Below are 121,896 nucleotides of genomic sequence, written 5' to 3'. Positions count from 1 at the left end.
GCATCGGGATGCTGACGGTAGAGACAGGAATGGCAGAGGTGGGCACATGTACCTGTGTGAGGACAACAAGGCTTGTCAGAGCACCCAGGCTTGGGACAGCTGAAGGACTTGGAAGTGGCTTTCACTGGCAGCTGCGGTTTTTCCAGTGAGAGGCTACAGAGAGCATCCACCAGGGAGAAAGTGCCAGATGGGCAGCCTCTCCTGGGTGTGGCAGATGCTGTGGCTGAGTGAGGCCTGGTCACCAGGGGCGCTTGCTGAGCCTGAGTCCGCATACTTACTGGGGTCATCCTGCATGTGCACACGAGGCTTCAGAGCTCCAGAATAAAGTAGGGTTCACCATCAGTTACATCGTCTAGCAGACTATTGGGCCGAAGGGTGTGATGCTGGTCAGTGAGCATGTTCCTGAGGGCAGCCCGGAGGTGGCCAAGGGAACACAGGCCCTTCTGGGGTGCAGGAGGGTGAGCCACTCAAGCCTGGGACTGACTTCCTGCATGTGTGTGTGTGTGTGTGTGTGTGTGTCCGTCCGTCCCCAGGGCTGCCCCCTGGGAAGGCTTGGGGACCATTCTTCCTGTACGTGCAGGTACTGGTTGGTGTAGGCTGCAGGGCACTCTTGCTGGCAATGCCCAGGGCTGCCCCGGCACATCCCAGGAATGGGGAGCACATCTGGAGGCTCATCTTCTCTTCTGATGGCTGTTCTCCTTGGTGGCACCAGCACTCCCTGGAGAGGAGGTGAGTGCAAGATGGATCAGAATACACTGAGATCGGTGGGACTGAGTGTGAGCATACACAGAGGCCTGGAGACACCCACTAGTCAGCAATGAAGGTAATAGATTGTAACCACTGAATAAAACAGGAGCCCATGTGTTTATATTGATGTAAGTAAGTGAAGAATTCCTTACATTTACCAGAATTGTGAGGGACCCTCCAGGCATCTCCCTCAAAACATCCAACAGTTACCCAGGGAAGAGAACACACCCAGGGTGTGTCTGGTAGGTCCCTTCCTGAGGCGAAGAAGCCAGATCCTCGGTGGAGGGCGTCCGGCAAGCCCCCTGAGCCCTCTCTGTCTCGAGAGGAGCGCGGAGCTGGAGAAACTACAACAGGTAGTTTAGGAGCACTGCTGAACACAGAGATGCTCCTCCTGGAACCCTGAGCACAGTCCGGGTTCTCATTTGCACAGTGGGAAGCATGGCTCTGCCTTGCGGAGGATGTGAGGACCCCAGTGAAGAGACCAGCAGGGCAGCACTCGACACCAGCAGTCCCCTCTCAGCACACAAGAGACATACTGGTTACACATTTTGTTAACTCAAAGGCAGAATATTTATTCTCTGATATATAAAACAAAAAATCTTTAATATATAGTGACATGGTTTTGTTGCAAATTGCAGAAGTATAGACCCGGGTAGAAAAATACACTCTCACAGCTCCTCCAAGCAGCCTGCGATCCCTGCAGTTACCAGCAACAGGCACAAAGCTTACACACTGAGTAAGCCTTGTTCTCTTTAAAACATGGATTCACATTTGCGTAACAATTTAATGCATGGTTAGAAATACAACTTCCCTTCTTGGTAGTGGGTGGGCCCAGTTATTCCACGGACACTAATACCAGCAGAGACCCAGTGAAAACCTCATCTTGGTGATCCTCCTGGGCATTCCCGTGGCTCCACGGCTTGTCTCACTGGCCAGCACCTCCCCTGTGGCAGCTCCATGCGTCCTGGGGGCTGGATCCCCACCCAGTGGTGTCTCACTCTGTCCTAGACTCTGGAGATGTGCTGTGGCCCCTTGTACAAAATGAGAAACTCAGACACACGGAGGAAGCTACTCCGAAAAGGCTACTCTGCCCAAGAAATAGTTTCAAAGGGAAAATAAGTTTCTTTTCACTTAATTAATGCAGCTGGGCTGCACCAAATCCCTCTGACCTTAACAGATCAAGACGGTTCTGCTGATGGCCAGCAGGTGGTGCTGGATCATGCAGAAAGCAGCAGTGGAATTCATGCTTAGAAAACCTGGAAAATACTCTTTGTTTGCAGGAGACTTATTTGGCCAAAGTTTGTTCTCAAAGCATAAATGTAATGTTTTCTCCCTGACATTGGATTTAAGCTGAAGACATACTTCATATAAAATTTAATTGACTCAAACATGAATAAACTTCTAAAAGTTTAAAGGAAAGTGACAATGAATTTAATATTTGTTAAAACCATTATGTTCATATGACTCAAAAGCAAGAGAACCCCTGCCTCTGACCATGACGTTAGGAATGGAGGTCAGTATGTGCTCATCAACTGACAGGAAGAGCTGGCTGCTGTGGGGGCAGAGATAACTCTGTCCCGGTGCCTGAGGCCCCTTGTCCACCACCTCTGCAGGAAACACTCGGAAACCTCCCCGAAGGACAAGTTGGGAGCATGCAGCTCGCAGTCACCTCTGGCAGTGCCTGCCTCACCTTCACTCTGCTTCCTGAGACGGTGGTGCCTACTGCTGTAGGGACCCACATGCCCGTGGGGGTCTGGACTGGTGTGCATGCTGCTGCTGGACCTGGCACAGGCCTGGCCCCTCTGTCCTCTTGGGGAAGTCTTGTGCAGGTCAGCAGAAACCGCGCAGCATAAAGGGCATCTTCACGTGAGCTGAGTTAAAAAACATGAACTTCAAAAGCTTACTTTTAAAAAAATGAAGTACTTTTGAAATTTAAAAACCAATTATTTCTGTACTCAGATCTTTCAGAGGAGCTGGAACCTGCATGGGGGCCTGGCCTGGGGTGTGCCTGTCTGTTAAGTTGTGGGGCAAAATTCTATAAAATAGTGCCGAGCTGACACAGAGAAGAGGGCTACGCCTGTGACCAAGGAGGAAGGGACACAAGCTGTCCTCATTTTAAGTTGGCATACATTTTTAGCATTTTCCTGCTAGGAATTTCACGTCTGAAATCACAGTGCCTCCCAGGGCCACTGGCTCCCACAGTCCCTGCATGGGACAGGCAGCACTTGCCTCACCCAGCCTCTGGGCCTATAGTGTGACAGCTGGCCCATGTTCCTCCACCCCGCCTTGCGGCAGGACCAGGCTGTGGCGGGGGTCCGCCTTCAGGGAGCAGAGAAGTCTGTGGATGCTGCCGTGGCTCTCCCGCCCCGGGCTGTGCAGCGCCAGGTCCCGCTGCAGCCTGTGGGCGAGGCTGCTGCCATTGGCCCGAGACAGGCTGCCTGAAGGTGTGCCCTGCATCTTGGAGACACTCTGAGGCTCTAAGGTGCCCTCAATGACGATGTCAGCTTCCTCGTCGCTCTCCATCTCATCGGGGTGGAAGTTCTGCAGCACGTGGGCCACTGGCAGGCTGTGGTGGCTGGCAGTGCTGTCCGTGGACTGGCCAGAGCTGCCGGACGTGCGGCTGCTGCGGACGACATTGTTCCTCTGGTTGGCGGGCTTGACAGTGACGATGAGGTTGTGGCTGTTGGCGATCATCATGTCTGTGACCTGGTCCAGCGTCTTCCCCGCCACCTCAATCCCGTTTACCTCCAGGACTTCGTCATTCACCGCCAGCAGTCCAGTGCTCTCTGCAAGGCCCCCCGGGACCATGCGGGAAATGAAGATGCCTGGAACCTTCTCCAGCCCATGGGGGGTGACCCGGACGCTGGTGCCGTCGCGGATGTAGAAGCCCAGAGGCTTTTCGCAGCCATGTCTGTACAGCCTCACGCGGCGGTGCGTCTCGGGGAGGATGTCCACGTCGATGATGGAGGACACAGGCCGAAAGTCATGGGGCAGGCTGATGTCGAGGTGGGCCCGACGGCGGAGACCCTCCTCCCTCAGGGTCACCAGCACCTTCTTCTTCCTGGATAGGGTGCCAGCCCCAAAGCTGTAGTGGTCGGCCTCTTCTGAAACAGCCCAGAGAGAGAACAGTGAGAAGCATGGCACACAGCAGTTGGCAAAGCTCACCAGCACAGCCTGAACCGCAGGCTGCAGGCCCTGCCCCTACAGCAGACCAGCTGTTTCCAAGGATATGCTAGGCCAGTGCTCTACCCCTGAGCCCCAGCCCCAGACCTCCCAGCTACCTTCACACTCCCTGCTAGTTCCCAAGCCCTGGCAGAACTGCTACAGGGTCCTCAAGCACAGATACATGGGCAAGACTGAGGGGTCACTTCACCACGCCTGCCCATCCAGGCTGAGGCCCAGGCACACCTGCGGTCAGCACAGGTGCAGTCGCCTCCCTGAAACAGAGGCACCTGGCCTGCCTGGCCACCAAACCCAGTGATGGGCGACTGGGGTGCTGTGGCCGGTTGAGAGCCTTAGCAGGGCCAGGGCCAGCAGGGCCTGGGACATGCGCTTCCAGGGCAGGACTGTGTGTCCTCCATGACACCCAGATGGGTCCCTGCAGATGATCCACCTTTTGTCACACTTCCAATTCCAACTGCAAGGCAGAGAACTGGCTGCTTCGCGGGTCCCAGGATAGCTCCACCCCCACACCATGGTCCCTCTCCTGGCACCTTGGCACCACAAGCAGCTCAGCCTGATGGAGGGTGTCCTCAGGACTCAGTTCTGCCCATTCGTGGCGCGTGGCCAGACGGGGCACTGCTGCTGCCCTGATGGAAGACCATGGCAGAGTAAGACAGCGGACTGACCTCACTGGGCAGAGAGGGTGCCAAGGGCTTCGTCTAAAGGTTCTGAAAGTTGGAAGAAGATGAAGGGGCAGCCAGCTGGTGGCTGGAGTCCTGAAGAGGGCCATCTCCCTGTGTCGGAGAAAACACCCACGACACTTCACATTTATGTGAAGCCTCTTAGTTTTGACACAAGTTTCTGGGCCCAGATGGAGGGCTCCCTCCCACGGAACCCCTGATATACATGTGTTCTCTGTACTGGCTCCCTGGGGTCTGCACCTCATGGTGGCCTACTCTGCATGGACTAGGGAGCCTCTCTGTCCTTGCTGGTGAGAGGTCCTGGCCAGGACCTCTCCTCCTCACACCCTTCTCTTCAAAGCCGCCTGTTCCTCAGACCCAGCTCCAGTCACACCGGGCACTGAGGGGCAGCTAGTTCACAGCAGCCCAGGATGTCTGTCCACAGCCTCAGCTAATCTTGGCTCTTCTCACTCAGGGGGCTGCAAAAGACAGAAGACTGAAGGAGTAAAAGGAAATAAGCCCTGGGCCTCATGGGTAGGAAAGTCAGGCAAAACAAAAGAAGGAAGGAGAGCAGGGTGCAGAGAGGGTGGTGGGCAAGAGTTCTCTGATAGCCACCAGCAGAACTAGCTCATTGCCAGAGGGGGCCAGACTCCCAGAAACCAGAGCCTGCTGCAGCCAAACCCCATCCTTAGCTGCTCCCCACCTGCCAGAGGTTCCAGAAGGCCAGGTGCACAAAGAAGCCCTCAGCCATGCCACCCAGGGCTGAGAAGAGAGGCTCTCAGACCATGGGCACCAGATGGCAATGACAAGAGTGGTGGCCCTGGGTGGGCGCACTGTGAGACACCTGAGGCCGACCTGCTGAGGCTGTGTCTGGGGAGCAGTGCCCACTCCTTCGGCCAGTGTGCAGAGGTGTGAGGCACAGAGGGCGGGTTCCACAGCAGCCACCTGTGGCTGGCTGGGCCTTGTTCCCTTGGCCAGGCCCACCTTCCTGCATCACCCAGTCTGCTGCTGCCACCCCCACAGGAGCTGAGCTGTGCGAGGAGCTCAAGCCACCTCGCAGCACTGCTGTCAGTGGCAGCCACTGTGGTCTCCTGGAAGCCAAGGAGCCAGGGCCTGAGCCACAGCATGCAGAAAGGGGAGCACTGTGCACAGAGCAGCCAGGGCTGGGCAGAGGCTGGGGGCTTGAAGTTTCTGACAAAGACCAAAGCCAGTCCTCAAGGCTCCAGATTCTGATTTGCTCTAATGAATGGAATTTATGCTCACAAATTGGTGCTCTCAATCTCTTATCAAGGGCCTCGTCAAATAATGGGTACATTTTGTTAGTGACTCAAAAAGTTCTTGTTGGGCTGGGAATATAGCTCACTTGGTAGCTTGCCTAGCATGCACAAGGCCCTGGGTTCAATCCCCAGCAACACACACACACACACACACACATGTACTTGTCTCCCTCTGAGGCAGGGCTGCAGGGAGCAGTGTCTGCAGGACTGCTGCTCCTCCGCTTGGCTATGCATCTGGGGCTCTGGCCTGTTCTGGGCTTCTAGCTTCTCAGTAGCCTCTCACCCTTCTCCAGTAATGCTGAGCTACTGAAGGAGCCTTGGCCCCTTAGACCATGCTTCTTGGTCACTGAGAATGTGTCAGTCTCTGCCTATCCCCATGATCTCTGTGGTCTGCCTTGGCATCAGTGTCTGAACTGGCAGGGCAAGTGAGAAGCACGGACTTCAGAACCCCCTCGTGGAGCTGCTAAGCAGTGATGGTACTCTGTTCTCTAGGCATGTGGGCTGCCTTTACTGAGAAGCGAGTATCTGCAGGGCAAACTCCCAGGTTATTTTTTGCTATGTCAAAGGATTTATGCAATTTAGTTTTAGTAGATGGTCTCCAAGCATCCTCTAGGTTTGGGGTCCATTTATGTTCCCTGGACATGGACAAGAAGAGTGTGTAGAGCTGGAACCTGGCTGATGGTGGCAAGGCTTACCTAGAGACCATGTGGAAGGAGCTGCACTCTTCAGGCTCCCTCAGGAGTGGGTGAGGCTGGAGGGAGGGGTCAGACTCAAGGTCCCTCCTCTATACCACAGCTGCCTCCTTCATAAGCTCTAAGACCCCATGAATCTGAGTCCCTAACCTTTGGCCTTTATTGCTAACACCCACTGCTGACTCCTCTGGCCTTGACCAGAGACTTATTTAACTGCACAGGGAGTTTTAGCAAATCTCAAGGTGCAAAAAAGCCAGCCATGTTCTTTAGGGCCCAGATGTTAACTTTGTAGTGCCAAACACATCAATCAAAGCAATGAGAGCTAACAATGACGAGCAGACATGTCAATCAAAGCAATGAAAATGCACAATGACAGTGGGCCCCACTGCAGTCCTCTGCATCACACAGACTGGTGGGCACTTGGGCCTGCAGGGGCTAGGAGCAGGGTGCAGCTCTGCAGGGCATCAGGGGGCAGCTGCTTGCCACTGGTTTCCTACAGATGCATATGGGGTGTGGGTGGGCATCCAGGGGCCACATGTCCTGAGGGGAGGTGGGTGCTGCGTGGAGCCTGTAGCAAGGGCAAGAATAGTGTGGGCATCAGGACTCTTCCCTGCCTTCGCAGAACTCAGGGGCCCTGGGAGAAGGCTCTGGGGGAGCTTGGGCAGAAGCCCGAGACCTCCAGGCCTGCCCCACTTACCACCTCCAGCCCTGGCAGATGCCCCTCTAGGAGATGGTGGCTCAACTTTGATGCTGAGACTACACTGCTCCTCTGGGAGACATGAAGGGAAAAGCAGGACCCCGCAGGATGAATCCAGTAGCAGTGTGTGCCGCAGAGTTTCAAGGAACAGGATGTGCACTCTCACACTGGGTGCTTCTCACTGAGCATTGAGACAGGCAGGCTCTGAGCCAGGGCCTAAGGTGTGGGTTCTGAGCCCTGGTCCAGGGTGTGCATTCCGAGCCCCAGTAAGGGATGCACTGAGCCCTGTCCTGGAATACAGGTTCTGAGCCCAAGTCTGGGGCTATGCTCTGAGTTCATGGACTTATCTGAGTAATAAGGTAATAGTGAACCAAGGAGAATGTCTATCACTGGCAGTCAGCTGTGTCAGTGGAAGGGAAAGTCTCTAAGCAGGAAGTGAAAGTGTGGGCTGCTTGGTGGGGAAATGAGCAGATGCCCCACAGGGAGGAAGGGGTGTGTATGACTCTGGTTCTTCCCAAGCTACTGAAGAACTCGGGGGTCCTGGGAGAAGGCTCTGGGGGAGCTTGGGAAGAAGCCCCGAGACCTGGCCTGGTTTCGCCTGGACCTCTTTCCCAGCAGCTAGGGCCAAGGGCATGTGTGGCTCTGACTGTGGCCAGGGAGCCCTGCCTGTCTGCAGCAGGACAGCCCAGCCTGGGGCACCTGCCAGGGCCTGTGTGGGGTCTCAGAAGGCACTGTTCCCCTTGTCCTTTAAACATTACCCACCACATATGAACTTCCTTAGTAAAAAATCTCAAACGATCTTAGAATGTGTTCTGAAAAATGCCCCATTCCTAAAATTCCATCTTTGGTTCCTGAAATACCTTTTCATGAGAGCTAAATTGTCACAGCTTCTCAGTCAAGAATGTGCTAAATCTGTATTTTCCACAAAGTGAGCAATGGGAACAGCTTCTTCCTTTAGGGACAGCTCTCCCCATGTCTGTTTCCACTCAGATTACATTTTATTTTCTCACTTCTATTTCAGGATATCCCCCAAAAAGTGGGGAAGAGAAGCCTGGCTATAAATCTCCTATGGTTACAGGTCTTTCTTTTCCTTTTTTTTTTTTGTAGTGAGGACTGAACCCAGAGGCGCTTAACCACTGAGCCACATCCCCAGCCCTACCCCTTTTAATAAAATATTTTGTTTATTTTTCTATTTATTTATTTTTATATGGTGCTGAAGATTGAATCCAGTGCCTCACAAATACCACTGAATCACAACTCCAGGCCCCCCAGTCCTTTTTTATATTTTATTTTGAGACAGGGTCTCGCTGAGTTGCTTAGAGCCTCACTAAGTTGCTAAGGCTGGCTTTGAACTTGCAATCCTCCTGCCTCCGCCTCCTGAGCCGCTGGGATTACAGGTGTGTGCCATTATGCCCAGCTGGTTACAGGTTTTCAAACTAGAGAATTTCTATGAAATATTTCCTCATTTCATGTTTGAGCCTGACATGGATGAAACCCACTCCTGATCCTGAGCTGGCCTGCTCTCCTGCAAGAAAGGCTGGGGAGCTTGTCAAACCTGGAGGTTTGGGGGACAGAGCTAACGACCTGGCACAGGGAGGGAACCAGGACAGGTCCACCATAGGGACTGGCCCACCCTAGGAGGCCCTGCGCACTCCTGAGTACCTGCCTGAGGCATGCGCAGGGCAGGGCCTGGCCACTCTGGTGGAAAAGCCCTTTTTCATTTTCCCATCAGGCATCCAGATGAGGATCAGAATGTGCATCAAGGTTCCATTTCAAATCAGGCCACATCTGGATGGAAAACTGGAGGCTGGTTCCTTGGTGCCATTTATGATCTCTGGTATGGTAAGGGGAGCCACCCCATGGCTGCACCATGAAGCCTGGCTGGCCAGGCCTCGGCAGCTCAGCAGAACCAGTAGCACCCTCTTTCCTCAAGCACTGGATGCACCCTCACCTGACAGCTGTGGCCTCTGCCGCCCCGGGCCCTCAGTTGCGTCAGTCAGAGAAACTGGACTCTCTGGAGTACTTCCTGTTTGGACAGGCATTTCTCAGCAGATGGGAGGCTCCCAGCGGGATGCAGGCCCTGGGAGCTCTGCTCCTGCCCAGCCCGGCTGTGGGTGGAGCAAGGACTGCCATCTGCCCCCTATACCTGTGTCTTTCTCTCCCTGCTCTGCTGAGCTCCCTGTGGGGGCAACTGGCTCCCTGGTGTCCCCACCCCAGAGAAAAACATGCCAACCACACTGCCCACTAGGAGCAGTAGCCTAGCCAGGCAGACACTGCCCAGGCAGGTACGAGGTGCCCTGTACTCCCGGGGACCTTTGCCCAAAATAGTGAGTGAAATCAGCCCTGGCTGATTTTTGTTGTAGCTCATGCTACGAAACCAGGATGGCCAGCAGAGGATGCCCTGGACAGGGCACCTCCCTAGAAAGCTGGGTCTTGGCTGCTGCAGCCATGCCCCACATCTCTTGGGATCAAGGAACTGAACGTCTGTGCTGAAGAAGTGCAAGGAAGGGCTCTGGTGTCGAGTCTGTCCTCGAGTGCAGGGGGCACCCGGGCGACACTGGCTGGAGGCAGAGCAGGCTACGAGGACTCCGGGCTCAAAGGACCCTGCCTTGTCTGGGAGTGTCGTCACAGCCACCTTGCCACACCCATGGAGGGGTGCAGGCATGTCCTCAGGCATACTGTGCGGCCCTCTGGGAGCAGTGTCTTCTCCTCCTCAGCTGTCCCTGGAGGCAGGTTTTAAGCAGAACAATTCTTTGTTTGGGAAATGACACATGCTGTGCCATCTTGTCAACCCTGGCAGGTCTGTGTGTCCCTACAGCACGTCTGGGCATGAAGGTTGGGAGTGTGGGCCCAGTAGTGTTCTGCTTGGAGATACTCTAGTCATCCCTTGTTGCTGGACATTGGTTCCATCTCACCTTGGATCTCACAGTGGTGACACAGGGGGTCCCTGGGGGCATCTCTGGTACTTCCTTGAGGTAAATGCCCAGGCCCGAAGGGACGCTCTCATCAGCACTCAGTGCACCTGGTCCATGGCACCTGCCCTCGGCAGTCTGGAAGTATGCTGGGGCCCTACTCATCCTCAACCACAAAAACAAAAGTGGGTTAGAGGACCTATGAGCATTAGCAGTTTCAGGAGCTGTCTTGCGTATGCCTCCAGGACAGCCACTCCAGTCCTGAATTGTGCAGGACCTTTGTTCTTCATGAGCCATGTCCAGGCCAGGCTTTGTGCCAGGGAGTGCGAACCCTGGCGTCTCGGCACCAGGTGACCCTGTCAGAGTGGTTTCTTGTCAGGATGTGAGGGTGGCAGGTGGCTGCCGCCCTGCCAGCCTTACTTGTTGCTGGGCCTGCCTGCCTACCAACCGTGCCAATAGCCTTTGCCGTAGCCACGGCAGTGAGAAGCAGGGCGGAGGAGAGCGCCAGCCCCGCTACCTCACCTTCCATTTCCTTCTGTGGGTGCTGAACATGGAGGCACCAGACGGATGCAGAAACAGGCATGGAGATACTGTCTTGATCCCTTTGGTGGCAAGAGGCTAGAGAACGGCTCAGACCCTGGTGCCTGACCTGGTGCAGATGTGCGAGACAAGGCCCCTGACTCCGGACCTTTCTGACTCCTCTGACTTACCTGTCCTACAGTTGCTGATCCAGTTTTTCTCCACCTAGAGAGGGCACATCTCCCTCTTGGCATCAGATCCTGACTTCAACACCATGAAGAGAAGTGGGCAATGGGACCTCGGTGTCTGGCACAGGGCATCCCACCTCATAGCCCCTGGACAGCACAAGCAGCAGCCTTCCCTGCTCAGGAGCAGGTGGCCATTGTTTAAGTGCAAGCCAAATTTTAAAAGAGGAAAGGAAGACAGGAGGAGAAAGCAAGAAGAGAATGTGCTTCTCATCTTCTTGGGGACATCAGATGGCATGCCACCTGTGAGTGCAGCTGTGGGGTGCAGGCCCACAGGCACATGCTCCAGCCCCAGCCCCAGGTACTGACCAGCCCTCCTCCCCACAGCTGGGTGCCAGCACAGGCACAGGCTGCAGTCTGAGAACAACAACGCGGAGCAAAACAAGCTGGCACCAGATTCTGCTCTGAGAACACAGAAGCGTCAACATCTAAGTCTGCCACGGAAGCCGAAAACCAAGATGTGCACACAGGAAGGGGCCGCAGGACCCTGCGTCAGCACCCTGACACTAGGACTCTTCTCCTCTCTCCGCCCCACCCCATCCCAGGGTGCTGCTGGCAGTGTTTGGGGCTACTGAGCACTGAGCACACTGTCCCTGCGACAGGAGGGCTGTGTGCAGCCTCCTGGGCGGAAGCTCACCAAGGAGATCCCCATGGCCCATGTTCCCCAGGTACATTCCCCTTAAGGGAGATTCCAGGGGGCTGAGAGCTGAGTGTGTTACAGGATTTCTGCCAACAGAAGAAAACACCCCACACACCAAGTCCTCATTCTCATCCAAGTAGTCTTTTCTGTAACTTTTAATTTTTTATTTTGTGTGTGTGTGGGTGTGTGGTGCTGGGGATTGAACCCAGGGCCTTGTGCATGCAAGGCAAGCACTCTACCAACTATATCTATATATCTCAGCCCTTTTCTGTAACTTTAAAGCAATGTTTTATTCCCACTAATACAGGAAAACAGAACCCAGGAGTGAACCGGCCTCAACTCCTCTGGGGTCCTGTGTCTGGGCACAGTGGTGCAGTATGTGCACTTGATATGGAGTCCGGAGGGTGGGCAGGGGCTGGTCCTGACCCAACAGGGTGCAGAGGCAGGAGAGGGGCTGGCAGGACAGCACAAGCCTTCCCTGGAAGCACTGGCCCTACCTCTTCATTATTTCCCTGTCTTGAAAATGTGGTACCAAGTCCTGACCTGGTGCAGTTCAGCCCGAGTTCTGGCCTAGCAGGCGCAAGCCCTGGCTGCATCCCCAGCACCACAAAACCAAAACAAATACAAACAAAAACAGCGCAAACCATCTGCTTTCACTATGGAAAATGCTGCCCCAGCAGTCCCAGGCAACTGGCCTTCTGGTGTCTCCTCCAACAATTTCAGGCTACCTCTTCAAAGAAGCATCCCTGCGAGAGGCTCCCAGGAAAGGTCACGCGGCAAGGAATGACCCAGGGCCCAGTGAGGAGGGGCAGCAGGTGTCTGCCCGGCCCCAGGCTGCGCAGGAGGCCATAACACCCGCAGCTCCGTCACTAGCCACACTGGCTCCATGTGCATTTGGTTTAAATTTCTTTTAGATAAAATTTACGTAAAATTCACCATTTTCTCTCTTTTTAAGGCCCACAGTTCAGTGGTTTTGGTATGCTGTGGAGCCTTCATCTAACTACAAGACCTTTTTAATCGCCCCCCCAAATGGACCTGTGCCTCCCAATGCCCTTCTCCCCATCGCGCTTCCTGTTGGCTGCGGTCTTCGGATTCCTGCTCTGGACACTGTGTTAGCAGAACCGTGGGGCATGGGAGTTTCCAACTGGCTTCTTCCAAGTCCAGGGTTCCCATGAGCTTCCTTCACACTCAAGCGCTTCCTCCTTTCATTTTTCCTGGTACTGGGGACTGAACTCAGGGCACTCTACCACTGAGCTATATCCCCAGTCCTTTTTGTTTTTTACTGAGACAGGGCCTCATTAGGTTGCTGAGGCTGGTCTCTAATTTGCAATCCTCCTGCCTCAGCCTTCTGAGTTGCCTAATGATAGGTGTGGCCACTGCGCCTGTCTTCATTTCCTTTTATGGCTGAATAATATTTGTGCAGATAACCTTCATTTGCTCATTATCTCAGCCATTGGTGCTCATATGGGTTCTTTATGCCTTTTCCTATTGTGAATAATGAGGCTACAAACATATGTGTGCCTCAGCTTTATGGTCATGTGGTAGCTCCGTGTTTAACTGTGTATGGTGTGGAAGACTGAGCCCAGGGCCGCATACACGCTACGCACATGCTTTTACCACTGAGCCATGCCTCAGCCCTGTCCAGCTTTTCAGGGACAGCTATGCTATTTCCCACAGTGGATGCAACCCTTCACATCTCTCCAGCAGTGTGTGTGGGGCCTCCACGTTTTCAACTCTGGCTCTCCTTTATCTGACTACAGCTGTCTGTGGGTTTGTTTCCATCAAGACCAGTGACGTCCAACATCTTTTCATGTGCTTGTTGGCTATTTGTTACCTTCTCTGGACAAATGTCTGTTCGGGTTCTTCACCCATTTCCAACTGGATTTTCTGTCTTTTTATTGCTGACATGAGAATAGTTACACATTCTAGACCCAAGTCCCTGAGAAGGTACATACTTTGGAAATGTTTTCTTCCAATCGGTAAGACAGCTGTTTACTTTCTTGATCATGTCCTTTGAAACACAGAAGTTTTAAATTGTGATTGTGATCCCGTTTTTTCTTTTGTTGCTTGAGCTTTTGGTGTTGTATTTAAGAAATCACTGCCTGATCCCAAGTGGTATTCCTGTGTATTTCTAAGCAACAACAGCAATTGCTGCCTGGCTTATAAAAACAGAAACCAAGTACTCCTGTGCACCTGTCCATCATGGGGAGTGGTCCCACCTGAACGCCAGGCACCAACAGAAGTTGCTACCACATGAGGCTTCCATTCACTACCAACACAGGAAGTCCTGCTCCGAGAAACCAGGCACTGTCACGCCCTCCCAGTCTCCCCAGCTCCCTGCAGGTGTGATACACACTAGGAACTGTGCTGCTCTGGCCTGGAAACATCTATCATGCAGGAGTAGAAATGATGAAGGGCCATTGCGGGCAGGGTTGTGCCCTCCTTGGAAAGGCCACAGTTACAGGAAGGGTGGTCAGACCCCAGGGACCCCACCTGGATGGCAAGAGGGCAGAAATAGACGCTGCTTTTCTGTCAAATGGGTCTCTTCAAACAACGGCTCTTTTCTGAATGGGGTGTCCCAACGTGGACACCCTCACTCTGCTAACTGAAGATCATGTGGAGGTGGCCACAGCTCCCTCCTGAGGCTTTCAAATTTTCCAGCTACTGATGCTTGGAAGCCATTATGCTCAGTCCTGGGGTGGTACCCAAATTGACAAAGGAGATTCAGTTCCCTGGTCAGGAGCAGGTACTGGTGCCACATGTACTCAGTGGTATAGCGCTTGCCTGGCATCATGAGGCCCTGGGTTCAATCCCCAGACCTGAAAAAAAAAAAAAAACCCACCAAAAAACAAAACACCCACCATCATCAACAACAGCAAAAAGACCTCAGAGTACAGGAAAAAACCCCTGGCTGGGTCAAGTCCAGAGCCACTGCCTACTGTGTGCAGCCTGTCAGCTGTGGGGAACTGGTTGCCATTTCCGAGTCTGGCTGTGACACCTGTAACTGGGAGCCACACCACCCTGTGAGACTCCTGCAAAACCCCAGGCCTGTGCCTGGCACCTCACCTCTCACACTCTGGCAGGTTCACAGCCAATCCTATTATCTCCAAGCTCGGCACCCACAATCGTGGGCAGAAGGACTGGTCTGTGGCTGGATGCCAGGGACTTTGGTTAGCAGAGTGAGGGTGTCCACGTTGGGACACCCCATTCAGAAAAGAGCCGTTGTTTGAAGAAACTCATTTAACAGAAAAGCAGCATCTATTTCTGCCTTCTCGCCATCCACTTCTTCCTGGTCTTCACGACCCTTGAAGCCATCACCTTCCCCTGATGGGGGAACTGAGGCTGGAGGCTGCAAGATGATGGCAGGGACCAGGCCCTGACTCCGGCACTGAGGGACACAGCAGGAAGCCCTAGAGGTCCATCCTCTTCCCCAGGCAAACCGCTTTACAAAACACTTGCGCGAGCTTTCCAGCATTGGTCTCTTCAGGAACCTTAGGTGCTTGACACAGGCCAGGCCCTCTGCCCCGCACTGAGAGAGGACCGGTAGGCAGACTGGATCAAATAAAAGAGGTGTGTGGTACCCTGCCAGTTCCCTTCAGTCCAGGGTAGTGTTCCAGACTGCTGGGGGCCCGGAGAGCTCTCGCACATGGCCCCAGAGGCAGCAGCACCCAACAACTGTGCTGTGGCCAGTTGAGCTGCCAGCGTCAGGCAGCTTGGCCACCACCCCAGATCAGAGCAGCTGTGTGGCTCAGGCACTGGAGCTGGCATCCAGGCTGGTCTGGGCTCTCTTGCCCAGGACCTTCTAGCCTCCTTGCCGTGTCCTTGTGGGGCAGGGTGGGATGGGGCCAGCTCTGCTGTCCTGTGGCATGAGCTTCCTGCCCTGCCCTTCACTGCCTCCTGCACAGCCACTGGGGCTGGGGCTTTAATGCAGGAACCTGGGGACCCACGCCGTAGTGCCCCGCGCACTGTCACCTCTGCCGACTTCCCGCTTCCTGTGGGCACGGCTGCCCTCCACTGTCCACAGCACTTCTGTGCTGCTTTGTTCCTGTGGGTGGGCACCTGGCCACTGCCAAACATCCACCCTCCGGCAGTGCGGGCCCTCACCAGGCCTCTGGGCAGCCCCTTCCTAGAAGAAGGGTTGGTGTCTGAGAATCAGCCTGAGACACTCGGGCAGCCTCTGTGAGGTCTTTCAGGCAGCACCCCACGCTCAGGAACCCAGATGTGAGCCAACCACAGCCATGCTAGGCAAATGCCCTGCCATCTGTTGAATGATCTGAGGCTGGCAGCTCTGGAGGAGGTGGCCCTCAGAGGAGGACATCCTGGCTGGCTCCATGCTGAGGGCTTGTGGGGGCAGCAACACACAGCAGGCAAGCAGAGCCACAGAAGCCACCGTGCGAGAGAAAGCCAGGCAGGCAGACAAGCCAGGCTCCTGGAGACACATGGACGCCTCGCTACAGAGAGGCATGCTGACAAGGAGAGAGCACAGCACAAGGGAGGGAAAAGAGGAACTGGGCAGAGAACCTGCCCACTTTCAAAGCATGTGCATGTGCTTCTTTTTTTTAAAATTATTTTTTAGTTATAGGTGGATGCAATAGCTTCATTTTATTTTTATGTGTTGCTGGTCATCGAACCCAGTGCCTCATGCATGGTAGGCGAGCGCTCTACCTCTGAGCCACAACCCAGCCCAGCATGTGCTTCTTAATCAGGGGAGAGGTGCACAGACTTCCTGCCTGGCCTTTTGGCCATCTTTGCTCCAGGGAAGCATCTGACCTCAGCACCTTGGGAAGACACATTCCAGCCCTGGTCTCCTAGTAATGGCCCAATGGAGCTGGCACTGGTGCTGTGGTCCCTGTGGGGCTGGGAGTGGACCCTCAAGGAGTTAGGAGGTGCATCCTCTGGCACAGCACCAGAAGGTTAGACAGCATCTCATCCATGGAGGATGGCAGCAGCGCAGTCTGGTGGTGCCAGCAGGGGCAGGTGTGGGGGTGGGTGTCCCAGAGGGGCCGTGCTGAAGAGATGTGGACACAGCAAGTGTCTCTTCCAAGAACTGAAGGTAGGTGTCAGGTGGGTCCCCTCTCCTTTCCCGCCCTCAGATTGCGCCAATACCAAGCAGCCTGGAGGGCTCATGTTGCGGCTCTTCTTCCAGGAGGCAGACGCAGGAGGTGCAGAGCCTAGCTGCAGGGAGAGAGCAAACCATGGAGGGCAAGTCCCGTTTCAGACATTCTTGCAGAGGTACGGAATGAGAGGGGAAGCCAGTCAGGAAGCACCCAGGGGAACTCGCTGCTCCCTCCCAAGTCTCCTCTGGGTAGTGCCAGGAGGTGGGCACGCTGCCTGGCCAGCCCAGGTGGCAGGACCCACTGCATCTCCAAAGGACCTAAAGGTGGCTATGGTCATCTCTCTCTCTTTTTCTCTTAACTAGAAGGGAATGTTTTCTCTTGGTAATCTTAGGCGCTGAAGTCAGTCAGGTGAGTCACCCTGAGGCCAGCCTCAGTGCTTAGCAAGGCTGGGAAGGGAGGGGTCACCTGGGCAGCTGAAGCACACACCCACACACTGCAACGCTTGCCCTTGTGTCAGCCACATCAGCAGGTCATTGCCCTGAGCCAGCAGAAGGCTGAAGGGGTCCCCAGGACCTGCCACTGGCCCTCCCTTCAGACCACACATGGAGATCTGGCTTGAGATCCCCTCTGCCTCTGGGTGGACCTGCAGGAGCACAAGGCTCAGGTGACCCAGCTCTCATCAGATCCTTACCTCCTCATGGGACAGGACAGTGCAGTGACAAGTTGGTTCACAGGTTGTTCATATTCTGGTTGGGAATGAAGTGGTCCAAGAACTACTGTAGGTACGTGAAGGCTCAGGTGGTGTACTGTCTGGAGCTGCCTGCTGGTAGTAACTAGACGCTGGCTCCTGAGAGCTGCTGCAGCGGGGCCTGCCTCTGTCCAGGGAAGCCAGGTCTGAGACGAGCACCTCACGGTGGCTCTGGCAGCAGTGAAGTTCAGTGTCTGCAGAGAGCAGCCCAGAAGCAAACATCCTACTGGAAGGTGGCAGGGGTGGGGTGGGGACAGCTGAACAGAGGCCTGGCTTGCTGGTCTGGCCTGGTTGAGCTAGCTGGCTGTGGAGTGCAGGCACAGAGCCCTGCTCACCTAGGCCCTGCTTGGGGAGTTCTTTTGCTGGCAGAGCAGGGTTGGCAAGGGCGGTGACAGCTGCTAACAGGCAGGGACATGCAGCAGGAGGAGCAAGTGCCGCCCACACAGGAATCCAAGCAGAGCAGCCTGGTCCACGCTCACCCAGGTACTGCTGGAGGCCTCCCGGGCCCACCCCACCAGGCTCTGGAGTTCTCCTTCTCTGCCAGTGGCCCTGGATGTTTCTGGGAGGGTGATCTTATTTTCCAATGTTTCTGTCTCTGCCCATTTGTGAGCGCTGGGGCTGCCTGGCGCCACAGGGACTCTCCTCATCTCTGTAGGAAGCAGGTGACCCAGCACTCTAGTGACCTTGGCACCACTGAGACCCAGCCTGGCCTTTCCTAGACTGTGCATCATTACATCACAATCACACCAGCTGAGGGCCAGGCCAGATCCTGCAGGCCCAGCCCCATCCTAACCCTCAGCCCAACCCTAAACCTGACACAGGCAGAAGGAAGAGGAGGAGAGCTCAGCAATGTAGGAGACAGAGGGAAGGAAGAGATGTCTGCAGAATGAGCCAGGCTTGTGCGTAGAGAGAACAGCCAGCACAGAGGGTGGGGAGTGCAGCCCGGCTCCTCTCTACTGCACACAACTCTGCTTCCTGGACAGGGAGCACCCAGACCCAGCTCCCTCAGTGGCCGAGGCCCTATCCTCCTGCACATCTTCCTTGGTTTCAGCCCTGGTGGCTCCCAGATCACAGAAATGCTACATCAGAACCAGCCGTAAAGGTCCTACACAACTTTCAACAGGCAAAGAAGAGCGATCACTCACTAGATTGACCCTCTAAATGAAACTTAAGTTCCCTCCACCAAGGAGTCAGCGTGGACTGGTTCTGGGCTGGGCCCACTAGCAGTGTGTGGACACGGGCTGGCACAACCGTGACGTGCTGACTTGCTGTGTGAGGGGTTTCCTGCAAAGCGCTTCAGCTCCTGTGAGAGGCCTTTCCTTATACCATGTTAGTACCAAGCAGCCACTTTTCTGGGTCTTTTTGCCTTCATAGCAAATAGCGCTAATAACCTGCCCCAGGTGATTCCCTCCTGGCAGGAGGCAGCCCCAGTAGCAGTATCAAGGCAGGGGTCAGCCCTCTGTCCCCGGACAGGGCAGGAAACAAGAAGAGGCACGTGAAGCGAAACTCAGAGCTGATCTGTGGGGTCTTGTGGGCCCAAGCAGTTCAGTGCCTGGCTCCCACAGGAGCTACCGAGCTGAGTGGCACACACGGAGGCCTGCACAGGAGCCCCCACAGCATGTGATTCACACAGGGCAAAGATGGGTGTGCAGCACATGGTCATCTATAGAGAAACAGAGGCAGGGAGCCAGTGCAGGCCATGTGCCACAAGACTGGTCTGACATGAGGGTCCAGCAGGCAAGTGCAGCCAGTGGCCGGGGCAGGTGGGGAGGCATCTCCCCCTGGGGTTCCAGGATGTTCTGTGTGGTGGTAGCTCTAAGGCTGGATGCACTGACAAAGGAAAGGTAGATGCCTGGGTCCTGCTGGCTTTAGAATGTGGCCTTCCCCATCAAGGGTGTCCCTGGTCGCTGCAGCCTTGGACTCCCGTGAGAGCTGTCTTTCCTCGGCCCGCAGCCCATGCTTTTCCTCAGCTCAGACTGAAGCCATCCTTAAGAAATCAGAGTCTGCAAGTTTCTGCCTCCACCATACCACTTGAGGGGTGCCAACATACCTGCTCTGTCCTGGGACACCCCCTGAACTCCATCTTTAGCCCACTAAGACCCAGGTTTTCAACTCTGTGAGTTTTACAACAAATGTGACACAGGTGCATGAAAACAGGTTGGGTATCATAACCTGAGCTTATTATCTTCATGTTCCAGCATTCACCTATACTCATCTCAGAAGAATAGAACTCTTATTTCTTTCAAAAGTGACTGTAAGTGGTATATTTGTTGCTCAATTTAAGTGTTTAAACACGTCCAACATCTGGAACGTGGGGACTCAAGGGGGAAGCAGGTTCTTCTGCCTTCCCCAGGATGAGGGCCTGGCAGGTACATGGCCAGAGCTGCTCCAGGAGCCATACCAACTACACTGTGGGCCAGCCTGAGCCCCAGGATGGACTCTGCTCAGGAGCCTGGCTCAGCTGTCCTGGCCAGTCATATACTGGTGCCACAAGTCTCACACAAGTCTCACACAATCTGACCCTCGCTGCACATTTTGACTTCAATTTTTGTTACCAACGTGGGTTTTCAGCCACTGGAGACTGTTGGACCTGGCCCTGCACAGCACCCTGTGGTTCTGCAGAGGGAGGCGCCGCTGCCAGGATGACCTGAAGCCCAGGGAAAGGGAAGGGTGCAAGAGGAACCTGCTCATCCTTTCTTGTAGGTAGATGCAGACTCTCAGACCTTGTCAGTCATCTGCCAGTGCCACTTCACTGTGGCAAGCGCACCTTTGCTTGATACGTAACGGACAAGTGAAACATCTTCTTTTCATAGAAGGCAGAAAGAAGCCACGGGAGACTCTTTTATCAGGTGGAAAGCCATCAGTTCTTGGCCCCTGTCACTGGGCAGACCTGAGAGAACAGCATCTGCCCAGCCATGCAAGTTCACCTCCTTCCCGCGGTATCTATGCACGAGGCTCTTGCTGCATGGGAGATGCAGCCCCAGGGCCTCAAAGCTGCATAGACTGGTGGTCAGCATCCCTCTGAGATCCAGTCATATGACAGCCTCTGGAGAGAACATGGCAGCTGAGAAGATGAGCTAGATTGTGCTGATGTGTCCCACGGGCTACTCTCAGGTGCTCTGATCTGGAGACAGGGCAGGCGGCTATGGCAGGACCTGGGTGTGCGCCAAGGACTGGAGTCAGCACCCACACAGGGGCACTCGCGAGGTGTACACCTGCCTCCAGCTCCAGCTCCAGCTCCAGCTCCTGCTGCCATTCCAGGATGTCTGCTCCTTTTGTGTATTAGGAAAGCATGCAGTCCAGGACACCCATGTGCTGGGCCTGCTTGAGCTCTGCTGAGCACCACAGCAAGGCACAAAATGCCAGAGCCTGGCTGAGGAGGATGTGGCATGCGGGAAACGGATGCACAAGTGCAGCTTTCTCCACGAGTTCGCTGAGTGGCTGACTGTACACTTAGAAGGTGATTTAGCTTGTGAGGTGCCAAGAAATGATCGTAAAATTAATTTTAATTAAAGCAAATTAACTTTCATGATCTTTGTTTTCTATTTAAACTTAAAGCCTAAGCTACCTGAATGTGGCAATACCTCGAAGTGAACTTATTCCAGGCACAGGACCAAAGACCCTGGGCACAGTGGTACAGCTCACACACTGGCTCACACATGTGCACCCACAGCACTGCACACACACATTCCAGGTGTGCATGCACACTGATCTGCTGCTGCTGTTTCTCACCACAGGCTGATGGCATTCTGGCTGCAGTTGCTATGCCTTCCCACTGTTTTATATGAAACTACAAATAGGGCTGGGGCTGGGGCTCAAGTGGTACAGCACTTGCCTAGCATGTGTGAAGCACTGGGTTCAATCCTCAGCACCACATATAAATAAATAAAATAAAGATATTATATCCACCTACAACAACAACAACAAGACCTCCAAGCCTGCTTTTTGACCACGTCTTCTCACTTCTGGTGTTTAAAGTGTCTCAGGAAACTGTGGCGGCATAATGGCTCTCCTCTGCAGGCCCTGAGGCTGGGGTCTTCTTCCCAAGCACATGGCTCTGCCTGCTCCGAGCTCTCTGGCCTTCAAGGTGCATGTTCTGCTCCAGCCTGGTGAGCTGACAGCAGCCCAGGACAAGCTCCTTCCTGTGAGAATTGTTCCATGGGACATGGGTTTTTACTGGTTTTAAAATTTTGCTTCCAAGTGGATGGACCTAGTGTCCTGCAAGGATGTTGTGTGATCTTGATGCACCGTGGACCTCACCTGAGGTACGCTTCTGTGAGGAGGACATGCAGCGTGCTGGAGGCGGCCTCAGTGGCTCGTTGGTCACCCCCAGCCCCACTTTCTCCACCCCTTCCTGTATGGATATGCCTGCTGTGTTCCAGTGGGGCCTTTCTTCCTGAACCCTGAGTTGCTGACACCCCTGAGATCTGTTCTGAGAGTCTGCCAGAGTCAACCCTCCCTGACCAATGTTCAACCTACCTGGGAAACCTAGGCCCAGGGAGCTGGGATGACTTGCCCAGGACCACGTGTCTTTAGAGCTACAGAGCAAGACTCACTCTCTGGGCTCCGTGCTGGTGCTGTATGAGGGCCAGGCTGGTCCAGTGAGCAGGACCTGGTGGTTCTGAGGGCCAGAGGGTGGGGAAGCCCTCTCAATCAGCTCAACCCAAAGTGCTCGTAGCAGGGGGATGCCCGGGGCAGCACGTCACTCTCTCTGCAGTTCCCCTCCCTCCCCGCTCTGCTGCAGTCTGTGCTGCTTTGGCCTTGGCACAGAGGGAGTGCAAACTGCAGGCCCCTGTGTGGGGTGTCATCGACTTGAGGTCACAGAGTGACCCCAGGGGGCCCTCAGGAACAGAGACCCTGCTTCCTCCACCAGCCAGTTTTGTAATGCAGATCTGAGTAGCCTGGTACCTCCTCTTGCCACCCCTTCCTCCCCCAATTCCTCTTCCAGGCACAAAACAGCACCGGTCATGAGTTCTACAGTCTGTGTCCCCTATACCCTTCCTGATGTGAACCCAGAAGAGGGGCCCTCAGCCTCTCCTGACTCCCACCTTGCTAGAGGAAGAATTGCTGTTTCCCACCCCTCACTCTTGAATGCAAAAGGAAACACACCCCAGAATTCCTGAGGGGGAGCAGGGCAGAGGTGGGTGGGGCCTGGCCAGCCACTCTCTGGGCTGCAGGAGAGTTGGGGTGGCACGCATCCCACAGCTTCCCACTTCCAGTGGGTGGTGACCCCACCATGCCCCAGAACACAGTGTCCTCAGGTGTGCTGGAGGAACAGGCTCTGGGCAGGACTCCTCCTGGGGCTGTCTATGTGTCCTCCCACCCCAGAGCTGACTCTGTGGGCCCGCTGTGATTCAGCCTGCATTTATGCACCACTGCAGTGGTTACCAGAGAGCACAACTGTAATTGAAACAACTGAAAATAACTGTTGGCAGAAAAGCCCATACTTAGGGGAGGCCGACTTCAGCATTTCTCATGACTGTGCTAAGCCACCAGCCAACGAGACCCCGTGAAAGGCCGGGAGCATCAGCAAGGTTCTCAGTTGTGGGGCTCCACACGTAGGTGCAGGCTAAGACAAATACAAGGGGCCCTGGGTGTGGAGGTTACTGGCAGATGCTTCTGTGGCCCTTCGTGAGGTCAGTACAAAATGCCAAAGGCAGAAGGTCCCTCTCCTGAATCCACCAAGAGGACTGCTCCCTTCAGAAGCATGGCAGAAGCCTAGGACCCCGCAGCTCCAGACTGAGATCAACTGCCCGGCTCACAACCCTGAGAGTAGTCTCTCAGCATATCCCCAGAGGCCTCTCAGTCCTGTCAGAGTGGACTCTCCCAGGAGCAGGGCTGGGGTGAGACCTCTCAGTACCACAGGAACCCTCGACTGAAACTCCCTATAGAGCTGATTTACCTGCAGAGGCCCTTGCTTTAACCATGGTGCAATGACCTTCAGAGACGGGCAACACTCAGCACCTCAGACGGTAGAGTGCTTTCCCCACCCCAAGGAGCCCCAAGCCACTGGCATCCCTGGACTCCACAGCTACCACCAAGGCTGGCTTTCCCTGCTTTTTGGATTGTTCCAGAGTCTCTTTATGCAAATATCGCTGTGGACACAGATCTGTGTTCCCACTCAGCCACCAGGCCGCCCGCAGCTATCTGTCTTCCCTTCCCTCCTCGCACTTCTCTGGGCTCCACTAACCTATAGGAAAACCAGCAGAAGAAACCATGATAGGACACACCCGAGTCCACCCAGCAGCTTGTGGCTGCAGGCTCCACGTGAGCCTCCGGGGTTCTGACACGCAGACACAGATCTGCTGCAACGGAGGAACTTCAGGGAGCTCAGCTGCAGGGGCTCTCAAGTAACTTGCTTGACAGGCACTTACACCATTTATGTCTTGGTCTATAAACAAACCCAGTCTACCAAGCGGGGTGGTCACACTGTAGTCACCACGATTCGGGAGAATGATGCAGGAAGCTCCAAGTTCAAGGCCAGCATGGGTAACTTGGTGAGACCCTGTCTCAAAAAATAAAAGGGGCCTGAAGTGTAGCTCAGTGGTAAATACACCTGGGTTCAATCACCAGTCCCACAAATAAAGAAAAAAGAAAAAGAAAACCAGGTCTACAAATGCTTATGAGAGATATGAACCCATCTGCCAGAGATCAGGGCTCAGACTTGGCCTGGCAAACGAGGCCTGCCTGAGGGGACATTTCTGACTCTGACACAGCAGCAGACTTGGGTGGGCTAAGTACGTGTCTAGAGCGCCACAGAGCTGTCTGCTGGTGAAGCTGGGGGTCAGGAAGACCTGCTTCAGTCAGGTACCACCAACCTCCTGAGTCCGGGATCAAAGTGGTCATAGGTATCAGCTCCACCCTGAACGTCAAAAATATGGTTTTCACCTTACAAGAAGGTTATTGTGAACTCCAAGAAGAGTCCCATTGAATCTTTAAGGAATCACTGGAAATCCTGGCAGGTGGTGGGCTGGCAAGGCTGAGGCAGAAGAGACTCGCCCTGAAGAGACTCGCCCTGGGGGACCCTCTGCTCATTCCAGAGAGCAAGAGTATCAACAAGTGCTCTTTGGGTGTCTCTAAGCCTGATGTCCCCATGAGGCCATCAGGTTGGCCTCCAGCTTGGTGAGGCCTCGGTTCAGCTGTCATTTGGAAGCGGCTCTGCGTAGAATCCCCAAGGTGAGGCCTCAACAGGAGTTACCCTACCTGAAGCCCATCACCCAGATGGGACCCAGGTGGGGTGTTGAGAGCCACAGCCCAAGGGGCCCCAGCAAACTTCCAGCTGCCAGCAAACTCCCAGCTGCCAGCTGATGATTGGCTCACAGGGGCCCCAGCAAACTTCCAGCTGCCAACTGATTGGCTCCTCTGCGGTGATGCTCATTGGGCTGTTTCCCAGCCCTTTCAGACCACGGAGCTGCTCATTGGGGGACTTTTTTTGGCTCCGCCCACGTGACCCAGCCAATTGGCCTCAAGAGCGGGAGGAGTGGGGGAGGTGGAGAGGCTTGTGGGAAGCCGGTGGTGGCAGTTGGGCTCTGAGGGTTTTTCCTGAGGAGCTGTGTGGTTTGGTGTGTGGTTCTAAAAATAAAGTTCGTTTCTTTTGACAAGTGGCTCCTGAATTGTGCCCAGCCAGACTGCGGCAGTGGGGTGGGAAGGCAGATCCCTCGATGCCAGGAAAGACAGTCAGAGCACACAGCCCCCCACATGAGGTGCAGAAAGCCAGAGAAGCTGGAAGGGTGGCCAAGAAGGAAGGCCAGCGCTCCAGCCTGGACATGAGGGTCCCTGCTTGCAGCACCCCACCCTCCAAGCCCTGGGCAGGGCACCTCCTGCACCGTGCCTGGGCCTGGGCAGTCCTGCTTCCCTTCACTTCCTGGGAGGCAGAGGAGAGGGCTTGGAGGGAAGGCCTCGTGGCTCCTTCTGGGCTGGAAGGACCAGCACTGCAGTTTTCCAGGGCCCTCCAAACAAACACCGCCCAGGCCTGGAACCCAGAGAACCCACTGCCCAGGCAGTGTCCTCAGGGGCTCAGAAAGGGCAGGCAGGAGTGGATCAGGAAGCAGGCACCCTGTGCACCCAGACAGGAGCCTGCAAGCAGCATGGCTCCCCAAGCACAATGCAGGCTGCCGACCAGTCACCTCCCAGGTGCTCGGCTTCCCATGAGTGCCCCTCACTCCCACAGCAGAAGCCACCAGTGAGCAGGAGGGGAGGAGCCACAGCAGCCAGGAAGCCTGGGGTCTCTTCAGGGGTCAGTGCTTCCTGAGCAAGAGACTGCTATTCCTCAAGTGATCTTTCTTTTGGAGGAGTGTGATTCCTCACTTCTGATTTAAAATGTCTGACAAGGCTGTGGATACCAGTAATAAAAAATGCCCCATGGATGTTTTATACAAATTGGTCCCTACAGGCATCAAGCTACTTTCTGGAGTTTGGGAACACTGGGAAGACGGGAGGTGTGTGGTGGTGACAGCTGCAGGGTGGATGTGCTTAGCACCACTGAAAAGTACCTGAAGTGGCTAGCATGGTTCTTTTTGTGGTGTGCATATTTTGCCACTATAAAAAGTAACTGATTTTTATTAGCAGTGTGTTTAACACTCTCCTCTGTGGCATGATAAAGTCAGTGCATTCATCCCCACTTTTCTGGGGGTGGTGATGGGTGGACTCACCTAGCACCTGGCCCTCCACACAAGGCAGGGGCACACACTCCACACCTCTGTGCTCACTGGTGCAACAGGATGGTTCGGGTGGATGAGAACCAGGGACAGGTGCCACATGCTGCAGATGGTGACCTCCACAGTGGTCCCTTTCCAGCAGGGGAGGTGAAAGTACAGAGATAAGGGCAAAAACAGGAAAAGAAACTGCTGTGCAAGAGGAAATCCAAATCTTGCTTACGTTTTTGGAAACGAAGAGTTCACTGTGGAAATATTTATGCCTCTGGACTCCAGGCCAGTTGAGGTAAATCATTTCTGCAATGACCTTCTCTACACTCGTGCATGGTAAACAGTGGCTCTCCTGGGAATATTGGTTTCCTACAGAAATGATGTGCTCACGGGGGCTACTCCAGCTCCTAAGCTGACTGACTGTTCTGAGCTGCAGGGAAAGTCTCCTCTTGAGAAATGAAGCGCCAGCACACCTGAGCCATCATGAAGGCACTGTAGAAGCCGCGGAGAGTGGGGGTGCCACAGAAATCCAAACTTTAGCTGAGAAGAGCTTTGCTGCTTGACTTCCTGAAGTCTCGGTTTCCTCATGTGCTAAATGTGAACAATCATGCCATGTGGTTTGCCGTGAGCGTCATGTAACTTGAAGAGAGCCAGTGGTTTACAGTTAGATGCATCTCCATGTTCTTGGGTAGCAGGTCATGACCCTCTGTGTGCCTGAGTCATGGAGAAGCTGAGCTACAACCTTCACCCCCAGGATGCTGGTTCCAGGGTGGGAGGGTCCAGACCGCAGGCCCAACCCGAGGCTCTGGTGTAGGGCCTCACAGTAACTAGGAACCAGTGCTTTGGTAACACAGGCCTCTGTGTGCCTGATGGGACTGACCAGAGGTTCTCCTGGGGCCAGTTATCAGGACCACATTGCTGCTTCCTAAACTGAGCATTAGGAGGAGGGTGGGCAGGAGACCAGCTCAGAGGCCTGGCCAGCCCAGCCTTGGTCCTGGGCCAGCCCAAGGAGTCCTAGAACCCACATAGCAGTGAGGCCAGGCGAAGTGTGGAGAAGTTGTGGTGGGTGCTGACGTCCGATGGAGCTTGGGAATTAAAGGAGAGAGACGGAAAGGAGAAGTACTCTACACCTTCCAGCTGTGAGCTCGGTGTCCAGCAGGCTCCCGCGAGGCAGCACCCAAGAGCAGCAACAGGCCCTGGACACCTGGCAGAGGTAGGGTGGCACCACCCCCAGCAGCCTCTTGGGCTGACTGCCCTGCTCCTCCCTGGAGAGTCCTGCCCAGGCTAGACCACAGGTGGGCTGTACTGAGAGCCCAGCTGAGCCTGTGTGGCCATGGGCATTCCAGAAGTCCTTCGGCCACCCCACAGCGATTATGCACAGGATCTGGCACACCTCCTCAAAAAGCCCCTGGACCTGTCTGATATCTACACCGCATGCCTTGCTCCCTGCTTCTCATCTACATGGCACGCACCTGCCACTAGGGGACACCCTGCAGTTGTAGGTCCCTTTAGGTCAGGAACCATGGCTTGGATTTATGCCCCCAGGATGCAGCAGATGCCTAATAATTGAGGCAGGCCTGTAGCTGACTGCAACCTGGACACTTCTCCCAGCTTTGTGGTTGCAGGGCAGAGCACAAGCCTGTCCAGGTACTGCTCATGAGCAGTCAGCACGAGAAGTCAGCTCTGGGACGATGGCCAGCAGTGCCTACAGCTGTACTTTCTGTGGAGGATGCTGCATAAGGTGCAGCCTGGGCTGTGGACACCCAGGTCAAGGGGGCGAGACAAGAACCTGGCCTCTGGAAAATCACCTCAGCAAACAACCTGGGCTGGCACTGTGCCTAGCAACCCCGACAAGGGCCTGGACAGCTCAGACCACCTGAGGGGCTGCATGTCCCACTCTGCCAGCCCAACAGTGAGCGAGGCTGGATTTCCACCATCCATGCAGGATAAGAAGTCTCTTCACACCTCACCAACTGCACGCTTTCACCAGCCTTTCAGACATGAGGTCCCTGGCAGGCACATGGGTGACCAGGGGTTCAGCCACAAAGCCCGTGATGGAAACTCTTGACAGCAAGACTGTACCCTGAAGCCAGGCCCAGCACCCAGGGGTGTCAGCGGGGTCCCTCAAGAGCCCTTGCTCACGCACCTGCTCTGCAAGTGGCCCCCAGACTCTGTATCACAGCAGGGGTGGCCCTTCTCATTTGCTGATGTTGTGCTGTTCAGTTTTCATCTACTTAGTGGTTGGCTCCGGTCAGCAGAGACCTGTGCTAGGAGAGCAGGAGTCATGCCTGATCTGTGCACCACAGCAGCCATGCAAGTGGTCCTTGTGCATCCGTGTACTGCCACAGCTGATCCAATTGGGCAGTCCTGATCAATCCATGTGCTAGCACACCTGAGGAGTGGCCAGTAGGCATGCAGGGAGTCAAGAATGAATGTCCAGTTTGTGCCTGAATAGTCCGCCCACCAGACTCCAGTGGGGCCAGAGACCTGGTGCTTTCCTGTGCTGTGCCACGGCTGGTGGTGGTAGGTGTGGGTTTGCCTAAGTGGCCTCTTAGAGGGCTGAAGCTTTCCACCAGCACACAACCCTAACCACCCCCAAAACAATCCCTGTTACATCCTCTGAGAAGCATGTTGCTTTGGGTTTTAAAAGATTCACTTCAAAGACAAATCCTGCTACCACAGTGACCTGAAAGCCAATCACTTTGGCTCAGCTTATTATTGCCTAAACCTAAAAAAAAGCCCCCAATTGACATAGATAATAAGCATGTTCATCCTGACACAGCGAGCCACTCTGGGGTGGTAGAAAAAAATGACAATTTTTAGCCATTCAAAACTTTGGCCAAGTTGACAGCAAATTATCCCAGACAATGGGTTTCCAAGCCACAGTGACAGTTTTCAAAGACATATCTTTTTCAAAGGAAGAAGAACCAATTCAAATGCTATTCTAATGCCCTGCCAAGGAGAGGAATCCCAGAAGTAAGTATCTCTGTTTAAAACACAAGCTTCTAACCCAGCAAGAACCATCTACCAGCTGACTCCAAGAGAGAAGTTGCTAAGTACCTAAATGTGCTCACACAGCTGCTAATGAGGAGCAACTGGGGCAGTCTAAAGGGTGGTCAGCAAGAGACCACGCATTCCTGGCTTCTCACGACCAATGCCCACCACAGAAGGAGGGGTGAAGGGAGTCCACCACAGTACAAAGGACAGAGCCCAGCCAGAGCCATCTCCACCGCATCCACGATAGCCCCTTCTACAAAACCACTTCCAGCTGCCTGTTACAGCAAGAGGCCAGGAAAACCTCACCACCATGAGTGTCACAAATGTGACCTTGGGATTGGACTTCCATGTCACCTAGATTTCCTTTCACAAATATTTAAGAATGAATAGAGGGCTGGGATTGTGGCTCAGTGGCAGAGTGCTGGCCTCGCATGTGTGAGGCACGGGTTCAATCCTTGGCACTACATAAAAAAAATTAATAAATAAAAGTATTGCGTCCATCTATAACTGAAAAAAAATTTTTTAAAGAATGAACAGAAAGGAATTTTTAAAAACAAAATAGTTTTACGAAGTGTTAATGGTAAGATACACTGGTGATACATTGAATTTAAAAAGCAAGAAACAGTTGGGTGTGGTGGCACATGCAGGTAATCTCAATGACTCAGGAGGCTGAGGCAGGAAGATTGCAAGTTCAAAGCCAGCCTGAGCAACTTAGAGAGACTCTGTCTCAGAAAATAAACAAACAAACAAACAAACAAATAAATAAATAAATAAATAAGGGGCTGGGGATGTGGCTCAGTGATTAAGCACCTCTGGGTTCAATCTCCTGTATCAAAGAAAGGAAGGAAGGAAGGAAGGAAGGAAGGAAGGAAGGAAGGAAGGAAGGAAGGAGGAAGGAAGGAGGGAAGGAAGGAGAACAAGGCAGAGAACATGGGCTGTCATCATGTCACAGCAGGTGCCACACCTGGGCTGCTGGAGAGCAGCCCCAGGGGTTCAGCTAGAATCGGGCGCAGCCTGCTGCATGTCTGCAGTGGGGGCTGAGAGGTGCCGGGCCCTCACCCCTCCGTCACGAGGGCCTCTGCCCTGCCACTCTGGCCTGCTGCATCAGCACATTCCCGGCCCACTGCAGGGAAACTGCAGGCGCGCTGTGTCCCCACCTTCCCACGGAGAGAACACAGAAGCAACGGGAAGCAGCCTCCCAAGAAGCAGTGGGAGGCTTTTTGCCCTTTTTTTTTAATTTGAAAAAAAAAAAAGAAGAAATCTTCCAAACATGCCAACTTCCAGGCATCTGTGGCAGCAGAGGCTCACGAGCCTTGTGGAGGGGTGACCACCTGGCTTCTGGCCTGTCCCCATGAGCTCAGGAACACGAGGCTAGGTCAGCACCAGCACCTTGAGACTCTAGGCAGCTCTCGAGAGCCATGTGGGAAGGGGCCCGAGCAATTCTGACAGCTCGCTGGGTGCCTCCTGCTGAGGAGGCAGCCCCCAGTGTAGATGCAGACACACAGGAATCCCAGAAAAATGTGAGCAGGGTTCATGTGCCTGAATTCAGACGCGCTGTCAGGTCTGTATCAAATTCCCAGCTGTCTACACATTTTAATCTGAAGATCATTCCTTATAACTCTTCCAAGCAACTCACTTAAGAGAAATCACACACAAATTCACCTTCATGCAAATGCTGATAAATCTCAAGATTTACAAATGTGCTCTCCTTATTCTAGGAGCCCAGTAGAGTGCCCTGAATGCCCAGGCAGTCACAGATGCTGGCCTGCCCGCAACATGCCCCTCTGGCTGGGCCAGGCATGGAGGGAAGTATGAAGACCATGGGTTTGCTGGTGCTTGAAGGGTTTGTTTGAGTGGTGAATTGTTAGTGTCTGTACTTCCTGTTTATTCTATTTATTCTAAAAATAGAGACACTGAGTTTCTTCTGCTGGTCTTGGTCCGGTGCTCTCTGGCTGAGCCAGCTTTGCAAATGTCCCTGGGGAGGGCAGGGGGTGGCAGGGGCACAGAGAATGGGTCCCTAACACCAACCCAGCACTTGGCCTTGTATGTGCTACCCACCAGCCCTAGAGCAATCTGATGATGCTTAGGAATACTTTTTGAACTAATGTTTTAAAAGCATGAAGTAAAATATGGGGGATGACACGGGAAACAACCATCAGAATATCAACAGTGTGATACAATACTGTGTGTGCTTTCTTATGAACACATTAAGTAATAACAGGTACTGTGTTTTTAAAAAACTATTACTGTAAACGACATTTAAGATACAAGATGTGAAGATACCTGATCTCTCCTGATGACAAAGTGACTTGGGCTGTGAATCCTACGGGGCTGTGCACGTTGCATCCCTACAGAGGACAGAAAGCCATGTGCACACCTGGGCAAAGCTCACATCTGGGCCTATCAGGGGTTCCGGCAACCAGGAGAGCTCCCTGGGCACGTACCAGGGGTTCTAATTAGTAGGGGAAGAGATGATTTGTAAAGATTTTGAACAAACACGATGATTAGAGAACCAAAGTTCTTATGTGGCAAGGGTGGCTAAATTTGGGAGGTGAAGGCTGGAGGCAGTTCCTGAGCTGACCCAGCTAGGGCCTGGACCAGGCTGTGCTCTGAGCCACTGTCTTGGCCAGCCTGGCTCTCTTCTACCACTTTGCTGAGATGTAGCATGGAGTTCATGTGTCCGGAAGCCTCTAGGTCCAGAACATCTTGGTCACCCCAAGAAGTGGCCTGTCCCAGTTCTCCTCTCCTTTTATCCCTGTGGACAGGCCATCCTGGATTTTTCACATACAACTGACCCTTGCCCTTCAAGGTTCTTAGTGAACATGGAGCTGTGGGTCCTGAGGAATGACAGGTTGGTACCTGCCACCTCTGGGCACAGCACTGTTACCAACTCACCAATACATCACCTTGTTTTCTGTTTAAAGACACCTGGTTTAAGATGCACCGCAGCGTCACCAACGCAGAACTCAGGCAGCACAACTGATCTTAGCTTCTCCAGGCACACGACTTCCCCTTGAGGCGCAGAGCAGCCACCTGTGCTGAGGTGCTGGATGGTTCAGTCCTGTGCCTGGGCCTCCCTCAGCAGCAGGATCGTAAGGAGAAATGTAGGAATGTGGAAAGTGTGCTGTTGAATCGGCAGAGCGAGGTCTATGGCATGAGCAAATGAGGAGCAGAGACCCCTTGTCGGTCTCAGTTGGGAATGTGCAAATCGGCCACTTGAATTTCTGATCACTTTGTGCATGTGCTCACATGACTACAAAACCACAGTGAGTATTGATTTGGGGCTACAAATAAATTTTAGCAAGCAGGCAAATTTGCAAATACAGAGGCCTGAGCAAGGATTGACAGTAGGAGCCGTCTCAAAGTAACCTACATCTGGTGCAGTGCCCTCAGCTGTTGGGGAGTTTATTCATGGTCACGTTCCATGGCATGCATACAGTCTATCTGTCCATTTACCATGATGGACACCAGGTTGTGTCCGCCCTTTGGCTGTTGTGAAATGGATGTGAGCACCATACTAGGGTCCTTGTGGGGTGGGTGTGGTCCTCATTCCACTGTTTGCTGGGCTTACACCGAGGTGGCCAGAGATGTCAGTCTGAAGTTATGCCTTTGTGTGGCTTGAGGGAGGAGATTAGTAAGTAGTGGTCTGATATTGTAAGCACGGCTGGCGGTTTATTTCAATAGGTGTTAGGAGGATGCTGACTTTTCATTTGTGACTATAATATAGATTCCCCTTAAAATCTATTAATAAGACATATCGGTGTGGAAAGTGACAGCATGACACTCTGGTGTGGATGCTGGGTACGACGGTGGACAGAAGCTGGCCTCTCAAGGCTGATGCCCAGAAGGCTGTGAACTGTGAGCCCCAACCTCGGGGCTTCAGGACCCCACCACTTCAGTCACCAGTCTCCTGAGGGACAGATGGGCAAGTCTGTCCTGACACGAGGTTGTCCTGATGCCAGGTGTCTGGCTGTCCCTGGATGTCCAAGGCCTAGCTCCTGCCCTGCCTGTCGCCTCCAGTTAGAGCCCATTGAGGAGAGTGAGAAGAAAGCTATGCACACCCCAGCAGGGACGATGGGCCAGGAGACCATCCTAGGCCCATATTGCCTCAGCTTAGTGACCCAGCAGTGGTAGCCCTGGCTCAGGCCAGCCTCTACCCAGCTTCAACCCCACCCTGCAGCCAGGGGCAACATGTGTGATGCACCATGAAGCCCGTGTCCACAGCTGTCTTCCCAGGGCTTTCACACACGTTCCCTACCCCTGGTGAGCAGGACTGCGACCTGGGGCTGCTGGGGCACAGCCAGCAACAAGCTCCATGGGCGTGGGGTCTGCTGAAGATGGACAGCACCCTGATAGCTATCAATCAGTAACCAGAGAAAAAGAGAGCAAACTAAGAGGCAAAGCAGGTGGAGAGCTGTGTGAGCTGACCAGAGCAGACGGAGACCAGCCTTCCCGAGAAGGCAAGGGAGCGTCCAGGTTCCTGAGAGACGTGAAGGGCAGAGAGTTCCAGCAGGGGCAGTGGGGTGCAGGCACCCATCCCAGGATAGGCTGGGCAGGGGGTGGCCACCACAGAGAACAGAATAAGGGGATGCCAGAAGCTACACAGAGCCATTCAAGGAACACTGAGGGTCCTGCTCCCCAGCAGTGACCCTGGCCGCTGTCTGGAAGGCAGGCCTCTGTTGGCGCCCCAAACCATCAGAAGGGCCTGCAGGCTCAGCCAAGACTGCAGATGCAGAGGCTTTGATCTCATGGCTGTAGTCAGCCTGCTGTGAGGTCAGCGGTCTCCTGCTGTCCCCCCATTGCCATGAGTGGGAATAACAAGAAGAGCTGATATTTGCAGAGCACAGACTGTAAGCTAGCACACTGCTCAGGTGTTGTGACTGTACCATAGACAACTCATTTTGCAAGCAAGAACACTAAGGTGCAGGACACAGAGAGCCTCACCTGCAGATGCAAAGCCAGTGGCCAACTCCCACACCTTAGCACTCCCCTCTCACCCCCATGCAGCTTCCTCTGGTCTCTGCTCAGGTTCCCCTCATGGAGCCCTTTCTAAGTTCTCAGAGAGACACCCACAAATAAGTCTATAACTGCAGATGCAGAGTGCTGAAGTGCCACTTTGCAAGGGTCCCAGGTCACTCTGCTCTGAGGCAGTCAGTGCTCACTGTGCACACAGAAGGTCTGTCCCAGGAGGGAGAACACCCTCTTCATGTCAACACAGGTCTACCCTGTCCCTATAAGCTAAATCAATTGCAAACATGCCATTTTTCCCAATTTCAAGTTTTGCTTGCAGTTCATTCCTTCCTCCAGCAGGTTATTTTGAAATGACAAGGTTCTCCCAGGGTTCTCGAGGAAGAAACAGTCTAAACTGCACTGTGGGATGCGAGCCGCATGTGGTCCCAGACAGCAGGCATCCGGCCTCCACCCCCTTCAAAGCTAGTCATTTATGTTCTCATCAAATGACATCGTTTCAGCGAGGCCTTCAGTGCTAAACATTAATCAAAGTTATAAGTTAAAGCTAACATTTTGCTCCAATCCTGAAAGACATGGGGAACATACACTAGTGCCCTCAAATTTCATTTTTAGGCGACTGATGAATTCCACTTCATTATTGAATTTGCTTGCTTCCAGTTAAAATACTAAAACTATCAATATTACTTTTTCCTCAGTGCTTAAAAGACAGAAATCAACACTATTCAAGGTGGAAAATACAGTCTAGCTATTGTTAAGTTGTTCTAATAAGTTAATGTTGATGAAAAAAGTTTAATTTCTTTAATCTCCTACAGGCTAGGAAATAGAATCTCATGATCCTACCATGGCAGACAAAACTAAAACCACAGGTTTTTCATAAGTGATGCTGACACATGGAGCAACTCGGCCTCCATACCTCGCTTCTGGATGAAGACCCTGAGCAGGGGGTTGGCGCTGGAGACGGCCTTGCAGAAGTTGTCATCGTTGTTGATGGGAAGCAGGTCGCCATGCACATCTGCATAGCCGATGGTCACCTCGGTGTTGGAGATGTGGTGGGTGTGCACCACCAGCTGGTAGAAATCTTCAAACTTGCCAGGCTTGTGGCGGTTCAAGGAGAATCTTCGGAATTCAGCCCCAAACTACAATGCAAGAGATGGGGGTGAACCAGAGGAAGGACAGTGTGTTCATGAGCAAGAGGCTCCTGAGCCTCTGCCAGCCCCAGAGTCACAGTATAAGCCACGCCGTGGTCACATAACTGGCTGTGAGCAAATGAGAGACCACCAGGCAGCGAGGGGCATCAAGGAATGAAACAGCATGGAGGGAGGAGCTGTGCACCTGTTCACACCAAGCAGGTGCCTCACATCTCGAGGACAGGCCTGGAGAGTCCATGAGGCTCAGCTTGTCAGAAAAGCCAGGCCAAGTTCACACAGACCTAGAGGGTGAGACGCAGGAGTCCGCTGACTACAACCCCCTCCTCAGAGGCACAGGCCCACAGGAGGACCAGGAGGTTCAGAGGCAGGGAGAAAGTGTCTTCCAGACACTTTTATAAGGGTGAGGTGAAGTCCTTATGGGTTTTAATCTTAAACTAGGGTGTTTTTATCTATTTATTTATTTATTTTGTACTGTGGATTGAACCCAGGGAGGCTTTACATGCCCAGTCCTATTTACTTTTGTTTTGAGACAGGGTCACTTTAGCAAGACCCTGTCTCAAAACAAAAATAAACAGGTGTTGCTGGCTCTATCCTTGTGTTTTGAAGGTGTGCCTCTCCTGTGGATCGTCCCCATTCCACCTCCTCCAGGTCATCTAAAGCAAAGCCAGCCTCTTCCTAACCTGACTACCCCTGGAACTCGGCTGTGGGATAATGCAGCCTGCTGGTTTGGGAAAAGCCTCTTGCAATGACCAAAAGCCTAAGCCCCCTTCTACACAGTCAGCAGGGGAAAAACCCCACCCAAGAATGCAGCTTCTGGCCACTTACAGCTCTGATGGCACCTGTATCCTGGAAGTGGCAGAGGAAAGGCCGTCATAGGGGTGCAGAGAATCCCCCAGACTCCCTCTTCCCTTACTCAAGGATAAGCATTGTCTTTCTCCTCAGCACTTAATGCCAGGGTGCACCACAGGTGGGTGTGCCCAGTGGATGCTGCAGGCCCCTCTGCACACCACACCAGGAGCGCCCTGGGCCCTGCAGGCGCCTCTGCCCACAGGAGATGCACACCTTTAAGGCACAAGGGATACAACCAGCCACATAAGCTTTACATGATTCTTTCAGATTTGGTTGTCCCATCAAATCACAAAACATTTATTTCACTAGGGCCACCTCCTGCCTAGTGTCTGGTATGGCCCATGTGCAACTCCTGGAGCAGTGTCCTCCTTGGCCAGCCAAACCTCTCTTCTCACCACACATGAGAGGATGCCATCCTGGGTGCACAACTCCTGGCCTTCACACATGGTTCTCACCCCTTTCCCTCGCCAGCACCCTCCCTGAGGCTCAGCACTGAGGGCACCCTCCCTGAGGCTCAGCGCTGAGGGCATCCTCCCTGAGGCTCAGCGCTGAGGGCACCCTCCCTGAGGCTCAGCGCTGAGGGCACCCTCCCTGAGGCTCAGCACTGAGGGCACCCTCCCTGAGGCTCAGCGCTGAGGGCACCCTCCTCCCTGAGGCTCAGCACTGAGGGCACCCTCCCTGAGGCTCAGCACTGAGGGCACCCTCCCTGAGGCTCAGCACTGAGGGCACCCTCCCTGAGGCTCAGCACTGAGGGCACCCTCCCTGAGGCTCAGCACTGAGGGCACCCTCCTCCCTGAGGCTCAGCACTGAGGGCACCCTCCCTGAGGCTCAGCGCTGAGGGCACCCTCCCTGTGGCTCAGCGCTGAGGGCACCCTCCCTGAGGCTCAGCACTGAGGGCACCCTCCCTGAGGCTCAGCGCTGAGGGCACCCTCCCTGAGGCTCAGCACTGAGGGCACCCTCCCTGAGGCTCAGCGCTGAGGGCACCCTCCCTGAGGCTCAGCACTGAGGGCACCCTCCTCCCTGAGGCTCAGCACTGAGGGCACCCTCCCTGAGGCTCAGCACTGAGGGCACCCTCCCTGAGGCTCAGCACTGAGGGCACCCTCCCTGAGGCTCAGCACTGAGGGCACCCTCCCTGAGGCTCAGCACTGAGGGCACCCTCCTCCCTGAGGCTCAGCACTGAGGGCACCCTCCCTGAGGCTCAGCACTGAGGGCACCCTCCCTGAGGCTCAGCGCTGAGGGCACCCTCCCTGTGGCTCAGCACTGAGGGCACCCTCCCTGAGGCTCAGCGCTGAGGGCACCCTCCCTGAGGCTCAGCGCTGAGGGCACCCTCCCTGAGGCTCAGCGCTGAGGGCACCCTCCCTGAGGCTCAGCGCTGAGGGCACCCTCCCTGTGGCTCAGCGCTGAGGGCACCCTCCCTGAGGCTCAGCACTGAGGGCACCCTCCTCCCTGAGGCTCAGCACTGAGGGCACCCTCCCTGAGGCTCAGCACTGAGGGCACCCTCCCTGAGGCTCAGCACTGAGGGCACCCTCCCTGAGGCTCAGCACTGAGGGCACCCTCCCTGAGGCTCAGCACTGAGGGCACCCTCCTCCCTGAGGCTCAGCACTGAGGGCACCCTCCCTGAGGCTCAGCGCTGAGGGCACCCTCCCTGTGGCTCAGCGCTGAGGGCACCCTCCCTGAGGCTCAGCACTGAGGGCACCCTCCCTGAGGCTCAGCGCTGAGGGCACCCTCCCTGAGGCTCAGCGCTGAGGGCACCCTCCCTGAGGCTCAGCACTGAGGGCACCCTCCCTGAGGCTCAGCGCTGAGGGCACCCTCCCTGAGGCTCAGCACTGAGGGCACCCTCCCTGAGGCTCAGCACTGAGGGCACCCTCCCTGAGGCTCAGCGCTGAGGGCACCCTCCCTGAGGCTCAGCACTGAGGGCACCCTCCCTGAGGCTCAGCGCTGAGGGCACCCTCCCTGAGGCTCAGCACTGAGGGCACCCTCCCTGAGGCTCAGCGCTGAGGGCACCCTCCCTGAGGCTCAGCGCTGAGGGCACCCTCCCTGAGGCTCAGCGCTGAGGGCACCCTCCCTGAGGCTCAGCGCTGAGGGCACCCTCCCTGAGGCTCAGCACTGAGGGCACCCTCCCTGAGGCTCAGCGCTGAGGGCACCCTCCCTGAGGCTCAGCACTGAGGGCACCCTCCCTGAGGCTCAGCACTGAGGGCACCCTCCCTGAGGCTCAGCGCTGAGGGCACCCTCCCTGAGGCTCAGCACTGAGGGCACCCTCCCTGAGGCTCAGCGCTGAGGGCACCCTCCCTGAGGCTCAGCACTGAGGGCACCCTCCCTGAGGCTCAGCACTGAGGGCACCCTCCCTGAGGCTCAGCACTGAGGGCACCCTCCCTGAGGCTCAGCACTGAGGGCACCCTCCCTGAGGCTCAGCACTGAGGGCACCCTCCTCCCTGAGGCTCAGCACTGAGGGCACCCTCCCTGAGGCTCAGCACTGAGGGCACCCTCCCTGAGGCTCAGCGCTGAGGGCACCCTCCCTGTGGCTCAGCGCTGAGGGCACCCTCCCTGAGGCTCAGCACTGAGGGCACCCTCCCTGAGGCTCAGCACTGAGGGCACCCTCCCTGAGGCTCAGCGCTGAGGGCACCCTCAACACCCACCTACAGTGTTTTGATCTCAACATAGTAACTAATCCAAGACACAGCTCCATTTATTCCTCAGTATTTTAATAATTTCCCTCTTGATATGTGTTCACGTTAATTTGAAAAGAAGAGTTGATTCAGGCCTTTCTTGAAGCAAAGCAAGTCACTGACAAGAACGCTGGTCTTGCCCTGCAGCAGCAAGTCTGCCTCCTGTTCTCCAGGTGCCCAGAGTATCAAACCGAGATGTGGAATGTGATAGATGGAGCATTTTATTTAAAAATATCACTACCATGGGACACTAGCATTTAAATTTATTTTTTGTAGTTGTAGATGGACAGAATGTCTTTATTTTATTTTTTAGTTTATTTTTTATGTAGTGCTAAGGATCAAATCCAGTGCCTCACACATGCTAAGCAAGTACTCTACTACTGAGCTACAGCCCTAGCCCAGGACACTAGTATTTTATTTCCTCAGTTATATCAGATTCAAACAGGGGCCTTCAAACGAAGGAATTAACAGGTGCAACCCACTGCCACATGGTGTCAGCACACTTACCCCCAACTGAAAAAGCACATGGACTTAATGAGCAAGCAATAAATCTTGCAAATCAAGTGGCTTCCCATTATTGGCTTTCAACAAAATTAAAAGTTGTCCTAGTTGAACTGTCAGTCAATAGATCATCCAAACAATTTTAATGTCAGACCACTCCATTATCACTTGTTTCTGGCACATGTCCTGGGGAGAGTTTGCTGGTGAGCCAAGCAGAGGCCTCTCCTCCCCTGCTTCCACCTTCCTCTGTGTAAGCATTTGATTGATTTGTTTGTGTAAACAAAGCTATGCATTGGCAACACAGCAAAGAAGCTGCAGATTGGCTCATGTAACATGAACATCCTTGTTATACAAAGGATTTTAAATATTCACTTGGGATACAAATAATATTTCAACAGATTTTGCAACTATATTGCAATCATGATTTGATAAGAACTGCCATGACTCAATCTGGATTTTTTTTATATAGATACTTTGCTACTTAGCTATTATTCAGTGCACAATTCTAGAATGTCAATTGCAGTGCATTGGATCTCTAGAACTTTTGGTCTTGAGCACTAAAACTTCCCAACTGTAGAAGTAACTCTAAAGCACAGAGCCTTACAGCCCCATCAGAGAACTTTTAATATCAACATTAAAAACAAATATTGTTTTTGCAGAGAAAAGCATATATTATTGTTTCAGATAATTAAGCATACATTTTTAAGGCAAAAAATAATAGAACAGAATCTCTTGGGAGAGTAATAGAAAGAAGGAATCAAGGAGAAAAAACTTTTTCACGTACAATTTCTGTTCATTGCAAAGAGCCTATCCATCCTATTTTAAAACATCTGCTGGTGGTATCAAATCACTACAGATTTCAGACGTCACTCACTATATTTAAAAGATCACATGCTAAAAAGCTTTATTTTTAAGTGAAATATTTACAGCATGGTGGAAATTATATCCTTTGTACTATTTATATTTCAAAAAATTTAGATGCTAGCATTAAAGTATATTATCCCCTGTGGAGTTAGACTCTAGACACACCCTCTGCCACTGAGCTGCAACCACCTCTTGGTAGTTTTACAAAATTCCTTAGTGGGCTCACAATGTTGGAAGACCACGACCCAAACCACCATGAAGTCTGCTGGGAGCCTGGCCACTCCCTTGCGCTCAGAGTCTGGTTTGAATGTTGGTTTACACGGGGGCTTCGACAAGGTACCACTCCAACCTCTTCGGCCCCACAACATGCTGCTAAGGGTTGCCTATCCTGGGAGATGGTCTCCCTCTAAACCAGTAACTGGATTCAATCCAAAACCAGTACTTATTAAGAGAGGTTTTAGGTAAGCTTGCCTTGCTGTGCCTGGCTGGGTCAGCAGGCAGATCAGTAGACAAAGAATCAAAATGCTCACCCTCACCCCCAGTACCTGATTCAGGCTCCATCATTTAGGCCTAAAAGGATCCAGGGCTCCCAGGGCAGAACGGCTAACCCCAGGCAGAGGCAAGAAGTGAACAGGAGCCTGAGCTCCTCCTTCTAGGAAGCATGGGGTCCTCAGAGACACTTGGGCTACATGGAAAGACATGCAGTTCCTTCTTTTCTACAGCTTCCAGCCAAGGGAAGTGTTGCTCGTATTACTTTAATAATCACACTTATTATTATTCCTGAAATAGGATGATAAAAATGGGGGGTTCAGTTTTACAAATATGTGGAAATTAAACAACACACTCCTCCATAACATGTGGATTAAAGAAAGAATCACCAGGATAAATCTATAAAATAGAGATTAATTAAAATACACTATATCAAAACTTTGGACTGCAGCTAACACAGGGCTTATAGGCAAATTTATAGCTGTAAACACCTATATTAAAAAAGAAACACTTCATCAGTAAGTTCAACTTCTGTCCTTAGAAACGAGGAGGAAGGTAGGTGGGGTGGGGGGGAGAGACAACCTAACCCACAGCAAGCAGAAAGTGGGAAATAATAAAGACCAGAACAGGGGCTGGGGGTGTGGCTCAAGCGGTATCGCGCTCGCCCGGCATGCGTGCGGCCTGGGTTCGATCTTCAGCACCACATACAAACAAAGATGTTGTGTCCGCCGAGAACTAAAAAAATATAAATGAATATTAAAAAAGTTCTCTCTCTCTCTCTCTAAAAAAATAAATAAATAAAATAAAGATCAGAACAGAAATAAATAGAATAAAAGCTAGAAAAGCTAGAGAAAATAACAAGCCAAAAGTTGGGTCTTTGAAAAGATCAACAAAATTAGCAAATCTTTAGCACTACACACATCACATCAGTAACAAGTGATGAAAGTGGCACTATATCATGGTGGTCCTTCTCCCTAAAGTCCACAGTCCCATTCTAACACTGAAAAACCAACAGACAAATCCCAACTGAGAGAGATTCCACAAAATATCAGACCAGTCCTCCTCGATCAAAACTAACAGGTCATCGGAAGCAAGGTAAGCCTGAGGGAGCACAGGGAGACGTCACAACCCCATAGAGTGTGGTTTTCAGGGTCAGATTTTGGAACATCAGGTCAGAAAGGTCTGCAGGTAAAGGCCAGGGAAACCTGAGGAACAAACACCAACTCAGTTTCTGCTAGTGCAGTGGCAGTGGGCCACCAATGATCAAAATGAGAGGTTAAAAGCAGGAACTGAACATGGCGTGTCTGGAAACTCTCTGTATTATCTTTGCAATTTCCCCACAAATCTGAAACTGTTCTAAAATGAGATTTTATTTTTTAAAAAAGATTATTCTGAAATACTATGAGTAACTATATGCCAAAATTGGATAACCTAGATGACACGGACAGATTCTTATAAAGACACAAATACCAGATTAACTCAAAAAGAAACAGAAAATCTCAAAAACCTTACAACAAGTAAGGAGGCTGAATTTACGAATTAAAAAACTCCCACAAAGAAAAGTCCAGGCCCAGATGGCTTGATTGGGAAATTATACTAAATGTCTACAAAATTAGTACCATTCCTTCATAAACTCTTTCAAAAATCAGAGGAAAAAATGAGTCCCAATTTATTCTGTGACACCAGTTTTACCTTGATACCAAAACCAGAAAAAGAAACCTCAAGAGGAGAAAAGCACACACCAACATCCATTATGAAGAATTGCAAAAGTCCCCACAAAATATTAGTAAATCATATCCAAACATCTGAATAGGGGCCTGGGTTGTGGCTCGGCAGTAGAGCACTCGCCTTGCACGTGCGAGGCCCTGGGTTCGGTCCTTAGCACCACATAAAAAATAAATAAATAAACAAAATAAAGGTATTTTGTCCAACTACAACTAAAAAATAAATATTTAAAAACAAACAAACAAAAAAACCCCAAAACATCTAAATAGAACTACACGCCATGACCAGTGAGATTTATCACAGAAATGCAAGGTTGGTTTAATGTCATACTTGTGTATTAATGGACAAAAGCCATTCAATCACCACAACAGATAAAAAAAAGTAAAACACATCTTTTTAAAAAATATATTTATTTTTTAAGTTTTAGGTGGACACAATATTTTTATTTTACATTTATGTGGTGCTGAGGATCGAACTCAGTGCCTCCTGCATGCTAGGCGAGCGCTCTACCACTGAGCCACAACCCCAACCCTAAAACACATCTTCTTAAAAACATTTTTTTAGTTGTAGTTGGACACAATACCTTTATTTTATTTATTTTTTTATGTGGTACTGAGGATCAAACCCAGTACCTCACATGTGCTAGCAAGTGCTCTGCCGCTGAGCCACAACCCCAGCTGCAAAACACATCTTTTTATGATGAAAATACTCAACAAACTAGGAACAGAAGGGAAATTCCTCAGCCTCATAGAGGACTTCTATGAAGACTCACAGACAATGCCAGACTCAATGGTTAAAGAGACAATGCCCTGAGACCCACTGTCACGTCTTGTGATTAATGCTGCCAGAGAGGCTCTACAGAGGACAGTTAGGGAAGAAACAAGCACACCAGACTGAAGGGAAGAAGTGGCAACGACTCTATTCACTGAAGGCACGCATTGTATATAGGAAGTCCCAGGAATCTAGAAAAACGTTTGCCAGTGCTAACAAATCAATATGCAAAAATAAACCCTGCACACAGTAGCAACGAGCAACCTGAAAATGAAATTAAGAAAACAAATCTGACAAATTAACAACAATATTAAAAGGATAAAATATTTAGGAATAAAATTAACAAGAGAAGTGAAAACTTGCACATGGAAAATTACAGAATGGTGTCAAAATATTAAAGAAGATCTAAATGGACAGGTCGACATTCTATTGTTCATCAATTAGCAGTCTTAATGTTGTTCAAATGGCCAAACTGATTGACAGGTTCAATGCAAATCTAAAATCAAAATTTTAGATGCCTTCAATTTGGAAAGCAGTATGGAGATTCCTGGGAAAGCTGGGAATGGAACCACCATTTGACCCAGCTATTCCTCTTCTTGGACTATTCCCTAAAGACCTTAAAAGAGCGTACTATAGCGATACTGCTACATCGATGTTCATAGCAGCACAATTCACAATAACTAGACTGTGGAACCAACCTAGATGCCCTAGATGCCCTTCAATAGATGAATGGATAAAAAAAATGTGGCATTTATACACAATGGAGTATTACTCTGCACTTAAAAAATGACAAAATCATGGAATTTGCAGGGAAATGGATGGCACTAGAGCAGATTATGCTAAGTGAAGCTAGCCAATCCCTAAAAAGCAAATGCCAAATGTCTTCTTTGATATAAGGAGAACAACTAAGAACAGAGCAGGGAGGAAGAGCATGAGAAGATTAACATTAAACAGGGATGAGAGGTGGGAGGGAAAGGGAGAGAGAAGGGAAATTGCATGGAAATGGAAGGAGACCCTCATTGTTATACAAAATTACATATAAGAGGAAGTGAGGGGAAAGGGAAAAAAAACAAGGGGGAGAAATGAATTACAGTAGATGGGGTAGAGAGAGAAGATGGGAGGGGAGGGGAGGGGAGGGGGGATAGTGGAGGATAGGAAGGGCAGCAGAACACAACAGACACTAGTATGGCAGTATGTAAAACAGTGGATGTGTAACCGATGTGATTCTGCTATCTGTATAGGGGGAAAGATGGGAGTTCATAACCCACTTGAATCAAATGTATGAAATATGATATGTCAAGAACTATGTAATGTTTTGAACAACTAATAATAAAAATTTTTAAAAAAAGAATGACAAAAAAAATTTTAGATGCCTTTTTTGCAGTAATTGGCAACATGGCCCTAAACTTTTTGGAAATACAAAGAACCCAATATATCCAAAAAGATCTTGAAAAAGAGTGGAGTTGGAGGCTCATGCTTCCTGATTCAGTAGAGAGCTTGCCTAGCATGTTTGAGGCCCTGGGTGTGATCCTCAGCACCACATAAAAATAAACAAAATAAAAATATTGTGTACAACTATTTAAAAAGAAAGCTGTGAAAAAAAAATCAAACAGAATTACCACATGACCCAATAACTTCTCTCTCAGGCATATCCTCCCCTCAAAAAAAATAATGAATGCGCTTGTCCACACGGAAACATGGGCATGAGTCACGACACCATCACCCAGAGTGAAGACAAGGCGAAGGTCCACTACTGAAGAATGGATGAACACGACATGCGGAGGCCTGCACCCAGACATGACCTAGTCACAATGAGGCCTGAAGCACTAGTCTGCACTACAGCAAAGAATAACCTCAAGAGCATCTGGCCAGGTGAAGGTACCAGCTACAAAACCCAGGCAGCATGTGCATCCACTCCCGTGAACCACCCAGAGCAGGCAATCGGCAGGCAGGAAGAGTGGCAGCCCTGCCACAGGCTGGAGGAGGGAGCTGCCAAGGGGTCTGTGCCCCAAGGGCTTCTTTTTGGGTGAAGAAAATGTTCTAAAATTAGATAGTGGTAATGACTACACAACTCTGACTACTAAAAACCAACCAACGTTATACTTTAAAGGTGTGAATTTTATTTCACATTAATTATAGCTTATAGAGTTGTTATTTTTAAGAAGGTTTATCTTAAGATGATTTTTTTTTTCAGTTGGCACACAGCTAAATTGAAAGCTGATTGAAAACCATGTTCAGAAATATGGAGATACAGAAGGAGGCTCTGGAGAGAACTGGGTGGACCAGGCACCCAGGAAGGACCAGGAGAGGTCCCAGCACCTGCTGTCCCCAGGCACACAGGCAGGATTAAGAGGGGTCCCAGCACCTGCTGTCCCCAGGAACCCAGGAAGGACCAGGAGAGGTCCCAGCACCTGCTGTCCCCAGGCACACAGGCAGGACTAAGAGGGGTCCCAGCACCTGCTGTCACCAGGCACCCAGGAAGGACCAGGAGAGGTCCCAGCACCTGCTGTCACCAGGCACCCAGGAAGGACCAGGAGAGGTCCCAGCACCTGCTGTCCCCAGGCACACAGGCAGGACTAAGAGGGGTCCCAGCACCTGCTGTCCCCAGGAACCCAGGAAGGACCAGGAGAGGTCCCAGCACCTGCTGTCCCCAGGCACCCAGGAAGGACCAGGAGAGGTCCCAGCACCTGCTGTCCCCAGGCACCCAGGAAGGACCAGGAGAGGTCCCAGCACCTGCTGTCCCCAGGCACCCAGGAAGGACCAGGAGAGGTCCCAGCACCTGCTGTCCCCAGGCACCCAGGAAGGACCAGGAGAGGTCCCAGCACCTGCTGTCGGCACAGCCAGGACTCAGGGGAGCCAGGGCCCCCTCCTCTGGGCTGCTGGGAAGGCCCAGCAGGTGGGGTGAACTTTTCCGGTTCAAAGAGGTCCCAGCGTGGAGGGTGAGAAGACAGATGGCAGGCGCCAGAGCAGGGTAGAACGTGCCTTCCCTCAGACACGGTCCCCACCCTGACCCCAGACTCCTAGTGTCCTGCACCCCCTTCTCCAAGGTCGAGACTAGGGCTTCACATGAGCGAAGCTTCTGGAGCCACAGGGCTCTGACGACATGACTCTGTTCCCATTCAGGGTGTCGTCCCAAGAATAACACATTGACATGACCATGATCGCTTCTTATCTTTCAGGTTAAAAGATATTTAATATGTAAAATTTTATTTATTTTAATATCTAAGGGGTATCTAAATGTACCTACATTTAAACAAATTGATTCTGTATAGAAACATTTATTTCAGAGCATGAATGACTAGAAAGAATCTATATTTTTCTATCTAAAAGGACAGAAAAAGTCCCCAATTCTGGCCTGCCTGAGATACCCTCAGTCCTGGCTTGGCTGGCGAACCTTCCTGGTGCGGGTCTCTGGCTGTGGGCCCTCCTGGGCCCACTTCAGTGTACTATGAGTCTGCCTCGCTGTTTTTGTGCCCTCAATTAGATCATTAATGTCTCGGTTGGAGGTGTCCTTCCAAGCTCCTCTGCTGGGGACTTGGGGAGCGTGAGAAGCTGTTCATAGAGGGGCTTGATTCTAGACTGGAAAGAAGACCCTGATTGCTGCCGCTCCAGAGCGCTCTGCATCACAAACGGAGCCACTTGCAGCCCAGCCACACAGGCACTCTCTCACCCCTGGAAACATGGTCCCAGGTTTCATCCCCAACTTAGCTACTATTTACTTAAAACCGTCTTGCTGAGCCAGGTGCAGCTCCTGCTGGACATGGACCCCAACGTGCTCCCTGAGTCTGTGAAGCAGCTGCCCCCTCATGCTGAGCCTGGCTGTGTCTTCCTCACCAGGGTTCAGAGGAGCAAGAACTATCAACAGTCCTGTCCTTGCAGGCTGCAGTCTTGTATAGGGGGCACTTGGGGCCTGGGTCCTCTGCTGTCCTTCAGTGCCTGGGGGAGCGGCCTCCCACTGACTCTACTGCTGGTGTGCAGGCATGAGGTGCACATGCGCAGCTGCTGACCTTTGGACAGGCAGCCTGGCCCCTTTACAGAGGGCCCAGCCAGGAGGCCCGGTGGGGGGCTGGCCCTGGCTCTCTGCCCCTCTGCTGTGCTGACTTGCTCCTGCTTGCCTCCTTCTCGGGTTGGTTTTCATGGACAAGCAGGATTAAGATGAAGGCAGTTTCTGACTTTCTACTACCTTTGGTCATTTCCTCCAAGCGCTCTGCTGTTTTTAAAGTGTTCTTTCCTCTTCTGCACCCAGACCAAGGTAGCGCTCACCTGAGGTGGTCAGAGAAGCTAATCACATGTGCTCGTGCGAACTGGCAGAAAGCGACACTCCAGAGTTCCCCATAGTGGGGACTCCAGGCATGGTGCCTCCCATAGACCCAATAAGGCTCACGTGCCTGAGCCCTGGGCACCGTTGCTGGGTAGCTCAGTTCTCTGGGGCTGCTATTGAGGGCCCACAAAGATACCCACTAAGGCAACTGCACCCCCACCACACAGAAACCACCCAACATGCTCACAGAGCATCCTTGGGGTTCCTGAGCACACTTTAAGATGAAGATCACACACATGGTTTCTCTTTATGTTCTGGACAGGAATACAGCCACACAACTTGAAATTCAAGAGGCATTCTGGAGCCTCCCCAGGTCCCCACCTCACAGACAACCAGTGGTTGTAGCTTTTATGCACTCTTCAAAAGGTATTTTGTGCTTAAGATAGAAACAAACCTGGGTTGCAAGCCTTTGAACAACAGCAGCCAACGGTCCCCAACGTGTGGGCTGCTGGACTGGTAGACTGTGGAAACATTCCTTGCTGGATGCCATGGTGCTCTGGGGCAGATGCCCCGGCTTTAGATGCCCCCAAACTTCAGAAAGGTTACATCACTTGGCTCCTGGCTTCTAAGCGCCACAGAGATGGTCACCATCTGCGTCACACTGGCTAGCACAGGCCACAGAAACTGGGCAGTCTTCGCCAGCCAAAAGACCAGGCCACCTCCCAAACCCCAAGCAGTTGCACATTTCAGAGTCTTAATCCCCCTTACAAGTGGCAGGACCTCCCCAACTCTGCAGTGATCTTCACTGAACTAATGAATTAAATCTGTCAACCAGCTTTAGACTAAAACTCTAGAACTTTTTAAAGTTGATGTTGGCTGAGAATGTCATGAACAGAAGGACAGGATGCTACTCTGCACAGTCATGAAAGGGTTGTGTTCTTCTAGCTGAGTCCCATCAGCCCTGCCCTGCACATGTGCACTGCCACAGCCTTGGCCCTGCTCGGCCACGCACCAGCTCATGTGCAGCAGTGTCTGCCCCATCGCCCTGTGCCCCAGACCCCTGCAGCACAAGGGCCACTCTGTCCTCTAGCCTCCTGAAGCTGTGGTGGGTCTCAGGCTCCCAGCTCTCCCCTGTTGCTCATACCAAGGGGCCTGTGCTCTCCACCTGCGGCCTGCTCTCCATCCCTCTTTTCCCAACAGCATGGAGCTAGCCTCATGGATGCCATCCCAGGTTCTCTGGCCCACTTCTGGCCTGGCTCATGATGTCTTGCCTGCCAGGGTGCGCCAAGGCCAGTCACAGGCTCCTGAGGAAAGCCCTGAGTCCCTATAGGCGGAAGTGCTACCTTCCCTCCTGCACCTCCACATCCATCACCGGGCTCTGCCATGGGAACTTCCCCCCACTCCGTCACTCCAGCCTCAAAGAGGAACAGGAGGTAGGTTGCACTCATTGGAAAGGCATGTGTACCTGTGCATCAGGAAAGTGCACAGAGTTAGAAGGAGGAGGGCAGTGCAGAGGCAGGACTGGGGGGAGGCAGGTGGTAGGGGCAGAGAGCCTCTAATGTGATTCAAAGGATCCTCCTTCCATCCTCGCATTTGGTACCCTAGACTTAACTCTGGTTCAACCTTCTTGGCTCTAAGGACTACAGGCCCCCACAGCAGGTCTCTGCACTGGGGAAGGCAGAGTAGCTAAGAGGAAGAAAAGGCCCCAAATGAATGGCCAGGCTAAAGCCCCTGCTCTGGACTGTTCTGGACCTGGGGAAAGTCGCTAGGATGCTGCCTTCAGGCCTGCTCTGCAAAGCCCTCTCTTTAGATACCAAATTCATCTTGAGCAAAAGGCACTCCCATCCTTCCACACACGAAGAACACTTTTCATTTTTATAGTTCTATAGTCTTCTTCCCATAGTTTTATTGGTGCATTATAATTTTACATAATAATGAGATTTGCTTTTGCAAATTTATACCCACGTGATATAATAATGTGACTTAGTCAATATGCTTCCTCAGCATTTCCCCTTTCCCTCTCCTCCTCCTTTCCCCTGGTGGTCTCTACAGACTTTAAACCATCTACAGTGCTGTTTCCAGGTCACTACCTTGGACCATGAGGATGCACCCCTAGATGGGACCCCACCTCACCTGTGCTGGGTGCCCCCAACTTTGAGACCCAGCCTCTCCCTGTGAGGGCCTATCCCATGTGCTAGGCCCCACCCAGGTGATAGGCCCTGCCCCAGACCCTTGGTGAGGATGATCTCAGGTCATCACAAGCTCCTACAGAAATTCCCACAGAAAATGCTCATCACAATATTTACAATAGTGTAAAACGGCAGGGGCTGGGGGTGTGGCTCAAGCGGTAGCGCGCTCGCTTGGCAGGCGTGAGGCCTGGGTTCGATCCTCAGCACCACATACCAACAAAGATGTTGTGTCCGCCGAAAACTAAAAAATAAATATTAAAATTCTCTCTCTCTCTCTCTTTAAAAAAAGAAAAGAAACGAAACGGCAGGTTCCCAGAAATATGATGAAGTCAAGAGAAGTGATATTTAAGAGGGTTTAAGCCTGGGTGACGGCACATCCTCTTATCCTCAAGTTCCTGGCCTGGGCAGCTCTGCCAGATCCTGTCAAGAAAGAGAAAGAAAGAAAGATGAAAGAGACAAAGAATGAGAGTGAGAGACAGAGAAGAAAGAGGGTTTAGAGAACTCAAGGAATTCTTTACACCACGTGAGTGCGAAAAACAGAACACAATGCTGAACTGGCTGTGTGATCTCAAATGGGTGGGAAACTGACAGGATGGTACAAGGTGCCACACCCAAGCTGGGAATCCTGTCTGATCCAGGAGCCCCAAAAGACCAACAGAGTCCGGGCCTGCTGGGCCCCGGCAGGGATCAGGAGGTCCAGGGCTTGCTCCTGCAGGTGTCCCTTGAGCCAGCAGCACCAGCATCCTCCGGAGCTCTGTAGGCACAAGACCTCAGTCCCCTTCTCCTGGAGCAGTGCCTGGCCTGTGCTCTGAGGACCAAGGACCCGCTGTCAGCAGCTAGGATGCATTCATTCAACAGGACTGTCTTGAATGCCAGCTAAGCCTGGCCTGAGCTGGGGTGGGTATGTGGTGCTGAACGACCACCACCTGCCTTCCGGGGCCTGGGGGTGTGCTGGCCAGCAGGGTATTAAACAGTAGGCACACGGTTACAGACAGGGACTCCAGTGGAGCAGCCGTCCACCCAGGCTCTGACTTAAATTAGGCGTGTAAGGAGGGGAAAGAGTGGGTGCACACGGAGTGTCAACTGAGCCTGCACAGCCCAGACCAGAGCAGCAAGGACAGCACACAGGGCCCACCGTGGTGGGCAGAAAGGCAAGCACAGACAGGTGCTGAGACGGACAGTCACCTCTGGTGTTCCGCTCTCCTAGGAGGTGGGTCCTGGGACCACCAGAGCATCCCCCAGAGGAAGAAGGCTCTCCTTTCTCAGTGCCCAGCTCTAACTGCAGAGCCATCTTAGACTGTCAGAGACTTGGCCCAGAGCAGAATCTTCAGGAAGGGGGACAGAGGCTGGACCACCAGTCACACCCACACATCCGCGCTACGAATGCTCTTGTGTGTGTGTGTGTGTGTGTGTGTGTGTGTGTGTGTGTGTGTCTGGTGGGCAGGAGCTTCCCCAGAATTTCGAGGGGCAGAACCTATCAGTGTGTGTGCATGCACATGCCCTATAGAGAACTGGAAAGAACTCTATGCAGGAAAAGAGGAGGCAGCAGGCTAACAAGAAACAAGCTGTCAACCAATGAGCTATCTGTCGGAGCGTGGGACCGGGCAGTGGTGTGCCGTGGGATGACTTCCTGGCTGACGCGTTGGGACACATTTAAAATCAGGCCACAGGCTGTGAGTCAGGCAGGGTGGGACCTGGCCCCTTCCTGTGCCTTGTCCACCCCCTACGGCCCAGGGTGATAGTGGTGCCACAGTCACACCTACAGAACTGTCTGGGCCATTACTGCATGGAGCATGAGATACCCAGGTGCCTGCTGATGCAAGAGCCCACCTGTGCCCCACCTGTGGCCCCTGTGAGGCCACGTACCCTGCCCACAGGCCTGCTGTTGGCCTTCCGTGTGCTTTGTGTGCTCTGTAGCTTGGTGCCTACTGTGAATGTAGGCTGGGTTGGTGTCAGAAGAGGCCCAGAGACATGCAGGACCACAAAGTCAGTACCAGGCCTCATGTGCGTGGCCTTCAGTCCTGACACCAAGCCTGTTTGGAAAGGTGTCACTGTCCCCATTTCACAGAGCAGAAGAGAAGACCTAGCCTAGAAGTCACAAGGCTAGGAATGGGAAAGTGAAAGCCACATTCCAGGGAGCACTAAGACAGAACCTGGAGTGCTCCAGTGGTTGGGGGTGGTCAGGAGTAAGGGACCCCCCAGATGGAAGAAGACAACTGGGTGTGGATGAGAGGGGCTGTCTACAAGGGAGTAGTAAGCACAGAGGGGACTGCTCAGAAGCTGGGCACAGGAGGTCCCAGAGAGACCTGGGGGCTAGGGCCAGCCAAGGTCTGGGTGCCTGGGGCCTGCTCATCTGACCCACCTTTATGGGACTTTCCCGAGAAGTCATTCCATGGCTGGAACCTGGCCTGCAGAGGAAACTGGGCACATTCCAATGTGCGCTCATGATACGTGGAAGAGTTGGGTGGTTTCCGGGCAGAGCGCTGGAGAGGGGCTAAGAGACATCAGGGCCAAGTTGGGTGGAGCCAGGCTACAGGTTCACATGCTGGCATTGCAACTCTGGACCAGGTGTTAAGTTCTGAGCCTGTGCCTACCTGGTAGAACAGGGATGAGGACACATTTCTTGAAAGGCCGCTGTGAGTGTGACAAGAATGCGTTCTGGTACTCACACTATGTGACATGGGAGAGTGAGACCTCTCCTGAGCTGCTTGTTCCCTGAGGCCTGGAGAAGTACACTGTGCCTGCTCTCCCAGGTGCTGCTCAACCTCAGGACCCAAACTTGCACATGTGTGTATGCATCTGTGACATAGCAGCTGTGTGGCTGGCTCGCACTGTGGGATACGACTTCAGCTGAACATGGGTCCTGACTTCTCAGGAGCAGCCTTAGTCTGCTCAGCCTGTCCCTTTCCTTGTGGAAAGGCAGCTATTTTTAAGGTCATTTTTCAAAATAAAAAGGGTTTATTGTAACTCCATGAGTGACTGGAGCCTGCAGTTCTGGGTGGAAGTGGTGCGCTCTGGTGGGCCTTTGTAAGTGACCTTCCGTGCCTGGATCTGAAGGGATCAGTAATGCTCCAGACCAGCCACAGAGAGCCACTGCAGCACAAAAGGAAGTGGGTGAGGTGGCCAGGCCTGTGCTCCTGGTCTGCACTCCCTGCATCCGCCAGACAGACTGCACAGGGCCAGACATACCCCATGCCAACACTCATGGAAGGATCAAAGGCCCTGACTGCTGAGGAGAGGGGATCTCACAGGATGCAGGAGGCATTTAGGAAGCAGCCCAGCCCCAAGTCGGTGTCCGGAGACACTGAGAAGGGAGGTGGGGGACACTGACCTCAGCGCAGCAGGTGTTGTCTGTTTCTCCTGAGGTGGAGGCAGGGTAAGGGACTAGTCACATGTAGGGTGGTGTTGCAATTCAGAGCTGCGACTTAATGGCTCTGCCTTGCTGAGCCTCAGGGTCCTCAGCTCTCCAGGTGGGAAACTCTACCACATAAGGGGTCAAGAGCAGCAACAGACTCTGCCCAGCACATGGCAGGTACTTCTAGAGAAAGGAGCCTAATATACAGCTTCACTCAGAAGTGCCACCCACACCTGGACCCTCCTGGGTGGCAGCTTCTCCCACAGGCCTGATCAGGCTTCTGGGGCAGGGAGGGGCCCATAGAAACAGGCTGCAGAAAGAACCTGGGGCAACCTCACAACGGCACATCTTAGCGACTCAGCACCCGGTGCGGATCCTCGGCCAGGCTGTGACCACTGCCTAAGCCGAGAGAGGCACCTTCAAGCCTCTTGCCCCTCCCAGAGTGGTGAGGCCACATCCCTGAGCAAAAGCAGCAGGACCCTCAAGAGACAGAGCTCACATGGAGGGCCGCAGGGCTCGTGACCTCAGGAGGTGGGATGGGGCTTTCTCAAGGCACTGCTTCTCACAACAGGCTACCTGACATCTGCAGCCACCACTGTTCAGACATGGGGTCATCTTGAGGCAAACAATGCCACCTCCAGCAAGAGGCATGTTCCTGCGAAGTTTTCAGACATAACCGAGCACCTGCATGACACGGTCCAATTCAGCAACCGCTCAGCTTCAGCCCAGACTGGGTGGCTGCCACCGTACCGGTGTTGGTAGGCCCCAGGGAGCTGCAGTCACAGGGTGGGGTGAGGGGCCACCACCTCCACAGAAGGCAGAAAAGTATATTGTGTCACACAGTGACACTCTGTCGGAACAGCGAGGAAGTGAGTTAGGAATGTGGGGGGTGGGCAGCCAGTGGTGCATGTCCCTTGCCCATAGAGAACAGGACACTAATATGGCTTTCATATCTAGATTCCTCTAGAATAGCTTACCACCCAAAGCAATCACATTAAGGGTCCTAGGTTCCTCTTGGCCCTTTCACACCAGCATACGTCCCCAAAAGGAGTCACTGAGGGGAAGCACTCTGGGTCTGGGTGTCTTAGTCCATCCATCCTGTCTCAGTAAAGATCTGTGGCCATGGACTCACTGATTCCTAATCCAGCCTTTGACAGGAGTACCGATGATGTAAGGTAGAAAGCAGACACATTCACTCAGAAGGCAGTTCCCCTGATATGTAGCAGTGACATCCTGAAGCAAGAGTGTAAGAATGGAGCCTCGTGGGGTCCACGAGGGCAGAAAAAGCAGAACTCTCAGCTCTGCTCCCAACCCGCTTCCCCACAATGCCCCGCTGCTGTGGACTCAGGGATGGCCAAGAGACCCGCAAAAGTAACCACTCGACCTCAGCATTGAATGGAAGGCTATGGAAACTTCACACATAAGCAGGAGCCCTAAATTCTGGAGAGCAAACTTAATGATTTGCTTTAATTAATCCACAAGTACTTAATAAGTGTGATTGAGTCCTTCTGGGATTCCTGTGTCCTCAGACCTGCCACAGCCACAGCTCCACCCTAAATCCAGGCAGGGGGCACAGTCTATGTGCAAAGACAACTCAGTGCTAGGCTGCAGGTGGTGCTGAGGTCACTCCCACAGTGAAGACAGAGCACAGATAGCATGGAAATGGAGAAGGCCCTGAGGTTTCAAGTGCTTAATGCTCTGGATGGACAGGCTGAGATGAAGCTCAGGAGAGGTGGGGCAGGGCAGCCCAGCCCAGACCCCAGGAGCAGGGAATGACAGGGTAGAGCACTCCCAAATGTCTGCCCAGGAAGTGGTCCTGACCCCCAGGGATCTGCTGGAAGAAGCCGACAGTGCTGGATCTTGGAGACACAGAGCTGGCCATGCAGAGCACTCGGAAGTCAGGAGACCCAACAGCAGCAGAAACAGTGGTGGAGTTTCAGCTTCCTAAGTTGTATGCCTGGTCGAGCTCATCTTTTCCAGCCCTGCCCACCACTGACCCATGGCACTAGCTTAACCACCTTGACAAGCAGGGAGGGGCAAGGCACCAGCCTTTCTCAGAGACGCTGTGACCATAAGCCAACTGTAACTAAGTACTCATCACTTTCTTTAAAAAGTAGGTATTTCCTAAAGTAGCCTAACAGACCATTTGTGAATTAGTAGCTAACAGGAATATCCAGTCATTTCTCAGTTGAATCAACTGAACAGACATTTATTGGGTGCCTATTGCCTATTGAGCACCACTTTTCACATGTTAGATGCTGAATCTTCCCTTGGAGAATCTGAGGAATCCTGTTAACTTTCTGGCCTCCCAGTGTGCTAAACCCAGAAAACACATGAGGGGAAGACTGAAAAGCCCCAGAGGAGGCAAGACCCATGCAGGAGCCTTGCACCCGCCAGAGGAGCCAACCCCAGACCTGAGCCAGCCAGCCTGGTAGGCCTCTCTGTCATAGAGGCAGAGAGCAACCCCAGGGCTTCAACATGGAGGCTGGCCTTGTTAGACAGAGGGCCAACCGGGTGGCCCTGGGGCATCTGGCTTCACAAAGTTACGAAGTTAAGGATTTGAATGTGGTGATAAAGGACCCCACCACTGTGCCACATCTGCCACGTGCTCTACGGAGGCAGGGATGGTGTCAACCCTGGCTGTCTCTGTATCCCAGCGAGGGCCCTGTGCCTGGCATGTGGCAGATGCTCAATCGAGGAGCAAGCAAATAAGCCAATGAATGGACAGAGGGTGGGACTGGACTTGAGAGAACAGACTCCAAACAGAGGCCCTCCTTGAAAGGCTGGCGGCAGGAACCTAAGGTGTGCAAGGACGATGGAGCTTCTTTCCCTAAGCACAAGGCACACTCCCAGTGCTTCCGTGAGCTCTAGACCTGGACAACCAGGGCCTCTTACACTACAGAGGGGCGGCTGGGACACCTGTATCTATGCCTTGGTCCGGAATCCATGGTCTGTAGTTCCTAAGAGCCACAAGCCTTCTCCACCAACAGCAGACAGTGGCCCAACTGTGGATGCTGGAGTCAGGCTGTGGGTTCTGTGGGCTTCAGACCCTGTGCTGAGCTTTATGACCCTGGGTAGGTCAGAGGAGCCCGTGGCCCAGTGTCTTTTTATGCATGATGAGAGTGTGAGACAGTCTTTCTTACAGGTTGTCACAGGGATTGACGAACTGTCATTTACACTTGCAATACATGTGGAACCCATCTGGCACATATATGCACATATATATGGGGAACATTAAATAAACATTAAGAAATGTTCTAGAATGAGGGCTGGGGTTGTGGCTCAGTGGTAGAGCGCTCGCTTAGCATGCACGAGGCACTGGGTTCAATCCTCAGCACCACATAAATGTAAAATAAAGATAGCGCCTACCTAAATTTAAGAATAAATATTAAAAAAAAAAAAAAAAGAATTGTTCTAGAACGTAACCTCTGAACTGTAGACAGTGTTCAGGGGCAACTGCAGAGAAGGGCCCTGGAGTGCGCTGGGAAGAGGCTGGCAGGGGTGGGGTGGGGTGATGAGCTGTGAAGGAGCCAGCACTTCCTTGGGCTCCCAGGTTCATGTACAACTAAAATCTGCCAAGAGGAACTGGGGAGCGAATAGACATGGATCTGACATGGAAACAGCCAACTGGACAAACCCAGCCACCCAGCAGTTCTACCACCATCACTCTCCCCTTCCATAAAATTGGGAGGACTCCGCCCTGTATCTGAAGTGCCCTTGGTCCTAGGAAAGGGCTTGACCCCCTGCCCAGGTGTGGTGCCCCAGGAAGGCTGTCAGAACGCTTTACCACTCAGATCCTACCCACAAGAGGTGGGCAGCCTTCTGGATACACTGATGCCACCATGCCCCCAGACTGAGGTGCTACCTGGGTTCCTGACAAGTCTCCTCTGGATGCCACTTCCCAGACCAAGTCCCTGAACCTGTTTGAACACATACATGCATAGTACAGCAAACCAGAGTCTTAAGAGGGTGTAACTGACACACAGATGAGTCAAACCGTGTCCAGGCAGTTCTCAACTGGCCCACGGAAGGCAGGTCCCCAGCCACTCAATAGGGAGGCTGGCCTGGGCTCCATCTCACCCCATGTCTCATCTCAGAAGGAAGGGTGTGCCCCTGAAGCACCATGGTGGCCAATGAGATCAGCTAGCGATAATATCTTGGGGATCAGAGGAGACATGCTAATATAAGGCACTGTGCCCAGATGTCCCCAGCAGACTGGCCAGCCAGCACAGGATCAGCTTGTGCCAGCTTATTCCCACCCTTTGGGAGTGCAGAGCTAATGCCGAGGGCAAGGCCCCTCTAAAGTCAGGACACCAGCTCCACTCAGCACCACCTGCATTAGCAGCTCTTATAACTCAAAAAGTCCACTGATAGGAAAATGATACAGACAAGAGCAGAAAATTAAAAGTAGGTATACAAATAGCCAATACATGTGAAAACCTTCAAATCACTCAAGAAATGCAAATTCAAACAATGGGACATGGTTTTATTTACATAGTCTGGAAGGTATGAGAAAATGCCCAGCACTGGGAGAAGAAGAGGAGAGGGAGATGGATGGACAGATATCAAACAGCATAGAAACTGGCAGAAATGAGTGCCCAGAACATTCGGCAATATTTATTAGCCTTAGAAATGTGCATACCAAGTGCTTACCTAGCATGACAGAGGCCCCAGGTTTGATCCCAGCATCACACAAACACACACACACAGAAAGGCCCACAAATGTGCATACCTTTCTTCCAAGTAATTTTACTTCTAGGGGTTTGTCCTAAACAAACAATAAGAGCCCTGCACTGACTTAACAGAACCAATAATCTTCACATCTCACACACACACACACACACACACACACACACACACACACACACACTCCTTTATGTGAAGACTTAAAAACACTGTTTTACTATGGAAAAAAAAAAACTGAAAGTAATCTGAGTGAGAGATTGGTTAAATTAATATATTTTAGACATGAGAGGGCCTGAAGAACTTTTCAGCCCAGATCTCGAAATGCCAGAGGATGGATCCTGATCCACAGAAATGAGCTCTTGCCATGGTGGGCTCTGCTCAGTCTTAGATTGCTCTCAGATTCATTGACTCTCTCCATCTTGGAAACTAAGCAAATCAGATATGATGCTCACTTTACACAAGACAACTGAAGCTGGGAAGGTGAAATGACTTGTCTGAAAGCCCCAAAGGTGGCAGGTGGCAGGACCCAGGTCCACTCAGCTCTCTGACTGCCATGCTCTGTGGTGCTCCGTCCAGGTTGCACTAAGTCCTAATCTCATGAAGTTCTGCCTCCTATATGGTGACAACAGTCACTCTCTGCAGAGAAGACTCCACAGTAAGTACCTGTGGGAGGGCATGTGCAGAAGGAAGAGCCATGTGGGCCCTCTGACAAGCAGCAAGTCGGGCCTTGTGACAGGAGGAGATATGACAGCTACTTCAGGGGGCCCAGGTCCATGAGGCCTCCTGAGGACTCCCAAGTCCAGACTCCGGCCATGACACTCACTGCTCTTGAACTTGAGTTTCCTGTGGGGCATGGGGCAGCACCTCTCCACTGAGCAGGGCTGGAAGAGGCAGGCAGACTAACACCCTGGACAGGCAAAGGCAGATCCCTGCTCTAGCCCTGGCAGCCTGCACAGGCCCAGTTCCAGAACTGCAGGGTCAGGACCAGTGGGAGCACCTCCAGATCTGACCTCGGGCCTTGCTGTGTTTGAAAAGGCACCTCACACAGCTACTGACCACAGAACAGTGTTCCACACTGACCAACTCACTGAGATTGAAACAACAGGCAGCAGGAGAGGTCCCTGTGATGAAAGGCCCTGTACCTGACTGAGCTGTGGCCACACAAGTGAGCACTCAGCACTGTGCTGGTATCCACAGTTGGCAGTCACATAAGATGTCAGCTTTGGGGGAGGCAGGGTGAAGAGTCTTGGGGTCTATTTTCTCTCACAACTGTTGGTGAACTACAATGATCTCAAAACAAGAAACCCCAAACACTAGGGGCTTAGTGGCTACTGTCCAGAGCTCAATAGGGCAGATTCTTCAAACTCCCTCTGCTACTGCGGGTCCTTCCTTCACAACCCATGGATAGCACACCGGATCTATGGGTTTGGACCAGAGAAGATGGGCATGACAGGGATTACCGAATTAGCATTTGGGGAAAGGGCAGGAATTCCAAAAATGACTGCGTCTTCCCAAGAGGAAAGGAAATCCCGCAACTCCGGGATGTGGCCATGCCCCTGGCTAGGTCCCCGACGAACCCCTGTGAGGGCCCTGGAAATCCTACACCGATGGATCCTTTGGGCCACCTGTAGTCTAGGGTGGGACTCGCCTTCCCAGAGCCCAGGCGAGAAAACACTGGTCCTGTGCCCAAGACGAACACAGAGCTAGTGGCCCGGCCCCTTTCCCACCACTCTGGCAGCTTCCACCTCACTTTACCGAGAAAGGGTACGCAGCCAGAAAGGGTGAGCGGGCCACTCAGTTCTCCGGCAGCAGTCAGCAAAAGGATTAAGGGCCCCTCTCCCACAGGGCCACGAGTAACCGCAGCTCCTCCTCTGCCCCGTGCGTCCACCACAGAGACCCTCCCAGACAAAAGAGTCTGCTGAGAAGCAGCCGCCCCCGCAAAGGGCAGAAGCGCCAGATCCTATCAACCAATTACCCAGACACGCACACTGCGCCCGCAAGTTAGGGCACGCTCAGCCTGGCGCAGGCATCAGGAGCTGGGGCGCGCCCAGGGTGGGGGTCTGGGTCTGGCCCGGGGATGCGCGTCCTGTAGCGGGTCAAGGTCTGAGCGCCCACGGAGGTGAGGATGTATGGGTCAGGGGCCGTCTCAGACTTGGGGTGTGAACTGAGTTGGGGGCACTCCCGGGCGAGGTGTCTGAGTGGGGGGGCACGTTTGGGGGTGGGGGTGGCTGGATCTCGGCCAGGGGCGTGCCCCAGGGGTGGGGGCTAGGGGCACGACCAGGGCCAGGGAATCTGGTACACGGAGCCAGGTTGGGTGGCGGGCCCGGCCCTGCCCCTGTAGCCAGCGACCAGCCTCCTCGCTGGTAACGAGGCTTCTTCATAGTCAAGGAGGCGGCACAGCAGGGTCCCTCCCCGGGCCCTCCACAGCCCGGAATCCGCACAGTCCCGTCCCCCAGTTCGCCCCGGAAACGCCGCCCTCCCTTAACGTGTGGCGCGCCCGGGTCGCCTCTTACCGTGTAACAAAAGAGCAGCTCTCGCGGAGCGGGTCTGGAGCGTGCACTGACTGTCCGACAGCCCTCAGTCCCCACAAGACCCTCCTGAGGCTGCCAGGCTTTGTGTCTGTGCAGGGGGCGGGAAGAAGGGCCGGGGTCCCCCATGCACATCCCACGAACCCAGCGCACAGTGGCGCGCGGTGCCGGAGCTCGAAAGTTGGCGCCGGTCGCCTCCCCCTCCGCTCCGGTCCCCCTCCGCGGGGAGCCCGATCGTTTGCCAGGGGAGGGGTGCAGATCGTCGGGCAGCCCTCCTGGGCTTACCTTGCTCTTGACTTCCACCGCGCTGCAGTCGTACAAGCGCAGGGTCTGAGACTTGTGAAAACTCCGGTTCATGGTTTCGGCCCCGATCAGTCTCGTTTCGCCCTCAAAGCTCAGGGGCCGCAGAAAGACTCTTGGGGGCGACGCCCCCAGCCGTCGGCCCGGCTCCGGCCCCGGCCCGCGCTCGCTGGGGCGACGGGTTGCCTGGTGTGCCGCGGGCCGGAGCTGGCCTGGCCGCGCGCCTCCGGGACTCCAGGGGCCGCGCGCGGGAGGAGCGCGGGGACGCTGGTGCGCGCCGCTCCGCCTCCCCACGCCCCGCCTCCTCACGCCCCGCCTCTCCACCTCCCTGTCTCCCCAAGCCCTGTTTGCACCCTGCCTCCCCACCTCCCCGCCTTCCCTAGCCCGGGAGGACCCGGCTACGCCCCCACCCGACTGCTGTTCGCAGTAACGTCAAGTTTCTCCGCGTTCCCGGAGCCTGGGAATAGAAGCACCGCCGACCTGCGGGGCGGGAGGCGGGTGGAGGAACTCGTTTGGTTTGCCTCCAAAGGAGGCCTGGGAAAGGAGCTCACTTGCCGTCGTCTTGGGTAATTACTCATAAGGGTGCTGGGGAGAACCTGCGGAGACCTGATCTCAGTGGGCATCTCCTGCCCGCACTAACTGCCAGGCTGCAGGTGGGAGAAAAGGCGCAGTCAAGCTCAGGCCAAATGAAACGGGACAGGAACAGGTAAGAACGCCCCTCTGATGAGAGGGAGACTTGAAGGCAGCTAATATAAAAAAGGAAGAAATGTGGAGAAAGGTGGCACCGATTATTAGCGACGTCCCTAAGGACTTGTTAATAAGCATCGGAAAGAGTGAAAGAAACCAAGATACAGCCTGATTCTTGACTTAGTGAAGAAGTCAGATAAAGAACGGGGTTTTAAAAACACGGTTGTAAACCGGACTCGACGGTGCAGGCCTGTACTCCCAGCTACCCAGAGACCTCAGGCGGGACCGCAAGTTCCAGGCCAGCCTGGACAATTTAGCAGACCCTACGTCAAAATAAGAAAAGGGCTGGGGATGTGGCTCAGCCATAAAGCCAAGCAAACAATAATAATAATAACAATAAAAAGACTGTTGTGTTCTCCCAGTTTTTGTAATTTGCAAGTTACATAATTATAATGCTGCCATAACCTCATTGCACGAGAAACATGGTGTATCCAAGGAGGCGAAAGTAGAGATCCCTGACGTGGTGGGACTCCACTCACCTGAAACCTGGGTGCTGTAGGTGCCCTCCACCTCTCTGCATGTGTATTCATATGTCGTGAAATGTGACCATGCTGTTTGTCCAGTTTTGCAACCTGCTTTTGTCACTGCTTGTTGCATGATTAACGTTGTCATTGTGTTTTTAGAAAACACATTTTAACTTGTAATCCCAGCCGGTCCGGAAGCTGAGACAGGAGGATTGTGAGTTCAAAGCCACCCTCAGCAATATCAAGGTGCTAAACAACTCAGTGAGACCCTGTCTCTAAATAAAATACAAAATAGGGCTGAGGATGTGGCCAAGTGGTAGAGTGCCCCTGAATTCAATCCCTGGTACCAAAACAAACCAAATCAAACAAAAAAACACAATTTAAAACTTTATGTCAGGGGCTGGGGATGTGGCTCAAGCGGTAGCGCACTCGCCTGGCATGCGTGCAGCCCAGGTTCGATCCTCAGCACCACATACAAACAAAGATCTTGTGTCCGCCGATAACTGAAAAATAAATATTAAAAAAAAATTCTCTCACTCTCTCTTTAAAAAAAATTAAAAAAAAAACTTCATGTCATAGGCTTGATTTATGATCATTCTATTTTTGCGGAATATTTAAGATGTTTCCAATGCTTAGTTTTCATATAATGCCCTGTTTCCCAAATTTGCTTAGTTTTGTATCATTTATTGAAAATCAACACCTAAAAATTGAATTATTAGGCCATTAAATACACGTATTTCTCATGCCTTTGGAACAAATCGCCAAACTTCATTCCCCCAAATTTAATTTTCATTTACTTTTGTTACATATTTATCTTGTTACAGGCCAGGGGGCTAATGCTAGGCCATAAAGGCTCAGAGTCACAATGCCTACCCATGAGAGAGGCACCAGACTCGGCAGAGAGTCAGATTTGTAGATGGACTCCCAAATGGACACATGTGGGGTGAGCAAGCTGAGAACAGTGCCAGGGAGCCACACTCCACAGCAGCCTGGGCAGAGGAGTGGCTTTCTTTGAAGGGGAACTTCTGAAAACTGAATGCAGTCTTTGGACTTCGGAAGAGTCAGGCCTTCCATGATCACATGCTGCCCTATCTAGGGAAACCTTGTTTATGGGTGGGAGAGGGAGGAGCATGGTGAGGGGAGGAGCTCCAACCCGGACGAAGTGGAGCAATGGACAGCATTCTGGGAGTGGGGAGGGAAGGGGGGAAACTGCAGGTTTGGGCTCTGGGTAACAAGCAGCCCTTCCATGGGAAGGTAGGGTGTAAGTGTCCCCAGGCTGGCCTTGAGCACCAGGTGGGGTGCAGCATTCTCTGGAATCCTGTGGGAACCCTACGGCTCAGAGTGTGGTCCCAGGCTAACACTCTCCTAGGGCTCCTCAGCAGGGCACCACCCAGACCTGCTGAATGAGAGCTCTGTGAAGGAGGTCCTAGGCCTATGAGCACAAGGACGTTCTAGAGGGGCTGTACCCAGCTCTTAACCACTGCTGCCCTCAGGACTTGGTTGGCATAAGAAACAGCAAGAGGGGTCATGGAAGCCTCAGGAGGAATTGTTGGTGGGCTGGTCTCAGTCAGAAAGTGGGGAAGAAAATAGGGACAAGTCAGGCTTACTCTTCCTTAAGCCATTGTTTCAAAGAATCAGTCTTTGGAAGTGACCAAAGTCAGGTGTGTTGAATTATTAGGCCGTTAAATACACATATTTCTCATGCCTTTGGAACAGTCTATGCTTGTAGTCCCAGCCATCAGGGAGGCTGAGTCAGGAGGGTGGCTTGAGCCCAGGAGTTTGAGGCCAGCCTGGGCAACACAGTGAGACCCCAACTCAAAAACAAACTGCTGAGTCGGGTGCAGTGGCATATGCCTATAATCCCAGTGGCTAGGGAGGATGAGGCAGGAGGATGGTGAGTTTAAAGCCAACCTCAGCAAAAGCAAGGCACTAAGCAACTCAGTGAGACCCTGTCTTTAAATAAAATACAAAATAGGGCTGGAGATGTAGCTCAGTGGTTGAGTGCCCCTGGGTTCAATCCCTGGTACCCAAACAAAACAAAACAAAAGTGCTGCCAACTGAGCACAGACCTGCAGAATGCATGCTTTGGGTTGTTAGTATCCACAATGAAATTTGTAGGAGACTTCAAAATCCCAAACACATAGGTCAGAAAGAAAGGAGGTTGGCAATTCACTATGCTTTTCACTTTTCAGAAAACAAAACACAAAGAGAAATTGTGTTTAAGATCCCTGGTAACAGAATTACCAGCCTAAGGGTTGGGCGCACTAGGCAGCAGAGTTCAGTGGACTACTTATGGTGAAGGATGGGTGTCAGGTCAGGAGGTCTGAGCAGGAGGCGGCCCTGTGAGGTGCAGCAGTGGTGGAAACTTCATGGGCATGCTGCATCTTAACAGGGGGGCATCTTAACAGGATGTGCCCCCAGGGGCACATCCATAGTCAAAGAGGGTGTGCTGCTGGCTGGTGGAGGCCAGTGCTGCTGCTGAAGAGGTGATAATGCCCAGGACAGCTCCACAAAGAGGGGTCAGCCATCATTGTGTGTGTTGCTACTGCCAGAAGTCTGGTCCCTGCCCATCCCTTCCTGCCCCAGGAGGTGGGCTGTCTGCCAGCTCAGTCAGGTGTAAGGGCCTTCTGCACTCTGCTAGCAGTGGAGTGGCATCTGCATGTCACCCACCTGGAGCAACCTCAATGCCAAATTGAGGAAATCCACCTAGGCTAACATAGTTATCTCTTGGGTAGGATACAAGGGATTTCCACACCTTTCCTATGTCCTCTGTATTTAAAAAAGCCTGCTGAGTGTGTGTGCCTAAAATCAAGCCACCCGAAACTGCAGTGCCATGATGGAGGTGTGTGGCTATAAGACCCACCCTGTCTACATAACTAGAGGCTGCTACCCTGGAACACACCTGCTGGGAGGACGATGCCATGCTTCTCAGGGCCTCATCTGCTCATGTCCAAAATGACCCCTTCAGCAAAGTCATTGTGGGTGTGGCATGTGCCAGAGAGGGTGATGCAGGCATTTGATTTCCACAGCTTAACCTCAGTGACTCAATGCAGAGGAAATGCAGAAGCATCTTAAGGAGGCTGTCTGTGGACAGGCGTAACACTGGTGCCTGGCCACTGTGCTTGGCCTGCCTGTGTGTTTTGAGAGTAGGCTTTACATCTGAGGCCCAACGGGGACCAATCCTGAAATAAAAATTGCAATTGAAGCTATAAAGACACAGAATTCCCAAGATTTTGTTTATTGAAAGCCTGGTATGGTGTAGTCAGCTAGTACTCTATTGTATGTACCTACTGCCAGCCTACAGTTACCGCCCCATTTTACCAGGGAAACAGGCTTTGGGAGGTCAACTCAAGGCCATGCCACCGGAGGTTACAGCACCAGGGTCTCAGCATGCCTTCCAGCCCTGGCTATCACCTTGACTTGGAGGGCCACAGGCAGGATTTGTGAATGTGAGGGGGTAGAAGCCAGCAACAGCAAATCGACACAGCCAGAGAGAGTTCTGTTTAAACCTCAAACTATTTCAGGTAAAAATAAGTGTTGCATCTTTAATACTTCAAATCCAGGCATCCACAGGGATGAAGTGGGCACACTCCCTGGAGCAACAGCTCTGCCAGAGGAAATGCCCACATTAGACTTTCATCTGTTTGATCTGGTAAAAGCTTCTTTATCTATTGGCTGCAGAGTTATGCTGCTGCTTTGGATTTGGTCACAGGCAGAGCTGGACAGTCTGTGCATGGTGTGGAGAGGGTTCCAGAGGTTACAAGTGCACCCATCCAGTGAGGTGCCACCTTCCCCTCCCTGAAGCCCTTCCTATCTCCGCCTCTCCACTAATGGCAGCCTCCTCTTCTCCTCAGGCCTCTCCTGGCTGCAGATTTTCATGGATTGCCAGCCTGGAAGACACCTGTCAGGAGTCCTTTTTGGTTAATTTGGAGTAATTTGCCTGGGTGGATTAGTGCAGAGTCTGTTTGCTGTGTGGTGTCTCTGTGGATACGGCATTTCCCCCCGAGGAACTGGAGGGGCTTCAGCTGACTTTTGGGGTCAGTGTGCAGCATGCACATGTGACCCTGGGCTGGGTCCTGGCTCCACTCATGCTCTGCCTTGGTGTCCTCACCTGTGAAATGCTGGTGCCTCCTCCTAGGGGGATGGATGTGCCAGTGCTTTCCAAGCTTAGAGGTGCCCATGTTTCTGCTGCTACTGCACCATAGGATCAGATGTCACCTTTCATTTATCAGTGCCACACTCTCAAGCACTTCGGGCAAAGGACTCCAGGACTGTTGGGTATGCTGAGGAGGTCAGGATATGGAGTTCACACAGGAGAAGGCGAGACAGGCCTGGCAGGACCAGGAGCAGGAGGTTTCAGGTCCAGTGGTTCCAGCTTGTGAGCATGGACAGAGCGGGAGGCACCAGGCCTCTGCTATACCCAGCTGCTCCTCTGAGTCCCACATTTTCACCCCTAAATAGGAGCCAGGGTAGCCACCCAAGCCCTGAGCCCACTGCCCGACTCACAGGGAACATGCAAATTAACATGGTGCTGATGTGTAACCGGGAGCTCAGGATGGGAGCTGGTTCTACAGGTGCTCGGCAGGTGCATCCCTGGCTGCACTGCTCCTGCTTTGCACAGAACTCCTGCTCTTGGAAGGGCATCTCAGATGTGGTGCTTCAGGGAACCTTTCCAAGTGTTGACATGTACTTTCTTTCTGGCTATTTGCTTCCCACTTCCACCTCCTGCCATCCATTAGTCACCCTGGCCTTTAGCTTCCTGTAAGGACCTGAGCTTGAAGACTTTTATAGACATCTAAAGTGTGCAGACCTGCATTGCCTTCATTTTTGGTCCTTGACCCTGGAGACCCTATGCAGGAAAAGTCAAAGTGCTGTGAAACCAAATGTATTTAAAATGAAATTGTGCTTAGAGAAATTTCATATTGAGCTTTCTCTTTGAAGATGATACTTTGGTATAAAAGTCTCCTAAGAAAATGTGTTCTTTAAAGCAACAAAAGTGAGCTGAAATTATGAACATAAAGTATCCATTTCAGGGGTAGAGTCCTTTTACCCTATGGTTTAAGGTGGAGTGCCCAGAGAATTCAGTTCAGATCCCCTTGTGGCTGCACCTTGTCTCCATCAGAGTGAGCTGGGCACACCCTGGGGGTCACAGCTGGAAGGATGCTGTCATCCCTTATGTTCTGGCACTGGCAAGGCTTGAGGTGGGCAAGAGCACAGAGGGTGGGGTGGCAGGTGGCAAAGACTATGTGTGTGCCCCACAGTTGTGCCCCAAGTGGGTCCCAGCTCTGGTCCCTCACACAGGGAGGATGCAAGGTCAGGAGTGGCCTTCACGAGCCCTAGGTGCCGATGTGCTCCCTGACCCCCATCATGTCTTATCCTGTCACTGTCCCTACATGGCCGTTCTCTTCCCATGCTCAGCCCCCTGTCCAAAGGGCTTCCTGCCTCCCACCTTCTGGCTGACCCCACTGAACCTGTTAGAGTTCACTGGGCAGCAGGTGTCCTGGACCTAAGTTATCCCCACAGCTCCACTGGTCACACTGTGCTCATTTGTTTTCTGTCTCTGACCTCACAGTAGGCTCACAGCCTGCTCTGCTGGTAGGTGCATGTGGATTCTGAGTTGTCCTAGAACAGTGGGCTCAGGATCCACGCAGAGCTGAAGGGCAGGTGGTGTGTCTCTGCTTGTGCCCCCCAGCCTCAGTGAAGGACATGACCTGGAGTGAGGGATTCTAGGATTCAGGGGTGTTTTCTTATGGAGGTTGTTCTGTGGAAGTGGTCCTGTCTGACATTACTACCTAACCAGGTTAAGTGGGTGTCATACGGGTCAAAGGTCTAGGCAACAAAATTAGTGGCTAATTCCCAGGAAAGAATCATTTCTCCTTTTTAGCCACAAGCTGGTCCTAATGGTGATCATTTAAAATCAAAGGCAAGGAGCAGACACAGTGAGGTCATCTCAGGAGGGCAACATGGGACATGAGCTGGGTGGCGCCTGCCCTGAGCCATGTCCCTCCCAGCTCCTGCTCCAGGGTAGAGGCAAGGGACTGAGCTGTCTCTGTGAAAACCTCCTGCCACTGTGGAAAGTGTATAGTGCATTCCAGAGCCTCTTGATCTGCCCCAAGTAGATACAGTCTATTCATGGGTAGGTTGTATCTTCAGTGACAGGAATGTTTCAAAGAGCCACCTCTGCCAACCACTGATTAAATACATGGTCACCAAGACTCTCAGGTTGAAAATCTGTTGCTGTGTATTTCTACCAAGGGTTCAAACATGGGAACTTCACCTGCTCCCAGGCCTCTCCTCTGAGATCACAGGAGCTCCATGATCATACCTCCAGGGCACAGGTTTGGGGTAATAGGAGAGCATCAGGAACCCTGAGCCCATGCTGAGTGCTCCCTGGATGGGGCAGGAGACACACTGGATCAGCCACCTGGAAAGACTGCCTTTACTAAAAGCACTGACCCTTCACTGGGCAGCAGGTGTGCAGAAGTCTGCCTCAGTCTGCATCTGTCCTCAGGTCCCTACTTGGCTCTGCAGGGAGACATGTTCACCATTTAAGAGCTATTCCTCTAAAAATGAGCAGCACAAAAGTTTACTAACCTCTCTCATCTCCCCCAGAACAGAGGCCAGATTTACAGAGACTTGCAGCCTCCTGTTTCAGACAGGAGTGACATCTTCAGTCCTCGTCTTATACCTCCAGAAAGTCACCCCATAATGAGGTTGCATTCTACCCTCAGCAGGAGCAATCATCTCATAGGAACTGAATTGAGCCCTCAAAGAGAAAGAATTCTCTGGGCCCAGCACTAGAGAACTATCCACAAGACCACAGTGTTACCAAGGCTCAGTTCTTCCTCCATGGAAACCTAAGGCTCGCCTCAGCACCCCAGAGACATGGCTGAGGCACCTGCCTTCACGGTGCCTTCCCAACACAGCCACATTGAAGTTTCCTTCCCTGGTCTTCAGCATGGCTTTTGGGGCCCTGGAGTCTACCCTCTGGTCCAGGAATTTATACCAAATGACACTATTTAAGTTGAAATTGGCACAGTGAGGATTTCTCATCCCACTACCACGAGTCTCATCCAAAGTCACATTTCTTCTCTCCAGGTTTTCCTCTGCACCTGCTCAAAGTGGTCTTTCTGTCTTTTTGGTGAAGCCATGTTGGAGCCTCAGGAAACTTCCCAACCAAGGACTCTGCAGCATCTCCCTTGCAGATGCTCTCTCAGCCACAGCAGACTGCATTCCCCACATTCCAGAGCCATGTGGAAACCATTGTTTGCATCTGTGCATTTCCAACAGTGGGGGTCTCCTGGATGCCTCTGGACTAGTGTGAGGCTCCATGGTTGCAGTGCAGAGCCTGCTTGCTGGTCAGTGGGAGCTGCAAGGCTGTGGCCAGGTGGGGAGCTGACAGACAGGCAAGCATCACCCAGGTATCTTTGGTTTTGCTCTACAATCCCATAGCACACATTCAGAATATAAGCAAAAGCATCTGGGACATCCTCCTCCTCTAAAGATTCTCCCTCCACTTCTCTGGTTTCTCGCTCTAGGTATAACATGCCTGAGAAGTGAGCAGCGCAGACAGCTGCTCCTCACCCCAAAGGCCCCTTTCCTGGTCTTGTGCTCTGTGTTCCCCATGGCCTAAACTCTCCGTCCTTCCCATGCATGTCTCACAGAAGGGCTCCTGGTTCCCTTTCCACTCCCCATTTCTCCTAAGCAGAGCCAATGGCTGCTGCTCCCACATTACCAAAAGGCCTCCAGCTAGAGCCAGGGCTTTGGTCGGTGACTCCTGCCCAACGGACCCACTCAGGTGGGGTCTCCTAGGGGCACCCAGGAGGCTCCTCCAGGCCTCCTTGTTTTCTCTGGCCCAGCCAGCTGCCACCTCCCCGCTCCTCCTAGCCTGCTCTATCTCCTGGCTCCAGGTGCTCCCACCTCCTGGAGTTGGATGTGACCTGGAATCCCATCAACGCACCACACCCTTCCTGCTCCTTACCCTGCCTTGGTGGCACCTGGTCACCAAGGGTTCCAACATGGGAACTCACCTCCTCCCAGGCCTCTCCTCTGAGATCCCAGGAGCTCCATGATCGAACAGGGTCAGTGCTTTACTTTGTCAAGGCTGAGGTCAGGCCTCACTTTCCACATACACCTGCTGCCCTGGCCTGCCTCTGCGGAGAACACAGGGTCACCCCTCCTGCTCTCTTTCCCCACCCAGCCTCCCCTCCAGGCCCCTGATCTTCCTCCTGATGGCTCTCAGGTCCGGTTCCACCCCATTTCCTCTCAGGAAGCTCTCACTGGCTGTCAGCTGGCTGGCTTACTCAGGTCCCCAGTGACTGGCCCTGCTTGCTGCCCACCCTCCTGCTCCTCCCTCACAGGCCATCAGCATGGTCTGGTCACCCTCTTCTTATGTGCTCTGTGGCTTCTTGCTGCTTCTAGGGAAGCCTAAGTCTCTTGATCCAGCACCTAAGGACTACAGCCCAGCCTTCCAACTCCCTCCCTGTGTCTCCAGAGTGAAAGATCCTAAGTGTCCCCAACATCCCTTGTACCCTAGCAGACGTCATGTGCCACACAGACACCTGCCAGAGATATGCAACACTCAGCAGGAAGTGCTCTCCCAACACCCACCCAGGGCTCTGCCTGTGGACTGCTCTGTGTGCACTACGGCCTCCTTCTGTGATGTGGGGCACCCCCAGAGCTGCCTTGAAGAACTGGGATAGCTCTGCTCCTCAGTCAATGCCTCAACTCCTGCTCCTTCCTCAGGAACAGCACCGCTCAAGGTGTGGCCCGAGGACCCAGCCTGAGGACTGTGGGCACCTTCTGCACGCAGTGTTTCTGGGCCCATCGAATTGGAATCTTTGAGGACCAAGTGAAAAGGCGCGAAGAAAGCAGAAGTGATGTTCATGCTTGTGGGTGTTTAAAATCTCCACTTCTCATTTAATTATTCCAAGTAGGAATGAATGAATTCTAAGGCCACTTTATAAATGAGAGACTGAAACTCTGAAAGGTTAGTTAACTTCCTCAAGGTCACACAGCTGGAACATCTGACCTCCAGCTGTGAACACCTGAAACCCACTTGCCTGTACCCACCTTCCGCCTTCCTACCTCACCACCCATGATCCCACCCTGCAGGACTCTGCGGGTCCCTCCTCCTCTCCTTCACAGTTGGCTGGGGCCTCCTGGTACAGTAAGTCCAGTGCTGCTCTGCTGCTCAAACTTTGCCACATGCTTGTTGTAGCCCCAGCCCCATGGTTCTAGGAAAAACTTCTCACTTCCAGACCCAAATCCTCCTGCTGTCTAACCCTAAACTCCTATTAAAAAGGCCTGAGAGGAGGGCTGAGCCTCAAACTGGAAATGCTAAGTGAAACCAAGAAGGCTAACATGGGGTTCTCGGCCACCCACCTGAAGGACATCAGTGCCATACAGCTTTCTTTAGGCCAGTGCTTCTTGCAACACAGTTTACTGCACAGTTTAAGTCTAAAATATTTATAAGAACATACACAGAGTTGGCCATTCTTTTATTCTCCCACTTTTTTTATTGGTGCATTATAGTTGTACATATGGTGGTATTTGTTGTTAAATATTTGCACATGTGCACAATATCACTATTGGCCAACATCATTCCCAGTATTTCCCCTTTCCCTCCCTCCTCCTTACCTCTGTCCCTTTTTCTATTCTACTGATCTCCCTTTTATTTTCATGAGCTCTCCCACCTCTCTTTTCCTTTTTCATCATTAGCTTTCACATACCAGATAAACATACCACCTTTAATTTTCTGAGTTTGGCTTTATTTTGCTTGACATACTGGTCTCAAGTTCTATCCATTTTCCTGAAAATGGCATAATTTCATTTTTCTTTATGACTGAATAAAACTCCACTGTAAACATGGGTGTGCAAATACTGCTCTAGTACGCTGACTTTAATTCTTTAGGCTAAATACTGAGGCGTGGTCCAGCTGGGTCGTGTGCTGGATTCACACCTACTCCTTTGAGGAGCCCCACACTGATTTCCACAGTGGTTGTACTAATTTAGTCTCACCAGCAGTGTAAAAGTGCATTTGCTTCTCCCATCCTCTCCAGCATTTATTGTTATTTGTATTCTTGATGACTGCCATTCTGACTGGGGTGAGATGAAATCTCAGTGTGATTTTGATTTGAATTTCTCTAATGAAGTTTCTACTAATGAAGTTGAACACTTTCTTATGTATTTGTTGGCTATTTTTATTTCTTCTTTTAAGAAGTGACTGTTTAATTCATTTACCCATTTATTTATTGGTTATGTTTTTTGGTGTTTTTTAATGTCTTTATATAGTCTAGATATTAATCCTCTGTCTGAAGAGTAGCTAGAAAAGATTTTCTTCTATTCTGTATATCTCTCTTCACATTTTTTTTTTTTGCTGAGCAGGTTTTTAATTTGATACATCCCATTTATCAACACTTGGCATTACTTTTTGATCTTTAGGGATTTTATTGAGAGAGTTGATGCTTGTGCCTATATGCTGGAGTGTTGACCCTATACTTTCTTCTAGGAGATCGTTTATGGTCTAATTTCTTTAATCTTTCAGTTGATTTTTGTGCAGGGTGAGAGATAAGGGTCTAGTTTCATTCTTGTACATACAGATAGCCAGTTTTCCCAGCACTATTTATTTAAAGGCTCTTTTTTCCCATGTATGTTTTTGACACCTTTGTGAAGGATCAGATGAGTGTAGGTGTGGGTTTGTCTCTGTGTCTTCTACTCTGTACTATAAGTATATGTGTCATGTGTGTGTGGGGGGTGGCAGGGTTGCTGGGGATTGAACCCAGGGCTTTGTGCATGCAAAGCAAGCACTCTACCAACTGTGTTATATCCCAGCCCTATGTGTCTGTTTTTATGCAAGTGCCATACTTGTAGGGGAAGGCATTTTTTTTATGGTTTCTATATATCATTCCTAGTTATTGGTCTGTTTAGGTTTTCTATGTCCTCTTGATTCAGTTTTAGCAGGTTGTATGTGTCTATTTCTTCTAGTTTTTCCAATTTATTGGAATATAAGTTTTCAATATAGTCCCTAATGTTCTGCTGAATTTCTGTAATGTCTGTGATTTCTCCATTTTCATCTCTAATTTTATTAATGTAAGTCTTCTCTCTTTTCATTTTGGTTAGTTTGGTTAAATGCTTATCAATCTTGTTTATCTCAGAGTTAGCCACTTTATTGCACGAAGTGTGTCCACTGAAAGCCCATTTCAGTGAAAGCCCATTTCTGTGCAAGAGCAAACCTGCATTTTCTTCCCCTTGGCCAGCCTTTCACATCCCCCTTTTGCATCTGCCTGCTCTTTCCAGTAGCATCCATTGGGCTTAGACACTGAACTTCTGCTGGAACCCAGAAGGCCTTGGTGGAAAACTCTTGTGTCCAAGATGAGGACAACCTGGTATCTGTAGGACAGGGAACCTCCTGGCAGTAAGGAGGCAGGGCTTAGTGCCCCATGGGGAAGGGCCACAGGTCAGAGCAGTGCCCAGAGCCCAGCCAAGTGTAGGATGCCTTCTGCAGTCTTCCTTTCTGCCTTTCTCCTGTGAATTGCTTTCATGTATGCTATGTAGAAGTAGCTCCCATCCCACCTGTTAATTGGTATAATTCAGACTCAAGATCAGAGAAGCAGGGCCTGGGTGTTTACTCAACAGTTCTCAAAACTCCTTACATTTTGGTCCAGGCTCAGTCACTATTCCTAGACATAACTTTGCTGCAGTCCCAGCCTCAACATCATGTGTAAACACCACGTCCTGCTTATCAGCTTCCAGCCCCACCATATTGCAAGGCCCAGTCTTAGATGAGGGAAAAACCAAACCACCTGCATGGGACACTGAGAAATCTCAGATCCAAAGCTTGAGGGAAAAACCAAACCCACCTGTATGGGACACTGAGAAATCTCAGATCCAAAGCTTGAAAGAAAGGTTTAAGTCTTGAAAGGGGGAATAGCAAATGAGGGCATTTAGTTTTTATTTTTATTTTCTTTTTATGTGGTGCTGAGGATTGAACTCAGGGCCTCACATGTATGAGGCAAGCGCTCAGTCACTGAGCCACATCCCAGCCCCGCAAATGAGGGCATTTACTGCATGGTTCTCCAAACAATGTGGGGTATATTGAAGAATGGGTGAGTATCTATGTGGAATTACGTCATGGCTGCAGTGTCATGAAGCGTGAGTACAAGCTGAATACAGAGCTATAGAGAGGGGAGCAGGATCCATGCCCAGAGGGTGGCAGTGCTGCAGCGCCCCAGAGAGCTTTCCAACCCTGAAACCGCCAGCTCCTAGCTGCTTTCTGCGGAAAGCAGAACTGCACTGCCACCGCCTGGCGCAGGTGGGAAACTACAGCTCAGAGGTGTTAAGTCACATGGCCTAACCGCGCAGGCTTGGGCCACGGCCAGGGTGCAGCAGATTTAGAACTCAGAAATCGCGACCTGGAACGCAGCCCTTTCTCCCACTCCAGAGCCCTGGATTGACTTTATGCAACCTGGGAGGCCACTCGCCCTTCCCAGGTGCGGCTTCAGGGGTCCCAGGTCTCCACGCTCTGCTGCCAGAAAGGCCCCCTGTTTGTGTCGTCCGTAGGAGATACCTGGCAGACAGGAGCCAGGTTTTGGTTTTCTGAAAGGTGCTTGGTTTATCCTGCAGTGGAAATTGTGGGCCTGGCATCCGCGCACCACGGCTCTGCTCTTTCCCCTCCAGGCTCCCCAGCCCGAGGAGGTGCTCACCTGCTCTGCTCCACTCCCACAGAGCTGCCACCAGTCCCCGGGAGGCAGGGACAGTCTGCTCACCCGGAGGACACCTGCAGGATTTCGGTGGGTTGGAGCTACAGTTGCTAACCTCAGGGCCACTATGTCTCAATGAAAAATGAAGGGAAAAGTTAAGTTGGAACAACAGATAACACCTCTGCAGCCTCTGGACACCGAGAAAGTCGCTCAAATGGCAGAGTGTGCAAACCCCAACAACTGCTAAAATCAGAGCAATATGTAAAGGAGCGACCTCATTTTCTAGGTCAACATCACCATCTTCCTAGGAATTTAACACGGGTGTGAATTGACAGACTTGGGAACTATCTTCTTGATTTTGAATGATGCAGAGTAGAAAAGCATGTGTAGGTTGATGTGAGACCCCCCCCCCCCCAGCGTCCTAAGGAACAATCAGAGATGGTTGTGCATGATCCAAGCACTCGGCAGCCTGTTCCAGAGAGGACAGCTGGCCAGAAGGATTGGAGAACAGCTGCTGTAAAGTGCATTTGCACTGAGAAAGTAAATTTACATCTCTGTCCTTTGAGTACTAAGTGGAACTCCCCAGATGAGGCAACTGATGTGGTACGAATGCCACCCATGTGAAATCAGCTTTGTGGGGGAGCAGGATTCTCATTTCCTCCACATACCCCTTTACTCAGGCCAGGGTGCATACTGTGATCTGGTGACTTCCTTGTGGATGGGCACCCATGTGAACACACTACTGCAAAATTAAAAAGTCCAAGAAACTGTGTCAGATTTGTTTTCTCAGCTTCCCCTATGTGCTGTACAGATGCAAAGATCACACTGATTCCATAGCAAGGAACACTCCTCAGAGAGTGGAAGAAGAAAATTCATAATGTATAGATCTGGCATGGGTTTGATATCCAGCATATATAAGATACTCCAAAAGTTCATTAGCAAAAAACTAAGTAAACAGATCATAAATGTGCAGTAGAACTAAATAGACCTTTCTCAAAAAAAAAAAAGCTCAGAAGAAGTTTGAGAGAACTTCATCTTAACTATATTAGTCTGCCAATCCTGAACAAGGAATGTCTGCATTCATTTATATTAAATTTGTTTTCTTTCAATTGTGTTTAAGGTTTTCTGAAAGTATGTTTGTATTTTTAAGATTTTAATTAAGGACTTTAATTTTGGGGGGTGCTATTGTAAATGGCAATGCCTTATCTGGGCACAGTGGCACATGCCTATAATCCCAGCAGCTTGAGAGGCTGAGATGGGAGAATTGTGAATTCAAAGCCAGACTCAGCAACAGCGAGGCACCAAGCAACTCAGTGAGCCCTGTCTCTAAATAAAATACAAAATAGGGCTGGCAATGTGGCTCAGAGGTAGAGTGCCCCTGAGTTCAATCCACGGTACCCACTCTCCCCAATTTTTTTTTCTTATTTTAGTTTTCAAATTTCAAAAACTGCTACACATTATTTATTTATTTTTTTATTATTTTTTAAAAAAAATATTTATTTTTTAGTATTTGATGGACCCAACATCTTTGTTTGTATGTGGTGCTGAGGATCGAACCCGGGCCGCACGCACGCCAGACGAGCGCATTACCGCTTGAGCCACATCCCCAGCCCCCATTATTTATAATATATAGGAAATCAAAGGACTTTTACCCAGTGGCTATTTACTTTGCTTTTTGTTATTTCCACCCATTTAGATCAAGACGTGGGATGGTATACTCTATTTCTGTTTGATGTCCTGGAGTAATTAGAACAAATTCAGAGTTTCACCAGTGTTGCCATGAGGGGGCGCTTAGCCATGGTTAAACAAGGAGCGCCCCAGGGTCCTATGCTGTCCACATCGACCAGCAGGGGGCGCACAGAGTCACTCTCTCCCATTCCTGTGAGGATCCCTCCTTCAGGGAGTGGGTGTCCTGTGTTTACAACGAGCTTCCTTCTCCCTGGGACCCACCTGGGAAGACCCCACAGTTGGGGAAGCCTGTGGATGATTGTGGGGGGAGTGTTTCTTCTCCTCTGGACCCACTTTGGGAGATGCTGCTGCGGGGGACACTGAGAGGTTGTGTCTACAGTGAGAACCAGAGATTCCTAATCCTCAGGATCCACCTGAAGAGATGCACCTGCTGGGGACACTTGGGGGCCATGGCTACAGTGAGGATCAGAGCTTCCTTATCCTAGTGACTCACCTGGGATAGGCCATGGCCTGGGGACACCTGAAAAGCATGAGGATCCAGAGGGCCATAGCTTCCTTCTCCTGGTGACCCTCCTGGGAAGACACCGTGGCCTGGGATGCCCGGTGGCAGTGTCCATGGTGAGGACCAGAGCTTCCTTCACTGCTGCCCAGTGTGCTGAGGAAGCAGCTCTGCTACATTTTTTACTTTCCCTGGTAACATTTTAGTCGGACTTATTTTTACAAAAGTATCCTTTATTGAGGCTTTGGCCACTTGCCATCATTGCATGTCAAAATGTTTTGCTGGGATTGGGGGTATTTCGGGGGAGAAATCCTAGGACAGAAAGGGAAAATAGGGCTGGGGATGTGGCTCAGCGGTAGCGCGCTCGCCTGGCATGCGTGCGGCCCGGGTTCGATCCTCAGCACCACATACCAACAAAGATGTTGTGTCCGCCGAGAACTAAAAAATAAATATTAAAAAAATTCTCTCTCTCTCTCTCCTCTCTCACTCTCTCTTTAAAAAAAAAAAAAAAAAAAAAGAAAGGGAAAATACAAATACAACCTCAGGATGGTGCAAGGAGGGCAAGGAGGGCCCAGCATCTGAAGCCACACTAGGGCCTGAGGGAAGAGCTAATGCATGCCTCATTTCTTGCTTTTATTCATGTTATAATGGCTCATTTTTTTTTCTTTTGGTACCAGGGATTGAACTCAGGGGCACTCAACCACTGAGCCACATCTTCAACCCTGTTTTGTATTTTATTCAGAGACAGGGTCTCACTGAGTTGCTTAGCACCTCGCTTTTGCTGAGGCTGGCTTTGAACTTGAGATCCTCTTGTCTCAGCCTCCTGAGCCTTTGTGATTACAGGCATGCACCACTGTGCCTGGTTATGGCTCACTTTTGTTATAGTGTTAAAGTACTTGAAAAATACTGATTGAAAAGAGGATGCATTAAAACTCAAAATTACTTTAAGTGTCAATATTGTATTTGTGTCTGTTAAAAGAATAATCTAATGGATGGAGTTCTAGCTCAGTGGGGGAGGGGTTATTGAAAAATGGGCCAAACAACAGAGTACATTTTACATAATTCTCGGTGCCTGCAGCTCCCAGAGGCCAGACTACATTGCCCAGAACTCCTGGGCATGCCCTTGTGAATGCATAGCCTGAAGCTCCCATGGCCCTACATAGTCATGACTGTGTGGGAAGAACATTGGGCTACACTACCCAGAATCCCTGAGGATTCCTGGATGAATGGGCAACCTGTAATTCGAGAGCTTTCTCTGTTGAGGGCTGCATTGATAGAGCATTGGATGACACTACCCAGAATCCTCAGATTACCGGAACAAGCATGTGGCCTGCAGCTTTCATGTCCTGTTGGTAGGGGTGTGCAGGAAAAACACTGCACTACATTACCCAGAATCTTCAGGTGTGGCAGCTCCCAGGATCCTCTGTGGTGTACAGGCAAAACACTGGACTACATTTCCCATAATTTTTAGGGAGCTGTAGCTTCCAGAATCCTCTATGGTCAGGACTGTTAGAGGAGAGAAATGAATTCCACTACCTAGAATCCCCTGGGGCAGGGGAGTGTCAAGGAGAATGTGCAGCCTACAACTCCCTGAGATGTCCACTGTGAGAACTGTGCAGGCCGAAGGCCAGACTGCAGTACTGCTCAGAATCCCCAGGTGAACATGCAGCTGCAGTTCCCAGAGGCCTGCATGGGGAGGGCTGCATTGGAGGAGCACCAGATTATACTAGCTAGAATCCTCAGAGTACCAGGGAAGCTTGTGGCTTGCAGTTTCTATAGTCCTCCTGGCAGGGTTATATCAGCAGCCCCTGAGAATTGTACACTCAATTCTCAGGGGCTGCAACTCCCAGGATCCTCCCTGATGAGAACTGGAGAGAGCTGAACTACACTACCCAGAATCTTTGGTAGGAGACATCCAGGCCAGTGTGCAGCCTGCAACTCCCAAAGACCTCCATGGCATGGGCTATGAATGCAGGTCAGACTACACTACCCAGAATTCTTGGGGGAATGGAAGCTCCCAGACATCTTCCTGTGAGGGCTGTATGGGCAGAGCTTTGGGTTGTGCTACCCAGAGTCCTCAGGAGTACCTGGGCAGGAATGTGGCAGGAAGCTATCAAGAGCCTTGATGAAGAGGTCCACTTAGGTAGGGTAGACTGCACTACCTAGAACACCAAGTGGCCCACAGCTCCCAGAGGCCTCTGAAGTCAGGGCTGAAGAACTGACTACAGTGTCCAGAATTCTTGGGGACTTACAGCCACGGGAGCCACCTGTTGAGGCTATACCAACATAATACCAGACTATACTTTCCATGATCTTTGGGGGATCTGCAGCCTCCAGAGCAAGGGCTGCATTGTAGAATAATGGATTACACTATCCTGGGGCTGCCAGGCAAACACTTGGCTTGCAGCTTCCAGAGTGAGTGCTGCACCTGCAGAACACCAGACTGCACTGCCCAGAAAACTTGGGCCTGTGTCTTCCAAAGCCTTCACATTGAGGGCTGGATGGCAGAGTGCCAAAATACACTTCTGGTCCATATCTTCTAGAGGTCTCTTGGGGGAGGGATGCATGTCAGAGCATGACTACTCTGCCCAGGTCCTCTATGGCAGAGTAGTCATGGCACTTAGCTCCCATGGTCCTCTATGGCAAGGCTTGTGTGGACAGGACACCTGATATGCTGACCCAAATCCCCGGGAATGTTGAGTGAATTTGCAGCCCATTGCTTCCAGGGGACTCTATGGTGAGAGATGGTTAGGTAGGACAGACTGAATTATCTAGATTGCCCTGAGTTAAGGGTGTGCAATGTGGTTGGCAGCTCCCAGAAGCCTCTGCTACTAGAGGAGGATTGGTAAGATGGAGTGAACTGTCTAGAATCCCCCTGGGGTTCTGGGAGTTTGCTTCTGAGCTCAGGTTCTCCTCATCTTGACAGTGGCCATCCTGGGCTGGGACTTAACAGATTTTCTTAAAACCCCTGATTCTAAAACGGGACAGTCCCTGGCTAAGTCACTCTGTCTGGAAGACTACACATCCCAGAAGCCTCTGTGGTGGTCTGTTTCTGGCCTTCTGCCCTTGGGCGCCTGAGTGTTTGGACTCCCTGTGGCTGCCTCCCTCTGTGCATCTGCCCGCCTGGCTCAGGCTGCTGAAGCACTTGGCCTGGTGGAGTGTAGGGCTGGAGTGCAGGGAGGGGGTCTCCTGGACTCCATTTCTCCTCTCCTGAGATTCCACTCCTCATGGCGCCACAGCTAGACCTAGTTACAGCACTGGGAACAGATTTTATTCAGTAACTGCTGAGGGTGGAAGAAGGCGCTGACATTCACCAGGGAGCTGGGAGAGGCCCCACCTCTGAGCTGAGACCAGCTCCTGCGCTGGGCGTGTCCAGAGGGGTGTGGTCAACAAGGGGAGGGGCCTCGCCGCCATCTTTAATGCTGCCTCCCTGAGAGTGAGAAGCTGGCTTCCCCCTCAGGACCCACCCGGGAGAGCCCCAGCTCACGGGAGTGTTGGGTCACTCCACAGAGAGGGGCAGAACTCCCTTCTCAGAGCAGATTGAGAGACACCCAGGTTGGGGACTCTCGTGGGTCATGCCTCCAGGGGCTCAAGGAGCTCCCTTCTCCTCAGAGCAGCCTCAGGGGACTTTTGGCTTAGAGACTTTGTGAGTCATGGCTCTAGAAACACCTGGGGTTCCTTTCTCCTCAGAGCAGCCTGAGGGGGATGCCTGTCTTGGGGACCCTCAGGTGTCACATTTCTAGGGACACCCAGAGCTTCCTTCTCCTCAGAGAAGCCTGAGGGGGATGCATGGCTTGGGGACCCTCAAAGGTCTTGTCTCTAGAGGCGCCAGGAACTCCCTTCTCCTCAGAGCAGCCTGAGGGAGACACCAGGGTTGGGGACCCTTGTGAGTCATGTCTCTAGGGACACCAGGAACCCTCTTCTCCTTAGAGCAGCCTGAGAGGGATGCCTGACTTGGGGACCCTCGTGGGTCATGTTCCTAGGGACACCCAGAGCTTCCTTCTCCTCAAAGCAGCCTGAGGGGGATGTATGGTTTGGGGACTCTCCTGGGTCATGTCTCTAAGGACACCCAGAGTTTCCTTCTCATCAGGGCAGCCTGAGGGGGGATGTGTGGCTTGGGGACCCTCATGGTTCATGTCTCCAGGGATACCCAAGGTTTCATTCTCCTCAGAACAGCCTGAGGGGAACGTGTGGCTTGGGAACCCTCCTCGGTCATGTCTTTAGGGACAACCAGGGTTTTACTCTCCTCATAGTAGCCTGAAGGTGGCACCTGGCTTGGGGACCCCTGTGGGTCACATCTCTAAGGATGCCAGGACCCCTTCTCCTCAGTGCAGCCTGAGGGAGACATCTGGCTTGGGGACCCTCTTGGGTCATGTCTCTAGGGATGCCAGGAGCTCCCTTCTCCTCAGAGCAGCCTGAGGGGGATGCATGGCTTGGGGACTCCCCAGGTCATGTCTCTATGGACACCCAGGGTTTCATTCTCCTCAGAGCAGTCTAAGGGAGATGCCTGGTTTGGGGATCCTCATGGGTCACATCTCTAGGGATCCCTCCTCCTCAGGGAGCTTCCTTCTCTTCAGACTAGCCTCAGGGAAACGTTCTAGAAGTTCCTGGATGAGCAGGTGGCAGGTGATTAAAAGGTGAGGAGAATGTGGAGAGAGCTCTGTGTTGGGCTTGAAAGCTGAGGGCACCCCTGTATGTGAATTCTGCTTTCTTCTTCACTATTTCATCCAGCTCACTTCACTGAAGGGCTCCTTCCCCCAACTGTGACCCTCATCATGTTAACACAGTGACCTAGGGTGGTTTCTCAGGATCCTGACAGGCAGGAAGGAAGAACACTGAGGCTCCAGCATACCACATTACTTAAAACATTTCTTAATGTTTTAATAGTTCAATTTCTCTTGCAGTGTTAAAGTAGAAGAAAAAATATTGAAAAATTTAAAAGTAAATATTTCAGCCCACAAAGTTATTTAAGTAGATGAATTATTTCTAACACAGTCAGAATTTATTAAAACTTATTTCAAGACTTTCATGGAATTAAATATCATATTTTCTTTGGTTGATAAAGTCAGTGTTTAATTGGCAGTACATGTAAAAATGTTTTTATTAGAAGATTTTAGTTATACATAATAGTGGTGTTCATTTTGATGGAATATAATTTAGTCCATTTCATCCCCAGTACTTCTACTTTCTTCCTTTCTCCCTCTCCTTTCCCCCTCCTCTACTGGTCTTCATTCTATATATTTATTGTTTTATTAAATTGGTGCTTAATAGATACACATGAAGGTGGAATTCACTGTGGTCTATTTATATATGTACATACCATCATTTGATCAGTTTTATTCCTCAGTTCCTCCCTTTCTTATCCCTCCTTCCTTCTCATTCTCCTCCTCCTCCATCCCCTTTATTCCACTGATGGAATAGGATCATACCCTTTTTATATTTCCTTATTTCCCTCTAGTTTCTACATATGAGATAAAATATTTGACCCTGAAGGAGATGTCTGGCTTGGGGACCCTCTTGGGTCATGTCTCTAGGGACACCAGGAGCTCTCATTTGATTTTCTGAGTCTGACTTAATTCATTTGGCATGGTGTTCTCCAGATCCATTCATTTACCATCAAATGCTGTAATTTCATTCTTTATGGCTAAGTAACTGTCATTGTGTATACACAATCATATTTTCCTTATCCATGCGTTGATGAACACCTGGGTTGGTTCCATATTGTGCCTATTGTGAATTGTGCTGCTGTAAACAATGATGTGCCCATATCACCATAGTATCCTGATTTTAGTTCTTTTAGATAAATACTGAGGTGTGGGATAGTTGGGTCACATGGTGGTTTCATCCTAATGTTTTGAGGAATCTCCACCCTGCTCTCCAGAGTGATTGGACTAGTCTGCAGTCCCATGAACAACATGTGAATGTACTTTCCCTCTACATCCTCACCAATTCTTGTTATTATTTGTATTCTTAATGTTTGCCATTCTAACTGGAATGAGATGAAATCTCAGTATAGTTTTGGTTTGCATTTCCCTGTTCGCCAGGGATTTTTTTCATATATTAATTGGCTATTTCTATTTCTTCTTTTGAGAAGTGTCTGTTTAGTTATTTTGCCCACTTATTGAGTTATTAATTTTTTGTTATCAAGTGTTTTGGCTACTTTTTCATCAGCAGTATTTTAAAAAATATACTTTTAGCTTACTTTATTTTTGATTGAGAGAATTGTCTGGTTTGAAATTTCTCATAATAATCATAAATGATTTTAATTAATTTCTACTTATTAAGATATCATTGAGGGCTGGATGTGCAGTTTGGTGGCAGAGCACTTGCCTAGCACATAAGAGGCCCTGGTTGGATCCCAACACCTACTCTCCCTTTTTCCTCACAGATAGAAGATGTCTTTGACAGGACGTAAGCATCAGAAGTATCCAGAGGTATCATTTTAAAAGATTATGTATTTACACATATGCATATACATCACAATATATGTCTTCCAAATTTGGATAAAATAATTCTGAGCAAAATGTTTAAATCAATTTTGGAAGATATAAACAGAGTTGTGATATTTTTAATGGCAACTATTGATATTGCCTACTTAAAACCACTATAGATGAAATTTCCTCAGGATTTAAATCATTATAGTATGTAAGAGGCAAGTCATAGCTGCGTTTTGTAATTCAAGACATTTACTAAAAATAAACTTTTAACAGAAATTTTCTAATTTTTAAATTTAGGAAATATATTCATGTGTCTTATTAAAGTTGTACATTCATCAGAGAGTTTATCTTATTACTTGCAAGCAAGGGGAGTGGGCCTTCTGATGAGCATGATGCTTTATATATTGTCAGGAATTGTTGGAGAACTCTATTAAGTGTTTTGTCTTTGTTCAAAATATCATTTAAAAATGTACCAACGTATTTGATATCAGAAATTTAAATTCCTTCTTTTGAGATTATGTATTTATTAGCACTTGGGGTTATTTCATGTGGGAAGTGCCATGATTACATCTTATCCTAACATTGGTACTTCTATGTGTTTATAAGGTTGTTTCTAGAATAGAGTTGAGTATATCTTGTATTTGTTGGATTTATTAGAAAAGTATATATACTTTTTACCATATTTCAAATGATTATCATATTTAAATTAGAAGAAGCAGAGATTAGACATATTAATATTGTGAGCTAACAAAGTACAGGTTTAGTCATCATCTTGGGGAGGTTGACATAATGGTTTCTGCCCTGTTGTACACCTGCCATGGTTGTCTATGATTGGATATCTGTCCTGGAGAATTTTAAAATTTTATTTTGGTCAGAGTCTTGCAAAATTGCCCAGTAGGGCCTCAAATTTGTGATCCTCCTGCCTTAGTGTCCCAAATACCTGGGTTTGCAGGTGTGTGTCAAAGTGACTGGCTTGTCCTGGAGGATTTTAATGTTAGTATCATAAGTTTCCAATGTATGAATAATTTCCTAAGATAAATTACAGTCATTTTTCTTCTTCTCAATAATTGATAAAGCTTTTTTGTTGTTTTGATGGTTTGCTTAATACAAACATACTTGACAATGTGACACTGCTGTTCATGATAGTTTAGCTGTGCTAGCTGTGCTGGTTCATGATAGCAAGAAGAGTATTTTGATTCTGGTAGTCTGAACTGTGTTTCAGGTCAACATGTTTCTTAGGAGAAGTGATTATTCATTTTCTATTTGATTACACAAATAAAGCAAAAATACTTTTTTGTGTGGTTCTGGGGGTTGAACCCAGGGTCTTCTGCATGCTGGGCAAGCACTTTTCATTTAGCATCATAGATCCTTTAATTATCATTAGCTTCATGATAATCTATAGTGATAATAAAATAACTTAGAAATTCAGCTAAATTTAGAATGAGCCGACAGTTTGGGCATCCATTGTTTTGTGGTTTCTAGAAGGTATAGTATTTTCCTACAACACAGCAGCATCTAAGGTCACTCCTGAACTGAGCTGCCACCCGAGCTCCCTTTTTGGTGCACTAATTTCTGCAGAACATCATAGAAGAGATGGATGCTGGTGTCTTTTTAAATTCTTCTACTTGGGAGGTATTACTCATGGTGGTTGCAATTTCCACTTACCTTTTTCTTTTCTTTAACTCTTTGTTCCAGTAGCAAATATTTGATTCTATTTCTGCTAAAGGGTATCCATAGAAACAAAGTCAGGGATCTTTGGGAAGGGATTGAAAGTCACAATGAGCCAATTTATCATTGGAACTTTTTTTTTTAAACAAAGACACTCTTTTGAGAAAGTTTAGCCATATATTAAAATAATCACTGAAATGTTTTTTTTTTCTCTAAAGAGACTGGGTTTTTAGAAGGCACACCCAGGACCTAGTGACAGCATAAAAGTATAATAAGTTTATTACATCAACCTAAAGCATGTAAGTAAAAGGCACATATCTTTTTTTTTAACTTTTTTTTAAAGAGAGAGAGAGAGAGAGAGAGAGAGAGAGAGAGAGAGAGTGTTTTAATATTTATTTTTTAGTTTTTGCCGGACACAACATCTTTGTATGTGTTGCTGAGGATCGAATCTGGACCGCATGCATGCCAGGCGAGCGTGCTACCTCTTGAGCCACACCCCCAGCCCGAAAAGGCACATATCTTAAATTAAATATTTGAATTATTTAATTTTTTGTCATAAATGTTTATAAGAAATTATAGAACTGGCTGAGTGTCAGCTAACAGTAATTAACTATCACTAATTAAACAAGTAGATGTTTGAAAAATATAACCATGTCTTAAGGTTTTATTTTAGAGTAGTTTTATCTTTATGCAGAAATTGCAAAGAAAGTGCAGAGATTGCCCAGGTAACCTTAACTCAATTTTTCCCTTGTGATGTCTTACGTGCGCTATCTCAGATGTGTTAACATCTTAGACCATATGTATGAAGAACAAATACTGGTATGCTACTGATTACTGAAGTTGTGTTTCCTTTGGATTCTCAGTTCTGCCTCTTCCTGTTCCAAGGCCCAATCCAGGACCCCATGTGACATCCAGTTATCATATCTACATAGACTCCTCTGGAGGTAACAGTGTCTATGACCTTCCTTGTGCTGATGACCATGACAGTGTTAAGAAGGACTTGTTAGGGCTGGGGATGTGGCTCAAGTGGTAGTGCGCTCACCTGGCATGCGTGCGGCCTGGGTTCGATCCTCAGCACCACATACGAACAAAGATGTTGTGTCTGCCGAAAACTAAAAAATAAATATTAAAAAAATCCTCTCTCTCTCTCTCTCTCTCTTAAAAAAAAGAAGGACTTGTTAGGTCTTTTTTTTAGATTGTTCTCCATTGGGTTTTTTAGTTTTTCTCACGTTAAGACTGGGGTTATAGGTCTGGAGAAAGCAGGTCACAGAGGTAGAGAGCTATTCTGTCATATCCTCAAGGTGAATGTCAGGTTGGTACTTATCAGAGTCAATGGCCAGCATCTCATTGGGGGTTCTTCTTTCTGCCTAGGAGGGGGTAAACAACCCTAAAACTTAAAATCCCAAATAATTAGTGGATAACAAAACACAAATACTCAGAAATATGTTTACAAAAGGTGAAGCCCCTTATAGCTCTAGTCCTTATGGATTCTGGAACTAGACAAAGAAAAAAATGGCTGTGGTGGTTATTTAAGGGAGTACCTCAAAGGCAGGGATAAGGTTTCAACTTACTTCATGATGTCTTACAGTCAGCAGGTTGATTGACATCTTGGTAGGTCACTCCCATCTCATGCTATGTGGGCCATGGCAGAACGGGATAGAGATTCACATTGTCCCTGGGCAATTGACCAGAGAAAATGTCCACTGGTCATTCTCAGACATCAGATGTCTCTACCCATGTGGCTTCTATGCAAGGTGACCCACATTGCAACCCTTGGGTATGTCTGCTTCGATTATCTGCAATTGTTCTACACAAGAGGTTTCTTGGCAACCCCATTTGTTTATATGTTCAGTCCAGTGTGGACATCTGGATAGGTACTTTAAGCTGTGTTATGTAATTCTCTAGTATTTTGTTGCCCAGTTCATTTCTGCTTTAGCCATTGGGAGTAGTTTCCAATGGGGGTTCTTTCTATTTTCTCCTATTGTTCTTTAGCATAATTTCTGTTTTTTCCCCCAAAGTTTTTTCTTTCTGATACTTGATGATTACCCTGATTCATGAATTTACTGTCTCAGTCCTAGCATCAGCCACTTCTTCAAAGAACCCTGGCTCCTTTTATTAGAAAGTGATATTAAAAGCTTTCATTTGGCAGCTGAATGTGCTCATTGCATCCTCACAACTGACAGTGCAAAGAAGTGTATGTGCATTCTAATACACACCCTCCCATTATAATTATGTTTATGTGGAACCATCAGTGTTTGTACTAAGCTAAACATGAGTTTATATTGATCTGCAGTGAGTGGGTTCAGATCCATTATGATATAGATCACTCTGCCTTCACTCCTTACTTATCTGTAACTTCTCAACTCAGCTGTGAGAAACATGAGTGCTAGATTCTGTCATGTAATTAATTTATTGTTTGGTTATGAGCAATTAATTCATTATTGTTTTAGATTATAGGTTGTAACATAAGAAGCACACACTTGGTTTCAGTCCTCAGTTTCTGGTTCAAAGATCTTTTTTTTTTTTTTTTAAAGATTTTATTTATTTATTTATTTTTTTAGTTCTCAGCAGACACAACATCTTTGTTTGTATGTGGTGCTGAGGATCGAACCCGGGCCGCACGCATGCCAGGCGAGTGCGCTACCGCTTGAGCCACATCTCCAGCCCCTGGTTCAAAGATCTTAAAACTCTCATATTATCCAAGTAATAGGGTATTAGAATCATCTTTTGTCCTATTTGTTCTTTGACCTTGGTTCCTTAAACAGAGCTCCTAAATCCTCCAGAATCTCCTGGGTGAAAGGAAGATCTTTTGCTCTCATAAGATTATTGACAGGCTCTAGGGAAGCTTCAGGTTGTAGGATGGTCAGGAGAAAGACCAAGCAAAAGCTTGGAACTTTCAGTCCCCTACTCTATCCTCTGGAGGAAAAAAAGCTAGAGATTGAGTTAATAACCCATGATACTTACATGACTTTTTCCATTTCTTTACCAAAGTCTCTAAAAACAAAGGTGAATTAAGGAGTTTTTGAGTTGATGAATACCTCCATGCACAGAGAGGGTAGTGTGCCCCAACTGTAAGTGGACAAAGGCTGTTGCACTAGGGACCCTCCTGGGCTTCATCCTGTGCATCTCGTCTGACTGCAATGTTGTCTTTTCTAGAATGTCATAAAAGATGGGCCATACAGTGTGTAGCCTCTTCAGTCTGGCTTATTTTACTTAGCAGCATATCAGGTAGGATTTTTTTATTAGTTGCTCAAGACAATACAATGATCTTGACATATCATACATTCGATTCAAATAGGATATGAATTCTCATTTTTCCACGTGTACAGATTGCAGGATCACATTGGTTATACCTCCATGTATATGCATACAGCAATCCTAGTGTCAGTTGTACTCTGCTCCCCTTCCTATCTCCCCTCCCATCATCTCTCTCTACCCATTCTACTTTGACACTTATCTCTCTCTCTCTCTCTTTTTCTTCCCTTCCCCCTTACACCATCATATATGTATTTTGTGAAACCATGAGGGTCTCCTTCCATCTTCTGTGCAATTCCCCTTCTCCCTTCCATTCCCTCCCTGCAGTGATAGAATGTAGGTGGGAAGGACAAAAGATGGGAGACAGATGACTGGAGGAGTAATTTGGCAGGAAGGGCCTGGGGTGGTTTTATTAGCACCTCCCTGTTTGCTGAGAGCTGTTTCATTAACAGTTCCTTAGAATGGGGACATTAACATTTCAATTTGCCCAAATGCTGCTCTGGTTTCCTGGACTGCATTCTTGATAATGGTCTTCATTTTCTCTATCTTACTCCATATTAGACCCAATTTACCTAAGTACACTAACTATGATAGACCCAACCTGATGTTTTCTTAAAATTGGGAGCCATCTTGCCACAAAGCCACGAAAAGATAATTTCGGCTTTACTATAAATTACTGCAAATTCTGAACCTGCTTGGAATGCCTGCCCATGCCTTGAACTCACCCATGCCTGGCTCTCTGACCAGATAGCAGCCCTCTCTGAAACTTAGTGACACCTCATAAATATTGGCCTTCCCTGGCCAGACAACGACCCTCTCTGAGGCTCTAATGGTCCTCATAAATTCTGATGTTGGGGCCAGCAAAAAATGTAAACTACCATTAGTGTGATGCTTGTCAGAGTTCTGTTATTTGTAACCCCACTTTGTGTAACTTTCTGGGCTATAAAGCTGGGCTGCAGGAAAGATGGGGTTGCTGTCTTGTTCCCGCCGTTTTGGGAGGGAGAGGCAGCCTGGCCGGTCGAAATAATAAGCTTGCTTTAATTTGATTTTAATTGGAGTCAATGGTCTTTTCTTGCATCCTGGTCTAATAACTACCTATCTTTAAATCTGGCTTCAGCTGTATCAGCAGAATACCCAGTTCCTCTGAACTCTATGTTTAGAAAAATGGAACTGGGATTCTCTTGCTGGTAGGACTCACAGTGATGCTGGGCTTTACATGATGAGCTAGTAAATTAGAGTCTATGATAGCAGTACTCACTGGGAATATTGGATTTTGTGGAGCATCCAGAACCTGGGATTTTATCATGGCAGTATAGCTGGGGTCTATGTAGAGAGCCAGGGGCCTTGAATTGTGGAGAGCAGGATTTGCAGAGATGGTTACCTCCTCACAGAATGTCAGAAAACAGGACTGAGGGAGCCCTCTGGCTGGAGTGATGATGAGGTACACAGTAAGATGGACCTTAAACAATGGTGAGGATTTTAATTAAGGCAAGGACATTCTAGGCACTCAGAGCAGCAAGAAGCAAAGTGAAAAGAGAGGTGGCAAGTCAGAAAGACCCAGGATTTATTTAGAGGAGTGGTTCTTAAATTTTTTGTCATAGAGAGGCTGAGGCAGGAGGATCACTTGAGAGGTCTTGAATTTTGAGACAAATTCTGGACAACAGAGCACAATCCCATTTTTTAAAAATTTTTCATCACAAAGAGCTTTTATCATAAGGTAACATCAGTTCATTTTTATTGTTTTGGAAATTAAAATTGTGTAAAGTTTGAGTTACTGTGTCAATTCCCTATGGCTGCTCAAGGAAGTTGCCACAGACAGTGACTTAAATGACAAATATTTATTATCTAGGGTTCTGTAGTAAGAAGTCTAAGATGAGTTTCACAGGGCTAAAATGAAAGTATGCCAGATAGCAATCTCTTGATGTCTCGCTCTCAAGATCAACCTCAGCTCCCTGGGATTACAGATGTGCACCACCAAGCCCAGCAAAGGATTCTTAATCATATCTACAAAATCTATTTTGTCATTTAAGATAACATACTAGGGCTGGAGATGTGGCTCAAGCGGTAGCGCGCTCGCCTGGCATGCGTGCGGCCCGGGTTCGATCCTCAGCACCACATACCAACAAAGATGTTGTGTCCACCAAATGCTAAAAAATAAATATTAAAAAATTCTCTCTCTCTCCTCTCTCACTCTCTCTTTAAAAAAAAAAAGATAACATACTAAAAGTTTCCACAGATGAAACATGTATATATCTTTGAAAGACCATTATTCTGCTTATCACAATTAGTAATTTACTAATTGCACATTGGCACACACTCATAAATCCTAGGGACTTGGGAATTTGAGGCAAGTGGATCAAAAGTTTGAGGAGAGCCTGGGACACTTAGCCAGGCCCTGTTTCAAAATAAAACAGAGGGCTGGGGATGTAGCTCAGTGGCCCACATCCCTGGGCTCACACTTCAGTATCACAACACACACACACACACACACAGAGTTATAAATGCATTACAATTTAACATAAAATTGTTATAAATAATAATCAAAAAGGTGAGAAGAGCAGTATTGTTTTACTCTTTTGCAAATATTTTAAAGTCTAGCATGATAAAAAACCAGATTCTTGAAAATTGCTTCTGCAATCAGTTTCTTGGGTTAATGTCTATGTTACTATGGCCAAACAGAATGCTTCCCAATAAAATTGGGAAAAGATTAAGAATCTTCTGATAAGCATTGGCAAAATAATAATAATAACCTGGATCTTCCAAAGTTAATTAAATGACTTTAATCCTAAATATGTTGAAACATTCCACATGGTGTGTCATTGAGATAATATGTTTTCTACTAATTCCTTTTGTGTTTCAATAGTAGATCATGATGACCTCAGACCAAGAATCCAGTGACTAAAAGATATAATTCCCCAATGGTATTTTAATATTAAGAAAGGGGGAATATGTGGGGAGCCACATTGAGCTACCATGTCTTCCAGTCCTGATGTACCACAAGGATCTGAAAGATCACTGTAGTTGGCGTGGTAGTGCCATGACTCATGACTTGGTCTTTTCCCCCATTCAGAGAGCAAGGCCAGTCTTCTGAATAGGCATACCCCTGAGGTTGAGCTACACTCACCTATTCTTTTGTAACACTACCCCTTTGCCCTGTTTGGGATAGAATGTTCCATGGAAACTCCCTAAAAAAAGGCCATGCTTTTAAGCATGGCCTTTCTAGATGTCAGTCAACCTGCTGACAGCAGACATCATGAAGCCACACTCAACCCCCTGAAACCTGACCACTTACATCATTTGAATGGCTTCTCCCCCAATTAAAGGGTTCAGCACATGTTCTCTCTCTCTCTTTCCATGAACCCCTAAGGTCAGAGGAGCCTTCACAGGACCCAAAGAAAAAGGTTTCTCTGTCTCTTGTGTGATTACTTCATGCAACCCAGTTCAGTTTACGTGGAGTGACCCTAAGTGTTTTAGTCATGTTTAATGCAACAATTATGGGTAATGTTATTGTGAGTTTTGCCCTCTCACCTCTGTCAGGAATCCCATGGAAACTGAAAGCCATATACCCTGGTGCCCTGAGGATTCTGAGTATTGTTAGGGCCAGTATTAGGGCTATGGTAAGTTTAGGGTTTGTTTTGGTACTAGTGATTGAACCCAGGGGTGCTTAAGCACTGAGCCACATCTCCAAACTTTTTATTTTTTGAGACAGGGTCTTGTTAAGTTGCTTAGGTCCTCACTAAATTGCTAAGGCCAGCTTTGAACTCCTAATCCTTCAACCTCAGCCTCCCAAACCTCTGGGATTAAATACAATGTTTAGCATTTTGCCTATTATCTTCTAGGGATCCTGGTGGTTTCTTCCAATTAGAATTGTGGGTAATGTATTCCTGTGTTTAGCCCACTCACTATAAAAGGAGGGCTCTGACAACTTCTGCCCCTTGGCATCATGGTTGATATAATTCTGAGTTTTGCCCACATACCTCTGCTAGTAGTCACATAAAGATGAATGCCTCATGCTTGCCCTGGTACCCTGAAAATTCTGAGCAGTTAGGGTTAGGGCTAGAATTAGGGAAAGGGCTAGGAGTTGGGTTAATATTTGCCCTTTGCTGATTTCTACATGGGATCCTGGAAGTATCTGCCACTGTGCCTGCTTATTGTGGAGAATCCTTGGAGCATTGGGTGCTCCCTAGCATTTGGGGTATAAGAAGAGTAAAGGGTGAAAAATGACTGAGAGAACCTGGGGGCAGGTGTCCACTGTGTTTCTAGGAGAGATTGAGGGTGACATTGAAGTACAAAGAGAGTGAAGTGCTTATAATCAGGGTCAGGGTGAACCACAGGCAAGCTCAGTTCAAGTGGTCAAGAGCCAGGGTGACAGAAGGGAGGTCACTGATCTGATGAGAAGTAGGGTCCTGGAGGCTCTTACCATGTGGTAAGTAGGGGTGATGCACCTCAGCCAATGTCTGTACAGGGGACAACTGATCAATGACCCTCTTTCTTACTGTAAATTTGAATAAATGAGATAAAGCCTCTTTTCTGCAGAATTAAAACAAGGATGTCTGCTGTTGCCCTCAGATATGGTCATTGTCCTAAAACTCACCCATTGCTTAGCTATTAGGACCAACAAAACCTGTCCCATTCAACCACAGCCACTAATGCCAGATGACCCCAAATCATAATCTACAGAACCACAATCCCCAGGCCCATAGCATTTCCAGCACAGATCTCCTAGGACAAACACAATTTCAAGGCCACTGGCTGCCAGGTGCTGTCATCCCCTCAGGCAGTTGGGCCATCTCTCCTGCTCAGTTCCCCTCCTTCCTTAGTTGGAGACCAGGGTTTAGAGAGGGAGGCTGGGGCACAGCAGTGATGAACTTGGCTCAGGTGGCCTGGGATAGCTGGGCTGGATGCCATGTCTGCCTCCCTACTTGAGGTTGTGTTATACTGCATGTGGACTATGCTCCCTCCTCCCTCCAGTGGGTTGTGGAATTTCTTTCCTTACAGGATTTACCCATCCATGCAGCAGCCATCACCAGAGTGTTCCTGGAGAAGAGTCCAGGCCCAAGTGATGAGCTGGCAGAGGTGGGCAGCTTCCTGGTGACAGTGCTTCCACCATAGACTCCTGATTTATGGTCCCCAGAGGTAGGCCCCAAGAGCCTTCAGCCTAGATAAGCATTTCTGCAGGACATGAGATTGGATATTGCCTGATTCATAGACTTGCCATCTCAGAATATGCAGATAAAGCCTTCCTCAAGGATTTCTGAAAACTCTAATAGTTCCTGCCTACATCTTTCGAAAATAGCAGTTTTGCCTTCTAATAAAAGAACAGGTGGGGAGGGTCTTTAGCAGCCTAGGTAAGAAACTGCTCTTGATGACATCAAAGCTATGTACTATTGAAGATGCAGCATAGATGACTAAGGTCTCTGGGGAACTGCAGAGATGAGGTTGAAAGTGTGAAGGTGTCATCTGGGGTCCCCTTTGGAGAGATAGAACAAGTTCAAAGATGGGAAAACAAGTAGGAGACCACAGAGACAGGTTGGACATTGTGGTGGAATGGTCTGGGGTCCTCTGTGGAGAGATTAAGGCCTCCAGACTGGGAATACAGGTTATGGGTTGCAGAGAGAGGGGGTGGGATGGAGAAATGTGATGGAATGGTCTGAGGTTCTCCAGTGGAGAGAGGATCACCTCCACCACACTTGTCCTATCTCCATTAGTGGCCACCAGGACTAGGTCCCTGGGATAGAGCTAACTATCTGGGGACGTAAAGCAGGTGCTCAGTGAGGGAAGAATTAGGGAATATGAGGAAAGGGTAGTAGCCCCCACATCACATCCTCTGCTTGCTGAAATGATACAATTATTAGAACACAGATGAACTTGCTGTGCCAGGGTAGGACAGATGCCTCAGAGCCACCTATGTCCCTGTGGGTGGCTGACAGTTGCTTACCTTCTTCTGTGGATGACATTTGCATGTTGGTGGTTATGTTGTGGGGCAGGTCACTCAGAAAACACACCAAGTCCCAGTTTTGTCCAAATTGAAGAGTCTTTATTCTGACTGGCTGGGACTGCTTCCTACAGGACCAAGTTGTCTCTGCAAAAAACAGCCTTGAACTTCAACATTTTAGGGTATTTAAAGGCAAAAACCACATCCAGGTTGATGTAGCTGCAAGCAAGCAGGGTACAGAAGCTGAATTGATCAGTTAATGAAACAATGCAATGGATGTTCCATGTTGCCATTGCAGCAAGCAAGCAAAAGGGAAGTGGGTCAAAATGACCCTAGTTGAGTACAAGTTAGAGAATAATTACTAACGGTTACTACTAATGGTTACTAGACAATTTCTGTCAGGGTACATTGCCCAAGAAAAATGGGACCAAAAGAGAACAGTTTTACTTTGTATAAGAATTGACATCATTTTGTGTTAAAGTATGCTATGCTAGGTAAATATTAATGAGTACAGAGGCAGGTCTTTCCCATAGGAGAAGTATTTCTTGCAGGATATGGAGTCTCAGGATAAAATGGAGTCTGTTGATCATTGCCCATATAGCCTGACCCATAACAGAGCATTACAAAATAGGCTGCTGTGAACATTCCTGTGCATGTGTGCTCTGCAAACACCTTCACTTTCCCTGGTGCACAACTGACCGCCAACATGGAGGCATGTGTTGACATGTTTAGGAATAACTGTTGTCCTGGGTGACTATGTTTGCCCATTCTCTGCTCTCCCACCTCCTGCTCCTTAACTTTGTCCTAATGGCCTCCCATTTCCTTCATAACTCAGGCCCATCCTTCACCATCTCCTCCTTCACATGCGCGCACTGGATCCATCTCCATAAACTTGCTCTGACACCCTATTTTCTGTTGCCCTGTGATTTGTGGAGCAACTCTGTTCAGGGTGTGTCACATTTCCCTCTTAACAGACACCCTCTATAGGGTTGGGCACTGACAGAAGAGAGTATTCAGGATTCACATTGAGAACCAAGGATGACTCCTAATGTGGAAACACATTGGTGGGGTGATCTTGTTAGGGAGACAGAGCCCATCCTGATGTGTAATAAGGAAGACTGCAATATCTTGTCACATACACCCCTGAGGCAGGGCCCATCTCAACACTGTTCTTCTGACAGGGCCCCAGAGCAGCTGCCAGCACCATCTGCCACCCCAGGCCCCATTGTCTGCCATAGAGCTGAGTCAACTCCTGCTCTCCAGCAAGACTAGGCCTTCCTATGAGCACCACATGTTTCCCTCTTCCTTCATGATTTAGAGCTCAAGGCTGAGGAAGGCTCAGCTAGTGTTGTTGTTATGAATAGATGAGGTTAGCAAAGATCAGAGACAACTCACAGCTGGATGTTAGTGGACTGAGAGCTGGAGTGGGGTTGTTGCAGGGCATTGTCCCCTCCAGAGTCCAGAGTATGGCCTGCACAGGGCCAGGAGGTGCCATGGGGAAGACAGACCTTGGGAGAGGTGCCTCTGCATGTAATGCTTTGTTGGCTTTCTGGCAACATTGGCCTAAAGCTGGGCCTTCTGTGATGCCTTCTCGGAAGGCAGGAGGCTACTTGAACTTTCAGTGGCATCTGGGCAGAAATATGTATGGGGAGCCAGGTCAGCCCCCCATGAGGATCAGGTAAAGATTGTCAGTTTTTCAACAAAAGTTATAGAACTTCATTTTGAGTAAAAAACAGAGGTCCCCAGAAATTTCTTAAGGTTTCTGTGGAGACAAAAACACTGCCACCCTTCAGTAGTGTGTTTGGCAGCTCCTTGTGTTACAGGGAGCATTTGAGAAATGTTCAGAAACTGAGCAGCATCCACAGGTCAGAATTGAGCTCCCTGTGTCCTCTGTGCAGTGAAGTCTTCCCTAGAGAGGGGAATGTTCCTCCTTTCCACCACCTGTGCACAAGATCACAGTCCTGCACCCCATTAGCCTTTTAAATGGGGTGTGGGCTGCATTCTGAAATGCTTGTGCCCATGGAGCATTTCCTTTGAGTACTGAGAGGGAAACCTGACTGAGGAAGGCCCAGGGAGGGTTGACAAGGGTGGATTTTGATTAAATTGTAATTCATTGGGTTTGAGAAGAGGATTGTAGCCCCCAGCTTATTCTACCTTCACTGCCTTAAAAGGCTGGCTGGGCCCAGTGGACACAGGTGAGATACCATGACCAGGTGGAGCATCCTTTTCTGTGCCTTCCTGAGACACCCTTCCTGCTGAGATTAAAAGGGACACCTTGGCTGTTCCAAACTGTGGATGGCTAGGGGGGCATGAGAGATTGGTGGGCTTTCTGGATTCTGGGATTTTGGAGATTGAGTTTCTAACACAAGACATTTTAAACACATGTGGAATGCAAACATTCAAGCCATAGTGGCATGTTTTTAGATTCAGGCATGGGATAATGGATTCAATTTCAGCTTCAGTGTGCAAACTTATATTGTGGAATAAAGGGAACACTGAATCTCTTTGGCCATTCCTAATAGAATTTCTGTGTATAAATGCATGTTGTATATACATATTTTCAAGACATATTTTCTAAGCAATTGTCTAAATTCTTAAGTTTTTATTGGATCATATGGTGTGCTTATGTATTGCTCTGGAAAAAAACTTTTAAAAGTGATGAACTATTATGCATTTCACCAGCAATGAATGAGAGTTCTGGTTCTACATCTTCCAATTGAAAAAGTTTGGAGCCATTGAATGCAGTTGAAGTTCCATACAGCATTGTGGGTCATTTCCCCTCATGTCAGGTGTAGCTGAGCAGCATTTCTATGCTTCTTTGCCATTTTCATATCTTCTTTGTTGAGTTGTCAGTTCAGATATTAACCCATTTTAATTCAATTGTTTCTTACCATATTTAGGATACAAGTCCACTTTAGATGGACTTCATGTATTTTCCAAATATTTTCACCAGTCTCTAGCTTAATTTTTTTGTTCCTTTAATATGAATTTTTCAGAGTAGATGTTTTTATTTAAAAAAATAGGGGGGGGGAGCTGGAGCTGTGGCTCAGTGGTAGAGCACTTGCCTAGCATGCATGAGGCACTGGGTTCGATTCTCAGTGCTACATATAAGCAATTAAATAAATAAAGGTCCATCAATAACTAATAGAAATATATATTTTTAAATTGATACTGAACATAAAACACAGGGGTGTTCTACCACTAAGCTCTTCTTAACTGTTTTACTTTGAGACATGGTCTTGCTAAGTCACTTCAGGCTACTTAGTAGCTGGGACTACAGGCATGCACCACCATGCACAGCGGCAATTTAATTTTAAATTAAGTCCACATAATCAATTCTTTCTTTCATGGATTTGTTTTTGCAGCTGTATTTTTTAATAAAAACTCAATATGAAACATGGTCATAGTAGTTTCTACTATAATTATTATAGTTTCACATTTTTGATGTACGCCGTGGACTATTTAGAGTGAGTTTTGTGAACCTTATAAAGGTTTTCCCTGTCCATTTCTCCCATAGGGTTTCCAAACACTCCAACACCATCTGTGCAGTAGATGCTGTTTTCTTCATGAAGGTCTTTTTCCTTTGTCAAAACCAGCTGCCTGTAGGCATGTGTGAGTTTTGGGCTCTCCACTCATCTCCATTTATATCTACCTGTGTATCCCTTCACAGCATCACATTTCCTCACTACTTCAGGTGTTGTGACACAGATGTGCGAGTTCTTTGTCCTTCTGTAGTCTGTGACATCTATTCTAGGTTCAGAAAAAAATTTCTGGAAATTTGAGTGTGATTGTGCTGAATCTGCAAATCAACTGTGGGAGAATTTCATCTTTACTATGTAGAGACCTGAACACCGAATATCTCTATTTATATTTTGTTTGATTTCTTTCAATTGTTTCAAGATTTTCTAAAAGTATAGTTGTAATTTGAAACATATAACTTTTCAATTTTGGGGGTGCTATTTTAAATGGAATAGTTCATTTTTTTTTCTTATTCTAGTTTTTAAATTCCAATTTTTCCTATATAGTTTTGCTGATATATAAGAAATCAATTAATTTTTTCTTATTGACTATGTATTTTGCTTTTTTCTATGTATATCCTTTATGAACATGGTATGGTGGATTCTATTGCTGTTTGATTTCCAAAATTATGGCCTCATAAAATCAAGACCATGAATTTCAGAGCTTCACCAGGACTGCCCCAAGGGGGCGCAGGGCCAATGCTGAACAGTGAGCACTGATTATCCTCAACTGCCCACAATGGCCAGAAGAGGGTTCTCAGGGTGACTTTTTCTAATCCCCTTGAATCATATGATTGCCAGGGATGGATGTCCTATTCCCACAGCAAACTTTTTTTCTCAGGACTCACCTGGAAAAATTCCATGGCTGGGGGTACCTGGGGTCTATGTCCACAGTGAGGTAATCCAAACCTTCAAGACCTGCTGTAACCCTCACCCTTGTGGTCCACCAGGGGAGACCATTGCTGTGGACACCCTGGGCTATGAGTGTGGTGACAAAAGCTTCCTTCTCCTTGGGACCCACACAGGGAAATGCTGTAGCTGAGGACACCTGGTGCCCATGTCCACAGTGAGGTAACTCTAACTCAAAACTGGGAACCCACCCAGGAAGGGACCATGGGTGCAGGCTAAAGGCACTTTGGACCAATGACTGTTGTGACAGAGCTTCCTTGATACCCTCACAGGGAGATGCCTTGGCTGGGGACACCTAGGGACCGTGTGTACCATGAGATTTTTTTTCCCCCTTGGCATCTACATGTGGATGGCACAGTGATTTGGGGATAACTGAAGTCTATCTGAGGAAAAGGTGGGGGAAGAATGAGGAAAAGCCTCTTTGTCCACTATCCCAGGTGCCGAGGAAGAAGCTCTGCTGTGATTTTACTTTTGTAGGTAATATTTTGGTGGGACATAATTTTATGAAAGTATTCCTTGTGAGGCTTTGAATGCTCACTGTCATAGTATATTTTATGGGGAGAAGGTATATTTTATGGGTATAAAACCCAGCACACTAAAGGGAGAAATTGAGGCATAAACTCAGGGTAGTGCAGGGGAGGCCTGGGGTTCCCAGCACAGGGGACTCACTATTGCCTGAGTGCTGAGGCTAATGTTGCTTCATTGTTTATATTTAGTCTGGGTAAGTCTGCACACAGTTGAGTGATTTGTCTGATAATTCCCAGAAGCCACTGTGGTGATAACTGTGCTTACATAGACATCTGACAGAGGTGTATGTGGGAAAAACACTGGACTACATTACCCACAATTCTCAGGGGGGGCAGTAGAAGCTTACAGGAGTGCTCCCCACTGTGAGCTAGCAAAGTGTGGGACTACATTACCCACAGTCCTAAGGGGGAAGAAGCTCTCAGGATCCCCCACAGAGAACCAGCAAAACACTACACTACATTACCCACAATGCTTGGGGTGGAGGTGGTAATGGGAGGTTCATAGGAATTCCTTCACCATGAGCTGTAACGTGGGACTACATTACCCACAATCCTGGGGGACAGAAGTCACAGGATTCCCGTGCCTCATGTGAGCTGGTAAAAACATGTGACTAAATTATTCACAATCCTGAGGTTGCAGAGGCTCCCAGATTCCCCCACAGGAGCCAGCAAAATGTTGCACTACAGTGCCTTCAGCCCTCTGTTGCGGAAGTTCTCAAGAGTCCCCTTTCTCCATCCCCCAGGCAGGCAAAATGCTGAACTACATTATTTATAATCCACGGAGGGGGAGGTAGAAGTGTACAGAATCAACCCCTCTGAACCAGAAAATACAGGGACTTCATTACAATCCGAATGGGGCAGAAGTTCCCTGGGTTCTGCAGAGAGAACCAATACTGGACTACATTACCCACAATCTATGGGGGGGTCACCTCGCAGGAGCAAACTGACAAAATGCTGGACTACATTACCCACAATCCTCAGGGTCAGAAACTTTTAGAAGAATTATTTCCACTTCTTCCCATGAGTGGGAAAAAGTCTGGACTAAATGACCTACAATCCTAAGGAAGATGAAGCCCCAGGATCCCCCATGAAGAGCTAGCAAAATGCTGAACTACATTACAAGAAGAATAGAGTTAGGGTTTGGGTTTTTCTGACTCTCCTTGGGAGATTCTGGGCGCTTCCTCACACTAAGAATTATGGGTGATGTAGTCCTTGATCTTACCCACACACCTCTGCCAGGAGACCCATGAAAGCTGAATGCACATGCTTGCCCTTATACCCTGAGGATTCTGAGTAATTTTAGGGGTAGGGATAGGGCTAGGCAAAAATTAACCACAGGGCAAAGGTGAGATTTAGAAAATCAAGAGGTACTCTTGAATTTCTGCCACTAAAGACCATGGCTAGTATAGGACCAGATTCAGCCACTGACACTGGAGATCTTGGGAACTTCTTCCCCTTAGGATTATGGATAATGTAGTCCCATATTTCCTGCTCTTAGCTTGGTATTATGGGAGACTCTCCCCAAATATTGTGGGTGAAGTATTAACAGGTGTATGGCTTAGGTTGAGGAATTCTGGGTAATTCCTCCTACCAATTCACATGGAATTGCGGGTAATATAATCCCATGTTTTATTCAAACTGTGGAGACTTGTGGGAATCCTGTTAGAGTTGTGGGTAATGTAGTTTCATGATTTATTGGCTCTGTGCAGAGGATCTTGGGAACTTCCTCCCTCCTAGGATTACGGGTAATATAGTACAAATTGCCTGCCCATTGCTGAGTATTCTGGGAGCCTCCTCCCTGAGGATTTTGGGTAATGTAGTCCCATGATTTGCCCTCTCCATGTAAAGAATTCTGGGAATTTCCTGAGCCATAGAATTGTGGGTCATGTAGTCCCACGTATTACACAGTGGGTGACTTGCGGAAGCTTCCTTTCCTGTGGACTTGTGGGTATTGTAGTCCCATGATTTAGCCTCTCTGAGCAAAGAATTCTGGGAACTTCCCCTCCTTAGAATCATGAATGACATAGTATCAACATTTGCTGTTCACCACTGGGTATTCTGTGAGCCTTTTTCCATAAGGACCGTGGGTGAAGTTGTAAAGAGCATACCACTTACTTTGGGCAGCTCTGGGAATTCCACCCAATAGAATTGTGGGTAATGTAGTCCCATGATTTGTCCTCTTTGTGCAAAGGATTTTGGAAACTTCTTCCCCTTTAGTATTATGGGTAACATAGACCCAGTATTTCTCCACTCACCATTTGGTATTTTGGTTGCCTCCTTCCCTGAGGATGATGGGTGAAGTAGTCGGGAGCATACCACTCACTTTGGGGAATTCTGGGAAATTCCACCCCTCAGAATTGTGGGTAATGTAGTCATATGATTTATACTATCAGTGGAGAATTGTGGGAGCTTTCTCTCTATTTGAATTATGGGTAATGTAGTCTCATAATTTGTTTTCTTCATGCAGAAATCCTGAGAACTTCCTCTGCTGAGGATTATGGGTAGTGTAGTTCCAACATTTGCTTGCTCACTGCTGGGTATTCTGGAAGCCATCTTACCCCTTAGTTTTATGGGATATGTAATCCCAAGTTTTGCCTGCTCACTGTAAGAGATCCTGGAAAATGCGTCTTCATAGAATTCTGGAAATTAGAGTTCCATTATTTGCTTGCTCACTCTTGGCTGTCCTGGGAGACTCTTCCCCTAAGAATTATTAGTAATGTAATTTCAGATTTATTGCTCACTTTGGGGAATCTTGGGTGCTTTGAGCCCATGTAATTATGGGTATTATAGTTCTAGACATAACCACTTTGGAGGGGGGAGTGGGACACCATTACCCATAATCCTAAAATGGAGGACGTTCCCAGTATCCCGCTTCTTCCATTTTTGTATTGTTGGTAATGTCCCAGGTTTTTCCCTGATAGCAGCAGGGTCTCAAATAAGGATTATGGGTAATGTAGTCCAAATTGCCTGCCCACTGCTGGGTATTCTGGGAGCCTCCTCCCTGAGGATTTTGTAGTCCCATGGATAATGTAGTCCCATGATTTGCCCTCTCCATTCAAAGAATTCTGCGAACTTCCTGTGCCATAGAATTGTGGGTCATGTAGTCCCACGTATTACACAGTGGGGGACTTGTGGAAGCTTTCTTTCCTGTGGACTTGTTACTCTCCCAATGAGGATTGCGGGTAATGCAGTCTTGGGTTTATCACTCACTGGGGGATTCTGGGAGATTCCTCCCCCCATAAAGATTTAAATACAGTGTCAGGTTTACCACAGGCCAAGGGGTTTCTGGAACATCTTTGCCTTAGGTAATACAGTTCCAAGATTTATGAATAACATGCCCCCATTTTTCCTTGATAAGCATTGGCAATACTGGGAGCTTCCCTTTTTTCTTTGGATTGTAAATAGTGTAATCCCTGGTTTAGCTGGCCCACAGTAGGGAATTAGGAGTTCCTAAACCTTAGTCTGTACATGATACATTTCTGGGTTTACCACTTATGTCAGAGGATCTTGGAAACTTTCTCCCATTAGGATTGTACGTAATGTAGTCCCACGTTTTACCTGATCACTTAGGGAATCTTAAGAATTTCTGCCCATAGTAGGATTGTGAGTAAAGTGGCCTCACCATGAGGAATTTTGGAGTCTTTCTTTTTAGAAAATTATAGATAATTATGGATAACTAAATTATGGTTAATTTAGTCCTGTGTTTAACCACTCAACATGGGGTATTCTGGGACCTTCCTACCTCAGAGAAGGGCACCGTTTGCAGCAAGCAGCACCACCTAAAAGAGCCGACTCCATGGTCTACCAACTCACTCAAGTCAATTCCTGTCTATGGAACCTCCCGCTGCAAGGACATCGGGCAGCCTTGGCTTTAGCTTTCCTGGGAGTCTACTTGGGTGAGCAACAGAGGCCTGGGGCAGCTCACCCTGGAATCCCAGCTCGAGCTGGCGTCTGCGCAGATCGCGACCTGGAAAGAGACCCCGCCCTTGAGGCTCAGGGGGCTAGACGGAGCCCAAGCGCAATGGCAGGCAGCCCAGTGCGGGCAGGCTTCCTTCTCTCTTCCGCCTCCCGTGCACACCATTAGCTCACCTGGACGCTACTGTGGGTCTGCGGTCTGTCGTGATTGCCTCCGCCCAGGTGAGCGCAGGCTCCCGACTTGCAGAGCGAGAGGGAAGGCGCGGCAGGCGGGATGGGAGAGTGCTGGGGGACCGCAGTGCGGCGGCCTGGAGGCTCCCGCCGCTGCTGTGTGGCCCTGCGGACATAGTGGGCGGGGGGAGAGGGGCGCCCTGGAACACGCCGTCCATGGGTCCATGGCCGCCTTTGGAACTCTGACAGCGTCAAGGTCCTAAGGTGAAGGTCAGGTGGAGAGCGACAGCTCCCTCTGACCGGGCAGGCTGTGGTCGCATCCTTAATGCAGAGGGGCCTGCGCTGCTCCGGAGCCTGCGTCTTAGAGGTCAGGGCTGTAATTAGCTGGAGGGACTCATTATGTAGCAAAGGGATCTGCAGCCTGTGATGGCAGGATGTTCAGAATTGATGGCTTTGAGTGGTAAGCAATGGAATAGTGAGTCAATGATGTCTGGACTCCCAGAGCTGCTGCTTTTTTATATGGCCAACAAGGAAGCTGATGTTCTTTTGATAACACTTGAAGTGCTCCAAGATTTATGAGAAACATCAGGGAAATGTGGTTCTGTGATGGTAGGACTCACAGTACTGCTGGACTCTGGTAGTAAGGGAACTGGGATTCTATTGATGACTGGACAACCAAGACTACTGTCTTCTAGATAGAAAGACACGGAACTGTTGTCTATGACAGCAGTACACACAGGGCTGTGCAATCATCATGGAGACACAGAAAGTTGTGTTTCCATGGTATCAGAAATCCAAGGGCTGTTGGTGTCCACATGGAGAGGCAGGTAACTGGTGTTGTAAGATTGCAGAATTCACTGGGTTACTGGGCTGTATGATGGCAGGATTGACAGAGCTGCTGAACTCCATGTGTAAGCAAGGGGAATTTATGATATGCCTCACAGTACTGCTGGGATCTGCTTGGAGAGCAAGTTAACTTGGTTGTATGATGGCAGGAATTGCCAGGTTTCTGGTTTTAATGTGGAGAGCAGAGATGGGTTTCTCTAATGACAGGATTCCTGGGGCTGCTGGTGTGTATGTTCAAGGGGAGACAATTGGGTTTCTATGATGGCAGAAATTGCAGGGCTTCTTGAATTTACATGGAAGTCACAGAAAATTGGGGTTCTATGATGTCAGGACTTACAAACTTGCTCTGCTCTTTGTGGACAGCTAGGGAAATGTGTTCTTATGATGGCAGGATGTGAAGGACTGATGGACTGCTGTAGAAAAGGCAGGCAACTTGGTTTCCATGATGGGTGGACACACAGTACTGATGCGCTGTACATCAGGAACAGGAGAATGGGATTCTATGTGGTCAGGAAATCATACTGTCCGTAATTTCCATTGCTAGTGGTCTATAATGCTCATGGTCTCAGAATTACCATGGCTGCTGGAATCTATTTGGAGATCCACAATGCCAGGGCTACTTCTGTCCATATTCAAAGCCAGGCAACTGGGATAATGATAGCAGGAAATGCAGGGCTTCTGGGCACCAATTGTACAGACAGATGACTGGGGTTCTATTCATGGATAGATGTGCAATACTGTTGAATTCTATATCCAGAAAACTGGAGTTTTCTGATAGAAGGATTCTTAAGGTTGATCATGTCTACTGGCAGATCCAAGAAACTTGATATCTAAAATGTGAACAATTGCAGAGTTGCACATGTCCACATGGAGAGACAGGAACATACAGGATTGCTGTGCTGTGTATGGAGACCCACCTAACTGGTGGTGTATGAGAGCAAGAATCACAGGGCTGCTGTGCTCCATGAAAAGAGCTGACAGTTTCTTTTTTTTTTTTTAAATGGGGGATGAAACACCATAACTATTATAATTTTTTACTCAGATCCACATTTTTCTTCCTGGAACTCTTCATGAGCCTGTCCCCCATTTTCATGACTTAAACAGATGGAAAGAACACATACACATTTTGCTTTGAATATCTTCTTCTAGTTCTATGGTGTAAAAACCTTGAGTACTATGATAATTCTAATAATTCTAATTTTAACTTTTTGATGAAACTGCAATTATTTCAAACACAGGTTACACATTTGTCTTCATTCTTACTAATTCTTGCTATTGTAAATTATTTTAACAGGAGTGAGGAAATTTCACTGTGACTTTAACTTACATGACCATAATTAATGAGATCTTAAGCATCTTTTCATATTTGCTAGTGCAGTGTGTATTTAAGTTCTTTTTCAAGTTGAAAAGCATATATATATATATGCCTTTTATTTCTTTATGTGTGTTGGTGAGTCATACTAAGAAATCTGGACAAGGCACAGTGTTGGATGCCTGTTAATCTAGAGCCTTGGGGAGGGTGAGGCAGGGGGAATACAAATTCAAAGCCATCCTGAACAACTTATTGATACTCTAAAGCAACTTAGGAAGACCTTATCTAAAAATAAAATAGTTGAATAAAGAAATAAATAAAGGCACGGGGATGGAGCTCAGTAGTTAAGTATCCCTGGGTTCAATCTCTGGTATCAAAAAAAAAAAAAAAAAAAAAAAGGTCTTTGACCTAGTTTCCTGGCACTAACCTCCTGATCCTTCAATCTATGAAGCAGTGAAGCAGTGTGTCTATTTGCAGCCAGGGAGGTGAACCATGATCTATGATTTCTGGGTGGCCCTGGATGGCTGGGTGCAGTGGAACCAACTCTGTGATTAGCTCATTGGAACTTGTGCCTTCCCACAAGTTTGGGGAGTATTGAGGATTTGGGAGGATTAGTTCCAATGAGCTAATCACAGAAGTTGATTAAACTTGTGGGAGGGTACAAGTTCCAATGAGCTAATCACAGAAGTTTCAGGTGATCACCATGAGCAATTATTTAATAAATCATTAAATGAAAAGCAAAAGGACAGGGGTTAAAGACCTTCCATGTTGCTGAAGGTGCTGGGAGGTGGGACCTGGAGAGGGCATGAAGGGACATGCTCTTTATGACTTCTTTTACCTGATTTTTGTCACCTGCCTGTTCAAGTTTATTATTTAAGACATGTTTGAAAGATAGGTTTTGGGGTGAATTGGCAGTACTAAGTACACTCCTTTCTGACTCCTGTGAGCCACATTAGAAAAAAAGGGGCCTTGAAAGCTCACATTTTTTTTAATATTTATTTTTTAGTTATCGGCGGACACAATATCTTTGTATGTGGTGCTGAGGATCGAACCCGGGCCACATGCATGCCAGGCGAGCGCGCTACCGCTTGAGCCACATCCCCAGCCCTGAAAGCTCACATTTGTGTCCATGAACATGGGAGGTATTTACATCTTCTTGAGTCATCTTCAATTTCTTTATTCTATCTTCTATAGATTTCATTGTAGAGATCTTTCACCTCCTTGGTTAGATTAATTCCCAGGTATTTTATTTTCTTTGAGACTATTGAGAATGGAATAGTTTTCTTGATTACTTTCTCTGTAGATTAATTTTTTTTTTAAAGAGAGAGTGAGAGAGGAGAGAGAGAGAGAGAGAGAGAGAGAGAGAGAGAGAGAGAGAGAATTTTTAACATTTATTTTTTAGTTCTCGGCGGACACAACATCTTTGTTGGTATGTGGTGCTGAGGATCGAACCCGGGTCGCACGCATGCCAGGCGAGCGCGCTACCGCTGAGCCACATCTCCAGCCCTCTCTGTAGATTAATTATTGATGTATAGGAAAGCTACTGATTTTTTATGTTGATTCTGTAACTTGCTACTTTGGCAAACTTGCTTATTAGCCCTGATAGTCTTTTGGTGGTGTTTTTTTGATATTCTAAGTATAGGACCAAATCATCTGCCAACAGTGATAATTTGACTCCTTTCTTTCCTACTTTTAATCCCTTTATTTCCTTCTCTTGCCTAATTGTTCTGCCTGGAATTATATTAAACAGGAGTAGTGAGAGTGGACATCTTTGTCTTGTTATTGATTTTAAAGGAAATGCTTTCAGTTTTCTCCTGTTTACTGTGGGGTTGGCTTTAGTTTTTTTCATATATACCCTTTAGGGTATTGAGGTAGGTTCTTTCTATCCCTAGTTTCTTTATTTCTTTTATTTTGTCAAATTTTGTGTTGAATTTTATCAAAGGCTTTCTCTGTACCTATCAAGATGACTAAATGATATTTGCCCTTAATTCTACTTATGTGATGAATTACATTTATTGATCTGTGTATATTAAACCATCCTTGCATCTCTGGTATAAAACCAAGTTGATCATGATGTACAATCTTCTTAGTATGTTGTTGAACATGATTTGCTAATATTTTATTAGGTATATTTTTTAAAAATCTAAGTTCATCATTGATAGTGGTCTGCAGTGTTCTTTACTTGATGTGTCCTTATCTGGTTTTGATATGAGAGTGATACTAGCTTCATAGAATGAATTTGGAAGTGCTCCATTCTTTTCTATTTCATGGATTAATTTGAGGAGCATTGGCTTTAGTTCTTCTTTAAAGGTCTAATAGAATTCAGCTGAGAATCCATCTGGTCCCAGGGTTTTATTTTTTGGAAGGCATTTTTTATGGTTTCTATATATCATTCCTAGTTATTGGTCTGTTTAGGTTTTCTATGTCCTCTTGATTCAGTTTTAGCAGGTTGTATGTGTATATTTCTTCTAGGTTTTCCAATTTATTGGAATACAAGTTTTCAATATAGTCCCTGTTCTGCTGAATTTCTGTAATGTCTATGATTTCCCCTTTTTCATCTCTAATTTTATTTATGTAAGTCTTCTCTCTTTTCATTTTGGTTAGTTTGGCTAAATTCTTATCAATCTTGTTTATCTCAGAGTTAGCCACTTTATTGCACAAAGTGTGTCCACTGAAAGCCTATTTCACTGAAAGCCCATTTCTGTGCAAGGGCAAACCTGCATTTTCTTCCCCTTGGCCAGCCTTTCACACCCCCCTTTTGCAGCTGCCCCCTGTTGCAGTAATTCACTTGCAGGTCAGCATGGGAAAACAAAGAAGAAGAAGAAGCAGAGCAAGCAAAGCAGCAGCAGAAAAAAAAGTCCTTTATTGTGTACAAGCAATCTTTTTATAGTATTGTGAACAAAAAGGGCAGCCTTCCAATATCAATAAATCAGGTCTTTCAGCTAATTAAACATAGCATACAGAAGTTTTACTTTCTAATCAGAAGTGACCCGCTTCTCATGGCTAATCTATTCTCGGCTCGGAGTATGTTGAGCTCTGCTCTTTGTTAATAACAGATAATAAAATTTTTCTCAGCGCCCTCCTAGCCCACTTGGCAGAACATCCCGTTTGCAGGCAAGTCCTCCCAAGGACAGCAGACACCTCGTTTTCAAGCATGTCCGCTGTTACCTTATCTAAACCTTGAAGGAGCCTCTTGTTTGCAAGTAGGCCCTCCCAAGGACAGCAGACACCTCGTTTGCAAGCATGTCCGCTGTTACTTATCTATACCTTGACAGAATATCCCGTTTGCAGGCAGACTCCATCAAGAACAGTAATAGTAATGCAGCAGTTACATTTGATTCTCTACAGCCCCCTCTTTCCAGTAGCATCCATTGGGCTTAGACACTGAACTTCTGCTGAAATCCAGAAGGCCTTGGTGGAAAACTCTTGTGTCCAAGATGAGGACAACCTGGTATCTGTAGGACAGGGAACCTCCTGGCAGTAAGGAGGCGGGGCTTATTGCCCCATGTGGAAGTGTCACAGGTCAGAGCAGTGCCCAGAGCCCAGCCAAGTGTAAGATCCCTTCTGCAGTCTTCCTTTCTGCCTTTCTCCTCTGAATTGCTTTCATGTATGCTATGTAGAAGTAGCTCCCATTCCACCTGTTAATTGGTATAATTCAGACTCAAGATCAGAAAGGCAGGGCCTGGGTGTTTACTCAGCAGTTCTCAAAACTCCTTACATAGGCTCAGTCACTATTCCTAGACATAACTTTGTCCCAGCCTCAATATCATGTGTAAACACCACATCATGCCTATCAGCTTCTGGCCCCACCATATTGCAGGGCCCAGTCTTAGATGAAGGAAAAATCAAACCCACTTGCATCTGACACTGAGAAATATCAGATTCAAAGCTTGAAAGAAAGGTTTAAGTCTTGAAAGGGGGAATAGCAAATGAGGGCATTTAGTTTTTATTTTTATTTTCTTTTTATGTGGTGCTGAGGATTGAACCCAGGGCCTCACATATATGAAGCAAGTGTTCAGTCACTGAGCCACACCGCAGCCCCTCAAGTGAGGGCATTTACTGCATGGTTCTCCAAACAATGTGGGGTACATTGAAGTATGGGCAAGTACCTATGTGGAATCACGTTATGGATGCAGTGACTTGAAGCGTGAGTACAAGCTGAATACAGAGCTATAGAGAGGGGAGCAGGATCCATGCACAGAGGGTGGCGGTGCTAGAGCCCCAGAGTGCTTTCCAACCCTGAAAGTACCAGCTCCTAGCTGCCCATCTGGTGGGAACCACGACAGCACTGCCACCGCCTGGCGCAGGTGGGAAACTACAGCTCAGAGCTGTTAAGTCACATAGCCAAACCATGCAGGCTTGGGCCAGGGTGCAGCGGAATTAGAACTCAGAAATCACGACCTGGAATGCAGGCCTTTCTCCTACTCCAGCGCCCTGTATTGACTTTATGGAGCCCGGAGGGCACTAGCCCTTCCCAGGTGTGGCTTCAGGGGTTCCGGGTCTCCACGCTCTGCTGCCAAAAAGGTCCTCTGTTTGTGTCACCCATAGGAGGTACCTGTGGACAGAAGCCAGGTTGTAGGTTTCTGAAAGGTGCTTGGTTTATCCTGCAGTGGAAACTGTGGGCCTGGCATCAGTGCACCACGGCTCTGCCCTTTCTCCTCCAGGCTCCCCAGCCCAAGGAGGGGCTCACCTGTTCTGCTCCACTCCCACAGAGCTGCCACCAGTCCCCAGGAGGCAGGGACACTCTGCTCACCCAGAGGAGACCTGCAGGATTCCGGTGGGTTGGAGCTACAGTTGCTAACCTCAGGGCCACTATGACTCAATGAAAATGAAGGGAAAAGTTAATTGGAACAACAGATAACACCTCTGCAGCCTCTGGACACCGAGAAAGTTGCTCAGATGGCAGAGTGTGCAAACCCCAACAACTGCTAAACCATCCTTTTAGATCAAAACATGGGATGATGGACTCTATTTTAGCTAAAATATGCAAATGTATGTTGAATAACCAGAACAGTGAATTTCAGAGGTTGTGCATCAGGACTAGGTAGTGGAATAGCTCTCTTCGCAACATTAAACAAGCTAATCAATCAACATAATCCAAGCTCAGGATGCATTTGCAACCTGGGAAAGAGATGAAATTAAAAGTTGGGATGGAGGTATGAAGCTGTAGCATAATGTCCTCTAAGCTAATCAGAGGTGAGACATAGGGGCCCTAATGACAGCCACCTCCAGGTTCTCCCCTAGATGTGGTTCTGTGGGGATCCTGGAGTTGCCTCCATGTTTGTCTGTTGTTCCCCAGGAAGCTCCTATCAACAAAGATGCAGGCCTGGGTTGTTGTGCTTGCATTTTTCTGAGTTTACCACCCACATCCAGAACTTTTTAATCTCTTTCCATAGGCAGCAACTGCATACTGAGCCTGAGTTTATCAGCTGCATATACAAGTGTTTCTATTCAGAATTCACTTTTCCCTCTGTGAGGTATGCAAAGGTAAAGCCAGTCTAGAGTGGAGACCTGGGGGAGCTCAGAGACACCAGGGCCTCCATGGCATGGATTCATAGCAGTTATGGTATTTGTTCACCCATTGAAGCACATCCTGATTGCTTAAGGTATTGGGGCATTGTGAATAGAACTACTATATGTAACGGTGTGCTGTTATCTCGGTATACATTTTTGAGGCAGTTTTCTATATTTTTAGGACCATATGGTGACACCATGTCTAGCTTTGGGGAAAATGGCCAGTTTTTTGATAGTGTTGAACTGTTTTGTGCTCTTCCAGCAATGCACAAGAGTGCCTGTGGCTGTTCATCATCCTCATGGTTGATACTACACTTACTAAAGACCTTAGCAGCTCGGTAGGTGTGCAGTGCACTTGGGGTCTTAGTTTGTGCTTTCCTCATGACAGGTAATACTAAGAATCATTTCTATGCTTCTTTACCATCTCGTATCTTTCTTGTGAGTTGTCTGTTCATATCTTTACCCATTATGTTGTCTTATTGTTGAGTCTTACTATATTTTGTAACAAGTTTGTTTTAGACATATACTTTCCAAAGATTCTCTCAGTCTTTTTATTTCCTTAATATTATTTTTTTTTTTACAGAGGAATTTAATACAGTCCACATTATCAGGTTTTTCTTTCATGGATTTCTTGTTGCTATTGTTTGTTTGTTTGATAGCAGGGATTGAACCCAGGGTGCTTAACCACTGAGCCACATCCATAGCTTTCGTGGATTTTGGGGGTAGGTTGTATTTAGAACCTCATCGTGAAACATGTGATCATGCACATCTTCTAGAGTTTTACAGTTTCCCATTTTAAATGCAAATCTAGAGAGTATTTTGATAGGTTCTGGCATCCATATGTGTGGCTTCTTGAAGTGTGTGTCCTTTTGAAGTCAGTGATGTCTAGTCTAAGTTTAAAAAGAACGTGTTGGGAATTTCTGGAATGCACTGAATCTTCAGATCAGGTTTGAGATAGTTTCATCTTAATTGTATTGAGACCTGAACAAAGACTATCTCTGTATTTATTTATATTTCATTTGATTTCTTTATAAACATTTCAAGATTTTCTGAAATATGATTGTACTTTAATACTTACATGTAAGTACTTCAAATTTGGGGTCTCTATTTTAAATATTAATGCTTTAAAATGTTTCTTATTCCAGTTTATAAATTTCACTGTTTCCCCTACATGATGGCTGAAATATAGAAAATCAATGAAATTTTGTCTATGGGCCATGTACTTTGCTGCTTGCTATCTCCATCCATTCTGATCAAGACATAGGAGGTAGGCTCTATTTATTTTCAATTTCCAAAATCATGACCTGGAATAGTCAGAACTATGAATTTAAGAGCTTCATTGTGCCTAGCACAAGGGGGTGCAGCTCTGAACAGTGAACACCCAGCATCCTTCACTGCCCACAGTGGCCAGCAGGGAGCACTCAGAACAACTTTCTCTGATCAACTGCTTTTGGGGGCTGTGTTCTGTGCCCTAATCAAACTTCCTTATCCTGGGGATCCACCTGAGAGATGCTACATCTAGGGACTCCTAGAGGCTCTATCTAAGGTGTAGACCAGAGGGTTTTTTTTTCTTTTTTTTTTTTTTTAATCCTGGGGAGACACCTGGAAAGATACCATGGATTGGGGATGCCTGGTGGATATGTCTACGGTGAGGACCAGAGCTTCCTTCTCCTTGGCACCTACCCATGGAGGCTCCACTGTGGATTCAGGATGACTGAGGTCCATGTGAGGAAAACATGAGGAAGAAGCTTCCTGTGCATTGCCTGGTGGGCTGAGAAGTAAGTTCTGCCATGTTCTTTACTTTCTCAGGTAGTATTTTAGGAGAACTTATTTTACAACAATATTTCTTACTGAGGCTTTGGCTGCTCATTATCATGGTATGTCAATGTATTTTGTGTGGCTTGAGTGTCTGAGGACACAAATGCCTCCTCAAGATGGTGCAGGGAGGGCCCAGTGCCTGGAGTCTCTTTGGGGCCTGAGGGTAAGGGCTCATGAAAATGCAGCAAGAAGCTCTCAGGAGCCTCTAGGGTGAGAGATGTAAAAATTATGATGGATCGCACTACCCAGAATCCTGGGTACCTGTAGAATCCTCATTGCAGTTACCAGAGCCTTCTGCAGGGAGGGCAGCATGGTCAAATGACAGACTGTGCTACCCATAATTCTTGGGGACCTGCAACTTGCAGAGACCTCTGCAGAAAGGGCTGTACTGACAAAAAATCAAACTATGCTGCCAATTACTTTTGGGTGCCTTCTCTGCCCAGGAGCCTCTGGGGGTGAGAATTGTAAGGGCAGAATACCAGACTTCAATGCTCAGAATCTCTGGGGATGCCTACATACCCTGTAACCCTGTAAGTCCCAGAGGATTTGGTGGTGATGGTTTTGTTGGTAGAGCTCACTTCCTAGAATCTCCAGGGTCCCAGGGAAAGCAAGCATGGGGTCTTCAGCTTCTGTGATCCTCAGCAGGACTGTGCAGGGCAAACACTAGACTGCATTATCCAGAACCCTCAGGGACTGCAGCTTCCAGAATCCTCTGTGGTGAGTGGGCAAACCACTGAACTGCATTACCCACAATCCTAAGGGGGAACTTTAGTTTCAGAATTTTCTGCAGTGAGTAGGAAAAACACAGGACTAAATTACCCACAAATCTCGGTGCCAGTAGCTCTCAGTATCCTCTGTTGTGAGGACTGTTGGGCTGAGAGCTTAACTACAGTATCCAGAATCCTTGGTGGGGTGTGTTGCCCAGTAGTATGCAGCCTGCAACTCCCTGAGGCCTCCCAAGTGAGAGCTGTGCATTATGCAGGTCAGACTACACTACCTACAATTCCTGGGTACAAACTGGTGAATGTACTGCCTATAATTCCAGGAGGTTTCCACAGTGAGGTCTTCAGTACCAAGACAAGCATGTGGCCTTCAGTTCTCATGGCCCTTGCAGTAGGGGGATGTAGGCAAAACACTGGACTACCTTATCCAGAATCCTCAGCGGGGATCACAGTTCCCAGGATCTGTAATAGTGAGGACTGCAGGGTAGGGAGCTGAACTACACTACCTAGAATTCTTGGAGGTGCCCGTGTCCATGTGGCCTGGAACTCTCAGAGGCTTCTACAGTGAGGGCTATGGAGGTAGAGGGCAATACTATACTACCCAGAATCCCTGGGGGCCTGCAACTCCCAGAAACCTTCCTTTTGAGTACTGCTGGGGCAAACTTTGTATTGCACTACACAGACTCCTCAGGGGTGACTAGGTAGGCTTGTGCTACACAGATCCCAGAGCCGTGATGGGGGTGAAGTCCACTTAGGTAGGATGGACTGCACTACTCAGAATAATCATGGCCCACAGCTCTCAGTGACCTCTGCGGTCAGAGCTGACTGAGTAGAACTGACTACAATACTCAGAATTCCTGGAGGCTCCGAGCTCTAAGTAGTCACTGTACAGTTGAACATAGCACCAGGCTATAATACCCAGGATCCTTGGGGGCTTGCAGCTCCCAGAATCCACTGTAGTGATGCTGCATGGGCAGAACACCAGATTACAATGTCTAGAATCCCTAGGGATGCCTGAGTGACTGTGTAGCCTGCAATTTCTAGAGACCTCTGCAATGGGGGCTGCATTGTAGAAGACTGGATTACACTACCCAGAATCCTGGGTGGGGGTATGAGGTGGAATGTGCTACTTGAAGCCCCCATAGACCTCTGAAGTGAGGGCTGAGTGGGCAGAATGCCAGGCTACACTGTTCAGAATCACTAGGGGTGCCTGAGTAGCCTGCAGCTCACAGAGACCTCTGCAGCTGGCCTGCAATGTGGAATACAAGACTGCACTACCCAGAATCCTGATGGTATGAGGGTGAATGTGCTACTTGCAACCCCTAAGCTTCTGGGGTGAGGGCTGCATGGGTAGAACACCAGAGTCCACGCCAGGGTTCTCCAGGGTGTCTGGGCCAGCACATGGCACACAGCTTCCATGGTCCCGAAGGGCAAAGACGGTGTGAGCAGAGCACCAGACTACACTGTCCAGAAACCCTGAGAACCCTGAATCTGTGTAGCCTGAAGCTCTCAGAGGCAACCATGGTGAGAGCTGGACAGGCAAGACAGACTGAATGATCTAGAATGCTCATAGGCTACTGGGAATTTGGTCTGAGCTCAGGTTCTTCTACCCTCCTACAGTGGTCACCCTGGGCTGGGAATTAACAGATTTTCTTAAAACCCCTGATTCTGAATTGGAGCAGTCCCTGGCTAAGTCACTCTGTCTCAAAGACTACACATCCCAGAAGCCTGTGAGGTGTTCTGTTTCTGGCCTCTGCCCTTGGGCTGAGGGTCTAGACTCCCTGTAGCTGCCTCCCTTTGTGCCTCTGCCTGCCTGTCTCAGGCTGCTGCAGCACTTGGCCTGGTGGAGTGCAGCGAGGGGATCTCCTGGACTCCAATTCTCCTCTTCTGAGATTTCACTCCTCAGGTGCCACAGCCAGACCTAATTAGAGCAGTGGGAACATATTTTATTCATTAACTGCTGAGGGTGGAAGAAGGTGCTGACATTCACCAGGGAGCCAGGAGAGGCTCTGCCTCTGAGCTGGGAGGAGCTCCTGCACAGCGCATGGCCAAAGGGGTGTGGTCAATAAGGGGCAGGGCCTTGCCACCATCTTTAATACTGCCTCCTTGAGGGTGAGGAGCTGACTTCCCCCTCAGCACCAACCCGGGAGAGCCCTAGTCTTCAGAGTGTTGGGTCACTCCACAGGGAGTGGCAGAGCTCCCTTCTCAGAGCAGATTGAGAGAGACACCCAGGTTGCGGACTCTCCAGGGACTCACGAAGCTCCCTTCTCAGAGCAGCCTCAGTGTTGATTCTTGGCTTAGGGACTTTCATGAGTTGTGCCTCTAGGGATGCCTGGGGTTCCCTTCTCCTCAGCAGCCTGAGAGAGACACTTGGTGTGGGAACCCTCGTGGGCCACGTCTCTAGGGGTGCCTGAGGCTCCCTTCAACTCAGAGTTGCCTGAGGGAGACTCCTGGTGCGGGCACCCTCTTGGGTCATGTCTCTAGGGACGCCCGGGGTTCTATTCTCCTCAGAGCAGCCTGAGGTAGGTGCCTGGTGTGGGGACCATTTTGGGTCACATTCTAGGGACACTGGGGGGCTCCTTCATCCTTACAGCAGCCCGAGGGAGATGCCAGGCCTGGGGAGCCTCGTGGGTCATGTCTCTAATTAGGCTGGGAGTTCCCTTCTCCTCAGAGCGGCCTGGGGCAAACGCCAGGGTTGCTGTGCTTGGCGGAAGGGGGCGTGGCCAACCAGGGGCAGGGCCTCAGCTCCATCTTTAAGGCCACCTCCTTGAGAGTGAGGGGCCGGCTTCCCCCTCAGGACCAATCCAGGAGAGCCCCAGTCCTTGGAGTGTTGGGTCACTCCACAGGGAGGGCCAGAGCTCTCAGAGCAGATTGAGTTCCCTTGGTCATGGGTCATGCCTCCAGGGACTCACGGAACTCCCTTCTCTTCAGAGCAGTCTCAGTGGACTCTTGGCTTAGGTACTTTTGTGAGTCGTGTCTCTAGGGATGCCTGGGGTTCCATTCTCCTCAGAGCAGCCTGAAGGAGACGCCTGGTTTGGGGACCCTCGTGGGTCACATTCTAGGGACACTGTGGGGCAGCCTCATCCTTACTGCAGCCTGAGGGATATGCCAGGCCTGGGGAGCCTTGTGTGTCACGTCTCTTAGTAGCCCTGGGTTCCCTTCTCCTCAGAGCTGCCTGGGGCGGTTGCCAGGCTTGCTGTGCTTGGCCAAAGGAGGCATAGTCAATCAGGGGTGGGGCCTTGCCGCCATCTTTAATGCCGCCTTTTTGAAAGTGAGGAGCCTGCTTCCCCCTCAGGACCAACCCGGGAGAGCCCCATTCCTGGGAGTGTTGGGTCACTCCACATGGAGGGGGCAGAGCTCCCTTCTCAGAGCAGATTGAGAGAGACCCAGGTTGGGGACTCTCGTGGGTCATGCCTCCAGGGGCTCACAGAGCTCCCTTCTCCTCAGAGCAGTCTCAGCACGGACTCTTGGCTTAGGGACTTTTGTGAGTCATGTCTTCGGGATGCCTGGGGCTTCCTTCTCCTCACATTGGCCTGAGGGAGATGCCAGATGTGGGGAGCCTTATGGGTCGCAACTCTATGTAGGCCCTGGATTTTCTTCTCCTCAGAGTGGCCTGAGGAAGATGCCTGGTGTGTGGACCCTGTGGTTTATGTCTCTTTGGATGCCTGGGGTTCCCTTCTCCTCTGAGTAGCCTGGGGGAGATGCCTGGCTTGGGGACCCTCATGGGTCATATTTTTAGAGAAGCCTGGGGTTTTCTGCTCAGAGCAGCCTGAGGAGATGTATAGCATGGGGACCCTCATGGGTCATGTCTCTAGGGACACCTGTGATTCTCTTTTCCTCAGAGCAGCCTCAGAGAGATGGCTCAGAAGCTTCTGGCAGCTCTGGCAGCCGGTGAGGAGATGGTGGGAAGCATGAAGAGCAAACCCTGTCCTGGACCTGAGAGCTGAGGGCAGCCTTGGCTGTCAGCCCCACTCTGTCCTTCACAATTTCATCCTGGTTCCCTGTGCAGCAGTGACCCTTCCTTAGGCTGTGACCCTCATCATCTTAACATAGTGACCCAGGGTGGTTTCTAGGGAACCTGGCAGGGAGGAAGGAGGAATGTACAGCCTAAGGGAAGGGGACCCCAGTCCACTTCCTTGTTTTCCTTAGTGTTTAAATGGTTTGCTTTTTCTTGCAGTGTTAAAATAGTAGAAAAAAATATTGAAAAGTACATATGTTAACAGCCCACTATGTTATTTTTTTAAAAAAAAAATTAATTTTCATTTTTGAGTACTGAGGATTGAACTCAGTACTTATCTTTTTTTGTTGTTGTTGTTGTTGCATGTGACCACTGAGCCATATCTCCAGCCCTATTTTGTATTATAGAGACAGGGTTTTACTGAGGTGCTTCATGCCTTGCTTTTGCTGAGGCTGGTTTTGAAGTCGAGATCCTTCTGCCTCAGCCTTTTGAGCTGCTTAAGTTTAAATATATTACTTCTAACAAAGCCAGAATTTATTAAAAATACATCCATGTTTTTTGTGGAATCAAACTCATGAACCACATTTTTCTTTTTCTTTAATCTCTGCTTAGTTTTTTTTTTCAATTTTTTTTTTAGTTGTAGAAGGGCACAATATATTTATTTTATTTATTTCTTTTTATGTGGTGGTGAGGATCAAAACCAGTGCCTCACACATGCTAGGCAAGCTCTCTACCACTGAGCTACCACAGCCACACGTTTTTCTTTTGGTGGAGAGTTTAATTAGCAAGAAGCCACCCCTCCAGGACCCTCTTGCTAAGGCCTTCCCCTCCAGACCCTACCTCTCCTCTAGACCCCACCTATATTCTATGGCCCTGCTTGTCCTCCTGATCCACCCTTCCCCCTCCTTCCTACCCTGCCTCTCCTCTAGGTCCTACTCTTGTTCCAGGGCCTGTCCCTTCCTCAGGTCCCACCCCTCTGTGAAGCCCTGCCCCCTTGTGACTCATTCTCCCCCTCCTTCAGACCCTGTCTCTCCTCCAGATCTTTCCCTTCTTCCTGTCCTGTCCCTCCTCCAAACCTCACCCCTCCTCTTTTAAAATTTTTTTTTGTTGCACATGGACACAATGCCTTTATTTTGTTTATTTATTTGTATGTGGTGCTTAGGTTTGAACCCAGTGCCTCACACATGCTAGGCAAGTGCTCTACCACTGAGCCATAACCCCAGCCCAACCCTCCTCTTTAAGACCCTGCCTCTTCTCCAGACCCCACTTATCTTCCAGCCCCCCCCTCCTGACCTTCCATCCCCCTCCTCCAGACTCTGCCCCTGTTAGTCTAGGATGAGCAGCTCCCCTGGCTGCTGTGCTAATTGGCAATATATTCGTAATGGTGCACAAATAACATCTGTTGTATAAACACTGACATCCTGCATTGGATGGATTATCTTGACTATTATCAAAATTTGACATACCATAAAATAAATTTAGAAAAGTCACCTTTCTCTCTCTTTTATTCTCTATAGATCATGAACATTTGAAATAAAATCAGAAATTGTTAAAGGGCAGATGACAGCCAGCCTTGAGCCCTGATGATCCCAGGATCCCATCCAGTGGGAGAACTCTAAGTATCAGTCCAAGCTTTTGTCTGCTAATTGATTCATTAATTTTTCTTATTTTAGAGTTATTTTGCTATGTAATTCCCCATGGCCTTCAGTTCTGTGTAATAGGTTTTTCCAGTTCAATTTTTAATTAATATTCTTTCAATTTTCTATAGAATTTTTGAAAATTTTTTTAGTTGTCAGTGGATCTTTTTATTTTATTTATTTATTTTGTTTATTTATATGTGGTGCTGAGGATTGAACCCAGGGCCTAACACATGCCAGGCAAATGCTCTGCCTTTGTGCCACAACTCTAGTCCTGTATAAGATTTTTAATTCTGTGAACTTCTATTTTTTTATTCATTTTCTATTTGATTACACCAATAAGGAATATTTTAAAAATTTAGTTTACTTTGTTTCTGATTGAGACAATTGTTTTGTTTGAGAGAATTGTCTTGTTTGGAAATGCTCATAATCAAATGATTTTAATTAATTTCCATTTATTAAGACATGTTTGAGACTGGGTGTGCAGCTCAGTGGCAGAGCACTTGCCTGGCATGTGAGAGGCCATGGAGTGCATCCCAGCACCACACACTCAGAAGATGTCTTTGACAGGACTCAAGCATGAGAGGTATAGTTTCAAAAGATCATGTATTGGGGCTGGGGTTGTGACTCAGCAGTAGAGCACTCCACTAGCACATGCAAGACCATGGGTTTCATCCTTGGCACCACATAAAAATAAGTGAATAAAACAAAGGTATTGTGTTGAACTACAACTAAAAGTAAAGAAAAAAATTTAAAAGATCATGTATTTACACATATAAACATATACCAAAGTGCCTTTTCCAAATTCATAGGAAATTATTCTAAGAAAATTTCAAATCAGTTTTAAAAGAGAAGAGAGATGATGATATTTTTAATGTTAACTATTGATATTTCATGATATTTAAAACCACTATAGATGAAATCTCCTGAGATGCAAATCATTACAAAATGTAAAGAGACAAGTCAGTAGCTGCTTTTTTGTAATTCAGATACATTTACTCAAAATAAGCTTTTAAAAAACATATTTTCTTCTTTTCAAATTTAGAAAGCATTTCCATATGTCCTATTAAAGTTCTATATTCATCAGAAAAAAGTTCTCTTATTCCTTGCATACAAAGGGATGGGCCTTCTAATGAGCATGATACTTTATGTTGTCAGGAATTCTTATGTGAGAACTCTTTAAGTGTTTTGCCTCTGTTCAAAATATCATTTAAAATGTATCAATTTGCTTTTGATTTCAGTAATTTGTCTTTCTTTTGAAATTATGTATTTATTAGTATTTAGGGTTATTCATTTTTTTTTTTTTAAATTTTTTAATATTTATTTTCCATTTCTCGGCAGACACAACATCGTTGTTTGTATGTGGTGCTGAGGATCGAACCCGGGCCGCACGCATGCCAGGCAAGCGCGCTACCACTTGAGCCACATCCCCAGCCCCTATTTAGGGTTATTCATGTAGGAAATGCCATGATTACATTTTATCCTAATGTTGGTGCCCCTATGTGCTTATAAGGTGGCTTTCAGAATGCAGTTGAGTATCTCTCTCATATTTGTTGGATTCATTAGAAAAGTACATGCACTTTTGATCATATTTAAATGGTTGCATTTGAATTATTAGAAGCAGAAATCAGACATGTTAGTATTGTGAGCTGAACAAAGTGCAGGTTTACTTTAATCATTTTGAGGAGGCTGACATATGGCTTCTGCCTTGTTCTGTACCTGCCATAGTTGTCAGATGTCTCACCTGGAGAATTTTTTTTTTGGCACTGGGGATTAAACCCAGGTCCTTACTTGAGCTATGCAAGCCCTGAACTACATATGTCCCCAGTCTTTGTTACAATTTCATTTTGAGACAGGGTCTAGCTGAATTGCAAATGTCAGCCTCAAATTTGTGATCCTTCTGCTTTACCCTCCCAAATAGCCGAGATGACAGGCATGAGTCAAAGTGCCTGGCTTGTCCTGGAGTATTTTGATATCAGTATCATATGTTTCCAATGTGTTAATAATTTCCTAAGCTAGATTATGTTCATTTTTCTTATCAACGGTCAATAAAGCCTTTTTGTTGTTTTTTGATGGTATGCTTAATGTGAATATGGTTTATGATGTGACACCACTGTTTATGGTGATCTAGCTATGCAATTCACTGTAAGGAGAGTATTTTGATTCTGAGAGTCTCAAGTGTTTTAGGTCCAACATGTTTCCTTAAGAGGAGTGATTATTCATTTTCTATTTGATTATAAAAAGAAGACACAATTTTTTTTTGTGGTTCTGGGGGTTGGTCCTAGGGCTTCCTGCATGCTGGGAAATCTTTCTACATCCCCAGTCCCATAGATCCTTTAGTTGTCATTAGCTTCATGATGAGCTAGTGACAATAAAATTACTTAGAAGTTCAACTAGATTTAGACTCATACAAGAGTGTGGGCATCCATAGCTCCTTGTGATTTCTAAAAGGTAGAGTGTTTTCTCACAGCCCAGCAGCATCTAATATAATTTCTGGACCAAGCTGACACCTCTGCTTCTCTTGGCTCACCACTTCCTGCAGAGTTCTTGGAGGAGATGACTATTTCTTTGACTATTTGTCCCAGTCACAAATATTTGATTATATTGCTAAAAAGGTATGCATAGAAATAAAATAGAGACAAGGATTCTTTGGGATAAATGATTAAGTCACAGTGAGTCAATTTGCATTAGGACTTTTTTAAAATATGAAGTCACTCTTTCAGGAAAGTTAAACCAGGAGTTGTCATTTTTTTTTTCTCCTCTAGTGATCAAGTTTTAAGAAGGCAAACCTAGAACCAATTGACAGCATAAAAATATAAGGAGTTTACTTATGTTATTACTTCAACATGAAATATGTAAAAGAAACACATACTTTGAATTTTATATTAGTTTGAACTATTTGATTTTTGTGTTATGAATGTTCATAATAAAATACATAACTAGCTAAGAGTGTCAGTTACCAGTAATTAACTGTATGAATAATTAAACAAGTAAGTGTTTGAGAAAATATAACCATGTCCTAAGGTTTTACTTTAGAGTAGTTTAATGTTTTTTTTTTTTTTTTTTTGTGGGGGTACTGGGGATTGTATCCAGGGGTGCTTAATCATTGAGCCACATCCCCAGCCCTTTTTTATATTTTATTTAGAGGCAGGGTCTCACAGAGTTACTTAAGTCCTCACTAAGTTGCTGAGGCTGGCTTTGAACTCGAAATCCTCCTGCCTCAGCCTCCCAAGATGCTGAGATTACAGGCATGTGCCACCATGCCAGGCTTAGTTTCATCCTTATACAGAAATTGAAAAGAAAGTGCAGAGATTTCCCAGGTAGCCTCAACCT

General features: G+C 49.0%; 1 protein-coding gene across 1 annotated transcript; it reads right to left on the bottom strand.

Annotated features, from left to right (window-relative positions):
- Window positions 1-1,317: 1,317 nt before the first annotated feature.
- Pard6g (par-6 family cell polarity regulator gamma) lies at window positions 1,318-60,538 on the bottom strand. Its single transcript, XM_026381136.2, has 3 exons — window positions 60,307-60,538; window positions 34,903-35,125; window positions 1,318-3,851 (listed from the first exon to the last, which is right to left on the bottom strand). Exons 1-3 carry the CDS (start codon window positions 60,376-60,378, stop codon window positions 2,995-2,997), a joined length of 1,152 nt encoding a protein of 383 aa, XP_026236921.2. The 5' UTR covers window positions 60,379-60,538; the 3' UTR covers window positions 1,318-2,994.
- Between the last annotated feature and the right edge of the window lie 61,358 nt (window positions 60,539-121,896).

Source organism: Urocitellus parryii, chromosome 13, assembly GCF_045843805.1.
Source record: "Urocitellus parryii isolate mUroPar1 chromosome 13, mUroPar1.hap1, whole genome shotgun sequence".
Lineage (NCBI taxonomy): Eukaryota > Metazoa > Chordata > Mammalia > Rodentia > Sciuridae > Urocitellus > Urocitellus parryii.
This window is presented reverse-complemented; position numbering and strand designations above follow the sequence as displayed.

Excerpts from the sequence above, each read along its gene's own strand:
- Pard6g (XM_026381136.2), bottom strand. The coding sequence starts at position 60,378 with ATGAACCGGAGTTTTCACAAGTCTCAGACCCTGCGCTTGTACGACTGC. Across the intron at positions 35,126-60,306 it reads CGGTGGAAGTCAAGAGCAAG|TTTGGGGCTGAATTCCGAAG; the intron begins GTAAGCCCAGGA and ends CTTGCATTGTAG. Across the intron at positions 3,852-34,902 it reads GGTCTTCATCCAGAAGCGAG|AAGAGGCCGACCACTACAGC; the intron begins GTATGGAGGCCG and ends GGGCTGTTTCAG.